The sequence below is a fragment of the Entelurus aequoreus genome, linkage group LG01 (assembly GCF_033978785.1).
Source record: "Entelurus aequoreus isolate RoL-2023_Sb linkage group LG01, RoL_Eaeq_v1.1, whole genome shotgun sequence".
In the NCBI taxonomy this organism is placed as follows: domain Eukaryota; kingdom Metazoa; phylum Chordata; class Actinopteri; order Syngnathiformes; family Syngnathidae; genus Entelurus; species Entelurus aequoreus.
The window spans coordinates 7,498,245-7,618,244 of NC_084731.1; the positions used below are offsets into that span (position 1 = coordinate 7,498,245).

General features: G+C 39.5%; 2 protein-coding genes across 2 annotated transcripts; one reads left to right on the forward strand and one right to left on the reverse strand.

Annotated features, from left to right (window-relative positions):
• The first annotated feature begins 2,095 nt into the window (after positions 1-2,095).
• LOC133647640 (inactive dipeptidyl peptidase 10-like) lies at positions 2,096-91,763 on the forward strand. The gene is made up of 27 exons (XM_062043351.1): positions 2,096-2,205; positions 22,670-22,784; positions 22,862-22,957; positions 42,092-42,186; positions 42,273-42,347; positions 46,071-46,123; positions 46,184-46,265; positions 48,681-48,801; positions 54,032-54,186; positions 54,308-54,405; positions 55,984-56,107; positions 56,246-56,284; positions 56,366-56,473; positions 63,854-63,930; positions 67,022-67,069; positions 67,146-67,264; positions 67,343-67,390; positions 69,420-69,518; positions 69,592-69,661; positions 70,231-70,359; positions 74,426-74,491; positions 74,865-74,919; positions 76,843-76,942; positions 78,283-78,341; positions 85,890-85,962; positions 86,073-86,146; positions 86,232-91,763. The coding sequence occupies exons 1-27, from the start codon at positions 2,146-2,148 to the stop codon at positions 86,361-86,363; spliced, it is 2,370 nt and encodes a 789-aa protein (XP_061899335.1). The 5' UTR covers positions 2,096-2,145; the 3' UTR covers positions 86,364-91,763.
• A 3,368-nt stretch (positions 91,764-95,131) lies between these two features.
• LOC133647656 (tubulin alpha chain-like) lies at positions 95,132-116,860 on the reverse strand. Its single transcript, XM_062043352.1, has 4 exons — positions 116,728-116,860; positions 104,212-104,434; positions 99,318-99,466; positions 95,132-97,675 (listed from the first exon to the last, which is right to left on the reverse strand). Exons 1-4 carry the CDS (start codon positions 116,728-116,730, stop codon positions 96,701-96,703), a joined length of 1,350 nt encoding a protein of 449 aa, XP_061899336.1. The 5' UTR covers positions 116,731-116,860; the 3' UTR covers positions 95,132-96,700.
• Between the last annotated feature and the right edge of the window lie 3,140 nt (positions 116,861-120,000).

A 120,000-nucleotide genomic window follows, 5' to 3' on the forward strand; every position in this document is an offset into this window, starting at 1 on the left:
ATGTACATACTGTGTATATATATATATATATATATATATATGTATATGTATATGTACATACTGTGTATATATATATATATATATATATATATATATATATATATATATAGATACATATCTATATATATGCAACATATATACATATATGTTGCAGCAATACAATACAGTTTTAAACATACAATATGTATATATATATATGTGTATGTATATATATATATATATATATATATATATATATATATATATATATATATATACATATATTTATATATATATATATATATATATATATATATATATATATATATATATATACATATATACATATATATATATATATATATATATATATATATATATATATATATATATATATAAATGATTTGCAAATCATTGTATTCCGTTTATATTCACATCTAACCCAATTTCCCCACTCATATGGAAACGGGGTTTGTAAATGGTCAATGGGTTATACTTGTACAGCGCTTTTCTACCTTCAAGGTACTCAAGGCGCTTTGACACTATTTTATGGCGTCACATTAGTACCAAAAATCCGAGCGCATAAAAACTGTTATCGCGCGCTGATTTTTCACTTTTTTGGTACTAATGTGACGCCATACTATTTCCACATTCACCCATTCACACACACATTCACACACTGATGGCGGGAGCTGCCAGGCAAGGCCCTAACCACCACCCATCAGGAGAAAGGGTGAAGTGACTAGGTTGGTAGAAGCTGGGGATCGAACCAGGAACCCTCAGGTCGCTGGCACGGCCACCCCCCCTCAACCGCGCCAAGCCGCCCCTTTAAACTGAACATTTAAACATTTTAACGCTTTAAAAATATGTTAAATATCATTTACTTATATTTTGTACACAATCCATATTTTCTATATGTAAAAAAATTAAAAAATCCTGACAATAAAGATACGTTGGGTATAAATCCTGCAAATTATTAAAATAATTAAAATTAAATAGAACTGTAAATGTATGTATGTATGTAATGTCCGATAAATGCTTTAAAATGTACTATCGGAAATTATTTGTATCGTTTTTTTTAATTATTGGTATCGTTTTTAATTTTTAATTTTAATTTTTTAATGAAATCAACATAAAAAACACAAGATACACTTACAATTAGTGCACCAACCCCACAAAAAAACTCCCTCCTCCATTTACACTCATTCACACAAAAGGGTTGTTTCTTTCTGTTATTAATATTCTGGTTCCTACATTATATATCAATATATATCAATACAGTCTGCAAGGGATACAGTCCGTAAGCGTGCTGCTGCTCCACTAATAGTACTAACCAGGGATGTCCGATAAAATGCGTTAAAATGTAATATCGGAAATTATTGGTATCGGTTTTTTGTTATCTGTATCGTTGTTGTTTTTTTGGTTTTTTTTATTTTTTATTAAATCTCCCCATTTCCTTCTGTTATCAATATTCTGGTTCCTACATTATATATCAATATATATCAATACAGTCTGCAAGGGATACAGTCCGTAAGCACACATGATTGTGCGTGCTGCTGCTCCACTAATAGTACTAACCTTTAACAGTTCATTTTACTCATTTTCATTAATTACTAGTTTCTATGTAACTGTTTTTATATTGTTTTACTTTCTTTTTTATTCAAGAATTATTTATTTATTTTTTTTAATTTTTAAAAAGGACCTTATCTTCACCATACCTGGTTGTCCAAATTAGGCATAATAATGTGTTAATTCCACGACTGTATATATTGGTATCGGTAATTAAGAGTTGTACAATATCGGAATATCCGATACCGGCAAAAAAGCCATTATCGGACATCCCTAATTACAGTATGCATTATGGTTAAAAAAATGTAATTAAACCGTATGAATATGTTTAACCTAAAAATAACATCACCAAACAATCGCAATAATAATGATAATGATTTATAATGATTATTATTATCATATTTCGGTTATGGTTTCTTGTCCCCGCCCTCTCGTTTTTACCACGCGTACCTTTATTTTGGTAGCCAACTCCGGAAGCGCTGCTCGCCAGTACAGCAGAAGCATTGACGTCACCCTTAAAATCGACTCTGGCAGCACAGGTTCGGATGTTATCACCGGGAGAGCTGCAGGGTTCTGCTTAAGGAGGACTTCGGCGCGATGACAGCCTCCAAGGATCCCAGCAAGAAGAAAGCAAAAGAGTCTCAGCAGCAGGATGAGGTAGACCAACATTTTAGTCCTTCAACTGTGCGTCCTAATTCGTGTCCACATTGTGGCCGTGGATGCTGCGAGTGAGTGAGGATGCCATTCCTTCAACATCTGTGTGGCTTTTATTGGCTGTGCATCTCCTGCGCATGTGCAGTGGCTGATTGTTTTGGTTGTGACGGCGAGTTAAAGTGTGACAACGTGACGTGTTACATAACACTCATGCAGATGAGGCACAAGGGGAGATTGTTGTGTGCATGACTACACAACAGGTGGGACAGTGCAGCTACACGCCAGGTCAACTTATTGGTACCAATCAGCTTTCGCGTTACGTTTCTAGCATTTTCCATGCAAGGATTTTCCAGAGAAAAGTGCGACTTGCAGATGTTAAAAGTACACAAAGGATGTCGGTATGATCCGTTGCCCGGATCATGTTTTTATTTTAGTTTGACTCCCTTGGTTGTGTTTTCAGAACCCCTGGGTTTGTGTTTTCGTTGCCATGGGTGCTGATTATTTTCAGCTGCCTCTGATTAGTGTTAAAGGTACTCAAAGGATGTCGTCATGATCCGTTGCCCGGATCATGTTTTTAATTTAGTTTGACTCCCTTAGTTCTGTTTTTCAGCACCCCTGTGTTTGTGTTTTCGTTGCCATGGGTGCTGATTATTTTTACCTGCCTCTGATTAGTGTTAAAGGTACTCAAAGGAGACAACGGATCATGTTTTTAATTAGTTTGACTCCCTTGGTTCTGTTTTTCAGCACACCTGGGTTTGTGTTTTCGTTGCCATGGGTGCTGATTATTTTTCAGCTACCTCTGATTAGTGTTAAATGTACTCAAAGGATGTCGTCATGATCCGTTGCCCGGATCATGTTTTTATTTTAGTTTGACTCCCTTGGTTCTGTTTTCAGCACCCCTGGGTTTGTGTTTTCGTTGCCATGGGTGCTGATTATTTTCACCCGCCTCTGATTAGTGTTAAAGGTACTTAAAGGATGTCATCATGATCCGTTGCCTGGATCAGGTTTTTATTTTAGTTTGACTCCCTTGGTTCTGTTTTCAGCACCCCTGGGTTTGTGTTTTCGTTGCCATGGGTGCTGATTATTTTCACCCGCCTCTGATTAGTGTTAAAGGTACTCAAAGGATGTCGTCGTGATCCGTTGCCTAATGTTTTATTTTAGTTTGACTCCCTTAGTTCTGTTTTTCAGCACCCCTGGGTGTGTGTTTTCGTTGCCATGGGTGCTGATTATTTTCACCTGCCTCTGATTAGTGTTAAAGGTACTCAAAAGATGTCGTCATGATCCGTAGCCCGGATCATGTTTTATTTTAGTTTGACTCCCTTAGTTCTGTTTTTCAGAACCCCTGGGTTTGTGTTTTCGTTGCCATGGGTGCTGATTATTTTCACCCGCCTCTGATTAGTGTTAGAGGTGAAGTGAATTGTGAAGTGAATTATATTTATATAGCGCTTTTCTCTAGTGACTCAAAGCGCTTTACATAGTGAAAACCCAATATCTAAGTTACATTTAAACCAGTGTGGGTGGCACTGAGAGCAGGTGGGTAAAGTGTCTTGCCCAAGGACACAACGGCAGTGACTAGGATGGCGGAAGCGGGAATCGAACCTGCAACCCTCAGGTTGATGGCACGGCCACTCTACCAACCGAGCTATACCGCCCCACTCAAAGGATGTCGTCGTGATCTGTTGCCTCATGTTTTATTTAGTTTGACTCCCTTAGTTCTGTTTTTCAGCACCCCTGGGTTTGTGTTTTTGTTGCCATGGGTGCTCATTATTTTCACCTGCCTCTGATTATTGTTAGAGGTACTCAAAGGATGTCATCATGATCCATTGCCCGGATCATGTTTTATTTTAGTTTGACTCCCTTAGTTCTGTTTTTCAGCACCCCTGGGTTTGTGTTTTCGTTGCCATGGGTGCTGATTATTTTCACCCGCCTCTGATTAGTGTTAAAGGTACTCAAAGGATGTCGTCGTGATCCGTTGCCCGGATCATGTTTTATTTTAGTTTGACTCCCTTATTTCTGTTTTTCAGCACCCCTGGGTTTGTGTTTTCGTTGCCATGGGTGCTGATTATTTTCACCTGCCTCTGATTAGTGTTAAAGGTACTCAACAGATGTCGTCATGATCCGTTGCCCGGATCATGTTTTTAATTTAGTTTGACTCCCTTAGTTCTGTTTTTCAACACCCCTGGATTTGTGTTTTCGTTGCCATGGGTGCTGATTATTTTTACCTGCCTCTGATTAGTGTTAAAGGTACTCAAAGGAGGCAACGGATCATGTTTTTATTTTAGTTTGACTCCCTTGGTTCTGTTTTTCAGCACCCCTGGGTTTGTGTTTTCGTTGCCATGGGTGCTGATTATTTTCACCCGCCTCTGATTAGTGTTAAAGGTACTCAACAGATGTCGTCATGATCCGTAGCCCGGATCATGTTTTATTTTAGTTTGACTCCCTTAGTTCTGTTTTTCAGCACCCCTGGGTTTGTGTTTTCGTTGCCATGGGTGCTGATTATTTTCACCCGCCTCTGATTATTGTTAAAGGTACTCAAAGGATGTCGTCATGATCCGTTGCCCGGATCATGTTTTATCTTAGTTGGACTCCCTTAGTTCTGTTTTCAGCACCCGTGGGTTTGTGTTTTTGTTGCCATGGGTGCGGATTATTTTCACCCACCTCTGATTAGTGTTAAAGGTACTCAAAGGAGGCAACGGATCATGTTTTTATTTTAGTTTGACTCCCTTAGTTCTGTTTTTCAGCACCCCTGGGTTTGTGTTTTCGTTGCCATGGGTGTTGATTATTTTCACCTGCCTCTGATTAGTGTTAAAAGTACTCAAAGGATGTCGGTATGATCCGTTGCCCGGATCATGTTTTTATTTTAGTTTGACTCCCTTAGTCCTGTTTTTTAGCACCCCTGGGTTTGTGTTTTCGTTGCCATGGGTGCTGATTATTTTCACCTGCCTCTGATTAGTGTTAAAGGTACTCAAAGGATGTCGTCGTGATCCGTTGCCCGGATCATGTTTTTAATTTAGTTTGACTCCCTTAGTTCTGTTTTTCAGCACCCCTGTGTTTGTGTTTTCGTTGCCATGGGTGCTGATTATTTTTACCTGCCTCTGATTAGTGTTAAAGGTACTCAACGGATGTCGTCATGATCCGTTGCCCGGATCATGTTTTTAATTTAGTTTGACTCCCTTAGTTCTGTTTTTCAGCACCCCTGTGTTTGTGTTTTCGTTGCCATGGGTGCTGATTATTTTTACCTGCCTCTGATTAGTGTTAAAGGTACTCAAAGGAGGCAATGGATCATGTTTTTATTTTAGTTTGACTCCCTTGGTTCTGTTTTTCAGCACCCCTGGGTTTGTGTTTTTGTTGCCATTGGTGCTGATTATTTTCCAGCTACCTCTGATTAGTGTTAAAGGTACTCAAAGGAAGTCGTCATGATCCGTTGCCCGGATCATGTTTTATCTTAGTTTGACTCCTTTAGTTCTGTTTTCAGCACTCCCGGCTTTGTGTTTTCGTTGCCATGGGTGCTGATTATTTTCACCCGCCTCTGATTAGTGTTAAAGGTACTCAACGGATGTCGTCATGATCCGTTGCCCAGATCATGTTTGTCTTAGTTTGACTCCCTTAGTTCTGTTTTCAGCACTCCTGGGTTTGTGTTTTTGTTGCCATTGGTGCTGATTATTTTCCAGCTACCTCTGATTAGTGTTAAAGGTACTCAAAGGATGTCATCATGATCCGTTGCCCGGATCATGTTTTTATTTTAGTTTGACTCCCTTAGTTCTGTTTTTCAGCACCCCATGGGTTTGTGTTTTTGTTGCCATTGGTGCTGATTATTTTACAGCTACCTCTGATTAGTGTTAAAGGTACTCAAAGGATGTCGTCATGATCTGTTGCCCGGATCATGTTTTATCTTAGTTTGACTCCCTTAGTTCTGTTTTCAGCACCCGTGGGTTTGTGTTTTTGTTGCCATGGGTGCTGATTATTTTCACCCACCTCTGATGAGTGTTAAAGGTACTCAAAGGAGGCAACGGATCATGTTTTTATTTTAGTTCGACTCCCTTGGTTCTGTTTTTCAGCACCCCTGGGTTTGTGTTTTCGTTGCCATGGGTGCTGATTATTTTCACCCGCCTCTGATTAGTGTTAAAGGTACTCAAAAGATGTCGTCATGATCCGTAGCCCGGATCATGTTTTATTTTAGTTTGACTCCCTTAGTTCTGTTTTTCAGAACCCCTGGGTTTGTGTTTTCGTTGCCATGGGTGCTGATTATTTTCACCCGCCTCTGATTAGTGTTAAAGGTACTCAAAGGATGCATGGTGCAGGTTGAGTCCATGGAACATGTTGAAAAAAATGCACATGGTACAACTGATGTGCAGTAGTTGCCAGTTTTTTGAAAGGTTTCAGGGTTTAAAGCTTTGCAAAATTGCTTTGTGGATAGACCAGCTGTGCCCAAAGTGGGGCCCGCGGGCCAAATTTGGCCCGTCGTGTCATTTCATTTGGCCCGCCAGCTGACCAAGCGGGACTCTGCACAATGCTGGAAATACGAGAATCTACTTGATAAACCATCACCCGGAAAATATATTTGAAGCCGGGAAAGCTAAACATTTATTTTTGAGGTATTTACATGATTAAAAATAAAATTGTCAGGTATAATTGCTTTAAAAAGTGGACGTTTCCGCACAATTCTTTGCACCTAAAAATAAACGTTTGTAGTAATAAATATGATTAGATCATTTATGTTTGTGTTGAATTACAGTAAGTGTGTCTAACACTATTACATTTTTACCAAGTTTTTTTTTTTTGGACAATGATATTGTACTTAAGGACAAAATTTAAGGTCAGCTTTGTATTATAAGCCACAGCTTATTATTAATTATTAGTATCACAAATATAACTTTTTGTCATTACATTGTCTTTTTGCTCATTTTTTTTTTTTACATTTAACCGTTGCTAAAAAACTTACCGTGTGGACACGTCATCAGCACACCCAAGACAATGGGCATATACACACACACACACACACACACACACACACACACACACCCTCCCCCACCCCACGCCTTCACCACCGTTTGATTCCCCTTCGGGGTAATGGACGGCTGGCAGCGCTTCATAGCAGCAGTCGACCTCCAGGGTCCCAACTCCCCCCCCTTTCTGTTGCGAGTTGTCGTGATTAAATGTAACATGTTTATGTGTGCATGACATGGACGTTTTTTCCCACTCCCTTAGGAGCCCAGTCTAGATTGTATTTTTTGACTCATCTTCTTCCCCAGCGTTTTACCCTTTTCCCACCTTTTACGGGGCGCCTCGTGGCGACCCATCAGCGTTCCTGTTCTGTAACCCTGTACAGTGTTTGTTTGTCTCATCTTGAACGGGTTTGTGCTGAAAACATAGTTTTGTTGTACTTGTTGCAATGACAATAAATACCTCTCCTATCCTATTAACAGGTTTAGAGATGTCCGATAATATCGGTATTATCGGCCGATATATGCGTTAAAATGTAATATCGGAAATTATCGGTATCGTTTTTTTTTTATCGGTATCGGTATCGTTTTTTTTTTTAATTTTTTTTTTTTTTTTTTTCAATTAAATCAACATAAAAAACACAAGATACACCTACAATTAGTGCACCAACCCAAAAAACCTCCCTCCCCCATTTACACTCATTCACACAAAAGGGTTGTTTCTTTCTGTTATTAATATTCTGGTTCCTACATTATATATCAATATATATCAATACAGTCTGCAAGGGATACAGTCCGTAAGCACACATGATTGTGCGTGCTGCTGCTCCACTAATAGTACTAACCTTTAACAGTTAATTTTACTCATTTTCATTCATTACTAGTTTCTATGTAACTGTTTTTATATTGTTGTACTTTCTTTTTTATTGAAGAAAATGTTTTTAATTTATTCATCTTATTTTACTATTTTTTTTAAAAAGTACCTTATCTTCACCATACATGGTTGTCCAAATTAGGCATAATAATGTGTTAATTCCATGACTGCATATATCGGTTGATATCGGTATCGGTAATTAAAGAGTTGGACAATATCGGAATATCGGATATCGGCAAAAAGCCATTATCGGACATCCCTAAACAGGTTACCCATCCATTTCGGGGTTGCGGGGGTTACCGGAGCCTATCCTAGACATATAATTATCAAGTTTTTATTTCCATGACTGAAATTGCTATAATTAATTTTTTTTCTTTTAAACATTACGCTTTTTCAAACAGCTCAACAAAAAAAAGGACATGAACACAGTTTTAACGACAATTACCTGCAGTGCGTTGGTGTCCTTGCCAGATATTTTGTTTTGTAGGAATACAGAACTTGTATTCCTGCTGTAGAAGAACTCGCATTCAGCCTGCTAAACATTCTGTAATTGCGTACTCTGAATCTTTAGCGAACTTACTGTGTGGCTACAATTAGTTTAGTTTAGTCTTTATTTGAAGGGACAATGCACAGAAACATGAAGCTCAAAGACAGATATGTTCTGTACCAGATTATAGCTAAATAGCTCATTTCCATCTGCAGTCCCTGGCTACCTAAATTAAAGGGATACACAAATCATGCAATGAAATTATGACAATAAAATCATACACAAGTATTAAGAAAAAAGTCATAAAATGCCCTTTCATGGACACATACTTAATATACAATACAAGCACACCTCATTTACATCATCACACAAAGACAATACATACTTTTGTTCACATCTGTCATCATTTGTAAAAACAACCATGATTTTAACACACACACCTCACAATTTACAATAAAAATGCTCTCATGGATAAATGTAATACACATTTAGGGTTGATGTGTCAAACATAGTGGCCACCTTATTGACCGTGTGAGCCGCTTTGATTGCTCCAAAGCCACTTTTTAACTTCAATTGTGAATGAAGAGTCATCTGTTAGACTTTTCAACTTTGTTGCGAGGTCGTTCCATTCCTTCATGGCTTTATATGAAAAGGCTGATTTGTGCAAAAGAGGTTTTACATCTGGGTACGCTACACTGCCCCCTGGTGGAGGCTCGTGTGTTTCTAGTTGTCACAGCAGATGTAAACTGGACAAAGTGCTTAAGTGGCGCTGGTGCAGTGTTATTTAAGATTCGATGGGCCATTCGTATTGGTGCTAATCTTTGAATGTTAGCTAAATTTAACAATCTATATTTTTGGAGAACTAGACAATGATGGTGGTGTTGTGGTTTTTCGGTCAAGGATTTTGAGGGATTGTTTGTGCAAAGTTTCCAATGGCCTCAGTGTCATTTTGCTTGTCTGCGACCAACATGCTATACAATAATAAAAACGAGACATAATCATTGCATTAAAGACCTACTGAAAGCCACTACTACCGACCACGCAGTCTGATAGTTTATATATCAATGATGAAATCTTAACATTGCAACACATGCCAATACGGCCGGGTTAACTTATAAAGTGACATTTTAAAATTCCCGGGAAATATCCGGCTGAAACATCACGGTATGATGACGTATGCGCGTGACGAAGTCCGAGTAACGGAAGTTATGGTACCCCGTAGAATCCTATACAAAAAGCTCTGTTTTCATTTCATAATTCCACAGTATTCTGGACATCTTTTGCAATTTTTTTAATGAACAATGAAGGCTGCAAAGAAGACAGTTGTAGGTGGGATCAGTGTATTAGCAGCGGACTACAGCAACACAACCAGGAGGACTTTGTTGGAGCGCTAGCCGCGCTAGCCGCGCTAGCCGCCGACTTCACCTTGACTTCCTACATCTCCGGGCCGCCAAACGCATCGGGTGAAGTCCTTCGTCCTTCTGCCGATCGCTGGAACGCAGGTGAGCACGGGTGTTGATGAGCAAATGAGGGCTGGCTGGCGTAGGTGGAGAGCTAATGTTTTTAGCATAGCTCTGTGCAGTCTGGTTGCTAAGTTAGCTTCAATGGCGTCGTTAGCACAGCATTGTTAACCTTCGCCAGCCTGGAAAGCATTAACCGTGTATTTACATGTCCACGGTTTAATAGTATTGTTGATTTTCTATCTATACTTCCCGTCAGGGGTTTATTTATTTTGTTTCTATATGCAGTTAAAGCAAGATATCACGTTAGCTCGTAGCTAAAGCATTTCGCCGATGTATTGTCGTGGAGATAAAAGGCACTGAATGTCCATTTCGCGTTCTCGACTCTCATTTTCAAGAGGATATAGTATCCGAGGTGGTTTAAAATACAAATCTGTGATCTACAATAGAAAAAGGAGAGTGTGGAATCCAATGAGCCAGCTTGTACCTAAGTTACGGTCAGAGCGAAAAAAGATACGTCCTGCACTGCACTCTAGTCCTTCACTGTAACGTTCCTCATCTACGAATCTTTCATCCTCGCTCAAATTAATGGGGTAATCATCACTTTCTCGGTCCGAATCTCTCTTGCTCCATTGTAAACAACGGGGAATTGTGAGGAATACTAGCTCCTGTGACGTCACGCTACTTCCGGTACAGGCAAGGCTTTTTTTTTTATCAGCCAGCAAAAGTTGCGAACTTTATCGTCGATTTTCTCTACTAAATCCTTTCAGCAAAAATATGGCAATATCGCGAAATGATCAAGTATGACACATAGAATGGATCTGCTATCCCCGTTTAAATAAAAAAAAATCATTTCAGTAGGCCTTTAAAATAAGTTTGAGCTGCCTCCAGTGTTAATGAATTCCTGATACATTTGAACGTTTTTATGTTGTATTTAAGACTCTGGCACATCTGTTTGATATGTTTTTTAAAGCCAAGTGTTGAACAATGAACACCTTTTTGTACGAAGAGCGTCTCAGAGTCATGCTTTTTGCAGGAAGCATCAGCCAATTTAGTCGATTCGTTCCAATTGTGGGTTTTGATAACGTTTGTAACCTCAATGTGTCCGAAGCCTCGTTTCTTCCTTTTTCACATAAACATGAAGTCGTCACCGGCTTTGCCGTCATCTTGAAAGCGAGGGCGACGGGCAGCGGCATAAAGTGCGTCTGGGAGACGCTTTCACGCACTCGCAGTCACTAAGAATACAATCACAGGCATTTAATTCATGTCGGTGAGCAGCTCAGTGGCGTGTAAGGAAGGCTCTGCTGTGTGCGTCTGCACCGTTCACTCAATCATCTCCACCTCACTGGCCTTACGTGTGATACAGGTGGACACATGATTGCAAATACGGTGTTAGCTTTCACTGTTATGCGGATGACACCCAACTCTACATGCCCCTAAAGCTGACCAACACGCCGGATTGTAGTCAGCTGGAGGCGTGTCTTAATGAAATTAAACAATGGATGTCCGCTAACTTTTTGCAACTCAACGCTAAGAAAACGGAAATGCTGATTATCGGTCCTGCTCGACACCGACATCTATTTAATAATACCACCTAAGCATTTGACAACCAAACAATTAAACAAGGCGACTCGGTAAAGAATCTGGGTATTATCTTCCACCCAACTCTCTCGTTTGAGTCACACATTAAAGGCCTACTGAAAGCCACTACTACCGACCACGCAGTCTGATAGTTTATATATCAATGATGAAATCTTAACATTATAACACATGCCAATACGGCCGGGTTAACTTATAAAGTGAAATTTTAAATTTGCCGCTAAACTTCCGGTTCGAAACGCCTCTGAGGATGACGTATGCGCGTGACGTAGACCGGCGAACACGGGTATGCCTTCCACATTGAAGCCAATACGAAAAAGCTCTGTTTTCATTTCATAATTCCACAGTATTCTGGACATCTGTGTTCGTGAATCTGTTGCAATCATGTTCATTGCATTATGGAGAAGGAAGCTGAGCAAGCAAAGAAGAAAGTTGTCGGTGCGAAACGGACGTATTTTTCGAACGTAGTCAGCAACAACAGTACACAGCCGGCGCTTCTTTGTTTACATTCCCGAAAGATGCAGTCAAGATGGAAGAACTCGGATAACAGAGACTCTAACCAGGAGGACTTTTGACTTCGATACACAGACGCCTGTAGAGAACTGGGACAACACAGACTCTTACCAGGATTACTTTGATTTGGATGACAAAGACGCAGACGTGCTACTGTGAGTATGCAGCTTTGGCTTCTAAACATTTGATCGCTTGACCGTATGTGCGCAACTTTTTTTTTGCGTATGTACGTAACTTTTTAAAAATATATAAGCTTTATGAACCTTGGGTTAGGTGAACGGTCTTTTGGGCTGAGTGATTGTGTGTGTTGATCAGGTGTTTGAATTGTATTGGCGTGTTCTATGGAGCTAGGAGCTAGCAGAGGAGCTAGGAGCTAGCATAACAAACACGCAGGTGTTTTTATGCAGGATTAATTTGTGGCATATTAAATATAAGCCTGGTTGTGTTGTGGCTAATAGAGTATATATATGTCTTGTGTTTATTTACTGTTGTAGTCATTCCCAGCTGAATATCAGGTCACCCCCGGCTCTCACAGCATCTTCCCTATCTGAATAGCTTCAACTCCCCACTAGTCCTTCACTTGCACTTTACTCATCCACAAATCTTTCATCCTCGCTCAAATTAATGGGGAAATTGTCGCTTTCTCGGTCCGAATCTCTCTCACTTCATGCGGCCATCATTGTAAACAATAGGGAACTTTGCGTATATGTTCAACTGACTACGTCACGCTACTTCCGGTAGGGGCAAGCCTTTTTTTTAATCAGATACCAAAAGTTGCAATCTTTATCGTCGTTGTTCTATACTAAATCCTTTCAGCAAAAATATGGCAATATCGCGAAATTATCAAGTATGACACATAGAATAGATCTGCTATCCCCGTTTAAATAAAAAAAAATCATTTCAGTAGGCCTTTAAGAGTGTTACTAAAACGGCCTTCTTTCATCTCCGTAATATCGCTAAAATTCGTTCCATTTTGTCCACAAGCGATGCTGAGATCATTATCCATGCGTTCGTTACATCTCGTCTCGATTACTGTAACGTTTTATTTTCGGGCCTCCCTATGTCTAGCATTAAAAGATTACAGTTGGTACAAAATGCGGCTGCTAGACTTTTGACAAAAACAAGAAAGTTTGATCATATTACGCCTATACTGGCTCACCTGCACTGGCTTCCTGTGCACCTAAGATGCGACTTTAAGGTTTTACTCATCATCATCATCATCATCAGCAGCCGTTGTCAGTCCACTGCTGGACGAAAGCCTCAGCATGTTTCTGCCATAGTGAACGATCTCTCTTGGCGTACTCTTCATGCTGGTTATTAGCCTACACCTTCCACGCTGGCTTGGTGCGGGTTGGAAGGGGTATTTTATATCAGAGATCCTTCTCCTAGACCAGGGGTCGGCAACCTTTACCACTCAAAGAGCCATTTTGGCAAGTTTCACAAATTAAAGAAAGTAATGGGAGCCACAAAAAAAAATTTAAAATTTAAAATGAAAAACACTGCATACAAAGCTTAAACGCTTTGTGCTATGTTAACCAGGGGTCTCCGACACACGCACCGGCACGCACTTTAATGTGGAAATTTGATGTTAGTGCAGCCCGCGAGTTTTGAATGAATGGCGCTTGATAGCGTCATACTTGCCAACCCTCTCATTTTTCCCGGGAGACTCCCGAATATCAGAGCGTGATGACACTGCATTTGGCGCCCTCTACAGTCTGCCCTAACGGTGTACCTGCTCGACCACACGTAGAATGCAATTTCAGCTTGCTCACGTAAGTGACAGCAAGGCGTACTACCTCAGCAGCCACACATCTTACACTGACGGTACCAATACCCAGAATCCCATGCAGCCCTAACTCTTCCGCTCAACCAACGCACGGAGAGGGGGGAGGGTTGATGTGTGGGGGGATTTGGTGGTAGCGGGGGTGTATAATGTAGACCGGAAGAGTTAGGGCTGCATGGGAGTCTGGGTAATGGTTGTGTTGTGTTTATGTTGTGTTACGGTGGGATGTTCTCCAGAAATGTGTTTTTCATTCTTTTTTGGTGTGGGTTCACAGTGTGGCGCATATTTGTAACGTAACAATGTTAAAGTTGTTTGATACGGCTACCGTCAGTGTAAGCTGTGTGGCTGATGAGTAAGTATGCTTTGCTGTCTCCTGTGTGTGCAAGTAATAACAACATGCAACATGTGGCTGGACTGGCACGCTGTATGTAAATGCTATAGAGGACAATTACTGCAGTGCAATTAGGGCACGCCCTTTATTTAGTAATTAGAGTGTAAATAGGATTATTTTTTCCCTGGGAGTAATCTATGAGGGACACTGAGATCCATAAATCTCCTGGGAAAATCGGGGGGGTCGGCATGTATGTAGCTGAGCCGCATCAGAGTGGTCAAGGAGCCGCATGCGGCTCCGGAGCCGCGGGTTGCCGACCCCTGTCCTAGACTAATTGCCTTACTGGGCTGTTGAACTTAGTCTGTCCTGTTGGATGTCCGCGCCCCAATTACCCAGGGACCCGCTCAGCTTTATGGCGCTGACCGCCCGCCAGTCACAAGAGAAGGTGCAAACGGTTCTTTGTGTGCATTTTATAGACGTTAGTTGGGACTCACTAACCCCACACACAACCTCCCATCTCATGCCTGGATGTAGTTTAACGTCATACCCAGGACTTGCTGGGGGCTTGCCTACTCCCGCTTCACCGGGTAAGTGAAAAAACGATAAGGGTAGTGGTATTTCACTTGCGACGCCCTGGGGCCGGAGCCCCGCACGGGGCCTCCCACTTATTCTACACCCCTCATGTTTTACTACTTACGTATAAAATACTACACGGTCAAGCTCCTGCCTATCTTGACGATTGTATTGTACCATATGTCCCGGCGAGAAATCTGCGTTGAAAGAACTCCGGCTTATTAGTGATTCCCAGAGCCCAAAAAAAGTCTGCGGGCTATAGAGCGTTTTCTATTCGGGCTCCAATACTATGGAATGCCCTCCCGGTAAAAGTTAGAGATGCTACCTCAGTAGAAGCATTTAAGTCTCATCTTAAAACTCATTTGTATACTCTAGCCTTTAAATAGACTCCCTTTTTTAGACCAGTTGATCTGCCGTTTCTTTTCTACTCTGCTCCGGGGTGGACCGCTAGCCTGTTCATCGGATGGGGACATCTCTACGCTGCTGACCCGTCTCCGCTCGGGATGGTTCCTGCTGGCCCCACTATGGACTGGACTTTCGCTGATGTGTTGGACTTTCACAATATTATGTCAGACCCACTCGACATCCATTGCTTTCGGTCTCCCCTAGAGGGGGGGGGGTTACCCACATATGCGGTCCTCTCCAAGGTTTCTCATAGTCATTCACATTGACGTCCCACTGGGGTGAGTTTTCCTTGCCCGTATGTGGGCTCTGTACCGAGGATGTCGTTGTGGCTTGTACAGCCCTTTGAGACACTTGTGATTTAGGGCTATATAAATAAACATTGATTGATTGATTGATTGATGATTGTCCGTGCAACACCTCATTGGCTTATTTGAATCCCTCAGTAATTGCACTTTAATGACTATGACGGTTGGGCTGTCAAACGATTAAAATGTTTATTCGTTATTAATCACACTTTGTTGACATTCTCTCTTCAAATACGTCGACTGTAAGCAATGTTCCCTCTAATGCCTGGTTCACACCAAAGCGGCGAGCAAAGCGCCGTCATTTCTGTAAATTTTTCCACGAATATCCCGATCTCCGAAGTAATGTTATGCTTTGATGCGCTCTGATACAAACTAGTTGCCGCTTTGGGGGGACGAATTACCGTTCCTCACGATTTGATGCCGCTTTGATCCCGCTTTGATACGCTTTAAATCACGCTTTGATACGTTTTATTACGCTTTATTGAACTTTTTAATGCTTTGATGCGATCCTGACGCTTTAAATCAGGCTCTGACACGATTATCCAGCTCTGTTGTGCATTGGAATGAATGTGTCATGAACGTCATGAACATTAATTTGTAATAACGACTTTGAAATGTGATATTGTTGTGTAATTATGTGCAAGTTGGAAGATGCTGTGGTTATTGTTTTGTGAATTTGATGAATAATTTGCATGCGCACACATGATGTAATAAAAAAGAGAAATATGATGAACAAATAAGTAAAAAAAAATTTGAAAAACTCAGTATACTAAGTTTCCCCCACATTTTTTTTAGATTTATCTATTTATTTGATTTCTCTTTTTGTTTTATTATATACAGGATAAAACACATAATGTAATAAAAAAGAGAAATATGATAAACAAATAAGTTAAAAAAAATGTGAAAAACTCAGTATACTGTTTTTCACACATTTTTTATATTCATTTGTTTTTTCAATTTCTCTTTTTTTACCATTATATTATGTTTATTATTTATTATTTATTATGTTTTATATTCATTTATTTTTTCAATTCCTCTTCTTTTTTCGTTATATTATGTTTATTATTTATTATTTATTATGTTTTATATTCATTTATTTTTTCAATTTCTCTTTTTTTTCCATTATATTATGTTTATTATTTATTATGTTTTATATTCATTTGTTTTTTCAATTTCACTTCTTTTTTCGTTATATTATGTTTATTATTTATTATTTATTATGTTTTATATTCATTTATTTTTTCAATTCCTCTTCTTTTTTCGTTATATTATGTTTTATATTAATTTATTTTTTCAATTTTTCTTTTTTTCGTTATATTATGTTTATTATTTATTATGTTTTATAATAATTTATTTTTTCAATTTCTCTTTTTTTCCCGTTATATTATGTTTATTATTAATTATTTATTATGTTTTGTATTCATTTATTTTTTAAATTTCTCTTTTTTTCCGTTATATTATGTTTATTATTTATTATTTGTTATGTTTTATATTCATTTATTTTTTAAATTTCTCTTCTTTTTTCGTTATATTATGTTTATTATTAATTATTTATTATGTTTTATATTCATTTATTTTTTCTATTTCTCTTTTTTTTCCGTTATATTATGTTTATTATTTATTATTTATTATGTTTTATATTCATTAGTTTTTTCAATTTATCTTCTTTTTTCGTTATATTATGTTTATTATTTATTATTTATTATGTTTTATATTCATTTATTTTTTCAATTTATCTTCTTTTTTCATTATATTATGTTTATTATTTATTATGTTTTATATTCATTTATTTTTTCAATTTCTCTTTTTTTCGTTATATTATGTTTATTATTTATTATGTTTTATATTCATTTATTTTTTCAATTTCTCTTTTTTTCCCCGTTATATTATGTTTATTATTTATTATGTTTTATATCTTCATTTCTTTTATTTCTTTGTCATCTTAATAAATATCTATCTTTCATTTCTTATGCTAGTTGACAATAATAAAAGGCATTTCTATTATTTTTTATATTCAATGTCACTAGTCAATATCACAGTCACTTCCTATTTGTAGTTGTAGACTGGGGTCCGCGCTTTGAACCAAGATATGTTAAGCTTTCCTACGCTTTGAGTCAAGCTTTGCTGAGCTTTGTCAGGCTTTGTCACGCTTTGATACGCTCTCGGCGCTTTATTCCATTCTTGACAGAGCGCCGAATTTTTTTAAACCGTTTAAAAATTTTTGGCGAACTTTCCGCATGTCCCGCTTCACTACAAGCTTTCCCACCATCCATTACGACCCTCGCGCTTTAATCAGGCTTTGTTACGCTTTAACGCCCCTTTGCATGCCGCTTTAAAGCGCCGTCAAAGCGCCGTTGGTGTGAACCTAGCATAATTGTTCATGTGTGAGCAAACGCAAAAACTCCCTGAGCATTCAGCGGAGCCCATGTGAGCAACACCAGATGTGCACACTGTGGCTACACCAGCAGCACACCTGGCCCAAACCTGACTAAATAACAAGTTCAATCTCCATCCATACATCCATTTTCTACCGCTTGTACCTTTCGGGGTCGCGGGGGATGCTGGAGCCTATCCCAGCTGCATTCGGGCGGAAGGCGGGGTACACCCTGGACAAGTCGCCACCTCAACACAGATAGACAGACAACATTCTCTTATTATTATAATCAAATGACAGCAGTCATTTCCATTTCTAATATAAGTGTTTAGGCCCACTTACAATGACAATAACCACAAATATTGTTTTTCATGAACTGTGTACTTGTATGGTTTGTCTGGGTGGAGGTCCTGCTTTGGAAATAGTTTGTACCGCTTTCAGACATTGCATTTAGTTCCCATTAAAACATCCACATGTTGCACAATGAGATGTAAGCAGGGGATCGTGTGTACATTCCTGCAACTTCCTGTTTGTAAAACATATATTTTTATTAGTATTTATTTAATATACTAACAGCATTTCATGATTAATATTTATAAATGAAGATTCCTAATAAATGACACTAGAATAAGCACACACTTGATTGGTAAATCATAGTGTAACGACCTGGAATGACAATTTATGTGTGGTGTTGGAGTTGTCCGACTTTTTGTGTGGCTGTAAACGCATCACTGGCTAAGTGCCATATGTGCATGTGTTGGCGCAAGTGAGAAAGAGCGAGCGGCTGCTGTTGATATAAAAAAGTTGCTTTTGGTCTGGTTTGTACTGCAGAAAATGACCACTTTTGCTAGATATCTTTTTTTTTACTAATGTTTTGGTGATGTGTTTATGGCCGACAATAAAGAGTTTTGCTCAGTAAAGTGATGGATGGAATTCATGTCCTCAAAGCGTCTCGACAGACGTTACAATATTTGAACAATGATGACGAAAACTGTTTTCTCTGTCGTGTCCGTGTGTCGAAAATTGTTATGCGCTTATTTTTTTATTTGATTTTGTGCGTGGCATAGATTTGCCGTGCGCAGAGGACGCTTGAGCAGTGCGCAATTGCACAGGCGCGCACCTTAGAGGGAACGTTGAGTCAACGTCGTTGACTGTAAGTTATATAATTTGAAGTGAATTATATTTATGTAGCGCTTTTCTCTAGTGACTCAAAGCACTTTTACATCGTGAAAGCCAACATCTAAGTTACATTTAAAGCAGTGTGGGTGGCACTGGGAGCAGGTGGGTAAAGTGTCTTGCCCAAGGACACAACGGCAGCGACTAGGATGGCGGAAGCGGGGATCGAACCTGGAACCCTCGAGTTGCTGGCGCGGCCACTCTACCAACCGAGCTGTACCGCCCTAGTGGATGTTCCTGCCCAATTATTTGCACTTAAAAATACATGTTTGTAGTAATAAATATCATTAATTAATGTGTTCAATTACAGTAAGTGTGTTTATCCTAACATCCCTGCCGTGGGGCGGTATAGTTCGGTTGGTAGAGTGGCCGTGCCGGCAACTTGAGGGTTCCAGGTTCGGTCCCCGCTCCGAACGGTTCCCACAAGGTTGGGAAGATGGAATTGTCCAAAATGTTTTGGTATCCTGGAGCATTCAAAGTTCCTTTCACTGGAACTAAGGGGCCAAGCCCAACTCCTGAAAAACAACTCCACGCCATAATTCCTCCTCCACCAAATTTCACACTCGGCCCAATTCAGTCCGAAATGTAGCGTTCTCCTGGCAACCTCCAAACCCAGACTGGTCCATCAGATTGCCAGATGGAAAAGCCTGATTTATTACTCCAGAGAAGGCGTCTCCACTGCTCTAGAGTCCAGTGGCGACGTGCTTTACACCACCGCATCCCACGCTTTGCATTGGACTTGGGGATGTATGGCTTAGATGCAGCTGATCGGCCATGGAAACCCATTCCACGAAGCTCTCTACATACTGTATGTGGGCTAATTGGAGAAGTTTGGAGCTCTGTAGCAACTGACTGTGCAGAAAGTCTTTGCACTATGACCCCTCTCTGTCAGTTCACGTGGCCTACCACTTGGTGGCTGAGTTGCTGTCGTTCCCAAACTCTTCCATTTTCTTAACTTTGGAATATTTAGGAGCGAGGAAATTTCACGACTGGATTTGTTGCACAGGTGGCATCCTATAACAGTTCCACGCTGGAAATCACCGAGAGCGGCCCATTCTTTCACAAATGTTTGTAGAAACAGTCTCCGTGCCTAAGTGCTTGATTTTATGCACCTGTGGCCGGGCCAAGTGATTAGGACACCTGATTCTCATCATTTGGATGGCTGGCTGTAAGCTTTTCTACTTACAGTCCCACAGATTCACACTGGAAGCCAGTTGCGCACATTTGACAGGGTTTAATATGGGTTGTTTTCAGTTTTTCCAACATGCACATTTATTTGACTTTTCAGTCTCTCCGGTCCTCCTCTCCCTACTGAAATAAAGTTTTTCAATATAAACGGGGATAGCAGATCCATTCTATGTGTCATACTTGATCATTTCGCGATATTGCCATATTTTTGCTGAAAGGATTTAGTAGAGAACATCGACGATAAAGTTCGCAACTTTTGGTCGCTGATAAAAAAAAAGCCTTGCCTGTACTGGAAGTAGCGTGACGTCACAGGTTGAAAGGCTCCTCACATTTCCCCATTGTTTACACCAGCAGCGAGAGCGATTCGGACCGAGAAAGCGACGATTACCCCATTAATTTGAGCCAGGATGAAAGATTTGTGGATGAGGAACGTGAGAGTGAAGGACCAGAGTGCAGTGCAGGACGCATCTTTTTTCGCTCTGACCGTAACTTAGGTACAAGCTGGCTCATTGGATTCCACACTCTCTCCTTTTTCTATTGTGGATCACGGATTTGTATTTTAAACCACCTCGGATACTATATCCTCTTGAAAATGAGAGTCGAGAACGCGAAATGGACATTCACAGTGACTTTTATCTCCACGACAATACATCGGCGAAGCACTTTAGCTACGGAGCTAACGTGATTGGGCTTAACTGCAGATAGAAACAAAAGAAATAACCCCTGACTGGAAGGATAGACAAAACATCAACAATACTATTAAACCATGGACATGTAACTACACGGTTAATGCTTTCCAGCCTGGCGAAGCGTAACAATGCTGTTGCTAACGACGCCATTGAAGCTAACTTAGCAACGGGACCTCACAGAGCTATGCTAAAAACATTAGCTATCCACCTACGTCAGCCAGCCCTCATCTGCTCATCAACGCCCGTGCTCTCCTGCGTTCCAGCGATCGACGGAGCGACGAAGGACTTCACCCGATCATCCGTGCGGTCGGCGGCTAGCGTCGGATTGCGCGTCTGCTATCCAAGTCAAAGTCCTCCTGGTTGTGTTGCTGCAGCCAGCCGCTAATACACCGATCCCACCTACAGCTTTCTTCTTTGCAGTCTCCATTGTTCATTAAACAAATTGCAAAAGATTCACCAACACAGATGTCCAGAATACTGTGGAATTTTGAGATGAAAACCGAGCTTTTTGTATTGGATACAATGGTGTCCGAATACTCCCGTTTAACTAGTGACGTCACGCGCATACGTCATCATACATAGACGTTTTCAACCGGAAGTTTGGCGGGAAATTTAAAATTGCACTTTATAAGTTAACCCGGCCGTATTGGCATGTGTTGCAATGTTAAGATTTCATCATTGATGTATAAACTATCAGACTGCGTGGTCGCTAGTAGTGGCTTTCAGTAGGCCTTTAAAGACAACAGATGATTAGTTTAACACGTACCACCTGCGCAAACTAATGATCTGCCAGCTGTGTCTCGCCGTCAGCACATGCCACGCCCCCGTCTGATGGCGCTCTGTTTTCAGCACCCTGGACAGAGGCGCTGATCACAATCCCCTTCCACAGTGGCCAAATACTTTTGGCAATGTGGTGTATTTGTGCTGATTGAGGAACACAAATGACAGCATGGACATTAAAAAGGTTTTACTCTCAACCTGAATAACAGAATATGATTAGTGGGGTTGTGTGTCACCATTGTACACATGCAGTGTTTCCCACACATTCATTTATTTGTGGCGGCCCGCCACGAAAGAATTACGTCCGCCACAAATAAAAAAATAAAATCAAAATATTTTTTTTTTTTTTTTTTTTTTTTTTTTTTTTGGTCCTGTCCAGCTTCTCAGGCAAATTATATAGTTGATGTAGATGCCCATATAGGCTGTTCAGATTTACTTTACAAAAGAGAAGTGTAGGATACTTCTCTTGTTGCCTTATTTGTATTTGACCACTACTGTTTTCTGTTTATTTGTTACTGACTGTGGCAGGACACCTGTGCCTCTGTTTCACTTTATGTTGCTGGTAAATAATATGGTTGTAGTAGTAGGCTAAAGTTAAATTATTTAGTATCGGCAGAGCTTTAAAAGACATTTTAGCTTTTATATTTTATAAGATATATTTTTTGTAAGAACCACAATTAATAAATATATTTCAGTGAATAACTTATTGTTCAAATCTGTATATAAATATGTACATAAAGTGTTGTAATTATATTGTAAAATGGATGGATGGACGTTTAAAACAAAACTGTTATTATTAAATAGTAAGTATACATTTTTTGAGCCTTTTTAGAGAAAATCATATCATTGTAGTAAATTATGCAAATTATTCGATTATGTCATGGTGACCACGCCCATAGCCACGCCCCCACCGCCACAGGTATCTTGGCAGTTTATGGGAAACTCTGACATGACTTCACCCGTACATGATGACGTGTGTGTCTGCAGGACTTTGTGGATGTCAGCCCCCCGCAGAGGAACTGGAAGGGCATCGCCATCTCGCTTTTGGTGATTGCGGCCGTCTGCTCGCTCATCACCATGTCCGTGGTGGTCCTCACGCCTGGTACGACATACGGGGTGCAGTAACATTGTCGTCAGGTTTTTCCTTGATTCGACAGTTCTTTCCTTTCCTTTCCTCAGCTGAACTCCCAGCCAGCAGCAAGTCCGCGCTGACGGTGGAGGATCTGTACTCGTCAGAGTTCAGCGTGCACAGCCCCGAAGCCACATGGATCAGCGGTAAGCACTCGAGAGAGAGAGAGAAACCTGCATGTAAACTGCCTGCAGGGAACTGTGTCCACTGGTGTTACAGGTCTGCTTGCAGGGAACTGTGTCCACTGGTGTTACAGGTCTGCTTGCAAAGAACTGTGTCCACTGGTGTTACAGATCTGCTTGCAAAGAACTGTGTCCACTGGTGTTACAGGTCTGCTTGCAAAGAACTGTGTCCACTGGTGTTACAGGTCTGCTTGCAAAGAACTGTGTCCACTGGTGTTACAGGTCTGCTTGCAAAGAACTGTGTCCACTGGTGTTACAGGTCTGCTTGCAAAGAACTGTGTCCACTGGTGTTACAGGCCTGCTTGCAAAGAACTGTGTCCACTGGTGTTACAGGTCTGCTTGCAAAGAACTGTGTCCACTGGTGTTACGGGTCTGCTTGCAAAGAACTGTGTCCACTGGTGTTACAGGTCTGCTTGCAAAGAACTGTGTCCACTGGTGTTACAGGTCTGCTTGCAAAGAACTGTGTCCACTGGTGTTACAGGTCTGCTTGCAAAGAACTGTGTCCACTGGTGTTACAGGTCTGCTTGCAAAGCAGGCAAATCCACATCACGTAATAACAATCAATTTTGGTTTTTTCATTATAGAAATTATTTTCCCCCATTATCACTGCAGCTTCCTTGATGGATTTTCCTCGCGTACGATTGCAAAGCACGACCTCAAATTGAAAGACTACTATATTATAAATGCACTCTTACTCCCCCCCCACCAGCAGAACAGTTTTTAATCGACTTGTCCTAAAACAAAAACACCATCCGACCACATAATGAGACCAAAAACCTTGAATCTGGTAACAAAATTAAAATTGAATCAATCAATCAGTCAATGTTTACTTATATAGCCCTAATATCACAAGTGTCTCAAAGGGCTGCACAAGCCACGACGACGTCCTCGGTTCAGATCCCACATAAGGGCAAGGAAAAACTCACAACCCAGTGGGACGTCAATGTGAATGACTATGAGAAACCTTGGAGAGGACCGCAGATGTGGAACGCAGGTGAGCACGGGTGTTGATGAGCAGATGAGGGCTGGCTGGCGTAGGTGGATAGCTAATGTTTTTAGCATAGCTCTGTGAGGTCCCGTTGCTAAGTTAGCTTCAATGGCGTCGTTAGCAACAGCATTGTTAAGCTTCGCCAGGCTGGAAAGCATTAACCGTGTATTTACATGTTCATGGTTTAATAGTATTGTTGATTTTCTGTCTATCCTTCCAGTCAGGGGTTTATGTATTTTGTTTTTATCTGCATTTGAGCCCGATGCTATCACGTTAGCTCCCTAGCTAAGTTAGCTTCAATGGCGTCGTTAGCAACAGCATTGTTAACCTTCACCAGGCTGGAAAGCATTAACCGTGTAGTTACATGTCCACGGTTTAATAGTATTGTTGATTTTCTGTCCATCCTTCCAGTCAGGGGTTTATTTATTTTGTTTCTATCTGCAGTTAAGCCCGATGCTATCACGTTAGCTCCGTAGCTAAAGTGCTTCGCCGATGTATTGTCGTGGAGATAAAAGTCACTGTGAATGTCCATTTCGCGTTCTCGACTCTCATTTTCAAGAGGATATAGTATCCGAGGTGGTTTAAAATACAAATCCGTGATCCATAATAGAAAAAGGAGAAAGTGCGGAATCCAATGAGCCAGCTTGTACCTAAGTTACGGTCAGAGCGAAAAAAGATACGTCCTGCGCTGCACTCTAGTCCTTCACTCTCACGTTCCTCATCCACGAATCTTTCATCCTGGCTCAAATTAATGGGGTAATCGTGGCTTTCTCGGTCTGAATCGCTCTCGCTGCTGGTGTAAACAATGGGGAAATGTGAGGAGCCCTTCAACCTGTGACGTCACGCTACTTCCGGTACAGGCAAGGCTTTTTTTTTTTTATCAGCGACCAAAAGTTGCGAACGTTATCGTCGATGTTCTCTACTAAATCCTTTCAGCAAAAATATGGCAATATCGCGAAATGATCAAGTATGACACATAGAATGGATCTGCTATCCCCGTTTAAATAAAAAAAAAATCATTTCAGTAGGCCTTTAATTCTAGCCTTATTTAGCCATTCCTTTACCACTTTTGACGTGTGTTAGGGGTCATTGTCCTGTTGGAACACCCAACTGCGCCCAAGACCCAACCTCCTGGCTGATGGTTTTAGGTTGTCCTGAAGAATTTGGAGGTAATCCTCCTTTTTTCATTGTCCCATTTACTCTCTGTAAAGCAGCAGTTCCATCGGCAGCCAAACAGGCCCAGAGCATAATACTGCCACCACCATGCTTGACGGTAGGCCTGGTGTTCCTGGGATTAAAGGCCTCACCTTTTCTCCTCCAAACATATTGCTGGGTGTTGTGGCCAAACAGCTCAATTTTTGTTTCATCTGACCACAGAACTTTCCTCCAGAAGGTCTTATTGAGCTGTTTTTGGTTACCTTATTGGCCATTTTCAGAAAAAAACATGACCCAAACAGTTACTCTTTTGGAGTTTTCTGACTGGCAAAAGGTGTTTACACGGTACGAGGTTTGCTTAAAAAGGGACAAAAGGAGTTCCACTGTCGTTTCCATCAATTGTGAAGTTGTGGCAGGTGAGCATTATGTGTGTGTGTGTGTGTGCTTTGGCAAGCTATTTGAAGATAATGGTGTCTGTGGCGTCAGATGGAGGTATAAAACCCGTATAAGACACACACCATTTGAGGCGTCTCCTGCTGACCTGCAGGCCAGGAACACAGATGGCTTCACAGTGTCGTGTTAGATTCAGAGCACAACAGCTCCACAGCAACTGAGACCAGTAATAATAATAATAATAACAGAGTCGGTGTGAGCAATCATTCATTGATACACACATTCATTTAGTGCGGGTTAGCTTTGTGGTAACTCTTTTAATTAAAGGCTCCTTGCCAAGGCCTCTGTCGCTAATGCATCTCTTCAATCAGCGCACAAGAGAGATGGTAGCCATCCCATCTTGGCGTGTGTTTTTATTCATCGATTGCATTGATTCAGTCCATGAGACGGAAGCGAGAATGGATATTCTGTTGCTTCCAGTCAATTAGGGTTGTCCCGATACCAATATTTTGGTACCGGTACCAAAATGTATTTCGATACTTTTCTAAATAAAGGGGACCACAAAAAATGGCATTATTGGCTTTATTTGAACAAAAAAGCTTAAGATACATTAAACATATGTTTATTATTGCAAGTTTGTCCTTAAATAAAATAGTGAACATATAAGACAACTTGTCTTTTAGTAGTAAGTAAACAAACAAAGGCTCCTAATTAGTCTGCTGACATATGCAGTAACATATTGTGTCATTTATACACCTATTATACCATTATTATTATTACTAAAAAAGTAAATAATAAATAATAGGGAGATCTGAGCTGAGTAAACATTGATTGATTGATCAATCAATCAATCAATTTATTTATATAGCCCTAATATCACAAGTGTCTCAAAGGGCTGCAAAAGCCACAACGACATCCTCGGTTCAGAGCCCACATAAGGGCAAGGAAAAACTCACAACCCAGTGGGCTGTCAATGTGAATGACTATGAGAAACCTTGGAGAGGACTGCAGATGTGCGTGACCCCCCCCCCCCCCCCTATGGGAAACTGGATGCAATTGACGTCGAGTGTGTCTAACATAATATTGTGAAAGTCCAGTCCATAGTAGATCTAACATAACAGTGAGAGTCCAGTCCATAGTGAATCTAACATAATAGTGAGAGTCCAGTCCATAGTGGATCTAACATAATAGTGAGAGTCCAGTCCATAGTGGATCTAACATAATAGTGTGAGAGTCCAGTCCATAGTGGATCTAACATAATAGTGAGATTCCAGTCCATAGTGGATCCAACATAATAGTGAGATTCCAGTCCATAGTGGATCTAACATAATAGTGAGATTCCAGTCCATAGTGGATCTAACATAATAGTGAGATTCCAGTCCATAGTGGATCTAACATGATAGTGTGAGAGTCCAGTCCATAGAGGATCTAACATAATAGTGAGAGTCCAGTCCATAGTGGATCTAACATAATGGTGAAAGTCCAGTCCATAGTGGATCTAATATAATAGTGAGATTCCAGTCCATAGTGGATCTAACATAATAGTGAGATTCCAGTCCATAGTGGATCTAACATAATAGTGAGATTCCAGTCCATAGTGGATCTAACATAATAGTGAGAGTCCAGTCCATAGTGGATCTAACATAATAGTGAGATTCCAGTCCATAGTGGATCTAACATAATAGTGAGATTCCAGTCCATAGTGGATCTAACATAATAGTGAGAGTCCAGTCCATAGTGGATCCAACATAATAGTGAGATTCCAGTCCATAGTGGATCTAACATAATAGTGTGAGAGTCCAGTCCATAGTGGATCTAACATAATAGTGAGAGTCCAGTCCATAGTGGGGCCAGCAGGAGACCATCCCGAGCAGAGACGGGTCAGCAGCTCAGAGATGTCCCCAACCGATGCACAGGTGAGCGGTCCACCCTGGTTCCCGACTCTGGACAGCCAGCACTTCATCCATGGCCACCGGACCTGTGCCCTCCCCCCGCCCCCTCCACAAGGGAGAGGGGGGCAGAGGATTGATTGATAAATGGAAATAAAATAGAACATATTGCAATAAGAATAAAAAAAAAAGCAACAATAACAATAAAAATATAACAGTAACAATAAGAATATAACAGTGGAAACTAGGCAGTAGTGACCATGTTATGAACATGTATTGCACTGTTATTGCTGTTTATTGCACTGTTTTTTGTCGCAGTTTATTTCAGTATTGCTATAGTTTTGCGTCCCCTGTCATCCTAGTACCCCCCATCTCCCCGAGAGGAGTTGTACAGTCTGATGCCGTGTGCCACAAAATAGTTTTTGAGTCTATTAGTCCTGCACTTGGGATGAAGCAGTCTAGCACTTTAGAGAGCTGTGTGTGACTTAACAAGATGGCGCCAGCTTGTTCGGCGAGTCGTCTGTCTCGAAGCCTCTGTTTTTTGTTTGCTGTAGCCTCATTTTTATGCACTTACTGGGATGTCTCTGCTCTACTGTGCTATGATCGCCAAGCACTGTTTAATATCCGAGCTCAAAACTTTAGCGAGACATGGGTACCCAGATTCGACTCGGGGAATTGGACAAACCCCCCTCGCGTGCTGTCAGGTATCCCCGCTTACCTGCGTCGTGCGAACAAAACGTTCTGGCTCAATGACTTCTTTACCACCCGAGAGTTGGGTTTTATGTTCCTCACCGAGACCTGGCTGACTGTTGGAGACAATGTGGCGTTCTCCGAATTGCTTCCACCGGACTGTGATTTCCTCAACTCCCCCAGGACTACAGGCAGGTGCGGAGGAGGTTTAGCCTCGGTTTACAAATCTTCGTTCACTTGTCGGCAGATTCCACACGTTACCTATGCTAGTTTTGAACTACAACTCTTTGAATTAATTCTGTCTCCCCCTGTTCTGTGCGCAGTGGTATATCGTCCACCTAAATTCAACAAAGACTTTTTACATCACTTTGCTGATTTTCTATCGGGGATTTTGGTGAATTACGACCAAATTGTAATTTGCGGCGATTTTAATGTTCATGTTTGCTGCCAATCAAAACCTCTGGCCCGAGATTTTCTGAATCTCCTTGATTCATTTGACCTCAAGCAATCTGTCATTGGCCCGACACACGAAAAGGGACATACTTTAGATCTCGTGGTATCCTATGGTTTATCTGTTTCTGTAAATGAAATATGTGCTATGTCTCTCTCCGACCATTCACCAATTTTGTTTACAACGGTAATCCCGTGCTCTGGCAATAATTCCAGCTATGTCCCCGAGCGCCGCTCACGCATGATCAACCCTTCAACTGCTGCTATGCTTTCAGTTGCCTTCAATAGTCATTCAATCTGTGCACTGGGTGTAAACTGTGATTTTACTGCTGACGAGATTTTTTCCATGTTTACCTCGGCTTGCACTGATATTTCGGACTCTGTTGCGCCCCTTAGATCCAAACGTAGCAAAGCTTTTCTAACACCATGGCTAAATAACTCTACGCGCGCTCTCAGACGCGCGGAGCGAAAGTGGGTGAAGGATAGGCTTCATGTCTCCCTCCAAATCCTGCGGGACTCCGTGTCTGAATACCAGCGAGCCGTAAAAGCATCGAAAACAAAGTATATTTCTACCTTGATCTCCAGTAACAGTCATAAACCCCAAGTTCTTTTTAAAGTTTTAAATTCTCTCATCAACCCCCGTGATGTGTCACCTGTTGTCCCCTCACCTGTCCTCTGTGAAAGTTTCTTAAACTTCTTCATTGACAAAATCTCTGCACTCAGACCATCTGACACCTCCGCTCCTCCTCTCCCTCCCCCCTCCCCCGCTTCCCCAGCTTGCTGTTTTCGAGCCTATCTCCCTCTCCTCCCTCTCGGACGCAGTCAAACACCTGCGGCCCACATATTGCCCATCAGATAGCCCTCCCTCTCGCCTTCTCAAAGAAGTCCTTGATTCAGTTGGCCCTACTATTTTATGGTTGATTAACACCTGCCTCTCCTCCGGATATGTCCCGGCTGCTTTTAAGCATGCTGTGGTGCAGCCTTTAATTAAAAAGAAAAATCTTGACACCTCTGTTCTTTCTAACTTTAGGCCTATCTCTCAGTTACCCTTTCTGTCCAAAATCCTTGAGAGAGTAGCGTATGTCCAGTTACAATCTTTTCTAGCTGTAAATAACATCCACGAGAAATTCCAATCTGGTTTCAAAACATCTCACAGCACTGAAACGGCACTCCTGAGGGTGCAAAACGATCTGCTTCTGGCCGCTGACTCTGGTAGTCCTGTGATCCTGATGCTTTTGGACCTCACAGCTGCCTTTGACACAGTGGATCACAGGATTCTACTGTCACGACTGAAGCAGTACGTGGGCATCTCAGGTGTAGCCCTAAGCTGGTTTCAGTCCTACCTAACTGACCGGAGTTTCTCTGTGCAGCTAGGAGACTTTCTCTCCTCGGTGGCCCCCCTTACTTGTGGTGTTCCTCAGGGGTCAATCCTGGGTCCCATACTCTTCCTACTGTACATTCTACCTTTAGGTGAAATCCTGGTCAAGCACAATGTCCCATTCCACTGTTATGCCAATGATGTTCAGATCTATTTACCTCTTAAGGCCACAGGACAGGTCGCACTTCAACCACTGCTTGACTGTCTGACTGACATTAAAGCATGGATGAGTGCTAACTTCCTCAACCTTAATGAGAGCAAGACCGAGATAATCATCTTCGGCGATACATCTCCAGTCTCGTTTGTCAGTGCTCTAGGTCCTCTGGGTGTAAACATCCGGTCCTCCGTGAGAAATCTCGGTGTGATCTTTGATAGTGCCTTCAAATTCACCAAGCAGGTCAGCTCAGTGGTTAGTACCAGCTTTTACCATCTCAGAACCCTAGCAAAGACCAAGGCCTATCTCTTCCAGAGCAACCTGGAGACTGCTATCCACGCCTTCATCACACACCGGCTAGACAACAATAACTCACTGTACGCTGGCATTGATCAGGCATCACTCCGCCGTTTGCAGCTTGTGCAAAACGCGGCTGCCCGTCTCCTCACCAGTACCGAAAAACGCGAGCACATCCCCCCAGTGCTGGCCTCACTCCACTGGCTCCCTGTCCGTCACCACATTGATTTTAAATTACTTTTAAATGTTTTTAAATCCCTAAATGGTCTGGCCCCACAATACTTAACCGAGCTGCTGCATCACCATACCTCGTCTAGAGCCTTGAGGTCAGCTGACCAAATGCTTTTGGCGGTCCCCAGATCCAGGCTAAAGACCAGAGGGGACAGAGCCTTTTCCGTTGCCGCCCCTAAGCTCTGGAACAGCCTTCCCCTCCACATTAGGACAGCCCGGAGCCTGGGGGTCTTCAAAACCCTCCTTAAGACCTACCTCTTCTCGCTGGCCTTTGACCCGAGCTGAGTCCGCCCACTAGGCCACCATTTCTAGTCCCCCCCCCCTCCCACCCCTTCGCTTTAGTTGTATTTTACAATTTGTCGCACTTTTATTATTATTATTTTTTATTCTGCAAATTTTTTAAACTTTTTATTTGACTCCTTTTACCGTATTGCATTTGCACTATCTTGTTTAGCACATTCATTGTTTATGTTCTTTGTTTGTTTTTTGTTTTGCTTAGTTTTTTTGTTTTTTGTTTGCTCCATGCTTTTTTAACCTGTAAAGCACGTTGGTTCAATCTAAAAAGTTGTTGAAAATGTGCTATATAAATAAAGTTGACTTGACTAGCACTGAACAGGATCTGGCTACTGATAACAGTATGCAGAGGGTGACTGGCATCATCCATGACGCTCACTAGTTGTTCTACAGTCCTCTTCTCTGCCACCGTCACCAGAGAGTCCAGTTTTATTCTGAGACAGCAAACGGGATACCAGGGAGCCAATCGTCGAGCCCTGACTGGAGGGCGAGGCAGGCATAAATAGCAGCCAGCTGATTGACAACAGAATCAGAATCAGAAGAGTTTTTATTGCCATTGTTTGAGAACGGGTTCACAAACTAGGAATTGTGCCTGATGGCCGAGGGGAAAAAACTGTTCAGGTGGCGGAAGTCTGGGTCTGGATGGACCGTAGTCTTCTGCCTGAGGGGTTGAGGGGAGAATAGTTTGTGTCCAGGGTGAGAAGAGTCAGCTTTGACGCCTCCTGGAGGAGAACAGGTCCTGGAGGGGTGGGAGTTTGCAGCCAATAACCTTCTCAGGTGTGGCCAGGCTGCCAATCAGCAGCAGGTGAGGGGAAACAAGCAGGAAATGGAACCAAAATAAGAGCGCTGACAGGAAATAAACACCAACCGGGGAAACACAACCCGACGTGATTGTGACAGATCGTCACACCAATTAACTAAGATAATAATAATTATAATATTAATAATAATAATAGATTTTATTTGTAAAAAAGCACTTCACATTCAGTAAACAACCTCAAAGTGCTACAGTGTATTAATAAAAATAAAAATAAAAGATAATAAAAAATTAATAAAAATTAAAACTAGAACAGCCATGTAGCTAAAACTAGTATGCATATATCTAAAAAAAGGGTTTTTTTTTTTGTTTTTTAAAAAAAAAAGGGTTTTTAGGCCTTTTTTAAAAGCATCCACAGTCTGTGGTGCCCTCAGGTGGTCAGGAAGAGCGTTCCACAGACTGGGAGCGGCGGTGCAGAAAGTCCGGTCTCCCATTGTTCGTAGCTTTGTCCTCGGAGGTTGGAGGAGGTTAGCCTGTAGTTATTTGAGGTAGAGGGGGGCATTTCCATGGAGGCACTGGTGGGCTAGTAGGGAGACTTTGAATTCAATCCTGAGTGGAACAGGAAGCCAGTGAAAGGATTTGAGAGTTGGTGTGACATGGATATAGCAGCACTATTCTGTATGTATTGCAGCTTCTGGATGTTCTTGCTGGGGATCCCGACAAGAAGTGCATTGCAGTAGTCTAGCCTGGAGGCAAATTTATTTAAGATAAATTGATTATTATAAATTGATTATAAATTATTCAAGATAAATTTAATACACACAAGTTCCCGACCTAAGGCTGAAATAGAGTAAATGTAAAGCAACATACTCAGTTTGATGTCAGTCAATGTACTGATCGTGGATTTGTAGAATTACAAAAGAGGTGGTCCATGCCTATAACCACCATCTCTATATTCTGTATACACGTCTCTCTGCTACACACAAGTCCTCCATTTTGCTGAATGAATAAATGAAAATTCCAATGAAAGTTTATTCAGAAGAGACGACACTCCGGTGTTTTATCATCTTTTAGACGGGCCGTCTGAAAAAAAGATCAATGCGATGCGTAAGTGATGAAGATTTAGAAACACACTTGGAGCCGCTCGGACTAATTGCTGTCCCATTAGTTGTCGGCCAGAATGGATGACGTGCTCACAAGACGCAACGCAGACATGCGGCAATGAGGGACGAGGTGGATCCCTCCGGGCCCGGGAGGTGTTATGGATGTTATTTAAACAAGTGATGGAGTTTGATTCCATGACAAAACAAATCAAAGTCAGACTCTCCGGTAGGCGCTCAGACTAAGACCCTTACAAACACCTCAGGAAGCGTGAAGCAAGGTGAGCCTCTGGGAGGAAAAAAACCCCCAAAAACAAATCATCTCCAGGCCACTTCAGAGAAATGAAGCTGTGATTTCGTGCTCCTTGAAGCTTGTGCTAATCAAAGGCTGAATATCATCAAGCTACAATATCACAGCTATTGTTCCACCTCACACCAAAGGTGGTGTGCATTAATAGAACGACATCACAGGGATGTCAAACTGGTTTCCATTGAGGGCCACACTGTTATGTACGGTGTGGGGGGGCGTGGCCTGCGGACCTGCAGCGAAGCGGGGTGTGCCAGGACCGGTTTCGAGATTTGCGACAGGTGCGTAGATGGCACACCTGGGCTGGCTTATCTGATCACCGGTCGCTCTGTTAAAGAGCAGCAGCCGGGAAGTTGATGGTGGAGAGAAAACCCGAGCACGAACGAGAGTGAGGGCGAGACGGACAGAAATGACTGAAAACGAACACAAAAAACATTTATTGCAAAATAAAGCATTGTTCAGAAAGATGAACGAGGCGGTCATGTCCGTAATTGGTGGTCTGAAGAACCCGGAAGAGCAAGTCTTCCACATACGGCAAGGGAGAAGGAAATGGCACGACACAGGAAGTATCGCTCAAAAGGGTTAATCGAGCTTTGATGAGTGAGTGGAGTGTGTATGCTACTACGTGTGTGCATGCAAGATTATGTGCAGGAATGAACAAAAAAGGGTTATCAGGGGTTTGTTCTAGGTGTGTGTTTGGAGAGGCAAACAAGTCCAAAGGGGCTGGGCGGAAAGAGGTCCGTGATCCAAGCGGGAGGTCCGTGGGGGCTGGAGAGAGGCGTCCCGAGGTCCAGGTCCAAAGCGAGGGAAGTCGAGGATCGAGGGAGATCCAGGGAAGTGAGGCGCACAGCTCACTTCCAAGGCGATGGAGGATACTGTGGGAACAGGGAAAGGACAGGAACAAGTAAGCACAAGGAGAAAGGGAATATGGAGAGCAGACACAGGAGAGGAGCCAGAGACGCGAAGCTTACTGTCGGACAGAGAACTACGTTCCGGCGCTGGATCGTCGGCTGCGTTGGTTTTTATACCGTCGAGCCTCATCAGATCCAGGTGCGCCGATTGCAGATTGCCCACAGCCGTGTAGGCGCGTGGCCGCGGTCTGAGCGGGGCGCAAATTGGTGTGTCCGGCTTGCTGCTCATGGCAGTTATGGCTGCCATCAGAGGGCCGCTTGTACCAAACAGCAAAAAATGTATGAATATGCCTCCGGATTTCATTATTAATTATATAAATTGTTTTAAATAGACTGTCTATTTTACATTTACAAAATATTACTGTAAAATACAGTGTGTTTTTTTTTTGTTTTTTTACAAGATTTTACAGAAAATGGAAAAACAGTACCACTGTTTTTTAGGCGGGTTTTACGGAAAAATCTGACTTTTGGTGTTAAATTGACATTGGTTTTTACAACATTATATTGTTCATGGAAAAAACAGCACAAGTTTTTTTTTTTTAATTCTGGCAACTTAGCTGCCAGTTTTTCAACCGTAAAAACAAATGTACCGTCTTTCCATTTACAGTAATACACCGTCAAAAACAACAACCGTAGATTTTACGCTCAAAAACTGGCAGCTCCGTTAACAGAATTTTAATGGCAAAACAGTCGTTTTTCAATTTACAGTAATATGCTGAGCTGAGATAGGCTCCAGCACGGGGGCGACTCCGAAAGGGACAAGCGGTAGAAAATGGATGGATGGATGCTGTAAAGCAGTGGTCCCCAACCACCGGGTACCGGTCCGCAGACCGATTGGTACCGGGCCGCACAAGAAATTTAAATAAATAATTTTTTTTTTTTTTTTTTTTTTTTTTTTTTTTTAAAAATTAAATCAACATAAAAAACACAATATATACATCATATATCAATATAGATCAATACAGTCTGCAGGGATACAGTCCGTAAGCACACATAATTGTAATTCTTTATGAAAAAAATTTTTTTTTAATTTAATTTTTTTTTAATTTCACCCTCCCCCCGGTCCATGGGATACATTTTCAAGCGTTTACTGGTCCACAGCTACAAAAAGGTTGGGGACCACTGCTGTAACGTACAACGTAACATTTTTTTGTAATTTTTATTAATTTGATTGGTAGTTTGTTGTAAAGTTAAGTATTTTTATTTAGACAAAAACATGTTTGGAAGGTATGACAATATACTGTAATATTTGTTGCAAAATTGGGTACTAATAAAGTTGAAAAAGTATGCAATTTCAAGCAGTACACATATTTTTTCTGTCAAAATGAAAAAAAAAACAATTACATTTAGTGAGAAAATATGAAGTACTTTATTGACACATATCATATCATGTTTGCGGGCCAGATAAAAGGATGTTGCGGGCCAGATCTGTTTGACACCTGCAGTGTTTTATTTTACTATAATAAAACGGTGTTGTTGTTCAAACTGTGTGTAATGTTACAGTGGCCAAAACTATTAAATCAACAATTTTTACAATATTAACTATGAACAATAAAACACTGAATATTAACAACATATGAACGTGTGTGTGTGTGAATGTGGAAATAGTGTCAAAGCGCTTTGAGTAGCTTGAAGGTAGAAAAGCGCTATACAAGTATAACCCATTTACCATTTAAAATATTAACTATGACCAATAAAACACTGAATATTAAAGGCCTACTGAAAGCCACTACTACCGACCACGCAGTCTGATAGTTTATATATCAATGATGAAATCTTAACATTGCAACACATGCCAATACGGCCGGGTTAACTTATAAAGTGACATTTTAAATTTCCCGTTAAACTTCCGGTTGAAAACGTCTATGTATGATGACGTATGCGCGTGACGTCAATCGTTGAAACGGGAAGTATGCGGACACATTAAATCCTATACAAAAATCTCTGTTTTCATCTCAAAATTCCACAGTATTCTGGACATCTGTGTTGGTGAATCTTTTGCAATTTGTTTAATGAACAATGAAGACTGCAAAAAAGAAAGTTGTAGGTGGGATCGGTGTATTAGCGGCGGACTACAGCAACACAGCCAGGAGGACAGAGATGGATAGCAGACGCGCTAGCCGCCGAACTCACCTTAACTTCCTCCGTCTCGCCGACCGCATCTGTGATCGGGTGAAGTCCTTCGTCGCACCGTCGATCGCTGGAACGCAGGTGAGCACGGGTGTTGATGAGCAGATGAGGGCTGGCGTAGGTGGATAGCTAATGTTTTTAGCATAGCTCTGTGAGGTCCGGTTGCTAAGTTAGCTTCAATGGCGTCGTTAGCAACAGCATTGTTAACCTTCGCCAGGCTGGAAAGCATTAACCGTGTAGTTACATGTCCATGGTTTAATAGTATTGTTGATCTTCTGTCTATCCTTCCAGTCAGGGGTTTATTTATTTTGTTTCTATCTGCATTCGAGCCCGATGCTATCACGTTAGCTCAGTAGCTAAAGAGCTTCGCCGATGTATTGTCGTGGAGATAAAAGTCACTGTGAATGTCCATTTTGCGTTCTCGACTCTCATTTTCAAGAGGTGGTTTAAAATACAAATCCGTGATCCACAATAGAAAAAGGAGAGAGTGTGGAAAAAAGATATGTCTTGCACTGCATTCTAGTCCTTCACTCTAACGTTCCTCATCCACAAATCTTTCATCCTCGCTCAAATGAATGGGGTAATCGTCGCTTTCTCGGTCCGAATCGCTCTCGCTGCATTGAAAAATATAGGAAAATGTGAGGAGCCTTTCAACTGACTACGTCACGCTACTTCCGGTACAGGAAGTAGCGATCAAAAGTTGCAACTTTATCGTCGATGTTCTCTACTAAATCCTTTCAGCAAAAATATGGCAATATCGCGAAATGATCAAGTATGACACATAGAATGGATCTGCTATCCCCGTTTGAATAAAAAAATGTCATTTCAGTAGGCCTTTAACAACATATGAACGTCGCTCCTCTTTTACTTCTCAGACCAGCGTCTCAATAGTTGTGTATATTTTACAATCAAGCAAAACACAACATAAATGTAGCAATGCCTTTCTAGAGGAAAAAAATGTCTCTGGGGCGGGGCCAATGTGTATGTGTGCATAAGTTATATATATACTATGAACAATAAAACACTGAATATTAGCAACATATGAACATGTGTGTGTGGATGAGTGAATGTGGAAATAGTGTCAAAGCGCTTTGAGTGCCTTGAAGGGAGAAAAGCGCTATACAAGTATGACCCATTTACCATTAACTATGCTTATTGTAATGTTTAGTTCCTAGCACCTCCTGGAATGACTTGGATCTTCATTCTTGCCGTAGTTCTTGCGATCCAAATGTGCGTGGTTCAGGGGTAAAGTGCCTGGTTTCTGGTTATTTGATAGTGGTAAAGGTTTTGTAAGGGGCCTTTTTGGCAGACCCGTCAGCGATCCTGTTCTGTCTCCCTGTAATGTTTGTGTCAGGTTCAAACACTGATGACATCTGTTAAACAAGACAAGAAGCAAAGAATCAAACTGAGATCGGTAGGTTGGAGTTCAAATCCCAGCCGAGTCATACCAAAGACTATAAAAATGGGACCCATAACCTCCCTGCTTGGCACTCAGCAACAAAGGGTTGGAGTTGGGGGTTAAATCACCAAAATGATTCCCGGGCGTGGCGCCGCTGCTGCCCACTGCTCCCCAAGGGGATGGGTCAAATGCAGAGGACAAATTTCACCACATCTAGTGTGTGTGTGACAATCATTGGTACTTTAATCTTTAATCTTAATCTTAATTAAATTTGGACTCAATTTTGAGGAGAGACGCGGCAACTGTACTCTCTGTACAGTCTTGCACCACGCTCTGACGAAAAAGGTTTCCGTCTCCTCCTTTATTTGGACACTCCCTGTTTACACAACAACATCTGCTTCCAAAGGAATGGGGGGTATGTAAACAGCTCTTGTTTTTGGTCACATTGAAAACAAAAGAAGAAGATGCCTCGGGCTTGGGTTAGTCCTGGATTCAGTTTGGGCAGATCTTCGATGACAATAGATAACCCCTCCCGTCTCCTCCCATCGTACATAATGGAAATTTCCAAGCCTTTGCTTGGTGCAACAAAGACAGCCTCTTGTCTGTTCATTGGGAACTCAGAACGGAAAGTTTTTTGATCATTTAAATACCATTTTTTTGACAGTTTGTCTGCTCTAGAATGGGATTGCTCCGAAAATCTTAATTTCTCCTCGGGGATTAATAAAGTACTTCTGATTCTGGTTCTGATCCTGTAATTATGGAGTACAGTAACATTGGTGCACATGGTACAAAGTTGTTTGCAGAACAAGGACAAATCCATCTCCTCAGAAGTGAGTATTTGTTGTTTGTCTGTTTTTTTAACAAATGTACCCATTTTAGAATAAAACTGAACCTGTTATGCAAAACAGAAATGTCGCTGTCAGGAGGATAAACAAGTTCTACTTTCATGTCATAATGAGGTTCTACGACGGTGTGGGAGAAGGCTTAGCGTGACCTTCCAAAATATAAACACAAAGAACAAAACGAAGCCAGGTTCCCTTTGAGCTCTTGGTATGTTCTCGCCAAATCACGGCCGTCACGCTCATCACGATGTTGCCATGGGAACCGTACATCGGTTTGTTTGTGTGTTGCGAGATGACCCGAAATTAGTTTTTTGATTTGCATTTAAGAATTGGAAATAGAATGAACGGAAGGTACACGGACCGTATTCTGTCCTTATTGGTCGTTATTTATACTTTTTGAATAAATGATGTGATCATGTTCATCAGTCAACTCATTGGTGTTAATTCTCAATCTATCAAGATAAAAAAAAATAATACCAAAATCAAATTACAAGATGCCATGGTAACACTTTAGTATGGGGAACATATTGTAAGTAACGAAGACTTAATTAAGAGTTATTTGGACACTAGGGGAACATATTGTAAGTAACAAAGACTTAATTTAGAGTTATTGGGTTGGGGTTGGGGTTTTGGTTGGGGTTGGGGTTAGGGTTAGGGTTAGGATTAGAGTTAGGGTTAAGATTAGGATTAGGGTTAGGGTTAGGCATAAAGAAAAAGAGTTGGTTAGGGTTAGGGCTAGGGTTGGGGTTGGGGTTAGGGTTAAAGTTAGAGGGTTAGGGTTGGGGTTAGGGTTAGGGTTAGGGTTAGGATTAGGATTAGGGTTAGGCATAAAGAAAAAGGGTTGGTTAGGGTTAGGGCTAGGATTGGGGTTGGGGTTAGGGTTAGGGTCAGAGGGTTAGGGTTGGGGTTAGGGTTAGGGTTAGGTTTGGGTTATGGTTAGGGTTAGGCATAAAGAAAAAGAGTTGGTTAGTGTTAGGGTTGAGGTTGGGGTTGGGGTTGGGGTTAGGGTTAAGGTTAGAGGGGTAGGGTTGGGGTTAGAGTTGGGGTTAGGGTAAGGGTTAGGGTTAGGGTTAGGATTAGGGTTAGGGTTAGGCATAAAGAAAAAAGGGTTGGTTAGGGCTAGGGTTGGGGTTGGGTTTAAGGTTAGGGTTAGAGGGTTGGGGTTGGGGTTAGGGTTAGGATTAGGATTAGGGTTAGGGTTAGGCATAAAGAAAAAGGGTTGGTTAGGGTTAGGGCTAGGGTTGGGGTTGGGGTTAGGGTTAGAGGGTTAGGGTTAGGGTTAGGGTTAGGGTTAGAGGGGTAGGGTTGGGGTTAGGGTTGGGGTTAGGGTAAGGGTTAGGGTTAGGGTTAGGGTTAGGGTTAGGGTTAGGATTAGGGTTAGGGTTAGGGTTAGGCATAAAGAAAAAGGGTTGGTTAGGGCTAGGGTTGGGGTTGGGGTTAGGGTTAGGGTTAGAGGGTTGGGGTTGGGGTTGGGGTTAGGGTTAGGATTAGGATTAGGGTTAGGGTTAGGCATAAAGAAAAAGGGTTGGTTAGGGTTAGGGCTGGGGTTGGGGTTGGGGTTAGGGTTAGGGTTAGAGGGTTAGGGTTGGGGTTAGGGTTAGGGTTAGGATTGGAGTTAGGATCAGGATTAGGGTTAGGGTTAGGCATAAAGAAAAATAGTTGGTTAGGGTTAGGGCTAGGGTTGGGGTTAGGGTCAAGGTTAGAGGGTTGGGGTTAGGGTTGGGGTTAGGGTTAGGGTTAGGATTAGTGTTAGGGTTAAGGTTAGAGGGTTAGGGTTGGGGTTAGGGTTAGGGTTGGGGTTAGGGTTGGGGTTGGGTTAGGGTTAGGGTTAGGGTTAGGGCTAGGGTTGGGGTTAGGGTTAGAGGGTTAGGGTTGGGTTTGGGGTTAGGGTTAGGGTTAAGGTTAGGATTAGAGTTAGGGTTAGGATTAGGATTAGGGTTAGGCATAAAGAAAAATAGTTGGTTAGGGTTAGGGCTAGGGTTGGGGTTGGGGTTGGGGTTAGGGTTAAGGTTAGAGGGTTAGGGTTGGGGTTAGGGTTGGGGTTAGGGTTAGGATTAGGATTAGGGTTAGGGTTAGGCATAAAGAAAATGGGTTGGTTAGGGTTAGGGTTAGAGGGTTAGGGTTGGGGTTAGGGTTAGGGGTAGGATTAGAGTTAGGGTTAGGATTAGGATTAGGGTTAGGCATAAAGCAAAATAGGGTTAGGGTTGGGGTTGGGGTTAGGGTTAGGGTTAGAGGGTTAGGTTTGGGGTTAGGGTTGGGGTTAGGGTTAGGGTTAGGGTTAGGATTAGGATTAGAGTTAGGGTTAGGCATAAAGAAAAATATTTGGTTAGGGTTAGGGCTATGGTTGGGGTTGGGGTTAGGGTTAGAGTGTTAGGGTTGGGGTTAGGATTGGGGTTAGGTTTAGGGTTAGGATTAGGGTTGGGGTTGGGTTAAGGGTTAGGTTAAGGATTAGGATTAGGGTTAGGGTTAGGCATAAAGAAAAAGGGTTGGTTAGGGTTAGGGTTGGGGTTAGGGTTAGGGTTAGAGGGTTAGGGTTGGGGTTAGGGTTAGGGGTAGGATTAGCGTTAGGGTTAGGATTAGGATTAGGGTTAGGGTTAGGCATAAAGAAAAATAGGGTTAGGGTTGGGGTTAGGGTTAGGGTTAGGGTTAGAGGGTTATGTTTGGGGTTAGGGTTAGGGTTAGGATTAGGATTAGAGTTAGAGTTAGGCATAAAGAAAAAAGTTGGTTAGGGTTAGGGCTATGGTTGGGGTTGGGGTTAGGGTTAGAGTGTTAGGGTTGGGGTTAGGGTTGGGGTTAGGGTTGGGGTTGGGGTTGGGGTTAGGGTTAGGATTAGAGTTATGTTTAGGATTAGGATTAGGATTAGGATTAGGGTTAGGGTTAGGAATAAAGAAAAATAGTTGGTTAGGGTTAGGGCTAGGGTTGGGGTTGGGTTTGGTTTAGGGTTAGGGTTAGGGTTAGAGTGTTAGGGTTGGGGTTAGGGTTAGGGTTAGGGTTGGGGTTGGGGTTTGGGTTAGGCATAAAGAAAAAGAGTTGGTTACGGTTAGGGTTAGGGCTAGGGTTGGGGTTGGGGTTAGGGTTAGGGTTGGGGTTAGGGTTAGCGTTGGGGTTAGGTTTGGGTTAGGGTTAGGGTTGGGGTTGGGGTTAGGGTTAGGCATAAAGAAAAAGAGTTGGTCACGGTTAGGGTTAGGGCTAGGGTTGGGGTTGGGATTAAGGTTAGGGTTAGAGGGTTAGGGTTGGGGTTAGGGTTAGCGTTGGGGTTAGGGTTAGGGTTGTTGTACAATAAAGCCATGCAGAATAAGGCATTAATAAGTACTTAATAATGACTAATTAAGAGCCAATATGATACTAATTATTATGTTATTAAGCAACCAATTAATGGTCAATATGTTCCTCATACTAAAGTGTTACCGATGTTATTTATGTAGTTTACTCATTTTCCTCGACTGGTGCACTAACATCATGTGGTTTATTTTATTTTTTTACATACGTAGCATCATCTACAAAGATACAAAGAATTGCTATTGCGACATCTAGTGGACACATTTAGAACAGCAGTTTCTTTCGTTCAAAAATTTCGGCTCATTTTTTATACTCAGCCAACTCATCCCGCGGGCCGGATAAAACCTACTCGCGGGGCCGTACTCTTGACACCCCTGTTATATGTGATACACCCTGCAGAGATGCACCACCAACCAAATCACAACCAATACCATTTTTCTCCTGTCTCGCTTAGATTCAGCGGTGGTGTACAGGAACCGAGACGGCCATGTTGTCAAGTTTGATTTCACCTTCAACCAGACGGAAGTCCTTCTCAACAATACCACCTTTGTAAGTCGATTCTTTTCCGTCTTCCCGCCCTTCCATTTCAACCAATCAACTGGCCAGATGTTGGTGTGTCCGCTGTCTCTAATCAGGTGGCGTTCAAAGTGGCAAAGTACTGGCTCTCTGCAGACCTTCAATATGCACTCTTTGCTTATGATGTCAAACAGGTAGGCACTGTTATTACTGCAACTCTAGCAGTTCTATCTTACAGAATTTGTATTTTATTTCCCTTTTGTCGTCTGGAGTTCCTATTTTGGGCTTCTTGACATTTATGGAATTGACCTGAGTTGGCCTCTTTTGATGCCAATGCACACCCACTATTCCCTGGCTTTGAAACTAATCCCACCACCTGTGCTCAACACATGGCCCTGATTTGCCGGGTTTGTGTTTTGATGGTTATATTTCTACGAACACTATATTGCCAAAAGTATTTGGCCGCCCATCCAAATGATGAGAATCAGGTGTCCTAATCACTTGGCCCGGCCACAGGTGTATAAAATCAAGCACTTAGTAATGTTTCTACAAACATTTGTGTAAGAATGGGCCTCTCTCAGTGATTTCCAGCGTGGAACTGTCATAGGATGCCACCTGTGCAACAAATCCAGTCGTGAAATTTCCTCGCCCCTAAATACTCCAAAGTCAACTGTCGGCTTTATTATAACTAAAACGGAAGAGTTTGGGAACAACAGCAACTCAGCCACGATGCTGAAGCGCATAGTGCAAAGAGGTCGGCGACTTTCTGCACAGTCAGTTGCTACAGAGCTCCAAACTTTATGTGACCTTCCAATTAGCCCACGCGCAGTACGCAGAGAGCTTCATGGAATGGGTTTCCATGGTCGGGCAGCTGCATCTAAGCCATACATCACCAAGTCCAATGCAAAGCGTGGGATGCAGTTGTCATGATCCGTGGTCCAGATCATGTTTTGTTTAGTTACAGTGTTTCCCACACATTCATTTATTTGTGGCGGCTCGCCATGAAAGAATTACGTCCGCCACAAATAAAAAATAAAAAAAATAAAAAAATATATTTTTTTTCTTTTTTTTTTTTTTTTTTTCTTCCTGTCCAGCTTCTCAGGCAAATTATATAGTTGATGTAGATGCCCATATAGGCTGTTCAGATTTACTTTACAAAAGAGAAGTGTAGGACACTTCTCTTGTTGCCTTATTTGTATTTGACCACTACTGTTTTCTGTTTATTTGTTACTGACTGTGGCAGGACACCTCTGCCTCTGTTTCACTTTATGTTGCTGGTAAATAATATGGTTGTAGTAGTAGGCTAAAGTTAAATTATTTAGTATGCACTAATTAAAGGGGCAGAGCTTTAAGAGACATTTTAGCTTTTATATTTTATAAGATATATTTTTTGTAAGAACCACAATTAATAAATATATTTCAGTGAATAACTTATTGTTCAAATCTGTATATAAATATGTACATAAAGTGTTGTAATTATATTGTAAAATGGATGGATGGATGTTTAAAACAAAACTGTTATTATTAATTAGTAAGTATACATTTTTTGAGCCTTTTTAGAGAAAATCATATCATTGTAGTAAATTATGCAAATTACTCAATGATGTCATGGTTACCACGCCTATAGCCACGCCCCACCGCCACAGGTATCTTGGCAGTTTATGGGAAACACTGAGTTATGTTCTGTTGGTTTTGGACTCGATAGTTCCTGTTTTTGTGCGCCCTTGTTTGTTTTAGTTTCCATGACAACTCATTAGTTCCACCTGCCTCATGTGTTCGGATCACGCACCTGCTCTAATCAGAGACTATTATTTAAGCCTGTTTTTCCAGTTAGTCATCCTGGCGACATTGTTCTGTACATTGATGGTTTCATGCTCTTTCCTTGCCATAGTTTGATGCTTGTTCCATGCTTTGTCAAAGTAAGTTTTGTTTATTCATGCCATAGTTAGCAAGTTTTTTTTGTTTCATGTCCATAGTTTATGCTAAGTCTTAGCTTTTGTTTCCTGCGTTAAGTTGTGCCTTCGCCTTGTGCACCTTTCTGTTTTCACCTTTTTTTGAGTCAAGATTAAATAATGTTCTTACCTTCTACCGTTGTCCGGAAAAGTCAGTTTGCGTCCTGGGAGAACAATCCTCACAGTAAGCTGGGAAAACCTCCACGTCATGACAGCAGTGGTGTAAAGTACGTCGCCACTGGACTCTAGAGCAGTGGAGACGTGTTCTCTGGAGTGATGAATCACACTTTTCCATCTGGCAATCTGATGGACGAGTCTGGGTTTGGAGGTTGCCAGAAGAACGGTACATTTCGGACTGCATTGTGCCGAGTATGAAATTTGGTGGAGGAGGAATTATGGTGTGGGGTTGTTTTTCAGGAGTTGGGGTTGGCCCCTTAGTTCCAGTGAAAGGAACTTTGAATGCTCCAGGATACTAAAACATTTTGGATAATTTCATGTTCCCAACCTTGTGGGAACAGTTTGGAGCGGGTCCCTTCCTCTTCGAACATGACTGTGCACCAGTGCACAAAGCAAGGTCCATAAAGACATGGATGACAAGAGTCTGGTGTGGATGAACTTGACTGGCCTATATACTGTATATATATATATATATATATGTATATGTGTATATGTATATATGTGTATGTGTGTGTATATACATGTATATGTATGTATGTGTATATATATATGTATGTATATTTCTGGGGGTACGCTCTGGGCCTGCTTGTCAGGCGGGAGTCGGCGCCTCAGGCTACTGCATCCGGACTGTGTGTCTGGAGCTCCTGGGTCCCACCATCCACCCCTTCCGGGTGCCCGTCTTTGTTGGGGCATGCTGGGTCCAATCCCCGCGTCTATTGTGGTAGCTTGGTGCTGCAAGGTATGCCGAGGTGCTGCGAGTCGGCCAGCTGCTAGGGTAGTGACCTTGTGTGTCAGCATGTCTGTGATCTTCTTTTAATTATTATTTTTTTGTAATTATTATTATTTATTTTTTTTATTCAATTTTTTTAAATATATAATAATAATAATTATTATTATTACTGTTTATTAATTAATTTATTCATTTTTTAATATATTTTATTACAATTATTTTAATTTTTCCCCTCCCTCAGGGGGGGGAACTCGACAGGGCGGTTGCTGGTTGTTCCATCTCCATCGTTGGGGTCTCTGCGGGTGGGGTGGGTGGTTCCAGTGGCCCCGTGCTGGGCGATCCTGCGGAGGCTGACTTGGGTGTGGTTGGCCAGGGGCGGGCCTCGCCTCGCTCTCCGGGGGTGGGGGGTTGGGCTCGTGGGGGCCCGGTTGCTGGTGGGGCGGGGGCGGTCTTCCTGTCCGGTTGCGGGGAGTCTCTGTGCCCCCCGGGCGGGGCGTCCCACCTTGAAAAAAAATGTTTTTAAAAATTAAGAACTTGACTGGCCTGCACAGAGTCCTGACTTGAACCCAATAGAACCCCTTTGGGATGAATTAGAACGGAGACTGAGAGCCAGGCCTTCTCGACCGACATCAGTGTGTGACCTCACCAATGCGCTTTTGGAAGAATTGTGGAACATTCCTATAAACACACTCCGCAACCTTGTGGACAGCCTTCCCAGAAGAGTTGAAGCTGTAATAGTTGCACAAGATGGACCCACATCATATTGAACCCTATGGGTTAGGAATGGTATGGCACTTCAAGTTCTTATATGAGTCAAGGCAGGTGGCCAAATACTTTTGGCAATATAGTGTATATTTCTGTTGTATACATGTTTGTATGTTGCTCTGTTTACTCAGTGTCCTTGTGTTTACTTACTGTATTCTCTCCTCACACTCACTCTCTGAATCTCTGGACGTCTGACACTATGTTCTGCTTAATGTGGGTCACCTTCATGTGTCCACAAGCTGCAGGTGTGAATCCGTGTGGATTTTGTGTGACGGACTCATTCCTTATTACAGGTGTACAGATATTCCTACCAGGCGTCATACATTGTTTACAACATATACACAAGGTAGGCTGAGCGGCTTTTTCTCGTGTCTTTGCACCCTTCTCATTGTCTTGTACACCTCAGGGAGGTTTGGGAGCTGAACCCTCCGGAAGTTCCCAATGCGGTGCTGCAGCATGCAGCCTGGGGACGACAAGGACAACAACTGGTGAGAGCGTCTTTTTTCCAAATGTTGATCGGTCGGTTGGTTGGTGTCAAGTTTGTTTGGAATAAGCATACAACTACATCGCATATATACAGTTTTTTCATTACGGCATGTCCAAAAATGGGTAGGAAGAAGCGGAACATATTTAATCCTACCCCTTTTTCCACTTCATAGCAATTACTAACACACGCGTTTGTTCTCATTTTTTTAACACAACATAAAACACAGTGCCGTATTTTCCAGACTATAAGGCGCACTTAAAATCCTTGTTTTTCCTCAAAACTCGACAGTGCGCCTTATAACTAATGTACATAATAATTCTGGTTTTTGCTTACCCACCTCGAAGCAATTGTATTTGGTGCATGGTGTATTGATAAGTGTGACCAGTAGATGGCAGTCAAACATAAGAGATACGTGTAGACTGCAATATGATGGCAATGTGACTCAAGTAAACAACACCAACATTTTGTATGTTCCATTGAAAATATAGAACATTACACACGGCGCTCAAAAATCTACCAACATGTTTTAGTATGGCTTGATGTGCTTCAACATACGAGTATCACCATACCATACCATACCAACTTTATTTATAAAGCCCTTTAAAAACAACCACAGTTGAAGAGTATTATTGAGGTAAGACATTATCTGCCGTTTTGTTTCGCAATATTATGCAAAAGCAACTTCTCTCACCTTCTGATCCGTATTTGGGATCTGCATAAGTCCTAAAAATGTGCGTGCGTCCGCCTTTGTAGTCCGTGTCAACACCGTAGTCGATAAGTTTCTTTTTCTCTATCTTCTTGTTGTATGACATTCATCCTCCGCTGTTGCCATTTCTACAAACCCCGTTTCCATATGAGTTGGGGAATTGTGTTAGATGTACATATAAACGGAATACAATGATTTGTAAATCATTGTAATCCGTTTATATTTACATCTAACACAATTTCCCAACTCATATGGAAACGGGTTTTGTAATATAAAGTAGTGTAAAGTTCTTACTTATATCTGGCAGTGAACTCGCCATGGAAGTGCTAAAACATACCGGTGTAGTGAGTTTACATTATTCACCCAAGGAACTTTAGTTATTAGAGAGGTCCGGTCGGATATATATATATATATATATATATATATATATATATATATATATATATATATATATATATATATATATATATATATATATATATATATATATATATATATATATATATATATATATATATATATATATATATATATAATATATTATATATATATAATATAATACATATATAATATATTATATATAATATATTATATATAATATGTAGATATTACATATAAGTTATATTTTATATTGCTATGGTAAATTTTTTTGTTTACTTCATACCTGCATTATCCTTTCCATCCTTACACTTTCCATGTTGTTTAATATAACTTTATTATGCATGTTCGAAATACTAAAATATTAACATTACCATTGTCCAAAATGTATTTTAATATACATATAGTATAATATATATATATATATATATATATATATATATATATATATATATATATATATATATATATATATATATATATATATATATATATATATATATATATATATATAATATAATATAATACATATATAATATATTATATATAATATGTAGATATTACATATGTTATATTTTATATTTTGTCTACTTCATACCTGCATTATCCTTTCCATCCTTACACTTTCCATGTTGCTTAATATAACTTTATTAGGCATGTTCGAAATACTAAAATATTAACATTACCATTGTCCAAAATGTCTTTTAACATATATACATACCTAATATAATGCATATATAATCTATTATATATAATATGTAGATATTACATATGTGTTATATTTTCTATTGCTACTATGGTACATTTTTAGTCTACTTCATACCTGCATTATCCTTTCCATCCTTACCCTTTCCATCTTTTGTAACTGAGCTACTGTGTGGAACAATTTCCCTTGTGGATCAATAAAGTTTGTCTAAGTCTAAGTTAATGAGTTACTGCTAATTGCCCACAAATTATTGACCATTTATCCAACCAGTTAATTTGGACGGGTTAATCAGCTTATTGCTCATTAAGTAACTAAATGTCATTCCTTCAATTATCATAATTATTACTACATACATGTTGTAACAAACCATTTAGCGATCAGATCAACATTTGTAATAACGGCAGAAGATACTCTCTGCTACTCCTAAATAAGGATTTCATTCAACATGCTTCTTCTTGGCAGCATGTTATTATTTTGCTCAAAACGTGAATAAGAGCTCCTGCAGCCTTACTAAAGATATTTTCAAATATCCTCAAAAATTTCATTTCTTCCTGGACGGGTGTTGTTGGTAATACAGTAAAAGGTACCGCAGTGGCAAAATGAACATCCTCCCGCGTTCTTTCCAGATATACATCTTTGAGAATAACATCTACTACCAGTCTGATGTGCGGAGCAGCTCCCTGAGGATCACTTCATCCGGCATGGAGGGTGTCATCTTCAACGGGCTGGCGGACTGGCTGTATGAAGGTGTGAGCCGTCTGATACGTGTGCCACCTACTGTATGATTCACGTGGTATATTGTTGCCAAGTTTAACACTTTGAGTCCTCTTTTATGGGGACATTTAGACCTTTTTTAAATTATTTTCTTCCCAGCACCCCAATATTACCCCTGGTGAGAGTAGTGCAGTAATTAAAATCTCTTGTATTATCATGTTCTAGCATGACTAACAAGTCACAGAACTGCAACAATTGGTTCTTAGCTGTCCCTGCGCAAACACGAGACTAGGGCCCTATTTGCAGGGTACCATGCCGTGCTGTTTGGGGCTCCACATTATTGCTCATGGGTTGTACTACACATTTTGGTATCAATTCATCCGTCCATGCATCCATCTTCTTCCGCTCATCCGAGGTCGGTTCGCGGGGGGAGCAACCTTTGCAGGGAAGCCCAGACTTCCCTCTCCCCAGCCACTTCATCCAGCCACTTCGTCCAGCTCTTTCCGGGGGATCCCGAGGCGTTCCCAGGCCAGCCGGGAGACATAGACTTCCCAACATGTCCTGGGTCTTCCCCGTGGCCTGCTACCGGTCGGACGTGCCCTAAACACCTCCCTAGGGAGGCGTTGGGGTGGCATCCTGACCAGATGCCCGAACCACCTCATCTGGCTCCTCTCCATGTGGAGGACCAGCGGCTTTACTTTGAGCTCCCCCCCGATGACAGAGCTTCTCACCCTATCTCTAAGGGAGAGCCCCGCCACCCGGCGGAGGAAACTAATTTCGGTCGCTTGTACCCGTGATCTTGTCTTTTCGGTCATAACCCAAAGTCTTCCCAAAGTGTCCTGGGTCTTCCCTGTGGCCTCCTACCGGTCGGACGTGCCCTAAACACCTCCCTAGGGAGGCGTTCGGGTGGCATCCTGACCAGATGCCCGAACCACCTCATCTGGCTCCTCTCCATGTGGAGGAGCAGCGGCTTTACTTTGAGCTCCCCCCGGATGACAGAGCTTCTCACCCTATCTCCGGCGGAGGAAACTAATTTCGGTCGCTTGTACCCGTGATCTTGTCTTTTCGGTCATAACCCAAAGTCTTCCCAACGTGTCCTGGGTCTTCCCCGTGGCCTCCTACCGGTCGGACGTGCCCGAAACACCTCCCTAGGGAGGCGTTGTTGTGGCATCCTGACCAGATGCCCGAACCACCTCATCTGGCTCCTCTCCATGTGGAGGACCAGCGGCTTTACTTTGAGCTCCTCCTGGATGACAGAGCTTCTCACCCTATCTCTAAGGGAGAGCCCCGCCACCCGCAAAGGAAACTCATTTTGGCCGCTTGTACCCGTGATCTTGTCCTTTCAGTCATAACCCAAAGTCTTCCCAACGTGTCCTGGGTCTACCCCGTGGCCTACTACCGGTCGGACGTGCCCTAAACACCTCCCTAGGGAGGCGTTCGGGTGGCATCCTGACCAGATGCCCGAACCACCTCATCTGGCTCCTCTCCATGTGGAGGACCAACGGCTAGAGTGTCCGCCCTGAGATCGGTAGGTTGGAGTTCAAATCCCAGCCGAGTCATACCAAAGACTATAAAAATGGGACCCATTACCTCCCTGCTTGGCACTCAGTATCAAGGGTTGGAATTGGGGGTTAAATCCCCAAAATGATTCCCGGGCGCGGCGCCGCTGCTGCCCACTGCTCCCCAAGGGGATGGGTCAAATGCAGAGGACACATTTCACCACACCTAGTGTGTGTGTGACAATCATTGGTACTTTAACTTTAACTTTAACTTTACTTTGAGCTCCTCCCGGATGACAGAGCTTCTCACCCTATCTCTAAGGGAGAGCCCCGCCACCCGGCGGAGGAAACTAATTTTGGTCGCTTGTACCCGTGATCTTGTCTTTTCGGTCATAACCCAAAGTCTTCCCAACGTGTCCTGGGTCTTCCCCGTGGCCTGCTACCGGTCGGACGTGCCCTAAACACCTCCCTAGGGAGGCGTTCGGGTGGCATCCTGACCAGATGCCCGGACCACCTCATCTGGCTCCTCTCCATGTGGAGGAGCAGTGGCTTTACGTTGATTTCCTCCCGGATGGCAGAGCTTCTCACCCTATCTCTAAGGGAGAGACCCGCCACCCGGCGGAGGAAACTCATTTTGGTCGCTTGTAACCATGATCTTGTCTTTTCGGTCATAACCCAAAGTCTTCCCAACGCGTCCTGGGTCTTCCCCGTGGCCTCCTACCGGTCGGACGTGCCCTAAACACCTCCCTAGGGAGGCGTTCGGGTGGCATCCTGACCAGATGCCTGAACCACCTCATGTGGCTCCTCTCCATGTGGAGGAGCAGTGGTTTTAGGTTGAGCTCCTCCCGGATGGCAGAGCTTCTCACCCTATCTCTAAGGGAGAGCCCCGCCACCCGGCGGAGGAAACTCATTTCGGTCGCTTGTACCCATGATCTTGTCTTTTCGGTCATAACCCAAAGTCTTCCCAACGCGTCCTGGGTCTTCCCCGTGGCCTCCTACTGGTCGGACGTGCCCTAAACATGTCCCTAGGGAGGCGTTCGGGTGGCATCCTGACCAGATGCCCGAACCACCTAATGTGGCTCCTCTCCATGTGGAGGAGCAGCGGCTTTACGTTGAGCTCCTCCCGGATGGCAGAGCTTCTCACCCTATCTCTAAGGGAGAGACCCGCCACCCGGCGGAGGAAACTCATTTCGGCCGCTTGTACCCGTGATCTTGTCCTTTCAGTCATAACCCAAAGTTCATGACCATAGGTGAGGATGGGAACGTAGATCGACCGGTAAATTGAGAGCTTTGCCTTCCGGCTCAGCTCCTTCTTCACCACAAAAACAGATTGAATGATCATTTTAGCCAAAAGTCTGACGGATGGATGGAAATCTATTTTTCCCACAACTTTGTCTGACACTTGTTAGCCAGCTAGCAAGGTACAAGCTAACAATCTTACCGAATCGGGAGCGCATCCTACAGACGTCCGACATTCAGTTTCACAAAAACAAGATGTGCTTTGCAACGTGTGCAAGGTGATCATATTTTTAACAAGAATGGGAGAAAATATTCCTAAGCCGTATGTTGACTCGCTGTCAGGCTCAAACGCTGATGACATCCATTAATCAGACAAGAAGCAAGGAATCATGCAGACAAGAGTTCAATTTAGCTCGAGGAGACACGTGTTTTGGGCTGTATTCTAGTTACAGATCCAAACTACGTTCTAAAAGTCAAGCCCGCATGCTTCCTCTATTTATTTGGAAGGTCCCTGTTACATCACTGAAGCTGTCGCTGAGGGAAGGGGGTAATCTCCACAACTCCAGTTAGACACAATATATGATTATACAAAAATACAAATGTGTTGACGCTGGTGATATCGCCTTGTCTCTGCTCTGTCTGCGTCACGGCGGTGTTCGGCCTTGGCAGTCGGCAGGCCGAGTCTTTTGGATTGCCAGCTTTGCACAAATACAAAAATCTAACTTGAGCACAATAGCTAATAACTATAGCAACGGACTTTAAGCATACTAAAGTTGTGTGATAATACGTTTGTAGTTTCATAAAAAACAAGACGTGCTTTGCAACATGTGCAAGGTGATCATATTTTTAACAAGAATGGGAGAAAATATTCCCATGCCGTATGTTGACTCGCGTCCTCTGGGAAAACCAGAGTGATGATGTAAAAAGACACATTTTTATGTCAACAAATCGTTGCACCCCCTACCTACCTGCTAGATCTCAACTGTGCGGTGAAAAAAGTGTGTATTCTACATACTTGCCAACCCTCCCGTTTTTAGCGGGAGAATCCCGGTATTCAGCGCCTCTCCCGACAACCTCCCGGCAGAGATTTTCTCCCGACAAACTCCCGGTATTCAACCGGAGCTGGAGGCCACGCCCCCCTCCAGCTCAATGCGGACCTGAGACTGAGTGGGGACAGCCTGTTCTCACGTCCGCTTTCCCACAATATAAACAGCTTGCCTAACGAATTCAAACGAATGGAAACAAGAATTTCAGTTCATCCAGGACAGTTCGAAGGGGAAGGTGTATGTTGCCTGTAAATATGTAGAACAGACTTCTCCATTGAACACGGTGGCCGAAATGATATACTCATCATGAACGGAGAAGTCAAACAGGACAATACTGCCATCTAATGGATAGCCACCGGAACACTGAAATTCAAGTATTTCTTTTATGTAAATAAAATAAATAAATATATATATATATATATATATATACATAGCTAGAATTCACTGAAAGTCAAGTATTTCATACATATATATATATATATATATATATATATATATATATATATATATATATATATATATATATATATATATATATATATATATATATATATATATATATATATATATATATATATATATGAAATACTCGAGTTGGTGAATTCTAGCTGTAAATAACCACGCCCCCCCACCCCCCACCCCCTACCCCCCACCTCCCGATATTGGAGGTCTCAAGGTTGGCAAGTATGGTATGCCATGTTTTTGTGCTTAATACTTCAGGTCCCGGGCCTCTTTCCTGTCAGGAGATCTTGCAGAGACATTCACAAAATGAGGATAGTAGCAAAAAAAACAGCACCATTTCTTTATTTTCATGACTAATTACATTGAAGGCATCAAAACTATGACACCTGTGAAGTGAAAACCATCTCTTGAATCAGAATACCTTTATTGTCATTGTACGGAAACAACGAAATTGGACAGCAATCCAGCTCAGTGCTTTTAAAACAAACAAACAAACAAATAAAATAGTCTTAAGACAACAACAATAATAAAACAATTTAAAATTTAAAAATATAATAAAATGTTAAAAACATATTGCACAGCAGATCTCTATCAGAGGTAAGCAAGTAATAAAGTGGTGAGTGTTCAGGTGAGTGCAGAGTTTAGGGCAATAACAGCTCTAGGATAGAAACTGTTTTTCAGTCTAATTGTCCTTCCTTTGATGGTCTTATAGCGCCTCCCTGAGGGCAAGAGTTCAAGCCAGTGGTGACCTGGGTGGGTGGGATGAGTCCCTGAGGATGCTGTTTGCTCTCCTGTCTCTTATACAGGTCCTCTAGAGATGTAAGAGGACATGCAGTGATCCTCTGGGCCGCATTTATGACCCCCTGTAATCTCTTAATGGAGAGAATGCCAAAAATGTGCAAAGCAGTAATCAGAGCAAAGGGTGGCTATTTTGAAGAAACTAGAATATAAAACTTGTTTTCAGTTATTTCACCTTTTTTTGTTAAGTACATCAGTGTTTTTCAACTCTGCCATCAGAGGAGATTCTACACTCGCACTTGGCTCACTGGTGGTCACCGGATGGGGACAAACTGGCGTTCCTCACCATCAACGACACACTGGTGCCCAACATGGCCCTGGCCCAGTTCACTGGTAGCACCTACCCCCGTGGACTCCAGTACCCTTATCCAATGGTGAAGTTGTTCCATACGCCACCGAAACACATAAATACCACGTGTTTGCTCGTCTTAATTTACACCGATAATTAAGGAAAACAACACCTGGTAATGTTCCATATTTTAAATGTTCCACCAGGCCGGCCAGACAAACCCCGTGGCTAAATTATCGGTGGTCAATCTCTTCGGAGTAACACACACTGTGGAGCTGCAGCCCCCAGATCAACTCAGGCTGAGGTAACACACAGGCATGGTGTAAGTGTCTATAATAGCCTACTATCAAAATTACTTTAAAAGTCTTATATAAGTGTTATAATGAAGGCAACACATGATGTAAGTGTCTATATTAGCTATATTAGCCTACTATCAAAATGACTTTAAAAGTCTTATAAAAGTGTTGCAATGAAGGCAACACATGATGTAAGTGTCTATATGAGCTATAATAGCCTACTATCAAAATGACTTTAAAAGCCTTATACAAGTGTTATAATGAAGGCAACACATGACGTAAGTGTCTATATTAGCCTACTATCAAAATGACTTTAAAAGTCTTATATAAGTGTTATAATGAAGGCAACACATGGTGTAAGTGTCTATATTAGCTATAATAGCCTACTATCAAAATTACTTTAAAAGTCTTATACAAGTGTTATAATGAAGGCAACACATGATGTAAGTATCTATATGAGTTATATTAGCCTACTATCAGAATGCCTTTAAAAGTCTTATAAAAGTGTTGCAATGGAGGCAACACATGATGTAAGTGTCTATATGAGCTATAATAGCCTACTATCAAAATGACTTTAAAAGCCTTATACAAGTGTTATAATGAAGGCAACACATGACGTAAGTGTCTATATTAGCCTACTATCAAAATGACTTTAAAAGTCTTATATAAGTGTTATAATGAAGGCAACACATGGTGTAAGTGTCTATGTTAGCCTACTATCAAAATGACTTTAAAAGTCTTATACAAGTATTATAATGAAGGCAACACATGTTGTAAGTGTCTATATTAGCTATATTAGCCTACTATCAAAATGCCTTTAAAAGTCTTATAAAAGTGTTGCAATGAAGGCAACACATGATGGAAGTGTCTATATTAGTTATAATAGCCTACTATCAAAATGACTCTACAAGCCTTATACAAGTGTTATAATGAAGGCAACACATGACGTAAGTGTCTATATTAGCTATATTAGCCTACTATCAAAATGACTTTAAAAGTCTTATATAAGGGTTATAATGAAGGCAACACATGAAGTAAGTGTCTATATTAGCTATATTAGCCTACTATCAAAATGACTTTAAAAGTCTTATAAAAGTGTTATAATGAAGGCAACACATGATGTAAGTGTCTATATTAGCTATATTAGCCTACTATCAAAATGACTTCAAAAGTCTTATATAAGTGCTATAATGAAGGCAACACATGATGTAAGTGTCTATATTAGCTATATTAGCCTACTATCAAAATGACTTCAAAAGTCTTATATAAGTGTAATAATGAAGGCAACACATGATGTAAGTGTCTATATTAGCCTACTATCAAAGTGACTTTAAAAGCCTTATATAACAAAATCATAAGTAGCCATGGTAACTAAAACCAACTCAGGTGTCAAACAAGAACTAAAAAGAGTCCAAAACTAACAGAACATAACAAAAACATGATCCGGGACCACGGATCATGACAAAATCTTTGCATTCTGTTTTCATTTACCATTTACACAACGTGCCAACGTCACCGGTTTTGGGTTTTGTAGATCGGGCCCTAAATCTCTGGTGTGGTTCTGCTCCGGGCTCCCCCCTCTGCAGGGACTTCTATGTCACCATGGTGAAGTGGATCAGCGACACTCAGCTGGCCGTGCGGTGGCTCGCTCGGCCCCAGAATGCATCACTGCTGACAGTGTGCGACGCAGCCATAGGAGCCTGCTTTGTGGTGCGTGCTTCCCATTCCGCTCATGTTTTGAAAAGGTTGCATTTAATGCCTCTCATCGGCATACAAGACGTGATTCAGAGTTCAATGCTCTCATCGACGCTGTGCGTTCCACACTTTTTTTGGGGGGGGGTCTTCCAGAGATGCGAGGACTCCTCTGATAAATGGATCTCCAGGCCGGTAAGTCTGCAGACGGATGCATTCGTGGTCCTCGGAGAGCATCAAAAATAGTCTTTTTTTTTTCTTCCCCCTCCTCTGCAGGACCAGGAGCCTCTGTTTTCTGAGGACACAAGCAAGTTTTTCCTCACTGTGCCCGTGAGGCAAGGAGGTCAGGGTGACTTCCACCACATCACCTTGTTCACCAAACAGGTTCCCTCCTCTTCCACACAGCCTCTCACTCTACACTTCAAACACAAAAACCCCCCCCCCCCCCCCCCCCCCGAGCAGTGTTTTGCAACCTTTTCTGAGCCAAGGCACATTTTTTTTTCGTTGAAAAAATCCACAGGCACATTTTCAAATTCTATTTGAGTTTTGTCTCTCTTAGAATTAAAAATGTCGAGCAAAGCGAGAATCTTCTAGATTTTCCAGAACAAAAATTTTAAAAGAAATTTAAAAAAAAAAAGATTTAAATTTGATTCTACAAATTTTCTAGATTTGCCAGAATAATTTTTTTGAATTTTAGTCATAAGTTTGAAGAAATATTTCACAAATATTCTTCCCATTTTAATTAGCTAGCCACTAACATTTTTATAAAAGAGGAGAAAACACGAAAAAAATGAAAATTCAATTTTGAAACATAGTTTATCTTCAATTTCGACTCTTTAAAATTTGAAATTCAACCGAAAAAAAGAAGAGAAATACTAGCTAATTCGAATCTTTTTGAAAAAATAAAAAAAATAATTTATGGAACATCATTAGTAATTTTTCCTGATTAAGATTAATTTTAGAATTTTGATGACATGTTTTAAATAGGTTAAAATCCAATCTGCACTTTGTTAGAATATATAAAATATTGGACCAAGCTATATTTCTAACAAAAACGAATCATTATTTCTTCTAGATTTTCCAAAACAATTTTTTTTAAAGAAATTAAAAAAAAAAAAAGATTTAAATTTGATTCTACAGATTTTCTATATTTGCCAGAATAATTTTTTTGAATTTTAATCATAATAAGTTTGAAGAAATATTTCACAAATATTCTTCGTCGAAAAAACAGAAGCTAAAATGAAGAATTAAATAAAAATGTATTTATTATTCTTTACAATAATAAAAAAAAATGTACTTGAACATTGATTTAAATTGTCCGGAAAGAAGAGGAAGCACTTTAAAAGGTAAAAAGGTATATGTGTTTAAAAATCCTAAAATAATTTTTAAGGTAGTAATTTTTCTCTAAAATTGTCTTTCTGAAAGTTATAAGAAGCAAAGTAAAAAAATAAATAAATTTATTTAAATGAGTGAAGACCGAGTCTTTAAAATATTGTCTTGGATTTTCAAATTCTATTTGAGTTTTGTCTCTCTTAGAATTAAAAATGTCGAGCAAAGCGAGACCAGCTTGCTAGTAAATAAATAACATTTTAAAAAACTGATAATAACAATAAAAATTTGTTCTCGCAATTTTTGGATATGACTTTAAAGCAGGGGTCACCAACCTTTTTGAAACCAAGAGCTACTTCTTGGGTACTGATTAATGCGAAGGGCTACCAGTTTGATACACACTTAAATAAATTGCCAGAAATAGCCAATTTGCTCAATTTACCTGAAAATTCAATTTTGAAACATAGTTTATCTTCAATTTCGACTCTTTAAAATTCGAAATTCAACTAGCAAAACTAGCTAATTCGAATCTTTTTGAAAAATAAAAAAAATAATTTATGGAACATCATTAGTAATTTTTCCTGATTAAGATTAATTTTAGAATTTTGATGACATGTTTTAAATAGGTTAAAATCCAATCTGCCCTTTGTTAGAATATATAAAATATTGGACCAAGCTATATTTCTAACAAAAACAAATCATTATTTCTTCTAGATTTTCCAAAACAAATTTTTTAAAAGAAATTAAAAAAAAAAAAGATTTAAATTTGATTCTACAGATTTTCTAGATTTGCCAGAATAATTTTTTTGAATTTTAATCATAATAAGTTTGAAAAAATATTTCACAAATATTCTTCGTCAAAAAAACAGAAGCTAAAGTGAAGAATTAAATTAAAATGTATTTATTATTCTTTACAATAATAAAAAAAAATGTACTTGAACATTGATTTAAATTGTCCGGAAAGAAGAGGAAGCAATTTAAAAGGTAAAAAGGTGTTTGTGTTTAAAAATCCTAAAATCATTTTTAAGGTTGTCATTTTTCTCTAAAATTGTCTTTCTGAAAGTTATAAGAAGCAAAGTAAAAAAAATAAATGAATTTATTTAAACAAGTGAAGACCGAGTCTTTAAAATATTTTCTTGGATTTTCAAATTCTATTTGAGTTTTGTCTCTCTTAGAATTAAAAATGTCGAGCAAAGCGAGACCAGCTTGCTAGTAAATAAATAACATTTTAAAAAACTGATATTAACAATAAAAATTTGTTCTCGCAATTTTTGGATATGACTTTAAAGCAGGGGTCACCAACCTTTTCGAAACCAAGAGCTACTTCTTGGGTACTGATTAATGCGAAGGGCTACCAGTTTGATACACACTTAAATAAATTGCCAGAAATAGCCAATTTGCTCAATTTACCTTTAACTCTATGTTATTATTAATAATTAATGATATTTATCTTTGTGGAAACACATCTTAATGATTTCTCACAATAAATATATATAGAAACAGATAAATATCAATATGCAACACTTTATTTTTATATTTTCTCTAAGTGCACATTTTTCAAATTGAACATTTTCAAATGATCACTTCTAAGACAGTCTTGTGAAATCACAATATCCCATTTTTTGTGATTTTTGTATAATTTTCTATCATGACCTGTTGAATGTTTACTTTATTAACCTGCCTCAGAACAACGGATGAAAATTTGCTATTGTGCTAACTTCGGCATATTTACATCGTTGCTCTATGTTGATGAATAATTCAAATAAAAAAATAAACGAAATGTAGGGATGTCCAATAATATCGGACTGCCGATATATTAAAAAACAACAACAAAAAAAACAAAAAAACAATATCCCATTTTAACTAGCTAGCCACTAACATTTTTATGAAAGAGGAAAAAACACAAAAAAAATGAAAATTAAATTTTGAAACATAGTTTATCTTCAATTTCGACTCTTTAAAATTCGAAATTCAACCGAAAAAAAGAAGAGAAAAACTAGCTAATTCGAATCTTTTTGAAAAAATAAAAACATTATTTATGGAACATCATTAGTAATTTTTCCTGATTAAGATTAATTTGACAATTTTGTTGACATGTTTTAAATAGGTTAAAATCCAATCTGCACTTTGTTAGAATATATAGAAAATTGGACCAAGCTATATTTCTAACAAAGACGAATCATTATTTCTTGTAGATTTTCCAGAACAAAAATTTTAAAAGAAATAAAAAAAAAAAAAGATTTAAATTTGATTCTACAGATTTTCTAGATTTGCCAGAATAATTTTTTTTGAATTTTAATCATAATAAGTTTGAAAAAATATTTCACAAATATCCTTCGTCGAAAAAACAGAAGCTAAAATGAAGAATTAAATTAAAATGTATTTATTATTCTTTACAAAAAAAAATAAAAAAATTCTTGAACATTGATTTAAATTGTCAGGAAAGAAGAGGAAGCAATTTAAAAGGTAAAAAGGTGTTTGTGTTTAAAAATCCTAAAATCATTTTTAAGGTTGTATTTTTCTCTAAAATTGTCTTTCTGAAAGTTATAAGAAGCAAAGTAAAAAAATAAATTAATTTATTTAAACAAGGGAAGACCGAGTCTTTAAAATATTTTCTTGGATTTTCAAATTCTATTTGAGTTTTGTCTCTCTTAGAATTAAAAATGTCGAGCAAAGCGAGACCAGCTTGCTAGTAAATAAATAACATTTAAAAAAACTGATATTAACAATAAAAATTTGTTCTCGCAATTTTTGGATATGACTTTAAAGCAGGGGTCACCAACCTTTTTGAAACCAAGAGCTACTTCTTGGGTACTGATTAATGTGAAGGGCTACCAGTTTGATACACACTTAAATAAATTGCCAGAAATAGCCAATTTGCTCAATTTACCTTTAACTCTATGTTACTATTAATAATTAATGATATTTATCTTTGTGGAAACACATCTTAATGATTTTTCACAATAAATATATATATAGAAACAGATAAATATCAATATGCAACACTTTATTTTTATATTTTCTCTAAGTGCACATTTTTCAAATTGAACATTTTCAAATGATCACTTCTAAGACAGTCTTGTGAAATCACAGTATCCCATTTTTTGTGATTTATGTATTATTTTCTATCATGACCTGTTGAATGTTTACTGTATTAACCTGCCTCAGAACAACGAATGAAAATTAGCTATTGTGCTAACTTCGGCATATTTACATTGTTGCTCTATGTTGATGAATAATTCAAATAAATAAATAAACGACATGTAGGGATGTCCGATAATATCGGACTGCCGATATATTAAAAAAAAACAAAAAAAAACAATATCCCATTTTAACTAGCTAGCCACTAACATTTTTATAAAAGAGGAGAAAACACGAAAAAAATGAAAATTCAATTTTGAAACATAGTTTATCTTCAATTTCGACTCTTTAAAATTCGAAATTCAACTAGCAAAACTAGCTAATTCGAATCTTTTTGAAAAAATTAAAAAAATAATTTATGGAACATCATTAGTAATTTTTCCTGATTAAGATTAATTTTAGAATTTTGATGACATGTTTTAAATAGGTTAAAATCCAATCTGCACTTTGTTAGAATATATAACAAATTGGACCAAGCTATATTTCTAACAAAGACAAATCATTATTTCTTCTAGATTTTCCAGAACTAAATTTTTTTTTAAAGAAATTTAAAAAAAAAAAAAGATTTAAATTTGATTCTACAGATTTTCTAGATTTGCCAGAATATTTTTTTTTAATTTTAATCATAATAAGTTTGAAGAAATATTTCACAAATATTCTTCTAAGGGGTTCTGGGTATTTGTTCTGTTGTGTTTATGTTGTGTTACGGTGCGGATGTTCTCCAGAAATGTGTTTGTCATTCTTGTTTGGTGTGGGTTCACAGTGTGGCGCATATTTGTAACAGTGTTAAAGTTGTTTATACGGCCACCCTCAGTGTGACCTGTATGGCTGTTGACCAAGTATGCCTTGCACTCACTTGAGTGTGTGAAAAGCCGTAGATATTATGTGACTGGGCCGGCCCGCAAAGGCAGTGCCTTTAAGGTTTATTGGCGCTCTGTACTTCTCCCTACGTCTGTGTACACAGAGGCATTTTAAAAAGTCATGAATTTTACTTTTTGAAACCGATACCGATAATTTAGAAACCGATACTGATAATTTCAGATATTACATTTTAAAGCATTTATCGGCCGATAATATTGGCAGTTCGATATGATCGGACATCCCTACATGTCGTTTATTTATTTATTTGAATTAGGACAATGCATATTCATCAGCATAGAGCAGGGGTCACCAACGCGGTGCCCGCGGGCACCAGGTAGCCCGTAAGGACCAGATGAGTAGCCCGCTGGCCTGTTCTAAAAATAGCTCAAATAGCAGCACTTACCAGTGAGCTGCCTCTATTTTTTTAAATTGTATTTATTTACTAGCAAGCCGGTCTCGCTTTGCCCGGCATTTTTAATTCTAAGAGACAAAACTCAAATAGAATTTGAAAATCCAAGAAAATATCTTAAAGACTTGGTCTTCACTTGTTTAAATAAATTCATGAATTTTTTTTACTTTGCTTCTTATAACTTTCAGAAAGACAATTTTAGAGAAAAAAATACAACCTTAAAAATGATTTTAGGATTTTTAAACACATATACCTTTTTACCTTTTAAATTCCTTCCTCTTCTTTCCTGACAATTTAAATCAATGTTCAAGTAAATTTATTTTTTTTATTGTAAAGAATAATAAATACATTTTAATTTAATTCTTCATTTTAGCTTCTGTTTTTTCGACGAAGAATATTTATGAAATATTTCTTCAAACTTATGATTAAAATTCAAAAAAATTATTCTGGCAAATCTAGAAAATCTGTAGAATCAAATTTAAATCTTATTTCAAAGTCTTTTGAATTTCTTTAAAAATTTTTGTTCTGGAAAATATAGAAGAAATAATGATTTGTCTTTGTTAGAAATATAGCTTGGTCCAATTTGTTATATATTCTAACAAAGTGCAGATTGCATTTTAACCTATTTAAAACATGTCATCAAAATTCTAAAATTAATCTTAATCAGGAAAACTTACTAATGATGTTCCATTAATTTTTTTTTTAATTTTTTCAAAAAGATTTGAATTAGCTAGTTTGTCTTCTTTTTTTCGGTTGAATTTTGAATTTTAAAGAGTCGAAATTGAAGATAAACTATGTTTCAAAATGTTATTGTAATTTTTTTGGTGTTTTCTCCTCTTTTAAACCGTTCAATTAAGTGTAAATATCATTAATTATTAATAACATAGAGTTAAAGGTAAATTGAGCAAATTGGCTATTTCTGGCAATTTATTTAAGTGTGTATCAAACTGGTAGCCCTTCGCATTAATCAGTACCCAAGAAGTAGCTCTTGGTTTCAAAAAGGTTGGTGACCCCTGGCATAGAGCAACGATGTAAATATGCCGAAGTTAGCACGATAGCTAATTTTCATCCGTTATCCTAAGGAAGGTTAATACTGTAAAACATTCAACAGGTCATGATAGAAAATAAATGATTGATTGATTGAAACTTTTATTAGTAGATTGCACAGTTCAGTACATATTCCGTACAATTGACCACTAAATGGTAACACCCGAATACGTTTTTCAACTTGTTTAAGTCGGGGTCCACGTAATCAATTCATGGTAATGGTAGAATACATAAATCACAAAACATTACACATTACAAGCATACCATAAGCACAGACCATGGACAAAAAAAATAAAACAAACAAAAAACATGTGAATAATCTAATTGTGCGTGCAGTACTTTGTGGACGCCGTCTGCTCCTGTAAGTCTTTGCTGTCGTCCAGCATTCTGTTTTTGTTTACTTTGCAGCCAGTTCAGTTTTAGTTTCATTTTGCATAGCCTTACCTAAGCTTCAATGGCTTTTCTTAGCGGCACTCGCCTTTTGTTTATTTTTGGTTTAAGCGTTGGATACCTTTTTACCTGCACTCTGCCTCCCGCTGTCATCTGCATATTGTGATCACGACAAACCAATTAGCTACCTGCTGCCACCTACTGATATGGAAGAGTATTACACGGTTACTCTGCCGAGCTCTAGACAGCACAGACACTCAACAATGGCACATTTGCGCATTATAATTACTTGTTTGCAAACAATATTTTTAAACCAATTAGGTGAAATTACATAATTTCCCACAGCACACCAGACTGTACCTCACGGCACACTAGTGGTTGCAAAACACTGCCCCAGAGAACCAGTGACTTCTGCAGGGGGACATTTGTGTTGTGCATAATAGCAATTCTTATCCCTGAAACGTGCAGCTCTGACTAAAGAAATAGAACAAAAAAAAACAAATCTCCACTGCAGAGGACACCAGGTCTCCAGGAAGATATGAAAACAAGTCATTAGAATTGTTGTTTCTTATCTGCGGGGCGAACAGGACGAGATCCGCCACATAACGTCAGGCGACTGGGAGGTGACGCGCATTGTGTCTTACGATGAAAACAAGCAGGTCATGTATGTTTGCCCTCAATGGGCCCCATTCAGCAACCGTTCTTAAGAACAACTTTTGTTCTTAGGCCCACTTACCAAGTTTTTAAGGAGATTTTTGTATTCACCAATGTTTTCTTAGCTGGGATTTGTTCGTAGGTAAGACCAAAATCTATGAGTGCTCCAGAGCACTCTTAGGGTGGCCTATTAGTTCTTAAGTGTGACCAGTTCCCTTACTTCTATTGTCTAATGTTAAATTAATATCATAGATAGATAGATATAGTGATTGGTGACTCTTTAAAGGCCTACTGAAAGCCACTACTACCGACCACGCAGTCTGATAGTTTATACATCAATGATGAAATCTTAACATTGCAACACATGCCAATACGGCCGGGTTAGCTTACTAAAGTGCAATTTTAAATTTCGCGCCGAAATGTCCTGCTGAAAACGTTTCGGTATGATGACGCCTGCGCGTGACGTCACGGATTGTAGGGGACATTTTGGGACAGCATGGTGGCCAGCTATTTTCATCGCAAAATTCCACAGTATTCTGGACATCTGTGTTGGTGAATCTTTTGCAATTTGTTCAATGAACAATGGAGACAGCAAAGAAGAAAGCTGTAGGTGGGAAGCGGTGTATTGCGGCCGGCTGCAGCAGCACAAACACAGCCGGTGTTTCATTGTTTACATTCCCGAAAGATTGATTGATTGATTGAGACTTTTATTAGTAGGTTGCACAGTGAAGTACATATTCTGTACAATTGACCACTAAATGGTAACACCCGAATACGTTTTTCAACTTGTTTAAGTCGGGGTCCACTTAAATTGATTCATGATACAGATATATACTATCATATATACTATCATCATAATACAGTCATCACATAAGATAATCACATTGAATTATTTACATTATTTACAATCAGGGGTGTGGAAGGGGGGGGGGGATATGGACATCAAGTAGTGGACATAGAGAGAGAGAGACAGAGAGAGAGAGAGAGAGAGATCAGAAGGCATAAGAAAAAGAAAAAGTATCTGCATTTGATTGTTTACATTTGATTATTAGCAATCCGGGGAGGGTGTTAGTTTAGGGTTGTAGCTGCCTGGAGGTGAACTTTTATTGCGGTTTTGAAGGAGGATAGAGATGCCCTTTCTTTTATACCTGTTGGGAGCGCATTCCACATTGATGTGGCATAGAAAGAGAATGAGTTAAGACCTTTGTTAGTTCGGAATCTGGGTTTAACGTGGTTAGTGGAGCTCCCCCTGGTGTTGTGGTTATGGCGGTCATTTACGTTAAGGAAGTAGTTTGACATGTACTTCGGTATCAGGGAGGTGTAGCGGATTTTATAGACTAGGCTCAGTGCAAGTTGTTTAACTCTGTCCTCCACCTTGAGCCAGCCCACTTTAGAGAAGTGGGTAGGAGTGAGGTGGGATCTGGGGTGGAGGTCTAGAAGTAACCTGACTAGCTTGTTCTGAGATGTTTGGAGTTTAGATTTGAGGGTTTTGGAGGTGCTAGGGTACCAGGAGGTGCATGCGTAATCAAAAAAGGGTTGAATGAGAGTTCCCGCCAGAATCCTCAAGGTGCTTTTGTTGACCAGAGAGGAAATTCTGTAGAGAAATCTCGTTCGTTGGTTAACCTTTTTGATTACCTTGGTTGCCATTTTATCACAGGAAAGGTTAGCCTCTAGAATGGAACCTAGGTAGGTGACCTCATCTTTCCTGGTGATAACAATGTCACCTACTTTTATGGTGAAGTCATTGACTTTCTTAAGTTTGATGTGGGACCCAAACAGGATGGATTCTGTTTTACCCAAGTGTATGGATAGCCAGTCAAGCTTTACTACGGAACAGAGAGGTCAAGCGAACACGGTTGGATTGGACCACACACACAAAGTACAGGGTATTATGCAGCGATCATGTCGAAAGATCGTGTTTCGAAGTGCAAGACTAGGCCACAAGCTAAAACTAGTCTATAAATAAATAACATTTTACCATTCTGTATCCTGAAGGCGATCTATGCCGTGTGCTACTCCAGCATCAATATCAGCAGCGTTCTCCTGACCGTCACCATCAGCGTCGGGTTCAAAGCGGTTTGGCTCTATCCCTTGTTGGGGTTGGGACTGGCCGAGTGGTCCTGCCACGCCCACGGCTGCCACGGCGCCTCTCACAGCATCTTCCCTATCTGAATCGCTCCCACTGCCCTCTAGTCCTCCACTCTCACTTTCCTCATCCACAAATCTTTCATCCTCGCTCAAATTAATGGGGAAATCGTCGCTTTCTCGGTCCGAATCGCTCTCGCTGCTGGTGGCCATGATTGTAAACAATGTGCAGATGTGAGGAGCTCCACAACCGGTGACGTCACGCGCATATCGTCTGCTACTTCCGGTACAGGCAAGGCCTTTTTTATCAGCGACCAAAAGTTGCGAACTTTATCGTCGATGTTCTCTACTAAATCCTTTCAGCAAAAATATGGCAATATCGCGAAATGATCAAGTATGACACATAGAATGGATCTGCTATCCCTCGTTTAAATAAAAACATTTAATTTCAGTAGGCCTTTAAATTAAAGCAGCATAACACATAAAACCGGGACAGGAGGGAGCGCATATTTCACGACCATGTAGACCTATTTGCCCAAAGTGACGGATATTTATTTGAACGCTTCGGGGCTACCTCAGCAGTCCCCCCTTTCTTAAACTTACGTTTTACTTACGAATTTCTCTTCTGTAATCTGTTTGTGTTTTCTCCGTGTGTTTGATGTTCGGCTTTTCCGCCGGAATTGTGCCCTTATATGGGGAATTAAAGGCGTTTACCTATGCAAATTACGGATTTGAGGATGTTTACATATGCATATTGGGGAAATAAGGGCATGTTTATATGCAAATTATGATAGACACGCACATGCTAACCATTTGGCATTCAGCAACTTAAAAACAGCAGGTGGGAACAATTTGGCCGTTTAAGAACACGTCATGAATTGAATGGACTCCTCTTAGGAAATCACTTAGGAAGAAAGATAAGAGGAACAGTTAGGAACTTATTGCTGAATGGGGCCCAATGTCTTTATTGCATTCTTTGTCAGTGACGAGACAATGAGATTCTGTCCTCCACTCAGATACTTCCTGAGCACAGAAGTTTCTGCACAAACAAGACATCTATACAGGTAACCCTTCACTCATTGGCAAACCTCAACACTGCGGCTCCTCTTTCTTCCACCGTTTTCATGTGCTCTTCGTCAGCGTGTCCACGGTCGGCCCGTTTCCACGGCGATGTCTAACGTGTGGGCTAAGGGATGGGTGCACGTTCTTCGAGGCCAACATCAGCCCTGACGCAGAGCGCGCCGTCCTGCGCTGCAAAGGTGAAATTAACTTGATCGTTATTTCTTCTCACAGTCGACATGTTGTTAATTATGTTGTCTTCTTTCGCCCACTCACAGGTCCGGGAGTTCCATCTGTACTGCTTCTAAGTTTGGAAGAGGTGGATTGTGAGTCTTCTCTCTCATATTACACTTTTAAGTTGAGAATAATACCAAGAATAAAGTAAAAGGAAAGGAATTCAAAGGAGCTACTGAGAAAGTCTTAGCCTTAGATCGTCTTCCACACACAGTCTGTGCCTGTATTTAGTTTTCAGGTTCGTCAGCGCTGAGAACCCACTCTCACACAAATACGTGGTTGCAAAGGGCATCAAGGTCTTGACAGCGCGTTTGGCCAGTTCAGGGTACTCTGTGGACAGTCCTATCCAGAAATCTGGCAGAGGCTTCTGGTTGAATTCAACTTTCATGGATCCTGTTGTTGCGATATCAATGAGGCTCTCCTGTTCAGATGCCGTTAAGGCAGTAGGCACGGCAGAAAAGGGATATGGAATCCAACTGTCCGGCTTGTCAAAATTAAGGGAAGTACCTGCGCAGTCGTGCAGCCAGCTCACTGAGGTGAGTAGTCACGTTTGACACTGGCTGTCAGACTGAGGTGATTTGCACACAAAAAATCATGCAACGTCGGAAAGACCTTTGTTTTGTTGTTCATGCAGTCTAACCAGAGCTTCGACTTCTTAATCATAGCCTCAATTTTATCTCGTACATTAAATATGGTTGCGGAGAGCCCCTGTAATCCGAGATTAAGATGATGTCGTTATGATGTCTATCCGTATGCTTTCTCATGTCAGGGGGCCGAAGTTCTGCATCATACTCACTGTCACTGTCAGTGGCCATGCTAGGAACTTGGCTAGCATCAATTGTAGCGCTAGCCCTACTGCTTGCACCCTGATCCAAGGAAGAGAAACCTGGGTTGCTGTCACCGGTAGGGGCATCCTCGATTGTAGGCCTACTGGTAGACACAGATGATGTCTCTCCGGAGGGGGGATTTACTCTTTTTAGCCATTTGTCCATTATTCCGGCGCAGGTATGTCTGTTTTCTATGAATAGTAATCTGACTTTAACAAGTAGCCTAATTGGTTGCTACGCAACAATTGAAACACTGTGTTGGGAGAAGACTTGAGTGCGGGACAAGTATGTATTTAGAATGCAGGTCTATAGCGCAGAAGGCTGCTCAACATCCGGTGGCAGGACAAGATCCCAGACACTGAGGTCCTCCACAGGGCTGAGATGGATAGCATCTATGCCATCCTCAAGCGTTCCCAGCTGAGATGGGCTGGCCATGTCTGCCGCATGTCAGATGAACGCCTACCAAAAATGCTCTTGTACGGTGAACTGCACCATGGAAAGCGCTAACGCGGCGGACAGCGGAAACGCTTTAAGGACACCCTAAAGGCCAGTCTCAAGGGCTGTGGTCTGGACCCAGAGACATGGGAAGCCGATGCCCAACACCGTTCAAACTGGCGCTCTGCAGTCTGGCATGGTGTAGCAGATTTCGAGGAAAAACGCATCCATGAAGCCGAACAGAAGCGACAGCTCCGCAAGACCAGAGACAGTTCCTCCCTCTCTGCCAGCCACCCCCCAGCCATAACCTGCCCTCACTGCAGCCGGTCATTCCGCGCAAGGATTGGCCTCATCAGACATCTTCGCACACACAAATCAACGTGAAGTCACCTGGTCATCTTCGAAAACGAAGGACGAACATGAATAGCGCGGGGTGGTATATTGCCTCTATCCAATAATCACATGAAATAAATGGCTGGGGGAAACAAAACAAAAAGTGAAACCAATGCATTTCTATGTGCTTGCCGTGCAGGATTTTAGAACAGTTTTCTAACCCTCCCCGGCAGCCACGTGGCAGACGTTTCCATTGGGCTTTGCTCCGTTAAAAACAATGGAGTTCAAATTTGTTGTATTGTCGCTCCGCGTTCGGTCGGCGTTGGCCTTAACGTACCCCCTACAATCACCTTAACGTACCCCACTTTGGGAAACACTGCTTTAGTCCAAAGAGTGTATTTCCCAGCTGTGCAAACCTGAAGGCTAGATAAGAAGGGCAACATTTCAGTGTAAGAAAGCCTTTTTTTTTTTCCTCTTTTTGATGTAGAGTAAAATTATTATTTTTCCTTTTTTTTTCTTCCTTCAGCCTATTTCATCCTGGAGAATAATCGTCCTCTGTGGTTGATGCTGGCCACCAAAAGGACAGTCCAGACCCAAATGCACACCGTCCATCATAGCAACTTGGGTAGGAATGCATGCATCAACAAATGCTAACGTGGTGATGTAAGAAGGAGTTACACGCCTGTGCTCTTTCACAGCGCTGCCTCTGAAGCTCATCCTTCCTCTTGACTTCTCCGAGTCCTTCCTCTATGGCCTCCTGCTCATCGCGTGAGTATTATGTGTTTCTGCATTTGCATTCACTGCAATGTCCACTACAACCTTCACGCTCTGCGGCGTGGCACTGTAGCTCCAGGCTACGCATCTCACAGCTTAGGCGGAAAATACCGTAACACAGATCTCTGATTTTGGAGCCTTTATCATTCCAATTGCAGCCATGCGGCCTTGTGAATATATTAATTGAAGATCTGTGGAAATGTGATAAATAACTCCGCTATTTTAAGCACTTCATGTTGTCATTAGCGCTGACTGTACTTTGCTAGTGGCGATCTCGCTAATGACTGCAGTAGAAGGGATTTAGGAACAATTTTAATTAACTATAGTTATTTTTCAATGGCATTGAACATCAAAAACTCGATAGGACGACTCTCGCCGAGATCTGACCAATTAGTTTGAGCCTTCTCAGAGAACAGGCAAAGTCCAGTTGCGATCAATTCAATGCCCTGAGAATACAATGACCTGGATGAACGAGAGCTTTGACAGGCCGAACTTATTTTCATGATGATATTACATTTCTATCGCTGTTGTTATTATCTGATAACACTGACTCGTCCTGACAGCGGAAGCTCTCCTGGCGATCAGACGGTCACAGAGGAGTTTAAACTGGACTGGGACTGGGTGCTGGTTGGCGAGGGACAAGTAGTGGTTGCCAGACTCGACGGTCGGGGATCACGATTCAGAGGTCAAAAGTATGTGGATTTATTTAACCCATAAGAACCTAGACCCATTTGGGCTTAAAGGGAAACTACGGTGGCTACACAACCATTCCAAAATGTTTTCTATACATCACTTAGAGACTTAATCAAATCATCATCAAATCAAAGTTTATTTATATAGCCCTAAATCAGGAGTATCTCAAAGGGCTGCACAAGCCACAACGACGGCTCAGATCCCACATCAGGGCAAGAAAAAAGCCAACCCAATGCGATACAATGAGAAACGTTGGAGGGGACCGCAGATGTGGGGACTGTTATCACTGTTACCCAAACAACAAGCCCTGGATCACCAGCCAGCTAAAGGTTCTGCTGAATAAAAAGAAGCTAGCCCACAGATCTGGTGATCGAGACCAGTTGAGGAGGATACAGTGGCAGTTTAGAGGAGAGAAAATATGCTCACAGGAGGAGGCTGGAGGCCAAACTACAGCAGAATAATACTCGGGATGTGTGGAAGGCCATCAAAACGATCACTGGTTTCAACACCAACAAAGCCAGGCAGCAGGAAGGGGGTGCAGATAGAGCCAATGAGCTGAATTGGTTTTTCAATAGATTCAGCACTGCACCCCCCACTGGCCATCCCCCCACTACTCCTGTCCTCACACAATCCACAAACTCCTACTTCTGCCTGCCACTGCTGCTTCACATCCCCCCACTTCCACCCCCACTGAGAAAGACAGCCCTGTGTATCTGACACCTGACCATGTGAGACAACAGGAGAGGGTCAACCCAGCCAAGTCAGCAAGCCCTGACCGTGTTAACCCCTGGGTTCTGAAGACGTGTGCTGCTCAGCTGACGGAGTTCCTGCAATTTATCTTCAACCTGAGTCTGAAGTTAGAAAGGATACCAGCACTATAGAAAACAGTGCTGGTAAAGAAGCCCATCCAATCTGGCTTGAATGACTACAGACCGGTTGCCCTGACGTCTCATGTCATGAAGGTCCTCGAGAGACTTGTGCTGGCTCAGCTAAGACCCCTGGTGGCTCTTTCCCTGGACTCTCTACAGTTTGCGTATCAGCCCCATGTTGGGGTGGATGATGCTGTTATCTTCCTGGTGCATCAAGCTCACTCTCCCCTGGATGGTGGGAGGGGCACTGTGAGGATCATGTTCTTTGATTTCTCAAGTGCCTTTAACACCATCCGGGCAATTCTGATGAGTGACACATGTTGCTCAGGATGGGTGTCAATTCGTCCATTGTCTCCTGGATCACTGACTGCTTGTCTGACAGGCGACTGAAGAGCTCCCTGTCGGATACTGTAGTCAGTGGTGTAGATTCTCTACAGTGGACTATCCTGTCTCCATTCCTGTTCCCCCTGTAGACCTCAGACTTCCAGTATAGCTCCAGGTCCTTCCACCTGCAGAGATACTCTGATAAATCTGCTGTGGTTGGGTGTATCGGGGAAAGGACAGGAATTGGAGTACAGTACACTGATCGCTGACTTTGTGGAGTGGTCTTGAATTAACATCTGCTCCTTAATGTGGACAAGACCAAGGAGCTGGTCATCGACTTCAAGAAGAAAAATGACCCCAGTGGAGCTCATCAACATCCAGGGCCGGGAGGTGGCAGTAGTGGGGCAGTATAAGTACCTGGGAGTCCACTTGAACAGCAGACTGGACTGGAAGGACGACATCAAAGCTGTATACAAGAAGGGCATGAGGACTCTTTTTCCTGAGGAAGCTCAGGAAGCTGTTGGAGATCTTTTATCAGTCTGTTGTGGCCAGTGCCCTGTACTTTGCAGTGGTTTGTTGGGAGAGCAGCACCAGCAAAATGGACTTAAACCGGATTGACAAACTGATCCGGAAATTCGGCCAAACTATTGGCACGCCGTGTCAGTGAGGGACAGGAGGACACTGGACAAACTGCTCGCCATCATGGACAATCCTGCCCACCCACTCCACCAGACAATTAAGGGACAGCAGAGCTCATACTCCAACAGGCTCCTTCAGCTTCATTCCCACAGTGTTCCATTCAAGAATTCCTTGATTCCGCACTCCATCCAGCTGTATAATCACTCGCCACACAGCAATAGATGATATCTATTTATTACCATTATAATGTATATTTTCTGTTGTATTTATTTGCTCTTTTTTCTTTTTACTTTTTTTGCTGCAGCTGTTATATGTACTGTATACTTGTAAATTGTAATTGTGATTTGTTATATATTTTATATATTATATACATATATAATATGTAGGGCTGCAACAACTAATCGATTAAATCGATTAAAATCGATTATAAAAATAGTTGCCGATTAATTTAGTCATCGATTCGTTGGATCTATGCTATGCGCATGCGCAGCGGCTTTAAAATTTTTATTTTTTTATTTTTTTTAATTTTAATTTTTATTTTTATTTTTTAAATAAACCTTTATTTATAAACTGCAACATGTACAAACAGCTGAGAAACAATAATCAAAATAAGTATGGTGCCAGTATGCTGTTTTTTTTCAATAAAATACTGGAAAGGATAGAAATGTAGTTTGTCTCTTTTATCCGATTATTAATCGATTAATCGAAGTAATAATCGACAGATTAATCGATTATCAAATTAATCGTTAGTTGCAGCCCTAATAATATGTATATATTACATATATGTTATATTTTATATTGTTATATATTATGGTACATTTTTGGTCCCTGGACACATCAGGACTTTCAATATTATGATCCTGTAACTACTTGGTATCGGACTGATACCTAAATATGTGGTATCATCAAAAACTAATGTAAAGTATCAAATAACAGAAGAATAAGTGATTATTACATTTTAACAGAAGTGTAGATAGAACATGTTAAAAGAGAAAGTAGGCAGATATTAACAGTCAATGAACAAGTAGATTAATCATTCATTTTCTACCACTTGTCCTTAATAATTTTGACAAAATAATAGAATGGAAAATGACACAATATGTTACTGCATACGTCAGCAGACTAATTAGGGGCCTTTGTTTGTTTACTTACTACTAAAAGACAAGTTGTCTAGTATGTTCACTATTATATTTAAGGACAAACTTGCAATAAGAAACATATGTTTAATGTACCCTAAGATTTTTTTGTTAAAATAAGGCCAATAATGCAATTTTTTGTGGTGCCCTTTATTTAGAAAAGTTCCAAAAAGTACCCAAAAGTATCGAAATAATTTTGTACGAAAATATTGGTATCGGGACAACACTAATCTGATCCATTAAAGATTATAGGACGACAGACTACTGTCTGGCCTGGATACTGTAGAACTTTGTTTTTATTATAGCTGACTCGAATAACATAAAAAACATAAAATTACATTAAAAAAAAGTGTGCTGGGTGCAATATACAGGTCAGTTATGTTAAAGCTATTAAGTTCCCTGTTGTATCGTTTGATATCAGTGTGATTAAAATGTGCAGTAAACTCTCAAGTGCCTTTTCATTTGATCTGCTTTCTATCCTGCCAACAAACCCAGTCACTCACGCACGTCCAGACCTCTATTAGGCCCATTTTAGGACATTTAAATGGGTTCCTAAGGGTTATTGTCAGGTTCAAACACTGATGACATCTATTAAACAAGACAAGAAGCAAAGAATCAAACAGAGGCAGAATTAAATTTTACTCAATTGAGGAGAAACGTGTCGACCTGTAACCTCTTACAGTGTCACCCACGCTCTGACGAAAAAGGTTTGCGTCTCCTCCTTTATTTGGACACTCCCTGTTTACACAACAACATCTGCTTCCAAAGGAATGGGGAGTATGTAAACAGTCATTGTTTTCGGTCACATTAACACAAAAGAAAAAGATGCCTCGGGCTTTGGCTGGTCCTGGCTTCAGCCTGGGCAGGTCTTCGATGACAATGGATAACCCCCTACCGTCTCCTCCCATCGTACATAATGGAATTTTCCAAGCCTTTGCTTGGTGCAACAAAGACAGCCTCTTGTCTGTTCATTGGGAACTCAGAACGGAAAGTTTTTTGATAATTTACATAACATTTTTCTGACAGTTATAATAAAGAGTTTAAGTCAACTGAATGTTCACCATAATGGGCAACTCATCATAGCCTTCCCATCACAGGATGTTGCAGCAGCTCCATCAGAACGTTGGCCAAGTGGACGTGGAGGACCAGATAGCAGCTCTGGAGTATGTACTTATTTTGAATTTCATCACGTGCACTTTCTTTTTTTTTTCATTTGAGGGAGACGAAAAAAAACCCAACACTCTCAGCTACCTGATAAGCTCATTAGGATTGCAGAAGAGTCTCCGAAAAGAGAGAAAAAAAAGTGCTCTCCAAACAAGCTTTCAATGAGTCCTTGTGAAGAAATTGGCCCTCAAATTTGAAAACATGATTACATGCTTTCTAAATGTTTTTTTAAAAAAATCTGAATTGTGGAATGTGATGGAGGTCAGTTTGTTCTCTCGCGGCACAACGAGAGATGTTTTCCTTTTTGCTTTCATTTCCTTCTCTGCTGGTCCATTGAACATGATGACAGGTTGATGTGCCTCCTCTCTCCAGGTACTTAATGAAGCTGCCCTTCATCGATCCCACTCGGGTTGGAGTTTTTGGAGAGGTTTGATCATTCTTGGTATTTTTTTGTGACTGCATTGACAAAATCTCATTTGTATTATTCACATGTGAATAATACAAATACAGTCTATTATACAGCATTATTCACATGTGAATAATATAAATACAGTCTATTATACAGCATTATTCACATGTGAATACTATAAATACAGTCTATTATACAGCATTATTCACATGTGAATAATATAAATACAGTCTATTATACAGCATTATTCACATGTGAATAATATACAGTCTATTATACAGCATTATTCACATGTGAATAATATAAATACAGTCTATTATACAGCATTATTCACATGTTAATAGTATAAATGCAGTCTTATTATATGACATTATTCACATGTGAATAATATAAACACAGTCTATTATACAGCATCATTCACATGTGAATAATATAAATACAGTCTATTATACAGCATTATTCACATGTGAATAATATAAATACAGTCTATTATACAGCATTATTCACATGTGAATAATACAAACACAGTCTATTATACAGCATTATTCACATGTGAATAATATAAATACAGTCTATTATACAGCATTATTCACATGTGAATAATATAAATACAGTCTATTATACAGCATTATTCACATGTGAATAATATAAAAACAGTCCATTATACAGCATTATTCACATGTGAATAATATAAATACAGTCTATTATACTGCATTATTCACAAGTGAATAATATAAATACAGTCTATTATGCAGCATTATTCACATGTGAATAATATAAATACAGTCTATTATACAGAATTTTTCACATGTGAATAATATAAATACAGTCTATTACACAGCATTATTCACATGTGAATAATATAAATACAGTCTATTATACAGCATTATTCACATGTGAATAATATAAATACAGTCTGTTGTACAGCATTATTCACATGTGAATAACATAAATACAGTCTATTATAAAGCATTATTCACATGTGAATAATATACATACAGTCTATTATACAGCATTATTCACATGTGAATAATATACAGTCTATTATACAGCATTATTCACATGTGAATAATATAAAAACAGTCCATTATACAGCATTATTCACATGTGAATAGTATAAATGCAGTCTATTATACGACATTATTCACATGTGAATAACATAAACACAATGTATTATACAGCATCATTCACATGTGAATAATATAAATACAGTCTATTATACAGCATTATTCACATGTGAATAACATAAATACAGTCTATTATAAAGCATTATTCACATGTGAATAATATAAAAACAGTCCATTATACAGCATTATTCACATGTGAATAATATAAATACAGTCTATTATACTGCATTATTCACAAGTGAATAATATAAATACAGTCTATTATGCAGCATTATTCACATGTGAATAATATAAATACAGTCTATTATACAGCATTTTTCACAAGTGAATAATATAAATACAGTCTATTATACAGCATTATTCACATGTGAATAATACAAATACAGTCTATTATACAGCATTATTCACATGTGAATAATATAAATACAGTCTATTATACAGCATTATTCACATGTGAATAATATAAATACAGTCTATTATGCAGCATTATTTACATGTGAATAGTATAAATACAGTCTGTTATACAGCATTATTCACATGTGAATAACATAAATATAGTCTGTTATACTGCATTATTCACATGTGAATAATATAAATACAGTCTATTATGCAGCATTATTTACATGTGAATAGTATAAATACAGTCCATTATACAGCATTATTCACATGTGAATAACATAAATATAGTCTGTTATACTGCATTATTCACATGTGAATAATATAAATACAGTCTATTATACAGCATTATTCACATGTGAATAATATAAATACAGTCTATTATACAGCTGATCCAATGAGAATATTCCTCCTGCAGGACTATGGCGGCTACCTGACGCTAATGCTGCTGAAGTCCACAGAACGGATAATCCGATGCGCTGCGGCTCAGGCTCCTGTTGTCGACTGGACCTTGTATGGTGAGCGACAAGTCTGGCTGCATGAAATCCTTCTCGTACGGCAATTATTTTCACTCGGGGGGCCAAATTTAGAGAAAAAACATGCGCCTGGGGGCCGGTATACACTAATACAAAAACGGTATACACTAATACAAAAACTCACAACAATGTCTGATTGAAAGCTAAAAAAGTTATGACATGGAATGGAATTTTTTTTATTTTTATTGAATGACACACCCATAATGTACATGAAAATAAAGAACGTGGGACATACATTATTAACTATTAACAGTAAAACACTGAATTAGTGTTGTACCGATACCAATATTTTGGTATCGGGGACCACAAAAAATTTCATTATTGACTTAATTTTACCCAAAAATCTTAAGGTACATTAAACATGTTTCTTATTGCAAGTTTGTCCTTAAATAAAATTCTGTTAAAATGTAATAATTCTTCTGTTGTTTGATACTTTACATTAGTTATGGATCATACCACAAATTTGGGTATCAATCCGATACCAAGTCGTTACAGGATCATACATTGGTCATATTCAAAGTCCTCATGTGTCCAGAGACATATTTCCTGAGTTTCGTCGAAAAATATCCACGTAGTATCGACTAGATACGCTCCTGTACTTGGTATCATTACAGTGGATGTCAGGTGTAGATCCACCAATGGCGTTTGTTTACATTTTGACGCCGGTGAGCTATGGTGTGTAGTGATACATGTTTAGCTATTCCTCGTCCTGCAATGATAATGATACTTGTAAGAAACGTACTTTATTTGTCGCCACGGAGCAAAGGATTAGTGATTTAGAAGTAGCTAAAACACTACAGACTGCGGCTGAACTTTAGCATGTCTTAAAGCACCTCTTCCTGAGGGCGTTTCAGTGTTATAATTTCACCTTTATCTTTGGTTTTTATGCCAAAATGAGTCTGTTCTCCCTTTTCTGTCCACACACTGTGTCTGCTTGTAAGTACTCGGTGTGTGTGCACTGCCGAACATGCTCCTCTGGTTGTAAACCAGCAATGACACGACGTGACGACGATGACAGGGTGGTTTATCGGTACTTTCCAGAGGCAGTATAGTACCGAATATAATTAATTAGTATCGCGGTACTATACTAATACCGGCATACCGTACAACCCAGTTTTTAGTTTTTATTTGGGTTTTGTCGAAAACCGCTTATGTCAGCGTCAGGTTTCACAACATTAACATTTGAACCTGTCTTTCTTCTTTTTTCCCCCAATGTTGATGTTTTTTATTTTGTGTAATTATATTTTTAGAATGTGCCATGGAGCACATTTTTTCTCATTGGGAAAAATCTAAAACATAACATTCTCCTTTATTGCTTGCAGCTTCTGCATTCTCAGAGCGCTACTTTGGTTTGCCTTCCACAGAGGACAACATATATCAAGTGAGACGCTTCCTCCACACACACACACACACACACACGCACGCACGCACACACACACACACACACACACACACACACACACACACACACACACACACACACACACACACACACACACACACACACACACACACACACACACATACTTGAGACCTCCGAATAATGCCTACCTCTTTAGGACCACCCTTTCTAGATATATAAAGATGTGTATTTACAACATTAATAATATATACATACTATGCAAATATAAAAAAGGTTTTTGTGAAAAATGAGTTGGAATTTCACAAGAAAAAGGTCACAATTTCACAAGAAAAACCTAGAATTTTGGCGGTATTACAATAATAGTCGTCATTTTACTCAACGCAAGTCAACATTTTACAAGAAAAACCGGACATGTGTGCAATATTATGATAAACGTTGGAATTTTACTCAATAACAGTCACAATTTTACAGGAAAAAGCTTAAAATTCGACAAAATTCGCAATTTTATAGGAACATTCAAAAATTGTGTCAATATTATAATATAATCTGAATTTTACTTGGCAAAATGATGACAAAAGTCATAATTTCACTCGAAAAATGTCACTATTTTACAAGAACAACAAAAAAAATTGGCCATATTGTGATAAAAGTCAGAATTTTATATGACAAACGTCACCATTTTGCATTAAAAAGTAATGATTTTGCATTAAAAAGTAATAATTTTACGAGAAAATATTGCAATATTACAGAATCAGAAAGAATATGAGAATTTGTTCCCAATTTATAAGAAAAAAGTCGACACATTGTGAGAAAAAGACTGCTTTTAGTTTATTTCTTATTATTTATTTTTTTGTAATTCGGTTTTTAATCATTCATTATTTACTTTGTTATTACAGCATGTATCTATATACATATTTATTTGTTTACTTTTTACATTTTGGCCAAAGGGGGCACGTTTCAATTTCTTACACACACTTGTTATTTCATATGTTGACCAGAGGCGGAGCTCTTTTAAAAGCGACACACAGTCAATTTGAAAAATCCCTCCTTTTTGGGACCACCCTCATTTTGACAGATGTCACCACCAGGGGTGCTAATGAGACATTCTCTATTAGATGCAATGTTATTGGGACCATGATTTATGTCATCACTTGTTCACACCTCCTCATATGGATATGTCTCAAGAAGGATAGAAACACAAGAACACACACACACACACACACACACACACACACACACACACCCACACACACACACACCCACACACACACACACATTCTTGTATGTGTTACCTTCTTGAGACCTCCGAATAATGCCTACCTCTTTAGGACCAGCCTTTCTAGATATATAAAGATGTGTATTTACAACATTAATAATATATACATACGATGCAAATATAAAAAAGGTTTTTGTGAAAAATGAGTTGGAATTTTACAAGAAAAAGGTCACAATTTCACAAGAAAAACCTAGAATTTTGGCAGTATTACAATAACAGTCGTCATTTTACTCAACGCAAGTCAAAATTTTACAAGAAAAACCGAACATGTGTGCAATATTATGATAAACGTTGGAATTTTACTCAATAACAGTCACAATTTTACAGGAAAAAGCTTAAAATTCGACAAAATTCGCAATTTTATAGGAACATTCAAAAATTGTGTCAATATTATAATATAATCTGAATTTTACTTGGCAACATGATGACAAAAGTCATAATTTCACTCGAAAAAAGTCACTATTTTACAAGAACAACAAAAAAAATTGGCCATATTGTGATAAAAGTCAGACTTTTATATGACAAACGTCACCATCTTGCATTAAAAAGTAATAATTTTACGAGAAAATATTGCAATATTACAGAAACAGAAAGAATATGAGAAATTGTTCCCAATTTATAAGAAAAAAGTCGACACATTGTGAGAAAAAGACTGCTTTTAGTTTATTTATTTATTTTTATTTTTTTGTAATTGGTTTTTAATCATTCATTATTTACTTAAAGTTATTACAGTATGTATCTATATACATATTTTTTTATTTTTTTTTTTACATTTTGGCCAAAGGGGGCACTTTTCAATTTCTTACACACACTTGTTATTTCATATGTTGACCAGAGGAGGAGCACTTTTAAAACCGACACACAGTCAATTTGAAAAATCCCTCCTTTTTGGGACCACCCACATTTTGATAGATTTCACCACCAGGGGTGCTAATGAGACATTCTCTATTAGATGGATTGGGACCATGATTTATGTCATCACTTGTTCACACCTCCTCATATGGAAGCTACTTTTCCTTGTTGGTCTCTCAAGAAGGGTAGAAATACAAGAACACACACACACACACACACACACACACAGTGGAAGTTTTACAATAAATGTCGTCATTTTACTCAACGCAAGTCAACATTTTACAAGAAAAACCGAACATGTGTGCAATATTATGATAAACGTTGGAATTTTACTCAATAACAGTCGCAATTTTACAAGAAAAGCTTAAAATGTTGTCAATTTTATGAAAAGTGTCGCAATTTTACTGGACAAAATTCACAATTTTATAAGAAAACTTTAAAATTGTGTCAATATTATAATAATAATAATCGGAATTTGACTTGGCAAAATGATGACAAAAGTCACAATTTTACTCAAAAAATGTGACAATTTTACAAGAACAACCAAAAAATTGGCAATATTGTGATAAAAGTCAGAACTTTGTCCCCACATCTGCGGTCCCCTCCAAGGTTTCTCATTGTCATCCCATTGGGTTGAGTTTTTTCCTTGCCCTGATGTGGGATCTGAGCCGAGGATGACGTTGTGGCTTGTGCAGCCCTTTGAGACACTCGTGATTTAGGGCTATATAAGTAATCATTGATTGATTGATTGATTAAGCATGCCCTTCATTCGTTCGTGGGCAGTGTGTTCAAAGTCAAGATGAATGTGTCATTAGTTCATTATCGGGCACGATAAAGCTTTGGTTAGATTTTGTTAATTATAGACTATTTGATTTGTGACTATTTTAATATGTGAAACGGACCAAACACGCCACTAAATTAACAACAGGGTTGATTTTTCCAAAATTATGTAAAGTAATTAAAGTTGCCGTCTGTCAGGTTCAAACACTGACGACATTTATTAAACAAGACAAGAGGCAAGGAATTAAACGGAGACAACATTCAATTTGGACTCAATTGGGGAGAAACGCCTGGACACACTGTACTCTTGAACAGTCTCCAGCACGCTCTGCCAAAAGATAGCACGCCTCCTCCTTTTATTTTGGACCCTCCCCGACCACATGGCCACCATTGTTTCCAAAGGACAAAGGTCGCAAAAAGTTCACAGAAAAGGTCGTAAACAATTCACAGGAAAGGTCAGTTCAAAAAGAGTTTGTAAAATAGTTCAAAAAGAGTTTGTAAAATACTTCAAAAAGAGGTCGTCTTGAAATTGGGCAGATCCTGTAATCTCTCCGCTCTGAAGTCCTTGGGCCAGAACAACATCCTTCTGTTGATTACCATACATGAAAGAACACAGGAACACCTTCATCTTGCTCCCCCCCCCTCCCCCCCAACACAGTGGAGTTTTACGAGCCTTACTCTTGGTAGGTTTCAAAGACAGCTTTTGTCTTCTTGTCAGGAACTCAATATAATACAAAGTTCTTGTGATCATTTAGAAACAATTACTCTAACACCGTCAATCCCACGTGGGTGCCCGGGCCCCCGAAGCACCCGCGGGATCGGCGCCTATGCTTGGAAGTTGTGTCAGGTCCAAGAGGAAAATATACCCTTTTGAAAAGAATATTTGTTTAAAAAGGGAAATTCCAGACTGACCTCTAAGTGAAGGTTGCTGTCAAGAGTTTTCTTCCAAGTGGGTTACGTCGAATTGGGTCACGGTGCTCTATTTTGGTCGTGGCAGCTGCTCTTCAGTGACATCCAAAGACTGGGCACAGTCTGATCGGTTAATAATCAGTGGCACATCAATCCCGTCCTCACAACGAAAGGACAAAGGTCATGAAACAGCTGTCTGCGCCGTGATGGAACCCCGCCTGCATGGTGATTTGAGACTTACCTTCCATCCTCGGTGCCGCCGAGCAATGCGTGTGAATACTGGGAGAGAAGCCCGAGGGACGCGCCCGTTTGGTGGCCATTCCACGGTGCGCCTTCATTTCCAGTCAGGCGGCTGCACGCTTTCAAAGGCCAGGCCGCTTTCAAAATGTCCCTCGGTGACCTTTCCAAGACACGTTTCCCACTTACCACTAGCATGCTCTAGTGTTTGCATGTTGTGTGCATTTCCACTGCACAGCCGATCACTTGTGGGACTTTATTCCACTACTGGAGGACATCTTCAGGATTGATCTGGTTTTTAATCCGATAAACAAAAGTCCCAGTTGCAGTTCCTCTGCCGTTTGAACAATCTTTTATTTTCGTTGACGCACAGGGACAGTGCTCTGCTCCGCGACTTTTCAGTCTCTCCAGCCCCAGCTGGGTAATCTACTCACCTGCCAGCTGGGCTTCGAAGCCGGGCCATACACACTCATACTTGCCAACCTTGACACCTCCAAATTCGGGAGATTGTGGGGGGTTTGAGGTTGGCGGGGTTAAGGGGGGAGGAGTATATTTATAGCTAGAATTCACTGAAATTCAAGTATTTCTTATATATACAGTATATAAATAAAATAAATACTTGACTTTCAGTGAATTCTAGCTATATATATATATATTTTATTATATATATATACATATATATATATACATATATATATATATATATATATATATATATATATATATATATATATATATATATATATATATATATATATATATATATATATGTGTATATATATGTGTATATATATATATATATATATATATATATATATATATATATATATATATATATATATATATATATATATATATATATATATATATATATATATATGTCTTAATTAGATATCCAAAAAATAGTGCTCGATACCGTGGTAGAGCGTAATATGTATGTGTGGGAAAAATCTCAAGACTATTTCATCTCTACAGGCCTGTTTCATGAGGGGTTTTCCTCAATCCTCAGGAGATTTAAAAAAAAAATAAAAAAATAAAAAAATCTCCTGAGGATTGAGGAAAACCCCTCATGAAACAGGCCTGTAGAGATGAAATAGTCTTGTGATTTTTCCCACACATACATATATATATATATATATATATATATATATATATATATATATATATATATATATATATATATATATATATATATATATATATATATATATATATATATATATATATATATATATATATATATATATATATATATATATCCATCCATCTTCTCCCGCTTATCCGAGGTCGGGTCGCGGGGGCAGCAGCCTAAGTAGGGAAGCCCAGACTTCCCTCTCCCCAGCCACTTCGTCCAGCTCCTCCCGGGGGATCCAGAGGCGTTCCCAGGCCAGCCGGGAGAGATACTCTTCCCAACGTGTCCTGGGTCTTCCCCGTGGCCTCCTACCGGTCGGACGTGCCCGAAACACCTCCCTAGGGAGGCGTTTGGGTGGCGTCCTGACCAGATGCCCGAACCACCTCATCTGGCTCCTCTCGGATGACAGAGCTTCTCACCCTATCTCTAAGAGAGCCCCGCCACCCGGCGGAGGAAACTCATTTTGGCCGCTTGTACCCGTGATCTTGTCCTTTCAGTCATGACCCAAAGCTCATGACCATAGGTGAGGATGGGAACGTATTTCGACCGGTAAATCGAGAGCTTTGCCTTCCGGCTCAGCTCCTTCTTCACCACAACGGATCGATACAGCGTCCGCATTACTGAAGACGCTACAATCTCAATCTGAATTCTAGCTATATATATATATATATATATATATATATATATATATATACATGTAAATAAAATAAATACTTGAATTTCAGTGTTCATTTATTTACACATATACACACATAACACTCCTCTCTACTCATTGTTGTATTTGAAAGTGCAATGCTTTGCAGCCAGTAGCACAGCCTGTGAAGGAGCATAGGTATGGGCGGTGTAATATTCTGGGTTGGAGACAATAACCAGGCGAGGTGATGAAGTTACGTCTCTTTACTTCATACTTCAGAACCGACTCCCACACTTGCCGTCAGGGTGCGCAATACAACGTAAACCGTTGGCCAACCAAAAAGTAACCACAGAACACTAAACGGTATAGTGTTCTGTGGTTACTTTTTGGTTGGCCAAGCGGACGTGACGACAGGCTGTCCTCACTCAGGTCCGCACGGACCTGGAGGGGGCGTGCCTTAAGTCCGGCTGGAAATCGGGAGAATGGTTGTCCCGGGAGATTGTCGGGAGTCTCCTGGAAAATTCGGGAGGGTTGGCAAGTATGTACACACTCCCTTCCCGCAGGAGGCGCGCCGACCACGCCCCCCTCCACAGTCCCATATCTACATAAACATATTTGACTAAGGTTCGTGATGAAGCTTTAAACGCTGGGATTTCTGCCATTGTCGCTGATTGTCTGGATCAATGTGTCCGCGGCTTAAAAGGTCCGCCGGAAAACCAATGACTCGAGTAAAAAAAATGCATACTTTGTTGTCCAGTCGTTTGCAAAAGTCAGATTTTTGCAATTTATTTTGATATTTTTTCGAATATCTAGTCTTCTTCGACACACATGCCTCATTCTTGCCCTCTGCGGGGTGACGGGAGTACTGCATACATGAGCAACCAAAGTTTTAATGGTTCCATCAAGCCTATTTGGGTGATGTTCGGCGGGCCAAATGAAAAGCTTTGCCGCCAGTTAAATAGTTCTGGTTTACATGTACCACTTTCTACGTCACGTCTATGAAAATCCCGCCCGGCGATCCTGATTGGTTTATTATTGTTTGCTATTTTGAAGGAGTTTGCATTGCCCTCGAGCCTAGATCCTTGTGTGGAGCTCAGCCAACTACAAGGATCTGGCGAGAGTCAGGTTAGGATGAGTTTGCTAAGTATAAAAATGAGCCTACATTTTTTAATTAAAGAAACAGCTGTTCTAAATGTGTCCACTAGATGTCGCAATAGCAATTCTTTGTATCTTTGTAGATGATGCAACATATGTAAAAAAAAATAAACCACATGATGTTAGTGCACCAGTCGAGGAAAATGATCAAACTACATAAATAACATCCTGTAATTTGATTTTGATATTATTTTTTTATCTTGATAGATTGAAAATTAACACCAATGAGTTGACTAAAGAACTTTATCACATGATTTATTCAGAAAGTATAAATATAAGTTATCATGCCGGGATTTTACCAGTCCGGCCCACTTGGGAGTAGACTTTCCTCCACGTGGCCCCCCGATCTAAAATGAGTTTGACACCCTTGCCTCACAACGAATTACATTATAGAGTGTCCGCCTTGAGATCTGTAGATCGTGAGTTCAAACTCCGGCCGAGTCATACCAAAGACTATAAAAATGGGACCCATTACCTCCCAGGGGGTGATCAAGGGTGATGGGTCAATTGCAGAGGATAATTTCGTCACACCTAGTGCGTGTGTGACAATCATTGGTACTTTAACTTTTAACTTGAATTATTTCCGTGCAGATGTCCAAAGTCCTCCCTGAAATGAAAGGTGTGCAGGGAGGAACTCTGTTTCTCGCCCATGGGACCGCCGACGGTAGGCGCAAACTTTCAATTTTTATTTTTTGCCAGTGCCTCGACATAGAGGCCATGGTGTAGTCACTGAACTGCGAGTGATCCTCCATTTGTGTTCTCCCCCCCTTGTAGCAAACGTTAACTTCCAGCACTCGGCAGAGCTCATCAAGCACTTGATCCGGGTGGGAGCCAACTACACGATGCAGGTACCACACATGTCAGACAAAAAGACGACAGAGATCAATTTGGTGGGACATTTGCCTGAACATGACCGATTCCGCTTTGGGACAGATCTACCCCGACGAAGGCCACTTCCTGTCGAGGCACAGCCGGAGTCAACTGATGCACTCTTTGATTGGTTACTTCAGGGGATGTCTCCTGGAGGCCTCGTCGTTACTGGACCGCCACGCCGAGGACGAGTGAGGGGTCGGCGGGGAGTTAACGCCACAGGAAATGAGCGCGTGTTTACATGTAGCCTAATATTTGGTCGACAAGTGGATGACTTCAAAGATCAGGTTGTGTTTTGTTTTTTTTGCTTTAAGTTCTTAGATGCGTCCTCGTGTGCAGACTAAGACCGAATCATTTCTGTCATTGCCGGACATGAGACAAAGTGTTGCCGGAGGCTTGAAGCCATCTTAGAGCTGTGCACTGACTGTAGATTCCTGCCTGTCACTCAGGCTTTTTAGTTTTTACTTGGTGTCAGTATTTCTGTTGTTTGTATACCGTAGGTCTGGATTAGTTTTGGCCTCATCTCTCGGGTGAAGAACGCACCACGATGGCTTTTCCTCGGCGTGCTACCTGGTGGTTGTTTGAGCACACTGCAGCTTGTCCTGGATATATTACCCACTCCTTAGGCCCCTTCTGCACTAAGCCTGCTAAGGTTATCCAGGGTAAATCCCACCTAACCTTATCAGTTTTTCTTACCATTATCACTGGAAGACAAGGAATAGGTAAACATGTTACGATACACACCGTTGGAGGATACTAAAAAGCATAGCAAACTGATAAGACAGAGCTCTTGAACGGATGGGCAGATCGATACAAACATCGACTGTTACGGTAAGTGCAGTATCGTTCTCCGAAAGAGAAAGAGACGATACATTGTTATCCGCTAACAGATGCTACCTGGTGGTCGTTTGAGCACACTGCAGCTAGTCCTGGATAAATTAACCACTCCTTAGGCCCCTTCTGCACTAAGCCGGCTAAGGTTATCCAGGGTAAATCCCACCTAACCTTATCAGTTTTTCTTACCATTATCACTGGAAGACAAGGAATAGGTAAACATGTTACGATAAACACCGTTGGAGGATACTAAAAAGCATAGCAAACTGATAAGACAGAGCTCTTGAACGGGTGGGCAGATCGATACAAACATCGACTGTCACGGTAAGTGCAGTATCTTTCTCCGAAAGAGAAAGAGACGATACATTGTTATCCGCTAACAGATGCTACCTGGTGGTCGTTTGAACACACTGCAGCTAGTCCTGGATAAATTAACCACTCCTTAGGCCCCTTCTGCACTAAGCCATCTAAGGTTATCCAGGGTAAATCCCACCTAAATTTATCAGTTTTTCTTACCATTTTCACTGGAGGACAAGGAATAGGTAAACATGTTACGATACACACCGTTGGAGGATACTAAAAAGCATAGCAAACTGCTAAGACAGAGCTCTTGAACGGGTGGGCAGATCGATACAAATATCGACTGTCACGGTAAGTGCAGTATCTTTCTCCGAAAGAGAAAGAGACGATACATTGTTATCCGCTAACAGATGCTACCTGGTGGTCGTTTGAGCACACTGCAGCTTGTCCTGGATAAATTAACCACTCCTTAGGCCCCTTCTGCACTATGGTTATCCAGGGTAAATCCTGCCTAACCTTATCCGTGTCCACACAGTTTTTCATACCATTGTCACTGGAGGACAAGGAATAGCTAAACATGTTAACGATACGCGCCGTTGGAGGATACTAAAAAGCATAGCAAACTGATAAGACAGAGCTCTTGAACGGGTGGGCAGATCGATACAAACATCGACTGTTACGGTAAGTGCAGTATCGTTCTCCGAAAGAGAAAGAGATGATACATTGTTATCCGCTAACAGATGCTACCTGGTCGTCGTTTGAGCACACTGCAGCTAGTCCTGGATAAATTAACCACTCCTTAGGCCCCTTCTGCACTAAACCGGCTAAGGTTATCCAGGGTAAATCCCACCTGACCTTATCAGTTTTTCTTACCATTATCACTAGAGGACAAGGAATAGCTAAACATGTTACAATACACACCGTTGGAGGATACTAAAAAGCATAGCAAACTGCTAAGACAGAGCTCTTGAACGGGTGGGCAGATCGATACAAACATCGACTGTTACGGTAAGTGCAGTATCGTTCTCCGAAAGAGAAAGAGATGATACATTGTTATCCGCTAACAGATGCTACCTGGTCGTCGTTTGAGCACACTGCAGCTAGTCCTGGATAAATTAACCACTCCTTAGGCCCCTTCTGCACTAAACCGGCTAAGGTTATCCAGGGTAAATCCCACCTGACCTTATCAGTTTTTCTTACCATTATCACTAGAGGACAAGGAATAGCTAAACATGTTACAATACACACCGTTGGAGGATACTAAAAAGCATAGCAAACTGCTAAGACAGAGCTCTTGAACGGGTGGGCAGATCGATACAAACATCGACTGTCACGGTAAGTGCAGTATCTTTCTCCGAAAGAGAAAGAGACGATACATTGTTATCCGCTAACAGATGCTACCTGGTGGTCGTTTGAGCACACTGCAGCTAGTCCTGGATAAATTAACCACTCCTTAGGCCCCTTCTGCACTAAGGTTATCCAGGGTAAATCCCACCTAACCTTATCAGTGTCCACACAGTTTTTCTTACCATTATCACTGAAGGACAAGGAATAGCTAAACATGTTACGATACACACCGTTGGAGGATACTAAAAAGCATACCAAACTGCTAAGACAGAGCTCTTGAACGGGTGGGCAGATCGATACAAACATCGACTGTTACGGTAAGTGCAGTATCGTTCTCTGAAAGAGAAAGAGACGATACATTGTTATCCGCTAACAGATGCTACCTGGTGGTCGTTTGAGCACACTGCAGCTAGTCCTGGATAAATTAACCACTCTTTAGGCCCCTTCTGTACTAAGGTTATCCAGGGTAAATCCCGACGAACCTTATCCGTGTCCACACAATTTTTCATACCATTGTCACTGGAGCACAAGGAATAGCTAAACATGTTAACGATACGCGCCGTTGGAGGATACTAAAAAGCATAGCAAACTGATAAGACAGAGCTCTTGAACGGGTGGGCAGATCGATACAAACATCGACTGTTACGGTAAGTGCAGTATCGTTCTCCGAAAGAGAAAGAGACGATACATTGTTATCCGCTAACAGATGCTACCTGGTGGTCGTTTGAGCACACTGCAGCTAGTCCTGGATAAATTAACCACTCCTTAGGCCCCTTCTACACTAAGGTTATCCAGGGTAAATCCCACCTAACCTTATCCGTGTCCACGCAGTTTTTCTTACCATTGTCACTGGAGGACAAGGAATAGCTACACATGTTAATGATACACACCGTTATAGGATACTAAAAAGCATAGCAAACTGCTAAGACAGAGCTCTTGAACGGGTGGGCAGATCGATATAAACATCGACTGTCACGGTAAGTGCAGTATCGTTCTCCGAAAGAGAAAGAGACGATACATTGTTATCCGCTAACAGATGCTACCTGGTGGTCGTTTGAGCACACTGCAGCTAGTCCTGGATAAATTAACCACTCCTTAGGCCCCTTCTGCACTAAGGTTATCCAGGGTAAATCCCACCTAACCTTATCAGTGTCCACACAGTTTTTCTTACCATTATCACTGGAGGACAAGGAATAGTCTAAACATGTTACGATACACACCATTGGAGGATACTAAAAAGCATACCAAACTGCTAAGACAGAGCTCTTGAACGGGTGGGCAGATCGATACAAATATCGACTGTCACGGTAAGTGCATTATCTTTCTCCGAAAGAGAAAAAGATTATGCATTGTTATCCGCTAACAGATGCTAACTGGTGGTCGTTTGAGCACACTGCAGCTAGTCCTGGATAAATTAACCACTCCTTAGGCCCCTTCTGCACTAAGGTTATCCAGGGTAAATCCCGCCTAACCTTATCAGTGTCCACACAGTTTTTCTTACCATTGTCACTGGAGGACAAGGAATAGGTAAACATGTTAACGATACGCGCCGTTGGAGGATACTAAAAAGCATAGCAAACTGCTAAGACAGAGCTCTTGAACGGGTGGGCAGATCGATACAAACATCGACTGTCACGGTAAGTGCAGTATCTTTCTCCGAAAGAGAAAAAGATTATGCATTGTTATCCGCTAACAGATGCTACCTGGTGGTCGTTTGAGCACACTGCAGCTAGTCTTGGATAAATTAACCACTACTTAGGCCCCTTCTGCACTAAGCCGGCTAAGGTTATCCAGGGTAAATCCCACCTAACCTTATCCTTGTCCACACACCCACAATGGTCGTTTAAGACCCCCCCCCCTCCGTCCGCTGTACACATGCGCGGAAAATGCGCACGTCAGTCACCTCCAGTGTTGCTTTTTGTGCAAGTTCTTAAATGTAACTTATCTGAACAATATCCAGTGTTGTGGTATTTCAATTGACTGTAATCCAGTGTGCTGCGGGGCCCTATTGTAGTGAATCACACCTGAGCCATCAAGAATTTATAAAATCTTTATCGGATTTATGGAACATTTAACAATCAGTCTTGGGATCTAGATATCTGGTCAGGACACTCCTCACTCTTTTGCCTTCACCTTCATTGTCCATTCTTTTTTCATGACTTTATATACTCTGGACCTAGACCTTGAGTCCGCGACATACACGGCGGACAATAACTGATACAGTCTGCTTCGCCAGTCCAAAAGAATTTGCCGTTTTCCGTAGTTTTCCCTTGATGGCCAAGTAATACAAAGCACAGCTGCCCTGGACATTGGAAAGTTCTCTTGAGAAGTGTTGTATCCCAAATAGCTGCAATCACTTTCTCTTAAGATATTCATGTGTGATTTCCACAAGTGTCTGTACATGTAGAAGAAGGAGAAACAAGGGCATGTCTGGATGACTCGCCTCCATATTTCCAGTGGTTAGCTCCGAGTTACGAAACCGCTTTATTATAAAGCTGGCTGTGGCGCGTTCTTTCTGACGCCACTTCCTCTCCGAACTCACTTTGTAAACGATCAATGAGTCCATACAAAGCTAAGAGCCGGAGAATCAAGAAATACACGGCGCACTTACCCGTGTGAAAAATTTTTCAAGGAGGGGAACCTTAAACGATGGTTCAGTGTGGCTGAAACGGGGCTTAGGCTAAATAATTATTTGTTTAATGAGTTATCCGGCTTAATGTAGACAGGGTCTTAGTGTTCAGTCAAAGGAATGAGGCAAAAACTAAACCAGACCTAGTGGAGATGACACCAATAGTAAGACCATGAAAAATAATATATGTATATATAAAAATTGTTTTCAGGATGTGAATCGAGCTTTGTGATTTATTAGGTTTTTTTCTTAGCACTTTATCTACATTAACATATTTGGCATTATGTTTTTGTGTATGTACTGTATGTTGTTAAATAGAAAGCATTTAAACTCCGAACCTGAGCCGATTTAATTACTGTAAGAATTTTGCCTTCCCTCCAGCGTTGCCAGACATGCAATATTATCGTATTTGTACGATAATTTCACCCTCTGTATCGTCAATAATTAAAACAAAACCCATAATGTCTGATTTTTGTAGCCCTTCAGTACAAATCTATTAGCAAACACGAACAGGATACATCTTGCCCTTATATGTTGTGCATTGGCTCACGTGCCTTAAGTGGCAGCTTTTTTTCCCCCCAAAAAAGTGCTGTTAGTGTATTTAAAGGTTCTGTTTTACTGTGGCCGATGAGTACCGCGCAAATACGATCATTTTCTTCAAAACACAATCGTTCGAAGCCTCCGGTACGATAATTTGTCCTTTTTTCATCTGTCAACACTGCTCTCCATCCAAGAAGAGGGGAGAAAGTCTACTAAGTGATGCCTGCAGCAGACAGGAAGTAAAATGTTCTTTTGACTGAACAAAAAGCTCATGTAGCGCAAACCCCCAACACAATTACGGTAATTGGATGCAAAAAAGCAAAGGAACTCAATCCGAATGGACAAATGAGAAGAGACACAATGGGCATCATCACAGGACAAAAGCTGGGGTGGGCGATAACCTACTGTTACGAATTGATTAACGTGGACCCCGACTTAAACAAGTTGAAAAACTTATTCGGGTGTTACCATATAGTGGTCAATTTTATGGAATAAAATTGACCAGTACAATCAGTACTCAGTACAATCAGTACTCAGTACAATCTACTAATACAAGTTTCAATCAATCAATTAACTAAATACGGATACTTTTTACTTAACTTTATTTTTAAGCTCCTCAAATGATTTTAATTTGTTTCCTTATGATTATAATTGAAATAAAACACAAGACAATAATTTTAGAAAATACTAGACATTCTAACAAAATATGAACACAATGTCACGATATTAAAAATGATAAATAACAGTCGACAGATCAGGCTGTGGTATCAGTGTGTTTAGGCCAAAAGGGGGCAGAAGACACTTTTTACCTCATATACAAGTTGGGAATAATGGAGTATTTTATTAAAATAAACACTATATTTAAAAGCAACCTAAAATGAACATGACCCCTTATACATTACTTTTTCCACTTTTCTATTTGTTCCATTCTATTATTATTGAATTACTATTATTATTATTGTTATTATTAATATGATTTACTATTGCCTCTAACATACTCAAAAACATACTAAATCTTGCGAGCATGTGTTTCCTGGTGAAAAGTTACACACGTTGGTTAGCAGGTACCAGTTTTGTGGCATTTGCTGTATTTCCATTAGTTTTCTGTGTAAAATTCTAAAACAAGCCGTGGTTGATTTGATATGCAGAATGTATCATGCCCTGGTGTCGTACGCTGGAATCCCCTGGACCAGGGGTCACCAACCTTTTTGAAACCAAGAGCTACTTCTTGGGTACTGATTAATGCGAAGGGCTACCAGTTTGATACACACTTTAATAAATTGCCAGAAATAGCCAATTTGCTCAATTTACCTTTAACTCTATGTTATTATTAATAATTAATGATATTTACACTTAATTGAACGGTTTAAAAGAGGAGAAAACCCGAAAAAAATGACAATTTAATTTTGAAACATAGTTTATCTTCAATTTCGACTCTTTAAAATTCAAAATTCAACCGAAAAAAAGAAGAGAAAAACTAGCTAATTCGAATCTTTTTGAAAAAATTAAAAAAAGAATTTATGGAACATCATTAGTAATTTTTCCCGATTAAGATTAATTTTAGAATTTTGATTACATGTTTTAAATAGGTTAAAATCCAATCTACACTTTGTTAGAATATATAACAAATTGGACCAAGCTATATTTCTAACAGAGACAAATCATTATTTCTTCTAGATTTTTCAGAACAAAAATTTTAAAAGAAATTCAAAAGACTTTGAAATAAGATTTAAATTTGATTCTACAGATTTTCTAGATTTGCCAGAATATTTTATTAAATTTTAATCATAATAAGTTTGAAGAAATATTTCACAAATATTCTTTGTCGAAAAAACAGAAGCTAAAATGAAGAATTAAATTAAAATGTATTTATTATTCTTTACAATAAAAAAAATAAATTTACTTGAGCATTGATTTAAATTGTCAGGAAAGAAGAGGAAGGAATTTAAAAGGTAAAAAGGTATATGTGTTTTTTCTCTAAAATTGTCTTTCTGAAAGTTATAAGAAGCAAAGTAAAAAAAATAATGAATTTATTTAAACAAGTGAAGACCAAGTCTTTAAAATATTTTCTTGGATTTTCAAACTCTATTTGAGTTTTGTCTCTCTTAGAATTAAAAATGTCGAGCAAAGCGAGACCAGCTTGCTAGTAAATAAATACAATTTAAAAAATAGAGGCAGCTCACTGGTAAGTGCTGCTATTTGAGCTATTTTTAGAGCAAGCCAGCGGGCGACTCATCTGGTCCTTACGGGCTACCTGGTGCCCACGGGCACCACGTTGGTGACCCCTGCCCTGGACTGAAGAAGCCTCTCATTATTTGTGATGTGCGTACGTTTCATTAAGTGTTTTATTGTTACCAGTTGATAAATCAACACATGTCATAGAAATAAAAAGTCCAAAATGGTTTATAAACTGTACAACTTGTGTTAATTCAAGTACAATTTTTTTCCCGCCATTTTGTTCAGCAGTGTACGCCATATTTAATGTAACAGGACACAAAATTGATGGCGATGGGGAAGACTGTGGAGAGGGGTTGCCATGACAACCTCTTTAGTAAACATTTTATGGACTTATTTACATGTTTCCCTATTTAAAGAACCCATTGGTACTTAAATTTAAATTACTTTAAAATATCACTAATCAATGTTAACGATATGTGTGAAGTTGCAGTATGTTATTTTGGGGGGTTAATGCTAAATGTGTTTAATATTTGAAAATAATGACAATTTTTTGTACATATTGAAATGTACTTTTTTTCTTTACAAAAGACTTGTCAATTCCAAAAACAATTAAAACATTGACATTTATTGAGTGGCTTTTTAGCATTTAGCTATTGTGACAAATACGTCAATATAAATATATAAATAAAAACTATAACAAAACTACTTAATGCATTATAATTGTTGAATGAGTTCAAAATTACATGTATTAAAAAAACGATGTATTTATTATTAATTTATTTAAATAATTAATTCATTTATTTATTTTTTTATATTGACAAATACGTCAATATAAATATATAAATACAAACTATAATATAACTACTTAATGCATTATAATTGTTGAATGAGTTCAAAATTACATTTATTAAAAAAACGATGTATTTATTATTTAATTAATTAATTAATTTATTATTTATTTTATTTATTTAAAAAAATACTCTGTAAAACGTGAATATGATCGAAAGTAACACTCAATATTTTGTTTTCTTTCTGCTAATGTGTATTCAAATTTAAAAAAAAAATAGATTACCGGTAAATACGACAAAGATGAATATTTAAATTGAAACAGTAAGCACACAAACAGCGACACTGGTGTTTGTAAACATATTATTCGAAAAAGAAGACACAAACACGTCAACCTACAGAAAAGCAAACATGATAGCTCTTGCACATTTTTACACAGCATTAACGTCAGTGTTTATTAGCTCACCAACCACATACCTGCCTTAAAATGTATGATACAGTAAAACTTGTTTATGTCGACATGACCCAAACCCAATCTAGCCACATTTGGGACTTTACCAGACATGTCGAATAGGAATAGCTATGATTTTTTTAAAGGGCGTCCGTTGACATGTCTTCCTAACTTTATAGTTTTCTTTTTGCAGGTATTTTATTTATAGTTATGTTTTGTTGCATGTTTTTGACACAAACAACATTTGGTACTGGGTGCATTATGTTGAGTTTTGTTGTCGAATCCAGGTTGTTACTGTCGTGCTTTTATTTTGAAGCTTACGTTGCACTGAGCAGGACTTCACTGTGGTTGTTGTTTGATAATTAGGAAGTTAACATGGCAAAGTAAATGGACGTATGTCAGGGGTGTCAAACACACGGGCCCGTGGGCCATATCAGGCCCGCCAACAGGTTTAATCCGGCCCGTGGCCTGCAAGATGAGTTTGCCAAGTATAAAAATGAGCTGCAATTTTTTTTTATTGAAGGAAACTGCGGTTCTAAATGTGTCCACTAGATGTTGCAATAGCAAAATTTTCACACATGACACTCTTTAATCAATCAGCTGCTCCTGCTGTGGCTGGCAGCAGATGGCGGCAGACTGATGCAGTATCGACGCACAATACCTTCTTTCCTTGTAAATTATCCACTCAATGGATAACATAAGGAAACGGTAAGATGCAAAGGCTTTAGTCGACATGACCGTCATCTTCGTAGTAGTTAGTTCTCCGCAGCGCTCGCACTTGGTTGAAAGCGAGTTGCACACCCTGAACTCCATTGTAAAAATGTGTGTTTTCTACATTTGTTGTTTGTTCTGTTTTATTGTATGCTTAAATCTACCATGTTCACATTGGTTAAGTTTGTAGTTATGTTACCTTGATGTCAGCTATGGCATCATTTTGATAATTATGGTGCTTATATTGTAATTGCAATATTCGAATGATGATGAATGAATGTGTTGTGGCAGTTGCGGGTGTCACCAATGCAGCGGTTTGAGGAAACACTCCTTTCCTAAACAATAAACAGGAATTGCTTGAAGTTTAATGCCTTTGTAAATACACTGAGACTGTTTTTTAAACCGCACCAATTCTTTTCCTCAGAATTTTCAACTAACTTGAAGTGTTTTGCCAAGAGAATTATTTGTAAAATGTACATTTTCAGAAAGAAAACAATCTGAAGTTGGTTTTATTTTTAAGTTATCATGCCATGATTTTACCATGGATTTTCCTCCATGCGGCCCCTGAGCTAAAATGAGTTTGACACCCCTGACTTATATATATATATTTTTGTAGAAAAGTGATCTCCAAAAAAATGGGCCACCATGTATGGCACTTTGTAGTCATACTACGACTCGGTGAGTTGGTCGACATAAACGGGTTCTGTATCGCCAAAGAAGCTGCTCAGTCCACAAACATAGGTTCCATTTCCTGCTTTAATACTCCTCGCCCTCTTCGTCTTCGTCCAGCGAGTCGACGCCCACCTCCTCGTAGTCCTTCTCCAGGGCGGCCATGTCTTCTCTGGCTTCGGAGAACTCTCCCTCTTCCATCCCCTCGCCGACGTACCAGTGCACGAAGGCCCTCTTGGCGTACATCAGGTCAAACTTGTGGTCCAGTCGAGCCCAGGCTTCGGCGATGGCCGTGGTGTTGCTCAGCATGCACACGGCCCTCTGGACCTTGGCCAGGTCTCCACCGGGAACTGCAGTGGGGGGCTGGTAGTTGATGCCCACCTTGAAGCCGGTGGGACACCAGTCCACAAACTGGATGGAGCGCTTTGTTTTGATGTTGCTAATCGCCACGTTGACATCTTTGGGCACCACGTCGCCGCGGTACAGCAGGCAGCACGCCATGTACTTGCCGTGGCGAGGGTCGCATTTCACCATCTGATTGGCGGGCTCGAAGCAGGCATTGGTGATCTCCGCTACGGTGAGCTGCTCGTGGTACGCTTTCTCTGCTGAGATGACGGGGGCGTAGGTTGCCAGAGGGAAGTGGATGCGCGGGTAGGGCACCAGGTTGGTCTGGAACTCTGTCAAGTCCACATTCAGGGCGCCGTCGAAGCGCAGCGAGGCCGTGATTGAAGAGACAATCTGACTGATTAGCCGATTCAGGTTGGTGTATGACGGACGCTCTATGTCCAGGTTCCTACGGCAGATGTCATAGATGGCCTCGTTGTCCACCATGAAGGCGCAGTCGGAGTGCTCCAAGGTGGTGTGCGTGGTCAGGATGGAGTTGTACGGCTCCACCACGGCGGTGGACACCTGAGGGGCCGGATAGATGGCGAACTCCAGCTTGGACTTCTTGCCGAAGTCAACGGAGAGACGCTCCATCAGAAGAGACGTGAAGCCGGAACCGGTTCCTCCTCCAAAGGAATGGAACACCAGGAACCCTTGGAGACCAACGCACTGGTCCGACTGAAAGAAGAAGATATGCTAAGTGTTCTACAAGGACGATATATTATTTTGGTTGACGATAGAGCTTTTAATACTTATAATGACACATTCTAAATGTGGCCCGCAAATTTGACAGTGACATGCGAACTATGGTGTCCTCAACGCAGTGTAGCGTCTTGGCTAACGAGTAGTGGCTAATGTCCCTGCAGCTTTTGAATCACTAATCCTCACCTCTACGGTGCCAAATATACAGTTTTCCTTACGAGTACCATTATCACTAGAGGACAAGGAATAGCTAAACATGTTACTATACACACCGTTGGAGGATACAAAAAAGCATAGCAAACTGCTAAGCTAGAGCTCTTGAACGGGTGGGCAGATCGATACAAATATCGACCCCATTGGGTTGAGTTTTTTTCTTGCCCTGATGTGGGATCTGAGCCGAGGACCTCGTTGTGGGAAGCCCAGGGAGGCCAGGGAAGCCCAGACTTCCCTCTCCCCAGCCACTTCATCCAGCTCCTGCCGGGGGATCCCGTGGCGTTCCCGGGGCCAGCCGGTAGACATAGTCTTCCCAACGTGTCCTGGGTCTTCCCCGTGGCCTCCGACTGGTTGGACGTGCCCTAAACACCTCCCTACGGAGGCGTTCTTGTGGCATCCTGACCAGATGCCCGAACCACCTCATCTGGCTCCTCTCCATGTGGAGGAGCAACGGCTTTACTTTGAGCTCCTCCCGGATGGCAGAGCTTCTCACCCTATCTCTAAGGGAGAGCCCCGACACCCGGCGGAGGAAACTCGTTTCGGCCGCTTGTACCCGTGATCTTGTCCTTTCGGTCATAACCCAAACCTCATGACCATAGGTGAGGGTGGGAACGTAGATCGACCGGTAAATTGAGAGCTTTGCCTTCCGGCTCAGCTCCTTCTTCACCACAACGGATCGATACAGCGTCCGCATTACTGAAGATGCCACACCGCATCTCACGATCCACTCCTCCCTCACTCGTGAACAAGACTCCGAGGTACTTGAACTCCTCCACTTGGGGCAGGGTCTCCTCCCCAACCCGGAGATAGCACTCCACCCTTTTCCGGGCGAGAACCGTGGAACCATTTGTTATCTTGTTTTCTTGTTTTCTCATACTGCTGTGTCTCGTTTGCAAGTATTCTACTGCACTATTTATAGTAGTTCGATGGCAGTAGTGTATAGACTACGCTGTGTTGCCTTAGCAGAAAGTAGTCTTTGCCATTAAGTTGAATGAGCCTGTCTTTTCTTTTGTTGAGCCCTACAAAGTGTTTATGGTGTACCTATTACACACTAACTGTTTGATTGTAACGTGCATGGTAGTTTTAGTTTTGATTACTAAAATCCGAGGTGTTGAAATTGCCATGTGAAATGACTAATGGTAACCTTTAGCATGTTTATAACAAATCCAATCCATCAATCTAGCGCATTTTTAAAAAGCGGAGCCCTAGTGTACATTTGAGCATCTTCTTCTTGCTTTGCTGGCATGGAAAATCACAACATTATATCGAAGCAACAAAGGCATTGAAATACGGCACCGTATGATTTAACGAAAAATTGGTACCCGGTAGTACAAACCGACTCCGGTCTGTACCTATAAAAGTACTGAATTTGCTCCCCTGGGTACGTTCTGTGGATAATTCTCACCAGCTTGCGGATCCTGTTGAGGACAGAGTCGATGTGCTCCTTTCCAACGGTGTAGTGGCCGCGGGCATAGTTGTTGGCAGCATCTTCCTTCCCAGAGATGAGTTGCTCCGGGTGAAAGAGCTGGCGATACGTTCCCGTGCGAACCTCATCTGGAAGAGGACATCAGCATGAGAGGAGTACAGTAAGTATTTTGTCCTGTGCAGCCACTCAGTCTTTGCTGTCGTCCAGCATTCAGTTTTTGTTTACCTTGTCGCAAGTTCAGTTTTGCTTTTGTTTTGCATAAGCCATCCCTAAGCTTCAGTGCCTTTTCCTTTCCCTTTTGTTCATTTTTGGTTTAATCATTGCATACCATTTTACCTGCACGCCGTCTCCCGCTGTGCTCTGCATATTGGGGTCACGACAAACCATCCTCGACGCATTCCGACTTCTACAAAGCAACGTTATATATATATATAATATTTGCAGATTATAATCATTGATTTGCAGAAATATTTTTTGGACCAATTAGGTGGAGTTGCATAATAGTAAGAACATGGTGGACTGGGACTTGATAATCTTACGACATAGACGGGTTGTCGACATAAACAGACCATTTTTTCAATAGAAATTACCTGTCTGGGTCTCAGATTTTACATCCAGGATGAATGTTGATCTTGACCTAATCGGGCACTTTTTTTAGGAATAATAAACACGCGGTGGACGGTACCTTGACATACAGTCGCGGTCAAAAGTTTACATACACTTGTAAAGAACATAATGTCTTGAGTTTCCAATCATTTCTAAAACTCTTATTTTTTTGTGATAGAGTGATTGGAGCACATACACTACTGTTCAAAAGTTTGGGGTCACATTGAAATGTCCTTATTTTTGAAGGAAAAGCACTGTACTTTTCAATGAAGATAACTTTAAACTAGTCTTAACTTTAAAGAAATACACTCTATACCAGGGGTCACCAACCTTTTTGAAAGCAAGAGCTACTTCTTGGGTACTGATTAATGCGAAGGGCTACCAGTTTGATACACACTTAGATAAATTGCCGAAAATAGCCAATTTACTCAATTTACCTTTAACTCTATGTTATTATTAATAATTAATGATATTTACACTTAACTGAACGGTTTAAAAGAGGAGAAAACACGAAAAAAATGACAATAAAATTTTGAAACATAGTTTATCTTCAATTTCGACTCTTAAAATTCAAAATTCAACCGAAAAAAAGAAGAGAAAAACTAGCTAATTCGAATCTTTTTGAAAAAATAAAAAAAATAATTTATGGAACATCATTAGTAATTTTTCCTGATTAAGATTAATTTTAGAATTTGGATGACATGTTTTAAATAGGTTAAAATCTAATCTGTACTTTGTTAGAATATATAACAAATTGGACCAAGCTATATTTCTAACAAAGACAAATCATTATGTCTTCTAGATTTTCCAGAACAAAAATTTTAAAAGAAATTCAAAAGACTTTGAAATAAGATTTAAATTTGATTCTACAGATTTTCTAGATTTGCCAGAATAATTTTAATCATAATAAGTTTGAAGAAATATTTCACAAATATTCTTCGTCGAAAAAACAGAAGCTAAAATGAAGAATTAAATTCAAATGTATTTATTATTCTTTACAATAAAAAATAAAAAAAATTACTTGAACATTGATTTAAATTGTCAGGAAAGAAGAGGAAGTAATTTAAAAGGTAAAAAGGTATATGTGTTTAAAAATCCTAAAATCATTTTTAAGGTTGTATTTTTTCTCTAAAATTGTCTCTCTGAAAATTATAAGAGGCAAAGTAAAACAAATAATGAATTTATTTAAACAAGTGAAGACCAAGTCTTTAAAATATTTTCTTGGATTTTCAAATTCTATTTGAGTTTTGTCTCTCTTAGAATTAAAAATGTCGGGCAAAGCGAGACCAGCTTGCTAGTAAATAAATAAAATTTGAAAAAATAGAGGCAGCTCACTGGTAAGGGCTGCTATTTGAGCTATTTTCAGAACAGGCCAGCGGGCTACTCATCTGGTCCTTACGGGCTACCTGGTGCCCACGGGCACCGCGTTGGTGACCCCTGCTCTATACATTGCTAATGTGGTAAATGACTATTCTAGCTGCAAATGTCTGGTTTTTGGTGCAATATCTACATAGGTGTATAGAGGCCCATTTCCAGCAACTATCACTCCAGTGTTCTAATGGTACAATGTGTTTGCTCATTGGCTCAGAAGGCTAATTGATGATTAGAAAACCCTTGTGCAATCATGTTCACACATCTGAAAACAGTTTAGCTCGTTACAGAAGCTACAAAACTGACCTTCCTTTGAGCAGATTGAGTTTCTGGAGCATCACATTTGTGGGGTCAATTAAACGCTCAAAATGGCCAGAAAAAGAGAACTTTCATCTGAAACTCGACAGTCTATTCTTGTTCTTAGAAATGAAGGCTATTCCACAAAATTGTTTGGGTGACCCCAAACTTTTGAACGGTAGTGTACTTGTTGGTCACAAAAAACATTAATGAAGTTTGGTTCTTTTATGAATTTATTATGGGTCTACTGAAAATGTGAGCAAATGTGCTGGGTCAAAAGTATACATACAGCAGCAATGTCCAAAGTGCGGCCAGGGGGCCATTTGCGGCCCGCAGGTCAGTTTTTAACGGCCCCACGGCCCATTTTAAAATACGATTTAAAAAATTAAAAACATAAAAAGTGGTATTTAAAGACCAAACAGGTGAAATGTAACAAGAAAATGTTGCAATGTTTACTCTAATAACACAAAGCTGCCATGCAGGCTGTTTCTTTCTTTAAAAAAAAAGAAAAAAAGAATGAAAATCAATGTTATTATGAATTATTGACCTATCCAAGGCTCCAATTACTTCACATTAAAAATTGCACTTTGAGATATTTTTTTGGGAAAATGTTGCATATTTTGTGTTTGCCATATAAAAAATGTTGCAGTTTTTTTTTTTTTTAAAGAAGGGCCTAAAACGAACAAACAAAAAACATAAACAAAAATACAACTTATAATTGACGGATGGATCTGAAGTTGATCTCGAGATTATTGTGTAATTTATTTTTTAACACTTTAATGAGTAGGACCCTTTTGGTTCCCCAATAATTTTTGTGTGATTTTTTTTTTAAGTGTCATCGCTCAGAAAATAATAATGAATTAAAATCAATAGTGTTATGAGTTGTTGACCTTTTTAAGGCTCCAATTATTATATAATCTCAAATATTCCACTTAAAAATGTTATTGGGTGAAAATATTGCATATTTTGTGTTTTTTTCTATAAAAAAAATGGGTTTTCTTTGACAAAAAGAGCATATGACTTAAATCTTTAAAAACTTTATATTGACAGATGGACCTAATGTTGATCTAGGGATTTAAAACTTGAATAATAATAAAAATAATAATACTGAATAATGACACATTTTTTATATTTTTTTTTTACCAAAACCCTTTGGGGTCCCCGGGATCACGCTTGAGTGGAGGCCTAAATGTATATTTTTTATACATATATTGTATTGGTTTTTAAAATAAAAAAATATCAAAATGGCCCCCGTTTGCTTTGATTTTTCAGTGTGCGGCCCTCAGTGGAAAAAGTTTGGACACCCCTGACATACAGCAATGTTAATATTTGCTTACATGTCCCTTGGCAAGTTTCACTGCAATAAGCCACTTTTGGTAGCCATCCACAAGCTTCTGCTGGAATTTTTGACCACTCCTCTTGGCAAAATTGGTGCAATTCAGCAAAATGTGTTGGTTTTATGACATGGACTTGTTTCTTCAGCATTGTCCACATGTTCTCAATGGGGTTTAAGTCCGGACTTTGAGAAGGCCATTCTAAAACCTTAATTCTAGCCTGATTTAGCCATTCCTTTACCACTTTTGACGTGTGTTTGGGGTCATTGTCCTGTTGGAACACCCAACTGCGCCGAAGACCCAACCTCCGGGCTGATGATTTTAGGTTGTCTTGAAGAATTTGGAGGTAATCCTCCTTTTTCATTGCTGGGTATTGTGGCCAAACAACTAGATTTTTGTTTCATCTGACATCACATAGACAAAGATAAGACCTTCTGGAGGAAAGTTCTGTGGTCAGATGAAACAAAAATGGAGCAGTTTGGCCACAATACCCAGCAATATGTTTGGAGGAGAAAAGGTGAGGCCTTTAATCTCAGGAACACCATGCCTACCGTCAAGCATGGTGGTGGTAGTATTATGCTCTGGGCCTGTTTTGCTGCCAACGGAACTGGTGCTTTAAATAGGACAATGAAAAAGGAGGATTCTTCAGGACAAGCTAAAATCATCAGCCCGGATGTTGGGTCTTGGGCGCAGTTGGGTGTTCCAACAGGACAATGACCCCCAAACACACGTCAAAAGTGGTAAAGGATCAGGCTAGAATGAAGGTTTTAGAATGGCCTTCCCAAAGTCCCGACTTAAACGTGTGGACAATGCTGAAGAAACAAGTCCATGTCAGAAAACCAACACATTTAGCTGAACTGCACAAATTTTGTGGTCAAGTGGTCAAGCAGAAGCTTGTGGATGGCTACCAAAAGCGCCTTATTGCAGTGAAACTTGCCAAGGGACATGTAAGCAAATATTAACATTGCTGTATGTATACTTTTGACCCAGCACATTTGCTCACATTTTCAGTAGACCCATAATAAATTCATAAAAGAAGCAAACTTCATGAATGTTTATAGTGACCAACAAGTATGTGCTCCAATCACTCTATCACAAAAAATAAGAGTTGTAGAAATGATTTGAAACTCAAGACAGCCATGACATGATGTTCTTTACAAGTGTATGTACATTTTTGATCGCGACTGTAGATGTGTTGTCGACATAAACGGGGATGGACTGAAATGGGTTCCACTGTACCGGACGTGGTTAATACCCCAACTCACCAATGACAGTAGGCTCCAGGTCGACAAAGATGGCCCTGGGCACATACTTTCCCGTGCCGGTCTCACTGAAGAAGGTGGTGAAGGAATCGTCGTGGCCTCCTTTGGGCTTGTCGCTGGGCATTTGGCCGTCGGGCTGGATGCCGTGCTCCAGGCAGTACAGCTCCCAGCAGGTGTTGCCCATCTGGACACCAGCCTGGCCCACATGGATGGAGATACACTCGCGCTGGGGGCAAAGAGGACAGATGCATTATTTTATTTTATTTTTTTAATCAGATTAATCACAATTAAGATTATTACTCGCTTGCATGATTTAAATTATTTTTTTTAAAAACATGGACACAAATGCAATTTTATTGTCTGTTGTATCTTAAAGTTCTTCCAGGCTGTATTTTGAGGTTAAATATGCCAGCGAGCACACCAGTCGAAGTCTCCTCACTCATCTTTGCGCTGACGTATGCATCCACCCGATGAACTGACCGTCAAACAACCTTTCATGTAACCATCCACAGTTAAAGGCCGACTGAAAGCCACTACTAGCGACCACACAGTCTGATAGTTTATATATCAATGATGACATCTTAACATTGCAACACATGCCAATACGGCCGGGTTAACTTATAAAGTGACATTTTAAATTTCCCGCTAAACTTCCGGTTGAAAACGTCTATGTATGATGACGTATGCGCGTGACGTCAATGGTTGAAACGGAAATATTCGGACACCATTGAATCCAATACAAAAAGCTCTGTTTTCATCGCAAAATTCCACAGTATTCTGGACATCTGTGTTGGTGAATCTTTTGCAATTTGTTTAATGAACAATGGAGACTGCAAAGAAGAAAGTTGTAGGTGGGATCGGTGTATTAGCGGCTGGCTGCAGCAACACAACCAGGAGGACTTTGAGGTGGATAGCAGACGCGCTATCCGATGCTAGCCGCCGACCGCATCGGTGATCGGTTGAAGTCCTTTTTTCGCACCGTCGATCGCTGGAACGCAGGTGAGCACGGGTGTTGATGAGCAGATGAGGGCTGGCTGGCGTAGGTGGATAGCTAATGTTTTTAGCATAGCTCTTTGAGGTCTCGTAGCTAAGTTAGCTTCAATGGCATCGTTAGCAACAGCATTGCTAGGCTTCGACAGGTGGCACAACATTAACCGTGTGGTTACAGGTCCAGTGTTTGGTTCGGTGTCTCCTGATAGTAGTATTGTTGATCTTCTTTCTATCCTTCCAGTCAGGGGCTTATTTCTTTTGTTTCTATCTGCATTTAAGCACGATGCTATCACATTAGCTCCGTAGCTAAAGTGCTCCACCGATGTGTCGTGGAGATAAAAGTCACTGTGAATGTCCATTTCGCGTTCTCGACTCTCATTTTCAAGAGGATATAGTATCCGAGGTGGTTTGAAATACAAATCCGTGATCCACAATAGAAAAAGGAGAGAGTGTGGAATCCAATGAGCCAGCTTGTACCTAAGTTACGGTCAAAGCGAAAAAAGATACGTCCTGCACTGCACTCTAGTCCTTCACTCTCACGTTCCTCATCCACGAATCTTTCATCCTCGCTCAAATTAATGGGGTAATCTGCGCTTTCTCTGTCCGAATCGCTCTCGCTGCTGGTGTAAACAATGGGCAAATGTGAGGAGCCTTTCAACCTGCAACATCAGGTACAGGCAAGGCTTTTTTTTTATCAGCGACCAAAAGTTGCGAACTTTATCGTCGATGTTCTCTACTAAATCCTTTCAGCAAAAATATGGCAATATCGCGAAATGATCAAGTATGACACATTGAATGGATCTGCTATCCCCGTTTAAATAAAAAAATTATAATTTCAGTAGGCCTTTAAGCTGGGTTTGATCGAACACTAGGGGTTCGGTGAGTCGGCCTCAGGGGTTTGGCGGAGCCTCCGCCACGGAGGTAAAGACACATCCGACTTATCGTGTAAATAAAAACTTCTCCCTATCTTTGTATTATGGATACCCCCAAACAACGTTCCCTCTAATTTTCCATCTGATTTGCAGGTTGTTTGATTGATCGATTGAAACTTCTACTAGCAGATTGCAAAGGAAGAGAATACATTATATGAAACAGTACAGTTTACACAGTACAGTACATATTCCGTACAATTGACCACTAAATGGTAACACCCGAATACGTTTTTCAACTTGTCAACCTTCGTCTTGTGTTAGGGTCGGCACCGACCCGTTTTAGTTTTTAAATGCATAAAAGAACCACATAAATTTATTTTTTTGCATTAAGGCTTTTTGACTTTGTCAGGAACCTCTATTTCAACAAAATAAAACTCTTTTTTTTTCACTAAATTATAAAATGCTCTGGTTGAAATTATGACCTTGGTGTTGTTAGGGTCGGTTTCGACCCATTTATAAAAATAAGATTATAAAGCCAAAACTAGAGCCAAAACTGAACACACTGACAGCCAGCTCCTCTCCCAATCATGTGAGCTTTAGGGGATTCTCATTTTACCTGGTTATCCAGTACAAAAACAAACAAAGACGGGCATGCCATACATGTGAGGTCAATTCAGTATACAGTTAGTGACTTGCTGAGTGCACATCTCCAATTTGCAGCATGCAAAAATGAAAAAAAGATGTACAATGAGAGAAGTTCTGGATAATATTTTTGGTGAAAATGAGGGAGAGGACACAGAGCAGCATAGTGATACGGATGAACAGGTTTCTGAGGAGGAAGACAATGTGGAGTATCATCCAGAAGACACAGACACATCTGATGAGTCTGATGAGGAGTTCATACCAAAGACTATAAAAATGGGACCCATTACCTCCCTGCTTGGCACTCAGCATCAATGGTTGGAATTGGGGGTTAAATCACCAAAAATTATTCACGGGCGCGGCACCACTGCTGCCTACTGTTCCCCTCACCTCCCAGGGGGTGAACAAGGGGATGGGTCAAATGCAGAGGACACATTTCACCACACCTAGTGTGTGTGTGACTATCAGTGGTACTTTAACTTTAACTTAACTTAACTTGATTTGCTTGATTGGTTGTTGTTTGTTTGACCTTGCAAATCTATATTTTGTGTTATGACTTGTTCTGCTTTTCATTTTGTGTTTGTATTAAAGTTCTGTTGCTGAAAAACATTATTTTTAGCCTTTTTCTTGAAGTTAATATATATGGGTCGAAATTGACCCGTAACACCATAGATGTTACTAAATTTAAAATGATTCAAATGAAAAAATACATTAAACAAATTTATTTAAGAGATGTGTTCTCATACTCCTAAGTAATAGTCAGGTAACAGAACAACCTTTTATTTATTTATAATATTCTCTTGAGGTTCATTTTACCATTTTTTAAATTGAAATCGAGGGGTATACTGACAAAAAAAAGGCCCAATGGCCCACACCAAAAATATTAAAACCAATATTTTCATGGGTAAGGAAGCCTAACGAGGTAACCAAGAGATGAGAAACAAATTGGATGATAGATAATAGTTTTTAGTGTATTTTACAGCTGATTTAAGACATGGGTCAAAACCGACCCGTTAACATAAGAGATGGTAACAGAAAGCTAACACAAGAGGAAGGTTAAGTCGGGGTCCACGTTAATCAATTCATGGTAATGTGTGTAAGCAGGCCTGGCCCTAACCAATCTGGCGCCCTAGGCAAGATTTTAGGTGGCGCCCCCCCCCCCCCCCCCCACATCGGCAGTGAAGTGTATATACTCACAAGAAACCGAATAGCTTTGTCTTTGACCTTTTTTTTTTTACTTAAAGAAAGCAAATTAACATATTATATGAGAATGTTATGTTATGATTATCTTTAACCGAATCACAGCAGTGCTCAAATTAAAAAACAGCATTCCCTCTCATGTGATATTGCTTAATTAACATTAATGATGTGCACTCTAACAACTAGGCTTACAACTATACCTAATATATAAAGGGGTGGAAAAGTGACTATTACCTGCAGGGCAAACATTAGCTAACCAGAAGGCAATAACAATGTAAACAAAAAACACCTGCTTAAAAGATCTAATACAAATGTCTCTGAGGAATGTAAGGTGGGAGTACTGTAATTACCTAACGTTACATTATTATTTTCCATAACAATTTAGCCCCCTCCACAATATTAACCCGACGTTAAAACAGAACTAGCTATTTATTGATTAGCAATTGCCGAATCATGTAACATTAGCTTAATGCTAAAAAGCCAGGTTACTATCACATTCTGTAACAGACAAATAATTTCATGTAGGCTAACGTTACCTACCTGCAACCTCTGTCTTTTTCTCGTTTCTCCTCTTCTTTTCTCTTTTTTCTTCCCTGGGTACCTGACAGTTTTGGCCGTTTTGACATCTTGTGTTGATTTTTTGATGTGGTGACGTCCAAAAAGAGTCATGATACGGGAAGGGAGGGGGGCGTAATGTTGTAACAAATAATATTTCTATTAAATAGGCTTTACTTTGCATTTTAATTAACGTGGGATTATTTTTTGTATTTAGAAATAATAGTACCAACTTTTTTTTATTTTTTAAATTTTTTTTTCCTCCAACATTTGTGGCACTGGCGTGGCGCCCCCTGATGGACGGCGCCCTTAGCATTTGCCTATACGGCCTATGCCACGGGCCGGCCCTGTGTGTAAGGTGTGTACTTTGTTGTGAGTTCATGCACTGTGTTGGTTTTGTTCTTTGAGCAAGGTGATGTCCATGCACGGTTCATTTTGTGCACCAGTAAAAAAAACACACAACTTTTTCTTGAATTTGAAAAAAAAAAAAAGTTGTATTTTTCACTAAAGAAGGGTTCGGTGACTGCGCATATGAAACTGGTGGGGTTCGGGTACCTCCAACAAGGTTAAGAACCACTGCTGTAACATGACACAATGTGTGATTAATCAAGTTAACTCTACTCTAATTGTTTTTATTGTTGGTGTTATTGTAGTGCAGACCTGGGCATTCTGCGGCCCGCAGTCATTTTCTAGTCATTTTCTGCCGTACAAACCAGGCCAAAACCAACTTGTCATCTGTCACCAACACGCATACCACTAAACCACTGGTGCGTTTATAGCCACACAAAAAGTCGGACAACTCAAACACCACACAAAGTTACACTATGACTCCTCAGTCATACGTGTGCTTATTCTACTGTCATTTATTATTAATGTTAATTTATTGATATTAATCATGGAATGCTGTTACTAGAGAAAGTTACAGGAATGCACACTTCATCCTATGCTTACATTTCATTGTGCAACATGAGGATGTTTAAGGGGAACTAAATGTGATCTCTGAAAGGGGTACAAATGATTTCCAAAGCAGTGCTTTTGGTATAAAGTTAAGTTAGGTTACAGGAAAGTATTATTATTATTTATTAATTATTATTATTATTATAATTATAATTTTTATTATTATTATTATTATTTATCTTACGGTATATATCAAAAATAATATTGAGCAAAATGTAATTGAAATATTGTCAATGTGGCCCTCCAGCAGTGCTCGGGTTGCTCATGCGGCCCCCGGTAAAAAATAATTGCCCCCCCCTGTTGTAGTGGGGAAAAACAATACTCCTACTAATGATTGCACGCAGCCTGCAAATAGTCACACCTTCTGACATCCCGACATGCAGAAACCGGTGGGTCTCCTGACCTAGATATGCCGATGGTGCTGGAAGTGCTTCCACGCCCTGTGCAAATATTTCCAAGTTCCTTTTGAAAGTCAGGGCGGGGGCGCAGACAAGAAAAGTGCGGGCACGCCGCGCCGCAACAAGTCAGGTCTCGTCGTTTCGGGAGTTTGGCCTAAAGCAGACTATCGAGCATTTTGCTGCCAAAGCTCATTGCACACAGCGTCCAGTCAGACACTTCATGTAGCAGTTGTTTATGCCTTCAGAACACAAACACCACAACTAATCATTGTGCATATTTGGCCACCGTGACCTCATTCCCTCGGAAGGGGGAGGGGACGTGACTCACGGAAATATTTGTGTTGTCGTGACATTCCTCTCGCTCTCTCTCTCTCTGTCAAGCCAGAAAACATGTCCTCAATGGAGCTCATTGTGTTTTCCCACGGAGCTGCCCTGGCTAAAACCGGTATTGATTTTTTAAATGTATTTATGCCTTGACCCTTGACCCCTTGCACCCTCTCCCGGGGGAGTTGCTAAGTTGGGAGCCAGCAGCCAGCTCAGCTATTTTGAGTGATTCCCGCTGCACTCGCCCTACATATGGCCGCCATTATCGTCCACATTCGCGCTCGTAAAACGACATCCTCCCCTCTGGTGTGGCAACGTTCATACGTCAGCTGCTCGTTGCAACGCAGGAAAGTAGATATCGCAGCTTCTTCCTGTTTTATAAGAAGACGCCATTGTACTGAACACAGCATAGTGGGCGATACGGCACATTGAAGTGTTGATTGGATACCAAGTAACCACTATACGGCACCAATATGACCAATACATTTTACTTACTGTACTATTTTGAATATCTTTGTAAGTTTGCCTATAATTATTATATGAGGGGTAGAATTTAATAAACTCTGCTTATTTCTTCTCATCCTCTTTGGACATGACAAACTGTAAATAAGTGTTGTATTGTGCAATGCAAAAAAAAACCCTGACAATTTTAAGATAAAAGGCTAGATTTTAAGGGGGGAAAAAATTTAACACTAGTGAAATTATCTGTCCATGCAGCTAGTTAATTTTACTCGGTAATACATCCTAAATACGATTTTTACATCTAGAGTTTTAGGATAGAAATAAGTATTTTATTCTGAAAACCAGCATTATTCAACTTGGGATTTCTAAATTAAGCATCCACGGGATATTTTCTGTGTGGAAAACGAAAATATTTCATTTTGAAGACTTATTTTTCCCAATTTTAACATTAAATATAAATATTCATGCTAAAATAAGATTATGTTGTAAAGTTGAAGACTAAAAAAATAAGTAAATAGCTCTTTAAACTAGGGAAAATTCTATATTTTTTTTTTACAATTTAAAATATTGATATTATAAATGGATAATAATCACTGTATAATCAAAATAAAACACAGCAAAAAGACTTCAAGCAACCAAAAAAAAAAAATCAATTAATTTATTTGTGAATAATGTATTACAAAAAAAACCCTGACAAAATGTGAGATAAAATGCTAGATTTTAGGGAGAAAAAAATAATTAAACACCAGTGAAATTATCTGTCCATGCAGCTAGTTAATTTTACGCGGTAATACATCCTAAATAAGATTTCTATATCCAGAGTTTTAGGATAGAAATATGTATTTTATTCTGAAAACAAGCATTATTCAACTTTTGATTTCTAAATTAAGCATCCACGGGATATTTTATATGTGGGTGAGTTATTTTTCCCAATTTTAACATTAAATATAAATATAAATATTCATGCTAAAATAGATTATGTTGTAAGGTTGAAGACTGAAATTAAGTAAATAACTCTTTAAACTAGGGACAATTCTATGCAGCTAATTAATTTTACTCGGTACTACATCCTAAATAAGATTTCTATATCCAGAGTTTTAGGATAGAAATAAGTATTTTATTCTGAAAACAAGCATTATTCAACTTGTGATTTCTAAATTAATCATCCACGGGATATTTTATGTGAGTGAGTTTTTTCCCCAATTTTAACACTAAATACAAATATAAATATTCATGCTAAAATAAGATTATGTTGTAAAGTTGAAGACTAAAAAAACAAGTAAATAGCTCTTTAAACTAGGGAAAATTCTATAATTTTTTTACAATTTAAAATATTTATATTATAAATTGATAATAATCACTGTATAATCAAAATAAAACACAGCAAAAAGACTTTAAGCAAACAAACAAAAAAAAAAGAAATCTATTAATGTAGTTGTGAATAATGTATTATAAAAAAAAACCTGACAAGATGTAAAATAAAATGCTAAATTTTAGGGAGAAAAAAAAATTAAACACTAGTGAAATTATCTGTCCATGCAGCTAGTTAATTTTACGCGGTAATACATCCTAAATAAGATTTCTATATCCAGAGTTTTAGGATAGAAATAAGTATTTTATTCTGAAAACAAGCATTATTCAACTTTTGATTTCTAAATTAAGCATCCACGGGATATTTTCTGTGTGGAAAACGAAAATATTTTATTTTGAAGAGTTATTTTTCCCAATTTTAACACTAAATATAAATATAAATATTCATGCCAAAATAAGATTATGTTGTAAAGTCGAAGACTAAAAAAATAAGTAAATAGCTCTTTAAACTAAGGAAAATTCTATAATTCTTTAACAATTTAAAATATGACAAAATTTAAGATAAAAGGCTAGATTTTAAAGGGGGGGGGGGGGGGGGGGATTAAACACTAGTGAAATTATCTGTCCATGCAGCTAGTTAATTTTACTCCTAAATTAAGATTTATATATACAGACTTTTAGGATAGAAATAAGTATTTTATTCTGAAAACAAGCATTATTCAACTTGTGATTTCTAAATCAAGCATCCACGGGATATTTTGGAAAACGATTTTATTTTGAAGAGTTATTTTAAAGAGTTATTTTTCCCAATTTTAGCATTAAATATAAATATTCATGCTAAAATAAGATTATGTTGTAAAGTCGAAGACAAAAAAAATAAGTAAATAGCTTTTTAAACGAGGGAAAATTCTATAATTTTTTAACAATTTAAATTATTAATATTATAAATTGATAACAATTACTGTATAATCAAAATAAAACACAGCACAAAGACTTTAAGCAACCAAAAACATTTTTTTTGTGAATAATGTATTTTATATTATTAGACTACATTGTCTCACAGGTTTTTTGTTTGTTTAAAATCTTTATCCTGTGTCCATTTTATTTATTTATTATTAGTTCATATGACATATAATAAACATACATGTAACAATATAAACAATTGGAAATTAATTGAACAATATTTTACCGCATTATATGTTATTCTATTGTAAATATTGTAAATTCTGAGAGGTATCTGAGCAAACTAAGGATATTTCTATAATTTTTTTAACAATTTAGAATATTGATATTATAAATTGATAATAATCACTGTATAATCAAAATAAAACACAGCACAAAGACTTTAAGCAACCAAAAAACAAACAACAAAAAAACAATGAATTTATTTGTGAATAATGTATTTTATATATTTAGACGACATTGTCTCACAGGTTTTTTGTTAGTTTAAAATCTTTATCCTGTGTCCATTTTATTTATTTATTATTAGTGCATATGACATGTAATAAACATACATGTAACAATATAAACAATTGGAAATTAATTTAACAATATTTTAACGCATTTTATGTTATTCTATTGTAAATATTGTACATTCTGAGAGGTATCTGAGCAAAATTGTCTTTAATGATTGTCCGTAATTGTTTGTTGTGTACGTTGTACACTGCAAAAAGTCAGTGTTCAAAAACAAGAAAAAATAAATAAATAAATTAGGGGTATTTTATTTGAACTAAGGAAAATTATCTGCCAATAGAACAAAAAAATTCGGCTTGTCAAGACTTTCCAAAACAAGTCAAATTACCTAACCTCAATGAACCCAAAAATATCTTAAAATAAGTATATTCTCACTAATAACAAGTGCACTTTTCTTGGTAGAAAAAAAGGAGACCTTTTTGCTCAATATGTTGAAAAATATTCTTAAATGAAGTAAATGGTAAATGCTAGTGCAATTATCTTGACATAATGACATGTGCTCGATATCATGATTTTTTTTTTCATGCTTGAAATAAGAAATGATTACTTTAAAAAAGTAGTTTTATACTTGTGAGTGTTGATGACACAGCTTTGCAACAGTTGATATTCTAGTTTCAAGCATGTTTTACTCAATATAGGTCATCAAATCTCAGCAACAAGCTGTAATATCTTACTGAGATCATTTAGGACCAAAACACTTAAAACAAGTAAAACACTCTAACATAAAATCTGCTTAGTGAGAAGAATTATCTTATCAGACAGAAAATAACACTAAAAACTAAATATAAATATAAATATGCATGCTAAAATAAGATTATGTTGTAAAGTTGAAGACTAAAAAAATAAGTAAATAGCTCTTTAAACTAGGGAAAATTCTATATATTTTTAACAATTTAAAATATTTATATTATAAATTGATAATAATCACTGTATAATCAATTAAGCAACCAACAACAACAAAAATAATTTATTTGTGAATAAAGTATTACAAAAAAACATGTTGAAAGATATTCTTAAATGAAGTAAATGCTAGTGCCATTATCCTGACATAATGACATGATTTTTTTTTTTTCACGCTTGAAGTAAGAAATTATTACTTTAAAAAAGTAGTTTTATACTTGTGAGTGTTGATGACACAGCTTTGCAACAGTTGATATTCTAGTTTCAAGCATGTTTTACTCAATATAGGTCATCACATCTCAGCAACAAGCTGTAATATCTTACTGAGATCATTTAGGACCAAAACACTTAAAACAAGTAAAACACTCGAACATCAAATCTGCTTAGTGAGAAGAATTATCTTATCAGACAGAAAATAACACTAAACACTAAATATAAATACTCATGCTAAAATAAGATTATGTTGTAAAGTTGAAGACTAAAAAAACAAGCAAATAGCTCTTTAAACTAGGGAAAATTCTATATATTTTTAACAATTTAAAATATTGATATTATAAATTGATAATAATCACTGTATAATCAATTAAGCAACCAAAAAAAACAAGAATTAATTTATTTGTGAATAATGTAATACAAAAAAAAATATGTTGAAAAATATTCTTAAATGAAGTAAATGCTAGTGCCATTATCTTGACATAATGACATGATTTTTTTTCATGCTTGAAGTAAAAAATAATTACTTTAAAAAAGTAGTTTTATACTTGTGAGTAGGGATGTCCGATAATGGCTTTTTGCCGATATCCGATATTCCGATATTGTCCAACTCTTTAATTACCGATACCGATATCAACCGATACCGATATCAACCGATATATACAGTCGTGGAATTAACACATTATTATGCCTAATTTGGACAACCAGGTATGGTGAAGATAAGGTACTTTTTAAAAAAATTAGTAAAATAAGATAAATAAATTAAAAACATTTTCTTGAATAAAAAAGAAAGTACAACAATATAAAAACAGTTACATAGAAACTAGTAATGAATGAAAATTAGTAAAATTAACTGTTAAAGGTTAGTACTATTAGTGGACCAGCAGCACGCACAATCATGTGTGCTTACGGACTGTATCCCTTGCAGACTGTATTGATATATATTGATATATAATGTAGGAACCAGAATATTAATAACAGAAAGAAACAACCCTTTTGTGTGAATGAGTGTAAATAGGGGAGGGAGGTTTTTTGGGTTGGTGCACTAATTGTAAGTGTATCTTGTGTTTTTTATGTGGATTTAATAAAAAAAAAAAAAAAACCAAAAAAAAAAACCGATACCGATAATAAAAAAACCCCGATACCGATCATTTCCGATATTACATTTTAACGCATGTATCGGCAGGCCGATATTATCGGACATCTCTACTTGTGAGTGTTGATGACACAGCTTTGCAACAGTTGATATTCTAGTTTCAAGCATGTTTTACTCAATATAGGTCATCAAATCTCAGCAACAAGCTGTAATATCTTACTGAGATCATTAAAACACTTAAAACAAGTAAAACACTCAAACATCAAATCTGCTTAGTGAGAAGAATTATCTTATCAGACAGAAAATAAGCAAATATCACCCTTATTTGAGATATTTCATCTTACTTAGATTTCACTTTTTGCAGTGTACTGCATTGTGTTCATTTTAAAAGTCTTTGGGCCCCCTTCAAAAAAAGGAGATGCTGCTTTTCAAGGGGTTTTCCCCATTACTAAATTCAAATTTCAACAACGGAACAAAAAGAGAGGGAAAAAAAATTAAAAAATTTGAAAAATGTCATAATGCTTAGTATTTATTCAATGTACTTATACTGCCTTTGGTATCGGTGCTATCGATGTTTGGATCGACCCGCTTCTCTATGCATATTAAAGTAAAGATGCTAACTTCAATCCAAAGCAATCACTCCACGCCCCACACCCAAAATGTCCCTCAACGGCCTAAAAAAGGAAGTGCAACCGTTATCTTTCGAACTTTCCCCAACGTTTGCGACATACTGGGATCCCGCCTAAAAGGCAGAGGTCAGCGCCCTTCCTCCACAAAACACTGAATTGGAAAAAAAAAACCCTTTCTGCATGACGTCGGATCTTTTCCAGCGCACATTTAGTTGACATGATCGGGTCTTTAGAATTCCGTGGTCCGGTGGCGAAGGACACAAATAGCCCGCCAAGGCCTGCAGAGGCCACATCAGCAGGCCTCCATGCAGCGCCCACATGGAAAGTGTTAACCTTCAACCGGAGGCGCAGTCACATGCCGCAACTTTGCTTCCTGTCCTCTTAACAACTTTTCAAACTCCAAAATTCCCAGCCCCGTGAGGCCGAAACAAAGCTGGGCCGGATCACACCACACACACACACACACACACACACGCCACAACAACAAAGAAACTCACCATTCTGCTGTTTAGGTGGTCCTTTTTTGGGCAAAAAAAAAAGAAGTGAAAGTCTGGTGGTCCTCACAGCGCCTGTAATGAGAGCTCTGTGAGTGAAGTAAGCATCGGTGTCTCACACACACACACACTTTTATAACTGGCGGAGGGGGAGGAAATGGAGGTGGAGCCAGTTCTTGCATTTTCAAACTTGCCAGAGAGCGCTTCCTGGATTGCTTTTTTTTATGAGCTTACTCACAGCTTGATTCTCTATTACTTATATTCGAATGACTTAAACAAGTTGAAAAACTTATTCGGGTGTTACCATTTAGTGGTCAATTGTACGGAATATGTACTTCACTGTGCAACCTACTAATAAAAGTCTCAAAAACTTAGCCCTGTGTCAAACTCAAGGTCCAGGGGCCCCGGATCTGTCCCGGTTTTATGTGTTAGGCTGCTTTAATTCAAAGGCCTACTGAAATGAAATGTTTTTATTTAAACAAGGGATAGCAGATCCATTCTATGTGTCGTACTTGATCATTTCGCGATATTGCCATGTTTTTGCTGGAAGGATTTAGTAGAGAAGATTGACGATAAAGTTCGCAACTTTTGCTCGCTGATTAAAAAAAAAGCCTTGCCTGTACCGGAAGTAGCGTGACGTAGTCAGTTCTTCGCCTCCTCATATTTTCCTATTGTTTTCAACGCAGCTAGAGCGATTCGGACCGAGAAAGCGACGATTACCCCATTAATTTGAGCCAGGATGAAAGATTTGTGTATGAGGAACGTGAGAGTGAAGGACTAGAGTGCAGTGCAGGACGCATCTTTTTTCGCTCTGACCGTAACTTAAGTTAAGTTCAGTTAAAGTACCAATGATTGTCACACACACACGAGGTGTGGTGAAATTTGTCCTCTGCATTTGACCCATCCCCTTGATCACCCCCTGGGAGGTGAGGGGAGCAGTGGGGAGCAGTGGGGAGCAGTGGGCAGCAGCGGTGCCGCGCCCGGGAATCATTTTTGGTGATTTAACCCCCAATTCTAACCCTTGATGCTGAGTGCCAAGCAGGGAGGTAATGGCTCCCATTTTTTTTTATAGTCTTTGGGTACAAGCTGGCTCTTTGGATTCCACACTTTCTCCTTTATATATATATATATATATATATATATATATATATATATATATATATATATATATATATATATGTATATATGTATATATGTATATATATATGTATATATATATATATATATGTATATATATATATATATATATATATATATATATATATATATATATATATATATATATATATATATATATATATATATATATATATATATATGTGTGTGCAAAACCCAAAACCAGTGAAGTTGGCACATTGTGTAATTCTTAAATAAAAACAGAATACAATGATTTGCACATCCTTTTCAACTTATATAGAATAAACTGCAAAGACAAGATATTTAATGTTCACACTGAAAAACTTATATATATTTTTTTGCAAATAAGCATTAACTTAGATGTTACATCTATATATACACATACATACATACATACATACATAAAATTGTGATGTGGCTGTTTCAAGATGCACAATAAGGAGGCACTTGAAGAAAAATGGGCTGCATGGTCGACTCGCCAGAAGAAAGCCATCACTCCAAATTACTTTGTTCCAGAAGTTTTGAGGCTTGTCTCTGTGCTGTTTGGCGTAATGTAAGCGGGATACTTTGTGGCATTTGCGCAGAAATGGCTTTCTTCTGGCGGATCGACCATGCAGCCCATTTTTCTTCAAGTGCCTCCTTATTGTGCATCTTGAAACAGCCACACCACAATTTTTCAGAGAGTCCTCACATTTCCCCATTGTTTACACCAGCAGCAAGAGCCTTTCGGACCGAGAAAGCGACAATTGCCCCATTAATTTGAGCCAGGATGAAAGATTTGTGGATGAGGAACGTAAGAGTGAAGGACTAGGGTGCAGTGCAGGACGTATCATTTTTCGCTCTGACCGTAACTTAGGTACAAGCTGGCTCATTGGATTCCACACTTTCTCCTTTTTCTATTGTGGATCACGGATTTGTATTTCAAACCACCTCGGATACTATATCCTCTTGAAAATGAGAGTCGAGAACGCGAAATGGACATTCACAGTGACTTTTATCTCCACGACAATACATCGGCGAAGCACTTTAGCTACGGAGCTAACGTGATAGCATCGTGCTTAACTGCAGATGGAAACAAAAGAAATAAACCCCTGACTGGAAGGATAGACAGAAAATCAACAATACTATTAAACCATGGACATGTAACTACACGGTTAATGCTGTCCAGCCTGGCGAAGCTTAACAATGCTGTTGCTAACGACGCCATTGAAGCTAACTTAGCAACGGGACCTCACAGACAGAGCTATGCTAAAAACATTAGCTATCCACCTACGCCAGCCAGCCCTCATCTGCTCATCAACACCCGTGCTCACTTGCGTTCCAGCGATCGACGAAAGGACGAAGGACATCACCCGATCATCCGTGCGGTCGGCGGCTAGCGTCGGATAGCGCGTCTGCTATACAAGTCAAAGACCTCCTGGTTGTGTTGCTACAGCCAGCCGCTAATACACACACACACACACACACACACACACATATATATATATATATATATATATATATATATATATATATATATATATATATATATATATATATATATATATATATATATATATATATATATATATATATATATATATATATATATATATATATATATATATATATATATATATATATATATATATATATATATATATATTTTTATGTATATATATATATATATATATATATATATATATATATATATATGTATATATATATATATATATATATATATATATATATATATATATATATATATATATATATATATATATATATATATATATATATATATATATATATATATATGTGTGTGTGCAAAACCCAAAACCAGTGAAGTTGGCACATTGTGTAATTCTTAAATAAAAACAGAATACAATGATTTGCACATCCTTTTCAACTTATATAGAATCAACTGCAAAGACAAGATATTTAATGTTCACACTGAAAAACGCATATATTTTTTTGCAAATAAGCATTAACTTAGATGTTGCATCTATATATATACATACATACATACATACATAAAATTGTGGTGTTGCTGTTTCAAGATGCACAATAAGGAGGCACTTGAAGAAAAATGGGCTGCATGGTCGAGTCGCCAGAAGAAAGCCATCACTCCAAATGACTTTGTTCCAGAAGTTTTGAGGC

Excerpts from the sequence above, each read along its gene's own strand:
- LOC133647656 (XM_062043352.1), bottom strand. Across the intron at positions 99,467-104,211 it reads CCTGGAGCCTACTGTCATTG|ATGAGGTTCGCACGGGAACG; the intron begins GTGAGTTGGGGT and ends GTCCTCTTCCAG. Across the intron at positions 97,676-99,317 it reads TCAACAGGATCCGCAAGCTG|TCGGACCAGTGCGTTGGTCT; the intron begins GTGAGAATTATC and ends TTCTTCTTTCAG.
- LOC133647640 (XM_062043351.1), top strand. The coding sequence starts at position 2,146 with ATGACAGCCTCCAAGGATCCCAGCAAGAAGAAAGCAAAAGAGTCTCAG. Across the intron at positions 42,187-42,272 it reads TTCTCAACAATACCACCTTT|GTGGCGTTCAAAGTGGCAAA; the intron begins GTAAGTCGATTC and ends GTCTCTAATCAG. Across the intron at positions 56,108-56,245 it reads CCATAGGAGCCTGCTTTGTG|AGATGCGAGGACTCCTCTGA; the intron begins GTGCGTGCTTCC and ends GGGGTCTTCCAG.